Below are 144179 nucleotides of genomic sequence, written 5' to 3'. Positions count from 1 at the left end.
TTTGCACACGGGAAGATGTGGACATTATTTTCTATAAGTGGCATCCAATTCTTGGAGATCCAGACATGTAGATTAGCAAGAGAGGGCCAGTAACCTCAGAATCAAAAAATGGCAGCAAGAGAGGAAAGCTCTTCTGCCGTATGAAAAATTTCTTCAACAGATTCAGGATCAAGAGAAACCTTAATGGGATTTAAAGCTCTTAAAAGCGACACAAAAGGGGGCCCAGATGAAGCCGCATGAGGGAGAGCACCATGTAAGCTAGCATGAGGGAGAGCACCATGTAAGCTAGCTTCGAAGGTAGCCACATCTGCAAAATTCCTTCCTCCCGAACAAGGAGGAGACCCAGGAGTCGAGTGAGGGGAAGAAGAAGCCCTAACACCACCCACAGAAGAGACTGAATGAAGCCCATCATCACTAGTAATAACAAAACCTCCATCTGTGTGACTAGTAGGAGGGCCAAACGCAGAAGGAGGGATGCCATGAGCAAAAGCTCCAAGTTTTTGAACGGAAGCAAGAGCAGAAGAACTAGGTTTATGAACGGGAATAGAAGCCATTTCAAGCCCTGAAAGAGCCCCATCCCCAACCGCAGACTGTCCTTCAAAAATAACTCCACCACCCAAACGACCAACAAGAGCAGAGACCTCAGCATAACCAAACATTGAAGAAGCTGAAGTGCCAAGAGCAGGAGAACTAGATATTCGAGCAAGAGATCTAGGTTTTCGAGCGGGAACAAGAGCGGGAGACATTTTGAATAGTTGCTCTAGGAAATTCTAAGAAAGATGAAGTGTTATGCATGTAGGCAAATAATATATTGTAAAATAAATCCTAATAGAAGATCTATAAATCTCAAAGAGGACTAAGAGTTGTGATCTAAATTGTAGTACAAAATGACAAGTTGATGGTGCCTGAGAGGGTCTAAGGTAAGTTGGTTGCTTGGGGTGATTTTAGTTGCCCTAATCCTAGCAAAATCTGATGAAAATGTTGTCACCTTTATGTCTAAGTTGTCAAATCCACATGTATCCTTTTTCATACCTACACTACCTATCATCTGCACACAAAAACTTGAAATTTTTTTTTTAGGAAAAGATGTTTTCCTCAATCAAAACCTTGTATAAGAATTGACCTGAAAAGTGAAATAGAAATACATAAAAAGGAAGTGTTATGTTAGTAGAAAAGGTTTGAAATGATGTTTACACATTCGTGATCCTTCATGGTGTCATATTGCTCGTGAAGATGCTTTAGTGTTCTTGATGTTGTCTTGACTTTGGTTCTAAGATAGGAAGATCATGAATGTCTTCACACATGCTTATATCTAGACATACTAGGCAGTCTTCCATTCTTTATTCTTTATAAATTGAATTTCCTTAAACACTCCTAGGGAAAATATTGCCTAATATTAAATTCTTTGCTTCAACAGTGCTTAGATGTCTCCTTGATTGATTTAAAATCTTGATTACCAAAATGAGGGAGATAACTTTTCTTTTACACCTTACCTAACCATTTTAGAGCTCAAAACTTGAAGGAGACTTGCGAGGTTTTAAAAAATGTTGCTAAAATGAAAAGAGCATTCTCAAATTCAATTTTGGGCTAGATATATGAAGTACACAAATCCCAAGGTTTAGGTGAGTTAACTCACCCCATACCTTTCCATGTTCCCTATACCAATCATTCGACACTTAATTTGATTTGGGAGCTATTTTTTATATGAAAATTATAAACTAGTGCATAAATTTGAGTTTGGATCAAGTTTAATGGGCATGGAAGCCTTGCACATTAAAATAGGCCCTAACTAAGGACCAAAATTCCACATGGTTACAATTTAGGACACTACAATATATGTGGATGGTGTGTGTACACATAGACATGTACACACACATACATACACAAATTTATATAAATATACACATACATACTATTTGTACATAATAAATGTATATGTATGTACATATTCTCTCACACACACATGTTACAAAATGAGTCCTAGGAGACAAAAGTCATTGAACATATGTAAATGACAAACATTCATTTAAAATAACATGTCTACCATGTGTCAATGGATTTGAACGAAGACATATTCAATATAATTTTGAATACAGATTATTTTAATATTTGGAAAAAAATGCATTAAAGTCACCTTCAATAAATAAAATTATATCATTATAAAACACTTCATTTTGAACGTCCTTATTTATATATATATATTTTCTCCCCATTTGATCAGCCTAAAAAATGCAACTCGAAGAAAAAAAATTATCTATATATATATATATATATATATATATATATATATATGCTCTCTATAAAATAATACGAGTACTGAAATGCTGATTTAAACTAAACATAGAAATAGAATTTAATACTTCCGCTCATTATCCGTGGAACTTTATAACTCTCTACCTTCAACTGTGAGCACTGACACTTCTATAAACTACTCTGAAGATGACATGATCTGTACATGGTAACTTTTCTTCGTATAAGATGACATAAGCATGTTCTCAGGCTTAGACCCTACTGAATAAAATCGGAATGGTAAGTTTATCTCCACCAGTTCAACATGCAACACTATAAAAAGCAAGCAATGGCCACTCAAACAATTCAACCACATGAAAAGAAAACTACAGATGTTTGACGTGCAATGTGGATAGCACAAGCTCCCATGTATAGATTCTCAGAGCTTCTTGCATATGGCAATCATTGACCCACGTCAGAATTGCACAACAATCATGATTCTCTCAATTGAAAAAAGAGTAACAACCTTTTCATTTCATTAAAAACTTACAAATAAATTAATCTGTGACACAAATTTAATACTATAAATCTCTCTACTATACAAATTGGGTGTCTGATATGCAAGCTTACAAAATATAAAATTCTAGCCTCAAAAATGATTCTTGGTTGACTATATACTTTTAATTCTACAATTAAAAAAACCTACATACTGCCATTGCTTTCTCTTTCCAATCTCTGACTAAAAATAAGATCATTTATCACATTTCTGTATGAGGAAGGCATTAATTCTCACCCTTGATTAAGGAATCTTAGTCCCTAGGGATTCTGAAAGCATCCACGTGTTTAAATAATCTTGTCAACAGAGCTCCAAAAGTTTAGTGTATCTTTGAGTTTTAAGAGATTTAGATATAAATATTAAATATAAGAGAGACAGGAAGAAGGATTCTCCGTTCATGAAGCTGTGACAATAGTTTACTGCAACTGAGTCCACCATTAATGTTAGCTAATACTTTAAACCCACTTGACCCAACTTTTCAAACTACCATGAAACAGATCACAGTTATGGATATCCTACATCATTTTCTTGATGGGTCAATATTAAATTTTGGGTATAGTAGTAGTTATAATATATATTATGATTAATTATGGTGTATTAGATTTGGCTAATTAAAAGTATATTGGATCAAATTTATCTAAATTTATTATAAAGTAAGTTGATAATTGGATCAGTCTTTTAGCTTGATTGATATTAATAGTAAAATATAACTTGTACATAAGTATTAGATCAATTGTCCAAACTAAATGATAATGAAATAATATAAAATATAAGATAAGAACCTCCAACAGAACAATAAATTGTGAACCTTTTATTCACTCAATCAAAAATATATAAAATATATTTCAAATTACAATCTAAAATAGTCACTTGATATGCACGCTGGTCACAAACCAGAAGAATACTTAAATAACAAATCTGATATACTATTTTAAAATTTAAATTGAAAAAAATATAGTTCTAACAGTTACCAATGCTCTTCCCCAACTTTAACTTGTCATTAATGGTATCTCATTATTGATCGTCCAACATTTTTAAAGAATTGGCAATGAATTGGATGCTTTTCCTCTGTTGAGAGGTTGAAGGATTCAGCTATACTTTTGGGATTTGTGGATATTTGGGGAAACCTTGAATTCAGAGAACAATCCTATTATATGTTGATTTCTAAGTCTCCAAACGGTGGCCTGATAAAACAAATGTATTTATGCTACATAAAATAGACTTCATCGGTCCATTCTACATATTTATAAGGCATACTGGTGAAACTTAGGGTTTACAATCATAGACTGATCTTCTATTCAGGTTTTAGGAATAAATAATGATATGCAAACAGCTGGAACATGCAAGTGATCTTGCATGTTATCAAATCAAAGAACTGGGCTATTCTAATCATTGGTCCGCACTTTTAAGTTGATCATATAATTGAATACTATAAAAAGTTATCAGATAAAAAGTAAATGATTCTATTGAATTTCTTTATTCATCGTAATTTAAAATATCTAATATATATGATTAACTTTTGTATAATTTTCAATGAATTATAATTTAATAATTAGACAAAAATGTACATATATGATGAATAAATTGAATGTGAAAAATATGTAGTTTTCTTTATCAAATTTATCTAGATTTATTATGATTGAAATATTTGTCTACAAATGTGTGGTAGTGGTATAATTTATAAAACTATTTAAAATGGTAATAAAATCAAAATAGTCTAGTAGAATTGGTTAAATAAGAAAAAATATGTCAAAAATTATGATACTTTCATTTGACTGATCTATATAACCTTCTATATTGTAAATCCAGGAGGATGACTATAATACAGAAAACTTAAAAATAGTACATTGTTTAATCAAGTTTCTAAATATTCAAGATTAAGGAAAAAAGTAAGAATTATATGAATTGAATAAAGAAAATGAATGTGTAATCTAGTTCTCAATTAACTCTAAGGTGTAATCTAATCCAAACAAGACTAAGATTTATATTACTGATTCTTTGTACAATTTGATTACTATATTAGATTATAACCTTAATTCAATCATTAAAAATAACATACAACAATTTTTTTTACGAGATTATAACAGTCAAATAAATACTCTTAATATATTTCATCCATTTCTTTATCATTTACATTTATCAACCATTTATGATGGTTTTAAACTTTATTTTATATCATTTAAAGATCTATTGAATTTTTTTTTTCTTGAATTCTAGTGATATCTTTCAGTCGGGTCAGTTAAGAATCTATGGAGAGTTTTTCTTCATGTCGCTCAGGAATCCAATGGATTTTTTAATGAATAGCATGTTTCCTTTTTCGGCATGTCATTTAGGAATCTATATTTTTGCCTGAAATCAAAATTTTAAAAAATTGAATAAATAAAGTTAATGAATTTGTAATCTCTTCTTTAGATCTGATGTTCAGTTATGACCAAACAAACCAATATGGCTCATCAATTATCACAAAAGTCACAGAACATATTGATAACATCATGTCGTACACAAATTAGTTGTCATTTAATTTTCATGAGCACTAAAGCTGCTAGAATTATCAAAACAATTCCTGCAGAAAATGAAGAAGATGTTTAATATGCAGCTGGATATTGTAAATCAACTATTAACTATTCTGTCATGGCAGTATGAAATGTTAGTGCAAGTGGGTTCAAAGTATTGTATAATTCTAATGGAGGATTTGGAGTGTTTTCATAGTTATGTGCACTGAGAAAGTTTATTCATCACCGTTTCTCTGTCATCTGTGAATAATATGCATTATGTCCCAACTGGATCAGACCAACAAGATTTCTTAAATAAGTACATAAGATGCTTTCTGAATCCCTGAGATTCCTTAATGTTGTACATATGGTTTGTTGAAGAATCTATAACATAAAATATTTGTTTTCGGAGATGAGAAAGAAAAGATATGGCAGACTTTTACGTGGAAGAATTAGACGCATATTTCATATGTAAGGCATGACATCACCTTCTATTTTTAAATATTATATACTAGCCAATCAAACCTGCATAGATGCTAGCCAATCAAACCTGGACAGCTGAAAAATACCATATTTAATGTCAGGCACATACAAAATAATTTAGATTAATTAGTTTAAACAAAATTTATGATATTGAAATTTTTTGATCCATTTTCTTGTGAGAATGAATGCCATCTAATAATGGTCATTTTTTAAGTTTCTTATATTGGATTTTTTCATTATGAGGGACAGGTTGGGAGATATTTGTCTCTCTTTTTTTCTTTTATCGGAGGGATATTGAGTATATACTCATAATAGACATGTAGTCTTTAGAGATTAGGGGAAGAGAACTACTAATTTGTAGGTCAAAATTAGCCAATTTTATAGGTGAGTCTCTGTAGGTGACTAAAGAGCTTAAAGTTAACATTTTGGATTTTTCTCATTTATGGAGCTCTTAGAAATGGTAGAGTGAGAGGTGGTCTAAAAGTATCATTTCAAAATGTGAACCCGTTATGTTCGCTGCCTACTTTTTGTACAAATGGACCAATCAACAATCAAGAAAGCTAAATAATGATCAATTATTAGTACATGTGTGATCAGCTATTATTAAATGTGCTATCATTTTTGGGAGTGCCATTGGACCATGGGCAGCTGCGGTCTCTTCCCCTACCATTTTCATGCATCATTTTTTAAGAGGAGATTCAGATTTTCTTATTTTCTTCTTTTGTGGAAAATTTATATTTTACCTAAGTACCTAACACTACTTAGTATTTTGTTTTTAGGCTTGTTAGACCTGTTATCTCTATTAGATGCCTACTAATGCTCTCTTTTTGCTGAAGGATTTTAGAACTCTTCAAAACCTACTTTTACCATAACAAAAACATAATTTCGTATTTTTAATAAATTTACTTAGATAAATGTCTTAATTAAAATAAGAATCCAAACACATTTTTATATTTCAACCTATTGTCCATGAAAGTATATAAATCTCTAAGAACTTTTTAATAAATTGAAATCGAAATAATCAATATGTTGTAGCTCTCTGCGACCCTTCAGCATCACACACTAACAGAAAAATTAAACTTAAGAAAATAAGTCAATTGTGAATCTAGAATCAAACCTTGTTTAAGCCCTCTCTACCTTCAATTATGAGCTGGGGCACTACTATAAACTACTCCAAAGATAGACATAATCTGTATAGAGAATTTCCTTATACATCTTATACATCCATACGTTCAATTATGAGCTCAGAAACTTCTTTAAACTACTCTAAAGATGCCATAATCTATACGTGGCAACTTTTCTCAGTATAACATGATATCGGCAGCATCTGAAGCTTAGAACCATTTGAACAAATTCAGAATGGTTACATTAACTCCACCGCTTCAAAATGCGACACCTGGATGAGTTTACACCGCTACACAACATGATCAAGCAAAACTAAACATGTTTATTTGACATGCAAAATGGATGGCACAAGCTCCCATGTATGAATTTCCTGCATATGGCAATTATTGACCTACGTCAGAATTGCACAACAATCATGATTCTCTCAAATGAAAAAGCCCACCCACCCTTTCATTTTACCATAAAAAACTCACAAATAAATTATTCTGTCATACAATTTCAATATTGTAAATTTCTCTGGTATACAAATTTGGTGCAGTCTGATATGCAATCTTAGAAAACTATGAAAATTTAGACTCACAAAAAATACTTGGTTGACTATGCAATTTAAATTCTACAATAAATTTCTGAAGACTGCCATTGCCTCCTCTTTCGAGTCTGACAAAAAATAAATATGATATTTAAAAATAGAGCACTTATCATATTTCTCTGTCAGGAGGGCATTATTTCTCACCCTCGATTAAGGAATCTTATTCCTTAGGGATTCTGAAAGCATGAAAAATTATCTTCTCAACAGAGCTCAAAAAACGTCACCTTGTGTATCTTTGATTTTTAAGAGATTTCAGAGACATGAAGCAAGATTCTTTGTTCGTACAGGTCAGTTTTTTCCATTTATTTTCATACCAGATCTTTTCTTAAACTTTATAGTAATATGACTTTTGCATAGATCACTATTTGTTCCACTTCATAAAAGTTGTATTTTATACAACAATATTTTTTAAAATTAAGTGGCAATTGTTTGAGTTGAATTTCAATGATATATAGATATATTTATCAATACTTCTAAATTTATCATGTATTATATTAGAATCATATTTAGCGATGTGATTTATAAAACTATTAAAAATGATAACAAAATTAAAATATATATCTAAAATTACAATAGTTTCATTTGATATGTTATCTAGGAACTTAGAGCTACAATATATAACCTTAGATTAAAAATCCATAAAAATGAAAATAAGACATAAAATATAAAATAATAGATTGTTTAATCAATTTTCTGAATCTTTATGAACAAATGCTAGGAGTATCTTAGTAATTGTCTTGTTATTAATTTTAATTTTGTATATAAATTTAGTTGTAATTTTATTATACATTAATATTTATTCGTTATAATTTTTAATAATTATAATATAAATTATATTTTATAATTAACCAAAAAAATTATATTATATTAGTATGTTGATTTTAATGATAAGTAAAATTTTAGGTTATGAGATAGATCTAAATTAATTTTCTAAATTTATAAGTGTGGGAAATATGAATAATAATAATAAACTTTAATCACTAGTACTAACAACTACTACTAAAGACAAAAAATAAGAAATCTATGAAAAAAAAGGATGCATAACTCATTCAAAAAATAGGTGTAATCTAGTCTATAGATTAACTCTGAGCTAGAATCAAGTCCATATATGACCTGTTTCAAATTACTGATTCCTTACATCAATTGATTACTATAGATTATAACCTTAATTTAATCATTAAACCTAACATACAATCAAATAAAATATGATGAACGGCAACAAATAAATTAAATATCTTCACATATTATATCTAATTCTTTATCATTTACATTTATTAATCTTTTAAGACAATATTCTATATTACAATGGAAATTTTTTCTCCATACCACTTAGAACCAATAGGATTTTTTTCCTTAATTCTATTAGATTATTCTAGTGAATTTTAAATTTCCTTTTTTGGCATGCCACTTATAAATCTAGATATTTTCCCTGAATTCTAATTTATGAATGAATAAAATAACCTTTGAGACAAAAGCATATTTGAAAACATGTTGTACACACATTCCTTGTCATTTGATTTTGCAGGAGGACAATCATGAGCATTAAGCTGCGTGAACAGAGCACTTGTCAACAAAATTCCAGCAGAAAATGAAGTAGTTGCATAACATGCAGCTGGATATTGTACATCGAGTGACCTATTCTGCCATGGCACCATGAAAAGGTAGAGCAAGTGGGCTCAAAATATAAGTAATTATAGATTTGGAGCTTTTTTAAAGCTGTTCGTACATAAGAAGAGAATCTATCACCGTTTCTATGTCAACTTGTTATGTGAATAATATGCACTATGTTTCAAATAGATGAGATTAATAAGATTTTTTTGAGATAGTTTAATGGTACATATGTATGTTAGTAATTAAACTAAATATGTAATTTTATTGGTACAAATAATACATGATTATTAAAATATTTGTATATAAATATTAGATAAATTGTATATTATTATTAAGTAAAGTATATTACAATTCTTTACTATTGGTCTTTGTTACACAAATTAAAATAAGATATAAGCAATTTATCACATATGAAAACCAAAAATAAGGTTAAAATCCAATGCATCATTTAAGAACTTAAAATTATCTCTATCAACTAAATTGTACTCTTCAACTACTATAAGATCCCCTAAATGAAGCTTATAAAAGAATTTTCGTTGCTATCATACAAAATTTTAAAGAGTATAAAATTGGTTGGATGCTTTTCATCTGTATAATGGTTGAAGTTTTCAGCTGTACTTTTGGGATTTATGAATGCTTGGGGAGACCTGGAATTCAGAGAAAAATTCTTATTGTATGATGATTTCTAGATCTCCAAACGGTGTCCTGATAAAACAACTGTATCTGTACTACAGAATATAGGCTGCATCGATTCATTCTAAATTGGGTTTATGCATACCGGTGGCAACTTGGAGTTTACCATCATTGACTGACTTTCATATCAGGACCTAGGAATAAAAAATGATATTGGACATAGCTGGGACATGCAAGTGATCTTGGATGTTTATGGTATTAAATTTGGATCGTACTTTCGTTTGATCATAAATTAAAATGAAGTTTTCAATATCTTTTAAAAACATCACATGGAAATGTATAGTTCTGTTGTAGAAGTTTTATATAATTTTAGACAAGTTATAAGTTCTTATATAATTCAGTATAAGATAACTTATATATACCATACAAAACATATAAATAGTAGACAACTTAACGTTGAGAATATAGAGTTTCATCTATGAAAATATTTAGATTTATTTTTAAGATAATATTGTTCTAATTAGATAAACTAGGAGAGCGCCCTAACACTTACAAACAACCAACCAAGTTGATGAACAAGAGGAACTCACAAGTAGAGAGACCACCAAAGCCAATGAAAAGGAAGACACCTTATTAAGAATGATGCTTTTGATAGGAGCAATAAAAAACAAAAACAAGGAATAGGAGCTTTAAAAGATCACATAATAGTAACAAGAAAATATCTATCAAAGAGACATTTGTCTACAAAGTAATGATAGTTATATATAATTTATAGAACTATTAAAAATGATAATTAAATCAAATGACATAGTTAGTCTCATAGAAAAAATATGTCAAAAATCATATTAGTTTCATTTGATATGTTATTAAGGAAGGGAACTTAGAGAAACAATATATAACCTCATAGATTCTAAATTCATGGAGGTGGTGATGAAGTATAAAAATAAAAAGTAATAGATTGTTAAACAAGTTTGCAGATGTAAAAGAGTTCTATAGAATAAAAAGAATGTCTAACTTATTCAAAAAACAAAAAAAAGTGTGTAATGTAGTTACCAATTAGTACTAGGATGTCTATAGATAATAACCTTAATCATTAAAAATAACATACAAAAACAAAATTATCATTCACTACAGCAAATAAATAATATACCTCAACATTTTTAATCTCTTTCTTTATTCCTTAGAATTATTAATTTTTTAAAACACAATACTATATGAATCTTTCAAGACAATATTTCTTTTCTCATATTAGAAATCTATTGGACTATTTTTCTTAAATTTCACAGAGACTAAAGCTATTAGATTTCCACAATCCATATGAATGTTGTTATAATTTTTGGATTTGATTGTGTAAACTTTTTATCATCAAATTTTCAGATCAAATTCTCTGATCCACCATGAAAATGTAAAATTTTACAGAATCATGAATCCAGAAACTATAGCAGCATTCAATGAGATTTTCTATTCAAATCACTTAAAAATCCATTGAGATTTTTTACCCGTGTGATTTAAGATCTATTAAATCTTTGTAATGAACTAGAAGTTTCTATTTTTGACATAGAAATCCATATCCTTACTTGAATTCTAAACATATAACATATAAGAAATGAATAATTTTAATAATGTCTTTTTAAAAAAAACTTAACACCAAAAATAGATCTACTTCGACATTGTTTTACATGCTAAAAATATCTTCTACTTCATATAGAACTTCTATTCAGTCATGACAAAACAAAATTATGTTGCTTATCACAAAAGTCACAAATACGTATTTGATAAAAACATGTCGTACATATATTCGTTGTCATTTGCTTTGCAGGAGGACAATCATGAAGTTGCTAGAATTAACAAAGAAAACTTCTGTTTGAACAGAGTTGTTGTCAACAAAATCCCTGCAGAAAACATAGTTGCATAAGATGGAGCTGGAAATTGTACTACATCAACTGAACTATTCTGCCATGGCAGCAAGAAAAGGTAGAGCAAGTGGGTTCAAAATATTATGTAATTATAATGGAGGATTTGGAGTGTTTCTCTGTCATCTGTGAATAATGTGTATTATGTCCCAACTATATCAGACCAAAAAGATTTCTTAGATATTATTGCTTTCTGTATTTCTGAGATTCCTTTGATGATGTACAGGTGGGTTGTGGAAGAATCATAACATAAAGAAAGTCTCTTATCATACTATTTTTGTCAGAGATGTGAAAGAAAAAGTATGACAGACTTTTACCAGGAAGAATTTGTATGGGCCGTGACATGACCAGCTCAAACTTTCTATCTTTATTAAAGATCAGGTACTGGCGAACCATGTCTGGATAGCCAGAAAAAATATTTGAAAGATTGACAGAATATTTATAACTCATGGGTTTTAATATCTAAATAAAAGAAGAGATCCTTTTTGGATTCAGAGCAGAAAGAGAAAGATTATTTGGTCTTAGAGATCACAATTTATTTTTTGTTCTGTATAGAGGGGAAAATATTATTTGGTTTTTGAATGAATGCAGGAAAGAAAGAATGAAGAGTCAATATAATTTTTTTTGGTTTAGTTGTTGACATCAATAAATGTGGCATTTGTCTTATTTTGAAATTGAAAAAAAACTTCTTCTCTTTTTATAGAATCTATCCTTTTTCAATTAAAAGAAACTTACTATCTATCTATATATATATACACACACATATGGATAGATATTTAGAGTTTTTTTCCTATTTATTATAATAAATCAAAATTTTATAGTTCTGTAACTATTATCACAACTTGTTTACATCAGGAAGTTTTTTTTGAAAAATGTCATATACACAAATATAAAAAACAAATCATTGTGAAACTATTCAAGCATGACATTTCTAGGGACTATTGTAGTCCAACCCTGTGGACAAGGAGATGTCATAGTCACATATACCTGTACTTTACTTCCTTCTTTAGCATGATAGATAATCCATTCTGAAGAAGCTCCTAAAAATTTTCTTCTTTAATTTTCAAAATCAGAGTAACCTGTATTGAAATATCATAAATTATGAGTCTCTTAAGAGACCTAGTAAGATTTCTAACAATACCAAAAAATAAATGAAATGATCATATTCCTTTATTTCCATAAGAGCCATAAGATTCTAGTAGAAATAACAGACCAAAAAAGGTTACAACTTTATTGTTACTCAAAAATATCTCTAAGACAATATTATGAATGCTAAAGTTCTAATAAAAAAGAATCCCAAACAAGGCAAAGACTTCTTTCACAAAAAGAGATAAAAAAAGATGTGATAGAGGGTTTTTGGTTTCCTACAATATGAGCAAAGGTTAAAGTCCTTGTAAGGATAGGCAACTTGTGCAAGAGTAGTCTCCATAGGAAGAAAAGTTTCTTTGGTTCATTGGGTCTATGCCATAGTTCAATAAAAGTACTTTCTATTCTTCAAAGTTGAGGGTCATTTTCCATACTGAGTTTATATGCTCATAACTGATAGTGCTAGGAGTAAGGAATTGATAAAACAACTTAGCTTTAGTACTAGGGAAATGAGTACCATCCCACCAGACTAAATCCAAGGGGTTTCCACCTACAATAACAACTCAATAAGAGGGAATCACGTTCTTACAGGCTCTTTTTAACATAGCATAAGTTCTCTTTTGAGTAACATGGAAGTTAAATCTAGAGCATAAACCCTCCCAACTTTCCATTTATTAGTACATTTTTAATGGAGAAAATGCCTTTAATGATTTACCCTTTGGTCAAATACCTTTGCATCAATGTTAAGGGTTTATCACAATACCTAAATTCCACCAAATAGATAGGTCACCATTGATAGTCTTATTTTTGCAAAGAGAGCCACTAGTTTTAACAAATGGCCTCATTGTCACCCAACATTTCCAAATTGTTTTAAAAACATAAGAGCCTTTGACTTTCATAGGTAATCTTCTTGGAAGGAGGTCTCTAAGATCTGGGTTGTTCCAATATGAGGCTTTAGAGGGATGACCTCTACAAATTTTATTGTGGATCAGTAATTTCCATGGCTCATCCCCCTTAGTAGATCTAGTGATCTATTTTATAGGTTAGGGAAACACCTTGCAATTTGAGGTATCTAAGACTAAGTCCACCTATCAATTTGTTCATTATGCACCATTGATAGTTTATGACATGGGCTTTCTTTTTACCTTTTCCATCTGACCTGAGAAAGTCTCTGATCATCTTTTTGAAAATAATTGATACAACTTTGGTTAAACATCCATGCAGATGCATAGTAGATAGTATAAGAGGATGGAATTTTTTGACACACTTTCCTTTTGCCTACTAAAGACATATATCTCCCATTCCATTTGCTAAAGTTTTTTTATCTATCTTGTTTTTCACCCATCTCCACATCTCTCTTAGATTAGGGTCAACTGGGAAGGGAATCCTGAAATACTTTACTACGTGATGAGGACCTCCCCAAGAAAATTCATAATGACTATACTAGTTCAGGGGGTCATTTTAGCATGTTGGGCTTTGGATCAATGATTTTTCTACTAGAGGCTAAACCCAAAACATGTCTAGTTTTACCATTAGATTCTTAATATTACTTTATTCCAACACTAAATTAGTAATAGTGTCATCATCAAACTAAATATTGATGATATCCTATTGCAAGGCACCTCCCTAATTTTAATTTTTGGTGTGATTAGAGGTTAGTTAGGTGTGTGAGTGTGTTAAATAATATCCAACAATCATTGGAGTACAACTGATCCAAATGTAAGAGCCAAGTTGCTCACTAGGTCTTAGATTGCTCAAAAGTTTCTCATTGAGCTAAAAGTTGCTCAATAGGTCAAATAAGATTGGGGATGTACAACTATGAGATTTGATGGTCTCAATAGGTCCTAGATGTCTTATCTAGGGTCCTAGAAAGGTTTTAGGTGAATCCATTTGATCAAAAGGACCAAAGAGCAAAAGTTGCACTCAAAAGTTGCAAAGTTGCTTGAGCAACTTTTGCAATTTTTGCAACAAATTGCAATTAGTAGTTTTGGAGGTTGTAACTACCCATGCTTGGGTATTTGAGCATGGTAGATCATATTTTGAGAACTTGGAAGAATTATTATCAGTTTATGCATGTGTAACTACCCATGCTTGGGTATATGAGCATGGTAGATCATATTTTGAGGACTTGGAAGAATTACCATCAATTTATGCATCTGTGGGACTACTAAACAAATATTTTTGCAGTGGTTTGCATGGTTTAATGGTGTAGTATGATCATGTATGAATTGACACAGGAGATCAAGTTCATATTTTGTTTGGTTTAGTCTTTTTGGTTCTTTTCCATATTCAAGTTTGTGTTGAAGTTATCAGGGTCTCAAATTACATCATTTTCTTGCTGACTAGCTTAAACATTGCCTTCACAAGGTTGTTTGTATAAAAATGTCCCTAACCTAATCACCCATGGTGGAAAATGCATGAAACTAGGTGGGGTGATATTCTATATCGTCTAAATTTTATTTTTATTTGTTTTTCATTTTTTGTGTTAGTTTCCAAGCCATGAGGTGATACCCTAGGCTGACTACTAGGAGTATGTGAGCCTGGACTATTTTGTAAAAGATGTTGCAGAGCACACCCATGATCATGTTGGGTCTAACAAATGGAGTTCCTAGAAGCCCTAGGATGCCATCTTGAATATGCAAGTGGAATGGAGGCTTTATGTGAGGTATAAAGAGCTTGGGAGATTTTTTATTGCTAATTGGACTAGATGCCTAAACCAAATACTAGAAATTAGGGCTTAAGATTAAATAGGGTTATGCATGTCTTGAAGCTCTGAAAATATAGAATCTTGGTATGCTAGGAGATAGCTACTATATTTCTAAGTTTTTTTCTAGGGGTTGTTTAGAAGAATTTGAAGAATGGGAGGAAAATAGGGTTACTAGACTTAGTAGCCTTTAGGTCTAATTAGCCTATGTGAAGAGATTAAGTTTTCTTTGGGTTTTGTTGTGACCAGAAGTGTTCAATGAGGTCAAGAAATTCATGGAGGGTATCTATAAGATCAATAGACTCCATGGTAGTGGAAGTACAACATCCTAAGTGAGGATTAGAGTTTCAGGGGGAAAGAAGGACTAGTAGGACTAGTGCCTAAGAAGGGAGATTAAGTCTACACCAAACCAACTACACCTAGGAGGAAAGTTGGAAGGAAAGTCTTGGAGACATAGATTGGTGGAAAGACAAGTAACAAGAATCATTGGATGATTCAAGATTGAAACCTTAGTTAAGAGTGATATTTGTATAGAACCCTAGGCCCTCTACATTAGAGTGGTATCAAAGCTTACTTTCAATTTGGTCTATGTCAAACGAGGAAGAAAGCCAAGAAGCTAATAGTATGCCACCTAAGGCAATGACCAAGAGTGTAATAGTGGATTTGGCCAAAGCCAACCAAACATGCATTAAGATTAAGAAAATGATCATAGAGTGGGAGGATAAGAGTGATGAGGAACATGAAATCCTCACAAGAGAAACATGTGCCACTAAGTATCCTAAGGTGGAATCAAGATAAATAGGTTTTTTTGATGCTTTTAAGTCTCTTAATAAAGATATTATGGAACACATCCCTTATTATAGTGGGTATGTGCAGGATCATGGTGTACCAAACTATGGCCTTAAGTGGTAGTGAAAAATCAGCAAATCAGGGTTATGTCAACTTGACACATAATTTTAAAGTGGTTCTGGACTTTATATCAAAAAGTTGTAAGAAAATAATCTATAGGAAATTGAATATAGCTTCTAAAATACAAGGCCTTATTTGGAGAAAAAATTATTTGATTGGTCAAAAGTTTGGATTTTAATGCAGTACTACAAAAATTTCAGGGCGAAAATAAAAAGTAGTTGTATGTCTGACCACCTTAATCATAATCAAATGATAATATTTTTAAATATAATTTTAGATATAAAAATTAGACTCATGCCTCGATGTGACGCATATTTTTGGCAATTTTAATTCTAAATAAATAACTAATTATGAATTTTCTACTATACTATTTTCAGAATTAAAAAACTCTTGTGTCTAACCACCTTAACTAGTTCAAAAAAAATCAAAATTTAAGTTTTTTTTTTTTTTTTCTTATACTAGTCAAAGCATAGAATGTGACGCATCTTTTTGATTTCACAAATCTTATATGGTTTGAAAGTTATAGCTATTTTTCAACCAGTATGTTAATCAACACTTTGTAGCTAACTCCATTAGAAAATAAGTAATAATTACTTATTGAACTTGTAATTTGACAAAACTTACATTTATGAAAAGCTAAGAACATTCTTAAGAAACCCTTTTCATTACATCAAATTTTGGTTTAAAAAAAGTCATCAGCTACATGCTTGAAGTAAAAAACACATAAGAACATGCCAAAAACACATTTCCGAGATGTTTTAAAGATGACCATATAAGGTTGGTATTGAAAGATATAGTAGGAATTATAAAGGTATTAATTATTTTCATTTAGTATCAGGATGGGTGGGAAAAATGTGGGAATAGATTTTGAAATTCTTTGAGGCATTTCAGAACTACATATTTTTTAGATCGCCACTTTTTGGCACACCATGATCCTGCACATACCCAGTGGTAGTTCGAATGGGGAGGAATTGCTAGATTGGTTGGAAGCCATAGAAAATCGATTTGACAACAATGAGGTACAAGAAGAAAAGAGAGTCATCTATGCTAAAGCTAGGCTCAAGGAATCAACACTAGTATGGTGGAACATGATGCAAGATGACAGGGCAGTAGTAGGGAAGAAGAAGATATTGTCATGGGAAACAATAAAAATTAGAATGAAGATATAGTTCTTGCCCATTGATTATGAGATCCAGATGTATCAAAAGGTACAGAATCTAAGACAAAGAGATTTGATTGTAAGTGCCTATACTGAAGAGTTTAATAGATTGAGTCTCAGAGCTCGAAGGCAAGAAGAAGAGGTGGAAAAGGTGGAAAGGTACATTAATGGCCTAAGAAAAGGGATCCAAGATGAGATCACCATGATGGCTCTTGAAAGTATGCATAAATGCTTTCAAATGGCATTAAGGGTAGAGGATGTTGGTGTTTGAAAATGCTGGAGGGCTTTCAATTATCCCATTGAGAAACTGACATATCTAGGGGCAGCTAACTCCTGTTTTCAACATGCCATTTCTAATAATAGGCCAACTATAAGGCATGGACCTTCTTCTACTTTAGGTTCTACTAAACCTAGGCAAGTAGACCTCAGATTCAAATGATACCGTACCAATGCAAAAACATATCCCTAAATCTATTAAGTAGATTTTACCCTTATTTCTCCTAATGACTCATGAAATGACACAGATCTACAATAGCTAAATGCAAAGCTATGAATCTCATAAGCCGAGTGAGGGTTAAACATTTAGGTCCTTTAGCATAAAAGGGAAAGAATATTTAATTAATAATGTTGAATTCATCAAAACCCCTAATATTTAGCAACAATAACTAAGTAACCCTGTAGCTGATTAGTGCCTTAACCATTGGGCAAATCCATGAATCAAATGTATACATATGGATATCTGATACTTACGTATATATTCAGATATACGATCTATCTATTTACCTTGTAAATAAACATTGGTGCTCAATCCAAACCTCATTCTTACATGATATCCTTCTCAATAAACTTGCAACCCTGTTGAATTCTCTGAAGCATTTACATAACCCCTTAGGTTATAATCAACAATGAAACAACATACAACCTTAAGGGACTGCAACTATGACCTAGGCTCTTTGTTCAAAGACCATAAAACATTTACGATTCACTAAGACTGGAGATGAGAATCAGAATGAAACTAATGAAATTCTTTTGCTCTTTGTATTACTTCCTTGAAACAATACATTCATATGTATGAAAATGAAAACATGGAAATACCTAACAGATCTAAACTATTTGTATTAACCTTCCTAATGTTGTTCATACAAGAGTGAATAAGCTGAAAGAATGTGGTTTCATAGTAAAACACTAGAACCCTGCTGGTATTACCTAGAGAAAACTGCCAACCACTGGTTTCTTAGTGACAAAGACTGGAACCTCTATAATGAGAAAGAATGAGATTGATATAGGAAGAAGAATATCTCGAATCTAATCAAGAGATGACAAGTGTCCCTTCAAAATTTCTCCCCAAGAAGCAAAAAAAAGCCTCTCTCTAGTCTCTCTCTTCAATTGAATATCAAATCCTTTACATTGTGCCTCTACAAGGCAGAATATCTCAGATATTTGATTTACCATCATAATTGATTTTTGATGCTAAAGTTGAACTCACAGTAAAAGTGAAAAAATCAGTTGAACATGGCCTTCAAGATGCAATATAATATTTCCTAGCTTATTTTCACCACATTCAGGCCCCCAAAAGTCATCAAATCTGCCCTCTAACAAACTCTGATGATTAATGATCAAATTTACCTATTCTGTTGCCAATGCCCTAGATTTTACAAATTGATTTGTAGCTCAAATTGGTGAGCACCTGTGCAAAAATTGACCTCAAATTTGGAAAATTTGGATTCTCCCAATTTCGATGGTATATTGGAGTGCCAGTTTTCAACAAAAATTGCCCAAGTTATGGTTGTTTGAAAATCAGACCTCTGCTCCATGACTTCCATAGCACATATTGCAAAAATTTAAACTTTCATAAAGTTTGGACTATAGTAAAGTCTCAAACTTTATTTAAAATCCAGCTTGCATGGATATAAAATAAATTTTATATTTGAGACCTTTGAATTTTCTTGTCTCTTTTCAATTTGAGTCAAACTTAGTTTGACCAACCTTGACACATGGTGACATATGATTCGCTCCTTCCATAGCTGTCAGACACCTCCAACTAGGTGCCATGTGTCATCGCCAAATTTTTCCATCTCACTACCATGTTAGGGCCACTTGGATGCCACATCATACTTGATATGTCACTATATTAACTGGTGTGCATCTTTCCTCTAGCGACATAGTGAGAACCACACGATCTGCCACGTGTCATGATCTCATGCACCTAAGATATCCACTACCACATCATAATCTACCTCAAAAATCATGCCATGTGGCACTTTGGGATTGTTCATTGATACCTGAGTAGGACCCACGTTGGAGCTGCGCCAAATTTTGAGGTTTTCCAGCAACTTGCTATGTCGCTAGCCAAAAATCCTAGATTTTTCGGCTAGCAACATAGCGACTAGCCAAACTTTGAGACTTTCTGGTGACCTCATTCTGCTGATGTCATCATACCTTGTTTGATTGTCCATTCAAAATATTATCCCTTACCTCTTGTTGGTCGGATGAGCGGGCCCCACCTGTGCATTGCTTTGCCTTTACAAAAGGCTTCTCTCTTTTGGACACATTAGGTTCTGTGTATAGTGGTATTTAAATAAGAAAAGTGCCCTTCATATGGGTAATGTGGGATAAATCCCTTAACTATCCAATGGTGTCTTTCCTTTATGTGTAGGGTCTTTTATGTGGCTGTGGCTTTGAATAGGAGTTGAGTTACTTCCTACTCGCTAGACACAAGTGGCTTCTCTTACATAACATGGGATACTCTCTTGAATATGCTTGTGTCTTCTTGGTAATTAGTGTGGCCTCTTTTTAATGTGTAAACCCTACATCTTACTTGATCAAATGCCCTTCACGTGGGGCTTCAGACATCTCATGTGATCTGCAAATGAGAAGATGTCTCTTCTTAGGTGTGGGCATTTTGTATGAAGGGTCCTTATACTTGAAACGTTGAGGATTCCTTTTACTAGTTGTCAGCTCTTGGATCCTTTGAAGCTACAATTTCTTCAGACATATGTGTTCTTTTAATAGCGTGGAACAGTTTTATCCTTTTATTAGACTAGCTTGCTTTAGATGGTAGTTTCCTTTTAACAAGGTGTGATCTTTCAAACATGGTGGCTTTCTTGTTGTATGGGTGTTTTCTTCTTACATATGGCTTCCAAGTAGCGGCCTTTGGGTCTCTGGATTCCTATTTTAATGCATGCGTGGAGTTTCTTTCAACAACGTACCCATAACTTTGGACACAAGCGGCCTTCTTTTCACATGCTGCTCTTTAACTATGGTTGACTACTATTTTGGCATGGACTCTATCTTCAAAGGAATTGCTCCTTTCTTCTATGTCTACTACCACTTGGATGTTGCCTGCTGCTTGCATTCTATGGGCTTTATCTTATATTAAGGTGCGACCCCTCTTTTTAAATTTGCAACTCTTTTATCTTAGCTAGCTGCTACCATAGTGTGGGTCTAACTTTTTTATGGCTTATTCATGTGGGGTGGCTGCTTTTCAAATTGTTGGTGTCTCCATTTGACTGCAAATTCCTCTAACCCATCCTTCACCTCTGCGTAGAGATGTCCTTAATTTTCAACAGCTTCATCTTTACACAGGGTTTTCGCTTCAATGCCATGGCTGCTCCCTTTAACAAAGATCATCACCTTCATTTTCCTTGTCTTCCATCAATCTGATGGCAAGATCTTGATCCATTAATAGATAGTGGTCTGATTTCATCTTTTCAAATGTGTCTTTGATTATGTGCCATTGTGCATTAGTGACCCCACATGAAATACCTTGTAGCCTTTCATCAACAAGAGTTTTCCACAACAAATATCTTGCCAATGAACATTATAAAATATGCATATCAATTTTCCATCTCATATAATGCAATGGCTTGAAGTTTTTTCACTAGTTTAAATATCAATTTACCTAACGTGAACAACACATATGACTGAGTACCAATTATTGCTTCACAAACATCCTCAAACTAAGCATTATAAGTTGAAGCATCAAGCAAGCTGTATAATGTACTCATAAATTTGTCATATAGATCTGGAGGATTTGTATCCTTAGCACTTTTTCATCAGCAAGTAGAGAAATTTTATTTTCATACAATGTCTGATGTAGCCTTGCCTTGGTTGACATGAGTTACAAAGACTAAAGCCCCACCCAAAAAATGTTAGTATAATCTGGCCACAACTAAAGAATTCTCTAGCTACATGATGCCCTATGTCCTTAAACCAAAGCAAGCCTTCCCAAACTTCCTCAATAATATCTATGTTGGTTATGAAAATACTTCTATATGGGCCTTCGATCAAGCACTTATTAGATTCATTACATCACCAGGCATCCCTCATTTCCTCATAATTCATTATTAATCAATTTACTCCTCATCTCATTAATCAGGCACAAATTAGTCAGGCCCCAAAGTGGGTTCAGCTAAAAAAAAAAATTTGTTTTCGATCAACTGAAGTGCAAACTGATCCTATTGATCACTTGATACTGTTTGAAATCAAATTTGACCACTGAAACAATCATTAAAATTTATTTTGAATCATTTCTATACCATTGTGAAAATCATCTTAGGAGGCCTATTGCCTGGCTTTAAAGATGACATAAACACCTGGTCGGGCTCTAAAACTCCAGATATCCTGTCTCTCTGATGCATTCAATAAGCCTGCAAAATCTTGTCGTATAAAAATGTCAGGGTCAAAAGATATCGACCTCTGAACATGCATACTTAAAATCACCTGTAGATAAACATGTCAAAAAGTTAGAAATTGCATTTGGTTTTGGCCTTGAAAACTAGGCAAACGGGCACTAGAGATTCTGAAAACTAGGGCATTGATACTTTGTCATGAGGAGAATGTAATTCTATGATTTGGGCTCATGATGAATCATGGGGCACATTTGACGAAGGTCTAAAGTTGGCTACTTGGATTTGCAAGACAATGATCATTAGTAAAATAATGTTTTTTGCAAATGGAAAGGCCCCAAAAAAGTGTGCAGATAGATTCGTCAAGACTTGCAAACTGACACACTTGTAGTATTTTCATAGGAAAACAAAGTGATATAATCCACTTGATCTTACCAATCAAGGATCTCAATTTATGACATCCTGAACAGGGGTTCCAATAAATCTGGAAATGCTGACACCAATAAAAAGATATAAATTGCATTTGGAAACTAATCAAACAAATTCGTCATAAGTTGAAACTTGAAACATAACAAGTCCCTAACATCTAAAATGCAATGCAAAAGGAAATTTAGCATTTTGGTCAACTGGGTCAAAGTTATAACTCGTCAAATAGGGCCTTCCAGAATTATGTGCAAAGTGCATCAGCATGAAAACATTAAATGACCAAATTTGAGGGATACAAAACCTAGTCAAACAGACTTGAAATGACTCAAAATTTAAAACATAGGCTCTTAGGTATGGACACTAGATATTTCCAAAACAGTGAGTCATGAAACATTTCTAGATGCGAGATATTCAATGACAAACATGCCCTCCTCTCACTGTTTGACACTTAGGTGAAAATGTAGATTTGACATTTGCTCAAAACAAGACTTTGCCAAATGACTCAGAACGACAGTTTAACTTCATGGAACACATAGATGCACTAAATGAAAGGTGTTAGAAACATGAAACACCACTTGGGGCTCAAAGGTACAACTAGGTACAATCTCATTTAAAAGCGCTCATACGGCTCAAATTCTCAATGGCACTCAAAATTGACCATGCAATTTTTAGTCCCAACAGTGGCTCTATCTAGGGATGCATGCCCCTTGTGGGCATGGCAAGGATTCAGATCTCTAATAGAAGCAGACCACACACCTAACAGCAAAAGCTTCTCTCGAACAGATTTATTGAAAGCAAAAACAACTACCTCTACTATGTACACACAATGACCCCAGGCCACCAAACTTCAACAAAACTTCTTACCTCTGTCAAATACATGATTTTCATTTGAACATGCATAAGGTAAACTAAAAATACTTATCCTATTAGTTTCACCAATTAGATTAGCATCCTAAAACTCAACACTTAGTAAAATTGAATCTTTGTTCTTACTTCCATTATGCATATAAAAACTTGCTTCATTCTCAACCATTTGCTTATTATGAAAATACTAATCAGCATGCTCAAACATATCAGACTAAAATTGAAAATCCTCTTCATTTAATAAATCGTGCATGGTATCAACTTTGAATATGAATGCATCATATTCAACATGGAGAAAAGAATCACTCATACCTTCAAAATGTGAATCCTTATGTATGAGTGGATGATACTCAAATGAACACTCTGACTTGTACTCACACATGTCATCGACGTTAGAATCTGAAACTAATCCACAACCTTCAAATGGTTCTTCACAATCAACAAATAGATTAGTCTTCACATCAGAGAGTTCATCATAAAACTCATTGCAAGGTGCATACTAATTTTCAAAAACAACTTCGTCAAACACCTTGTCATTTACCTCATCAGATGCAACATAATCATCAGTTTCACTATCATACTTAGAAGAAGAACATTCTGATCTCTTATAGCAGTAAGAAAAGGTATCATTATCAAACTCATCCTCAATCAAATCTAAAAGTTCCATGTCTTCTTCAAACAAAGGATTGATAACTCCATGCAAAGCACCTTTGTAGACATTAGCTCAAGTGATGTGCTGATCAACATCAAACTCCTCACCATATAATGGATTAGTGAAAACTTTAAAACCATTTTTAACATCACTATCATGGACACTTTCAACATATGAAGAAGAAAAATCAGAATCATCATTCGAAGACACATCATCAATTCCATCAACGAAGCATGTAGAATATAAATCAAAGTTACTTTCATTGTCTTCATGTAGGTGATTCAAATGTCTTGCAAGAAAATCATCATTTATCTTACCAATAGGTGTTGATACATTAATCTTAGGATCACTCATATACTGATCATCACTATACGCATCCTCAAGACATTCTTCTACACAATTAGGTAATATGTCCTTATGGATAACCTCTTTGTCTTCATATTGTGTAGACACATCTTCTTCATAACTTTCAATCTCAAACTAATTTACACAATTCTGACATGGAAATTCACTTTCAGATTTAGAAGTAGTACTCATACCTTTACTAGCAAAAGAGTACTCACTTCCATCATTACTTTCTTCTTCCCAATTTGCATCTGATTCACATGAAGATGAACATACACTATGACTATCCTCTCATTGACTTGAGTGACAACTTTCATCATCAGCTTCGTATGACACCTCTTGATAATATACTAGATCAACAAGTATATTATCACTTGAAGGATGACTTTCAACTTCACCATACTCACATTGAGATGACTATCTTTCAAATTCATATTTAATAACACTTTCAACATAATGCAATCTCTCAATAAGATAATTCATTTCTTGCATATTTGACTGGTCAAGTGAATCCTTCTTATCATCTATTGCTAAAACATTACAAACATGTGAACTCTATTTCTCTAATTGTGACTAAGATAAATGTGACTGACATTCTTCATCTTGTGTTATCACTCCATGACATTTTGGATCAGCAACATTAAACTCATGATCATAGAGATAACTCTCAACCTCCTCACTTGCACAAAACTGAGATATAGGTGCAGCGACCTAAAACTTTGAAGTGTTAGTTACATCATCATACATATAATCATCTTGAGAAGAACTTATTATTGTAACTAAACCTTGATTAGTAAAATCAACATAGTGTTGACCCCTATCAAAGTCTGAAAAATTTCTAACTAATGTAACATCATGAATACATGTGTCTTTATTTGCAATAAACTCATTCCTCTCTACACATACATTCTAATTTGAAATTTCAATCTGATTATTCATTATAGTAGGGGTATTGATAAGCTTATTCGAAACTGAAGAATCAACACCATGTTCAAATTTTCTTTCATGACCATTATACCAACAATCATTCATAGCAAAATGACCTGTAGTCAATCCATACTTCATATTATTCTCAATATCCCTAGCAGTCATAAAATCTTGATATAATGTCTATGGTTCTTTATCCCTTAGTAGATAATTCATTTTCTTATCAAATGCATCAAAATATATAGCTAAACACATTTGATCATTGGGTCTATAACTCTCAGAGATTTCATTCGAAACTCTCACAAATTTGATGTTAAATTGAGGGACAAGTTCATCACTCTAAATATGAATCTTCAAGAACTTGTCATAAGAATCAGATATGCTTACCCATTCTCCAAATTGCTCCATGAAGGCGGAATGCAACTGACTCAAGATGAAATGAAACACGCTACTAGAAAACAAAACCAATCTCTAGCATCACCTTCTAAGGTCTGAACAAATAGCTTCATATGCACGTCCTCATGAGCAATCTCATAGTCACCCATCAAATCACTAAACAATTCAACATGATGACTAGCTGAAACAGTATGGTCACCATTAAACTTAGGTAAACATTTCCTAACATCATTAGGAATGACATTCGAGAAACCATAAATACCATTGAAATGTAATGATATATATCTTTTGGTAGAAATGGATCTAGGAATTTCATTAACTGGTTTCATCTCAGGTGAAATGAACCTTGACATCCCTTAAAAATTTGAACCTCATTCACCCATATTCTGATTTGTAACTTGCAGCAAATCTACACCGTACTACCAATGAATCACTTCAAACTATACACTTCACAAACTTATCATAACAAGCTAAAACTGATCCAGTGAAATGTATAAAACTTATCAAATCATTCTCCTCCTCTTTGTGCTAAATTTCACTTGCTAGAGAATACACTTTTCACAATCAATTTTCATGAAAAGAAAATATATGAAAATGAGAATACCTCAAGATTCAGATGATTGAAAGTTCTTTGTCTACCTTTTACAACAAAAGACCCAAAGTTTTATCAAATCCTTATTGAACCTTTTGAATCAACACACCACAAATCTTGCAACCATTCAGATGTTTCAACCTCTTCAGATATGTTCTTCTCTTGCAACAACTAATCACAATTCATGCATAGAACTACACTGGTACACAGATTAATTTTGAGTCGCCACTCACATTAAGTGACACATGAATTGGATTAAATTTGAACAGAACTACAAACTAATTTGAAACAATAGCAGGTAGAAGAAATCCTCTTTAGATTTATCTTGAAATTTAAACCTCTATACAGAGCTGAAACATAACTTTTTCACACCATCAGATCCAAACTACACTTCTCTTTTCAAACAAAAATTTCAACAATGAATTCAAATCTACCCAACAATGTGCTAAAAACCCTCAACAAAAATACACATATAATTAAATGCACTGGTTGCAAAGATAGAGTCACCACTCACAATTGTGAGAAAAGATTTTGAAACACAAATTATTACTGATCTAATTCTGAACCAAACTTTTAGCATGGAATAAAGTTGCAGATCCTCAAACACTTTGAAAAGAGAACAAGATAGTGATCCATTCTTTGACTCCAAAACTTTATAACAACACTTGTAGAAACTGAACTGATTGAATACAAACTTATGGCAATCATAAAACACAATTTAAATCCAAGTCTCACAACATACTACCATAAAGGGATAAAACTTACTGGGATGCATGAAACCTTGCATACAAAACTAAATATGCAGAATGTATCAGAGATTTCCAACTCCTTATCAATGAATTCTTTCATAGACTCCCCAACAGAGTTTCCATTTTGTTGGTGTTTGAAAACACTGGAGGGTTTTCAATTATCCCACTGAGAAACCAACATATCTAGGGGCAGCTAACTCCTATTTTCAACATGCCATTTCTAACAATAGGCCAACTATAAGGCATAAACCTTCTTCTACTTTAGGTTCTACTAAACCTAGGTAGGTAGACCTCAGATTCAAATGATACCGTACCAATGCAAAAACATATCCCTAAATCTATTAAGCATATATTACCCTTATTTCTCCTAATGACTCATGAAATGACACAGATCTACAATAGCTAAATGCAAAGCTATGAATCTCATAAGTTGAGTGAGGGTTAAACATTTAGGTCCTTCAACATAAAATGGAAAGAACGTTTAATTAATAATGTTGAATTCATCAAAACCCCTAATATGTAGCAACAAGAACTAAGTAACTCTGTAGCTGATCAATGCCTTAACCATTAGGAAAATCCATGAATCAAATGCATACATATGGATATCTGATACTTATGTATATATTTAGATATATGATCTATCTATTTACCTTGTAAATAAACATTGGTGCTCAATCCAAACCTCATTCTTACATGATATCCTTCTCAATAAACTTGCAACCCTATTAAATTCTTTGAAGCATTTACATAACCCCTTAGATTATAAGCAACAATGAAATGACATACGGCCTTAAGGGACTACAACTATGACCTAGGCTCTTTGTTCAAAGACCATAAAACATTGACGATTCATTGAGACTGGAGATGAGAATCAGAATGAAACTAATGAAATTATTTTGCTCTCTGTATTACTTCCTTGAAACAATACATTCATATGCATGAAAATGAAAACATGAAAATACCTAACAAATCTAAACTATTTGTATTAACCTTCCTAATGTTGTTCATACAAGAGTGAATATGCTAAAAGAATGTGGTTTCATAGTAAAACACTAAAACCCTCCTGGTATTACCCAGAGAAAACTGCCAACCATTGGTTTCTCAGTGAGAAAGACTGGAACCTCTACAATGAGAAAGAATGAGATTGATATAGGAAGAAGAAAATCCTAGATCTGATCAGGAGATGACAAGTGTCCCTTCAAAATTCCTCCCCAAGAGGCAAAAAAAAGCCTCTCTTTAGTCTCTCTCTTCAACTAAATATCAAATCCCTTCCATTTTGCCTCTACAAGGCAAAATATCTCAGATATTTGATTTGCCATCATAACTGATTTTCGATGCTAAAGTTGAACTCACAGTAAAAGTGAAAAGATTAGTTGAATATGGCCTTCAGGATGCAATATAATCTTTCCTAGTTTATTTTCACCACATTAAGGCTCCAAAAAGTCATCAAATCCACCCTATAACAAACTCTAATGATTAATGATCAAATTTACCTATTCTGTTGCCAATGACCTAGATTTTACAAATTGACTTGTAGCTCAAACTAGTGAGCACCTATGCAAAAAATGACCTCAAATTTGAAAAATTTGGATTCTCCCAGTTCTTCTGGTATATTGGAGTGCCAGTTTTCGACAGAAATTGCCCAAGTTATGGGTGTTTAAAAATCAGACCTCTACTCCATGGCTTCCATATTACATATCGCAAAAATTTAAACTTTCATAAAGTTTGGACTATATTAAAGTTTCAAAATTTATTTGAAATCTAGCTTGCACGGATATAAAATAAATTTTATATTTGAGACCTTTGAATTTTCCTGTCTCTTTTCAATTTGGGTCAAACTTAGTTTGACCAACCTTGACACATGGTGACATATGATTCGCTCCTTCCATGCATAGTTGTTAGACACCTCCAACTGGGTGCCATGTGTCATCGCCAAATTCATCCATCTCACTTCCATGTTAGCACCACTTGGATGCCACATCATACTCGCTATGTCGCTATGTTAACTGGCGTGCATCTTTCCTTCAGTGACATAGTGAGAACCACATGATATGCCACATGTTATGATCTCATGTGCCTGAGATATCCACCACCACATCACAATCTACCTTGAAACTCATGCCACATGGCACTTTGGGATTGGTTATTGATACTTGAGCGAGACCCATGTTGGAGCTGTGCCAAATTTTGAGGTTTTCCGACAACTCACTATGTCACTAGTCGAAAATCCTACATTTTTAAGCTAGCGACATAGCAACTAGTTGGATTTCGAGACTTTCTAGTGACCTCATTCCATTGACATCATCATACCTTGTTTTCTCATCCATTCAAAATATTATCCCTTGCCTCTTGTTGGTCGAATGAGCGGGCCCCACCTACGCATTGCTTTGCCTTTACAAAAGGCTTCTCTCTTTTGGACACATTAGGTTCTATGTATAGTGGTATTTAAATAATAAAAGTGCCCTTCATATGGGTGATGTGATATAAATCCCTTAACTGTCCAATGGTGTCTTTCCTTTATGTGCAGGGTCTTTTATGTGGTTGTGGCTTTGAATAGGAGTTGAGTTACTTCCTACTCACTAGACATAGGTGGCTTCTCTTACATTACATGGGATACTCTCTTGAATGTGCTCATGTCTTCTTGGTAATTGGTGTGGCCTCTTTTTAATGCGTAAACCCTACATCTTACTTGATCAAATGCCCTTCACGTGGGGCTTCAAACATCTCATATGATCTGCAAATGAGAAGACGTCTCTTCCTAGGCATGGGCATTTTCTATGAAGGCTCCTTATACTTAAAACACTGAGGATTCCTTTTACTAGCTATCGGCTCTTTGATCCTTTGAAGCTACAAATTCTTCAGACATATGTGTTCTTTTAATAGCATGGAACGGTTTTATCCTTTTATTAGACTGGCTTGCTTTAGATGATATTTTCCTTTTAACAAGGCGTGATCTTTCAAACATGGTGGCTTGCTTGCTGTATGGGCATCTTCTTCCTGCATATGACTTCCAAGCAGTGGCCTTTGGGTTTGCAGATTCCTATTTTAATGCATGCGTGGAGTTTCTTTCAACAACATACCCATAACTTTGGACATGAACGGCTTTCTTTTCACATGCTACTCTTTAACTGTGGCTAACTACTATTTTGGCATGGACTCTGTCTTCAAAGGAATTTCTCCTTTCTTCTATGTCTGCTACCACTTGGATGTTGCCTGCTCCTTGCATGTTGTGGGCTTCATCTTATATTACAGTGTGACCCCTCTTTTTAAATTTGCAACTCTTTTATCTTCATTGGCTACTATCATAGCATGGGTCTAACTTTTTAATGGCTTATTCATGTGGGGTGGCTGCTTTTCAAATTGTTAGTGTCTCCATTTGACTAGGAATTCCTCTAACCCATCCTTCACCTTTGCATAGAGATGTCCTTCATTTTCAATGGCTTCATCTTTGCACAGGGTTTTCACTTCAATGTCATGGCTTCTCCCTTTAACAAAGATCATCACCTTCATTTTCCTTGTCTTCCATCAATCCGATGGCAAGATCTTGATCCATTAATAGATAGTGGTCTGATTTCATCTTTTCAAATGTCTCTTTGACTATGTGCCATTGTGCATTAGTGACCCCACATGAAATACCTTTTTCTCTTTCATCAACAAGAATTTTCCACAACAAATATCTTGCCAATGAACATTATAAAACATGCATATCGATTTTCCATCTCATATAATGCAATGGCTTGAAATTGTTTCACCAGTTTAAATATCAATTTACCTAATGTGAACAACACATATGACTAAGTACCAATTATTTCTTGGAAAACATCCTCAAACTTAGCATTATCAGCCGAAGCATCAAGTAAGTTGTACACTGTACTCATAAATTTGTCATATAGATCTGAAGGATTTGTATCCTTAGCATTTTTCCATTAGCAAGTACATAAATTTTCTTTACTGAAAGAATTCGCTCGTACAATGTCTGATGTAGCCTTGCCTTGGTTGACATGAGTTACAAAGATTGAAGCCCCACCCAAAAAATGTTTGAAGAATTCTTTAGCTACATGATGCCCTATGTCCTTAAACCAAAGCAAACCTTCTTGAACTTCCTCAATAATATCTATGTTGGTTATGAAAATACTTCTGTATGGGCTTCCAATCAAGAACTTATTAGATTCATTACACCACCAGGCATCCCTCATTTCCTCAAAATTCATTATTAATCAATTTACTCCTCATCTTAATAATCTGGTGCAAATTAGTCGAGCCCCAAAGTGGGTCTGGCTAAAATTTTTTTTGCTTTCGATCAACTGAAGTGCAAACTGATCCTATTGATCACTTGATACTGTTTGAAATCAAATTTGACCACTGAAACAATCATTAAAACTTATTTTGAATCATTTTCACACCATTGTGAAAATTGTGTTAGGAGGCCTATTGTCTAGCTTTAAAACTAACATAAACACCTAGTCAGGCTCTAAAACTCTGGATATCCTATCTCTCTGACACATTCAACATGCCTACCAAATCTCATCATATGAAAGCATCAGGGTCAAAAGATATTGACCTCTAAACATGCATACTTAAAATCACATGCAGATAAACATGTCTGAAAGCTGGAAATTGCATTTGGTTTTGGCCTTGAAAACTAGGCAAATGGGCACTAGAGATTTTGAAAACTAGGGCATTGATACTTTGTCATTAGAAGAATGTAATTCCATGATTTGGGCTCATGGAAAATCATGAGGTGTGTTTGGTGAAGGTCTAAAGTTGGCTACTTGGATTTGCAGGAGAGTGATCATCAGTAAAATAATGTTTTTTACAAATGGAAATGCCCCAGAAAAGTGTGCAAATGGATTCATCAAGACTTGCAAACTGACACACTTTTAGTATTTTCAGAGGCCAACAAAGTGATAGAATCCACTTGATCTTACCGATCAAGGATCTCTAGTTATGACGTCCCAAACAGGGGTTCCGACAAATCTGCAAATGCTGACACTAGTAAAAAGATAGAAATTGCATTTGGAATCGCATTTGAAAACTGATCAAACGAATTTTTCATAAGTTGAAACTTGAAACATAACAAGTCCCTAACATCTAAAATGCAATACAAAAGGAAATTTAGCATTCTGGTCAATCAGGTCAAAGTTATAACTCGTCAAATAGGGCCTTCTAGAATTATGTACAAAGTGCATCAGCATGAAAACATTAAATGACCAACTTTGAGGGATTCAAAACATAGTCAAACAGACTTGAAACAACTCAAAATCTGAAACATAGGCTCTCAGGTATGGACACTAGATACTTCCAAAGAAATGAGTCATGAAACATTTCTAGGTGCAATATATTCAATGAAAAACATGCCCTCCTATCACTATTTGACACTTAGGTGAAAATGCAGATTTGACATTTGCTCAGAACAAGACTTTGCCAAAGGACTCGAAATGACAGTTTAACTTCATGGAACACATAGATGCACTAAATGAAAGGTTTTAGAAACATGAAACACCACTTGGGTCTCAAAGGTACAACTAGGTACAATCTCATTTAAAAGCGCTCATAGGGCTCAAATTCTCAATGGTACTCAAAATTGACCATGCAATTTTTAGTCCCAACAGAGGATACAGCTAAAAGGTGGAATGAGTCATACCAAAGAGGAAGAAGAAGTAATAGAGGGTTCATAGGTAGAGATAGCTTTGGAAAAGGACAAAGTCCTCATAGGATTGATGATTCTCATTTTGTTGATAGTAGTAGAAACAATCACTATAGTGGGTCATCTCAAAGAGGAGGATTCAAAGGAAGGGGACCACATAGAGGAATATTTTAGTCACAAGGCAGAGGCAGTAATTTTTTTACTAGTTGATGTTATAATTGTAACCAAGTGGGCCATACTATGGGTAGATGTCCTGAGAAAGCTTCCTCTTCATCTATGGGAGAAAGGAGAACCAAGTTAGTGCAAGAAGATGGAACTCAAAGTGTCACATCACCCATTTCTAAATCAAGGCCAATATTGGATGGTGAGAACTTGATATTAAGTAGGACTTTACTAAAGACGCCAAATATGGTAGAACCACCTCAGAGAAAGAGCCTATTTAAGACTACTTGTAGGTCACATGGTAAGATTTACAAGGTGATAGTGGATTTTAATTCCATTGAAAACATAGTATCAATCGAAATGGTGGACAATTTGAAGTATATGAGAATACCACACACCACACTATAATAGGTGTCATGGTTGAGCAAGGTTCAATAGGTCTTTGTGGATGAACAAGCCCTAGTGGAGTTTGAGATTGGGGAATACAAGGATAAGGTCCTATGTGACATAATTCCTATGGATGCATGTCATCTCTTATTGGGGCATCTATGGAAATATGATGTAAAGGCCATATATGATGGAGAGAAGAATAGTTATGTGATAACCAAACAAGGAAAGAAATTTCAGATGGACCCTTTGATTGAGCCTAAAGAAGAGAAACATGTGGGGTCAAGTGTGATTTTGTTAAGTGGAAAGGAGTTCCTTAAGGCTATGAAGAAGGAGAAGGGAGTGTGTTGTGTAGTAGTGAGAAGGCCTAAAGAAGAGACCAAAGGGAAGATTCAAGTGCCTCAAGAAGTGCAATAGTTATTGAAGATATATCATGACATAGTAGATAATGGGTTTCCTACTGCACTACCTCCTAAGAGGGAAGTAAGTCATCAAATAGACATAATACCAGTGGAAAACCTACCTAATAAGGCAACCTACAAGATGACAATAAGCCAAAATATAGAGATGGAAAAGCAGATTCAAGATTTGTTGGAGAAAGGGCTCATAAGTTGAAGTTTGAACCCTTATGTAGTCCTTACAATCCTTGCACCAAAGAAATTTGGAAAATGGAGGATGTGTATAGACTCTAGGGAAATCAATAAGATCACCATCAGATATAGATTCCCTATGATAAGGATTGAAAATTTGCTAGATAATCTGGGGGGGCTCTTTCTACTTCTCCAAGGTGGATTTAAAGTCAGGGTGTCATCAAATTAGAGTGAGGCCTAGCGATGAATGGAAGACAACCTTTAAGACAAATGAAAGGCTTTATGAATGGTTGGTAATGCCCTTTGGCCAAACAAATGCCCCAATTACCTTCATGAGACTAATGAATGATGTGCTAGCATAAGTAAGTTTGTTATTGTATATTTCGATAACATTTTAATCTTTAGTAGGTCCAAAGAGGAGTAGATGATGCACTTGGAGATGGTATTGAGGAGGCTGCATTGGGAGAAGTTGTTGATTAATCAAGAAAAATGCGAGTTCCTAAAAATTGAACTAGTGTACCTTTGTTTTGTTATTGCCAATGGATATATCCAAATGAATCCTGATAAGGCCAAGCCCATATTAGAGTTACCAAAACACAAATGTATAGGGGATGTTATAAGTTTTCATGGGTTGGCTTTCTATTAGAGGAAGTTTATAAGATGGTTCATTCATATATGTGCACCTATACTAAACACCATGAAAGGAGGGGTGAAATGTCAGTTCAAATGGATAGATGCAACAAATAGGCGGTTTAAAATGTTGAAGAAGAGGGTAGCAGAATTTCCTACCCTTAGGTCTACCTATTTTAATTAGTTATTTTTTGTGGAGTGTGATGCTAGTGAGCTAGCTATTGGAGTAGTAGTAAGCCAAGAAGGACATCTCATGGCACTCTTTTTAGAGAAATTAAATTCAAGGCCAAAAAAAATTACTCAACCTATGATTTGGAGATGTATGCAATGGTGCAAGCCTTTAAGAAATGGAGGCATTACTTCCTTCTAAGATAATTTGTGGTCTATATAGGCAACCATGGCCTTAATTTTTTGAATGGGTAGGAAAAACTAAATCAAAGACACCTCAAGTGTGTGGAATATTTGCAAGCATTCACCTTTTTTATGGAACACAAGAAAAGTGTAAGAAAAAAGGTTGTTAATGCTCTTAGTAGAGGATTCTTAGCCATACAAGAGATCCAATTGCAGAGTGTAGGAATGAAGGATCTAAGAGACCTCTACAAGGAGGAAAAAGACTTCAAGGAAGCCTATGAGGTATGTGTAAAATTTCAACAAGGTTTTAAAACTATTTTTATTGAGTATATGCTATATGAGGGTTTTTTGTTTAAGAAACACATATTGTGCATTCCCCAATTTTCCATGAGGAAGAACATTATCAAGGAAAAGCATCAAGGAAATTTGTGGGGACATTTTGGTGTAGATAAAACACTTGACCAAGTTTCTAGGTACTATCATTGGCCTAGTTTGTAGACTAATGTAAGGAATTTTGTGGAGAAATATGATGTGTATAAGAGGGCTAAAGGACATAGTAGTAATGCACAAAGTCCATTGGAGTGCTTGAGTGTAGACTTTGTTTTGGGACTCCCAAAAGTACCTAGAGGGAATGACAGTGTGTTTGTGGTTGTAGATCATTTCAAAAATATGGCACACTTCATCTCATTCAAAAAAAAAATGATGCTTCACATATAGAAGGTTTTTTATTCAGAGATATAGTGAGCATCCATGGTTTTTCACTAAACATTGTGAGTGATAGGGACACTAAATTCATAAGACACTTTTGGAGTATCCTTTGGAAGATTTTGGGAACAATTTTTTCTTTTTGTTCAGCTTACCATCCTTAGTCTAATGGACAAATAGAGGTAGTGAAAAGATATTTGGGAACATTATTGAGGTGTTTGACCAAATAGCATGGTCAATCATGGGATCATCTCATAGGGAAGGTAGAATTTTCTTATAATGAATCCATAAATAGGAGCACCGAAAAGAGCCCATTTGAAATAGTGTGTGGGACTCATCCTAGTGGGATCTTGGAGTTGAGAGATCTTAGCCTACATGAAAAAAGGAGTGCACAAGGAGATTCATTTGTAGAGTAGATCATAGAGCTACATGAGAAAATTAGGAAGATATTACAGAGCCAAATCAAAAATTATAAGACCAAGGCAAATAAGAAAATGAGACACTTATAGTTCAAGGTGGGTGATTTAGTACTTGCCTATCTCAAGAAAGAGAGGCTACCAAAAGGACATCCAACCAAGTTGCTAAAATAGTTATAGTAAGATTTGGAATGGGAAACTAAGGTCTTTGATGGTCTAAATAGGTTCTAGGTGCTTTATCTCATGTCCAAGCAAGGTTCTAGGTGAACCCATTTGACCAAAAGGGTCAAAGAGAAAGAGTTTCTCAAAAGTTGGAAGATTGCTCAAAATTTTCTTAAGAAAATTTTTCAATTTTTGTAAGAAATCTCAATTAGTAGTTTTGGAGGTTGTAACTAACCATTCTTGGGTATATGAGCATGGTAGATCATATTTTTAGGGGTTGAAAGAATTGCCATTAGTTTATGCACATGTGGGACTATTCTATAGAAAATTTGGCATAGGAAATCAAGTTCATATTTTTTTTGGTTTATTATTTCTTGGATCTTTTCCATATTCAAGTTTGTGTTGAATTTATCAAGTTCTCAAGTTACAACATTTTCTTGCTGTCTGGCCTAAACATTGCCTTCACAGGGTTGTTTGTATAAAAATGTCTCTAACCTAATCACACACGATGGAAAATGCATGAAACTAGGTAGGGTGATAGGTTATATTGTGTACATAGTATTTTTTCTTTTTTCTTCACATTTTGGGTTAGTTTCCAAGCCATGAGGTGATGCCCTAGGCTGAGTGCTAGGAGTATGTGAGCCAGGACTATTTGTAAAAGATGTTGCAGAGCACACCCATGATCATGTTGGGTCTAACAAATAGAGTTCCTAGAATTTATAGCATGTCATCTTGAATATGTGGGTATAATGGGGGCTTTATGTGAGGTTTCAAGAGCTAGGGAGATTTTTCATTGCTGACTAGACTAGTGGTCTAAAACAAAGGTTAAAAACTAGGGCTTTAGAATAAATAAGGTTATGGGTGCCAAGAAGCTCTAGAAATCTTGAATATTAGTGTGATAGGAGATAGCTACAAGATTTCTAAGTTTATTCTAGTGGTTTTTTAGAAAAAAATGGATAATGGGAGCAAAACAGGGTTACTAGACCTAGTAGCATTTAGGTCTAATCAGCCTATGTGAAGAGATTGAGTTTTCCTTAGGTTTATTTTGTGACCAAAAGTGTTGAATATAGTCAAGAAAGTTATGAAGGCTATTTAAAACATCACTAGACTCCATGGTAGTGGAAGTACATGATCTTAAGTGAGGGTTAGGGTTCTAGAGGAAAGAAGGACTAGTAGGACTAGTGCCTAAGAAAGGCAATTAATTCTACACAAGACCAACTACACCTAGGAGGAAAGTTGGAGGTGAAGTTTTGGAGTCTTTGATTGGTGGAAGAAAGTAACAAGAATAATTAGATGATTCAATATTGAAACCTTAGTTAAGAGTGATATTTTTATAGAACCCTAGGCCCTCTACATCAAACTGGTATCAGAGGGTACTTTCAGTTTGGTTTGTTTCAGATGAGGAAGGAAGCCAAGAAACTAACAGTATGCCACCCTATGTAATTAAAAAGGGTGTCATGGTGGATTTGGTCAACTATCTATTGACCAAATCCAAATGGGAAGGCACTAAGATTAAGAAGAGGATTGTAGAGTGGGGAGATGAGAGTGATAAGGAAGATGAAAGAATTATAGGGGAGACATTTGACAATAAGGATCGTGAGGTGGATCAGGATAAAAATATGTTTTTAAATACCCTTAAGTCTCTTAATAAAGACATTATAGAACACATCCCTTATTACAGTGGTAGTTTGAATGGGGAAGAATTGCTAGATTGGTTGGAAGCCATAGACAATTAGTTTGACTACAAGGAGGTACCAAAATAAAAGAGAGTCAACTATGCTAAAGCTAGGCTCAAGGGATCAACACTAGTATGGTGGAACATGATGGAAGATGATAGGGTAATCGTAGGGAAGAAGAATATAGTGTCATGGCAGAGAGTGAAAATTAAAATGAAGGTACAATTTTTTCCTGCTGATTATGATATCCACATGTATCAAAAGGTGAATAATCTAAGACAAAGAAACCTAATCATAAGTGCCTAATATGAAGAGTTTAATAGATTGAGTCTTAAAGCTAGAATGCAAGAAGAAAAGGTGGAAAAGGTAGCAAGGTACCTTAATGGCCTAAGATAAAGGATCTAAGATGAGATCATCATGATGGCTCATGACAGTATGCATAAATGCTTTCAAATGGCATTAAGGGAAAATGGTAAAGCTAAAAGGAGGAATGAGTCATAGAAAAGAGGAAGAGGCAATAATAGAGGGTTCAGAGGTAGAGGTGGCTTTGGAAGAGGAAAAATTCCTAATATAACTAATGAAGCTTAATTTGTTGATAGTAGTGGAAATGATCAGTATAGGGGGTCATCTCGAAGAGGAGGATTTAGAGGAAGGGGACCACCTAGAGGTAGATTCTAGTCACAAGGCAAAGGTAGTACTATTTTTATTTCAAGATGTTACAATTATAACCAGGTGGTCCATACGATGAGAAGATGTCCTAAGAAGTCTTCCTCTTCATATATGGGAGATAGGAGAACCCATTTAGTGCAAGAAGATGACACTCAAAGTGTCACATCATTGATTTCTAAAGCAAGGGCACTACTGGATGGTGACAAATTGATGTTTAGAAGGACTTTATTGAAGATACCAAATGTGGTAGAACCACCTTGGAGAAAGAGCCTATTTTGGACTACTTGTAGGTCACATTCCAAGATTTGCAAGGTGATAGTGGATTCTGGTTCCACTGAAAACATAGCCTAAATTGAAATAGTGGACAAGTTGAAGCTTAGGAGAATACCCTACACCACACCATAAAAGGTATCATGGTTGAGCAAGGGTCAATAGGTCTTAGTGGATGAACAAGCCCTACTAGAGTTTGAAATTGGGGAATAGAAGGACAAGGTCCTATGTGACATTATGCCTATGCATGACATCTATTGTTGGGGAATCTATGGCAATATAATGTAAAGGCCATACATGATGGAGAGAAGAATAGTTATGTGATAACCAAAAAAGATAAGAAATTTCAGATGGACCTTTTGATTAAGCCTAAAGAGGAGAAACATGTGGGTTCAAGTGTGATTTTGTTAAGTGGAAAGGATTTCCTAAAGTCTATGAAGAAGGAGAAGGGAGTGTGGTGTGCATTAGTGGTAAGGCTTAGAGAAGAGACCAAAGGGAAGATACAAGTGCCTGAAGAAGTGCAATAGTTATTGGAGAGATATCATGAGTTAGTGGAAAATGGATTTCCTAGTGCACTACCTCCAATAAGGGAAGCAAGTCATAAAATAGAACTAATAGAAGGGGCAAACCTACCTAACAAGGTAGTGTATAAGGTGACACCAAGACAAAATGTAGAGATGGCAAAGTGGATTCAAGATTTGTCAGAGAAAAGGCTCATAAGGAAAACTCTAAAACCGTGTGTAGTCCTTGCAGTCCTTGCACCTAAGAAAGATAAAAAATGAAGGATGTGTATAGACTCTAGGGTAGTCAATAAGATCACCATCAAATATATTCCCTATGCCAAGTATCAAAGATTTGCTAGACAATTTGGGGTGCTCTTACTACTTCTCCAAGGTGGATTTAAAGTTAGGGTATCATGAAATTAGACTAAGGCCTAGTGATGATTTGAAGACAACCTTCAATACAAATGAAGGGTTGTATGAATGGCTAGTAATTCCCTTTCGCCTTACAAATTCCCCAAGTACCGTCATGAGACTAATGAATGAGGTGCTAACACATTTTAGGTAAGCTTGTTATTATGTATTTGGATGACATTTTAGTCTTTAATTGGTCCAAAGAGGATCATATGAAGCACTTGGAGATGGTATTGAGGAGGCTACACTAGGGGAAGTTGTTAATTAATCAAGAAAAATGTGAGTTCCTATAAACTGAACTAGTGTACCTTAGTTTTGTTGTTGCCAATGGATGCATCTATATGGATCCTAATAAGGTCAAATCATATTAGAGTAGCCAACTCCCAAATGTATAGGGGATGTTAGAAGTTCTCATGGGTTTTCATCCTATTATAGGAAGTTTGTAAGAGGGTTCAGTCATATATGTATACCTATACTAAACACCATCAAAGGAGGGGTAAAATGTTGGGTCAAATGGATAGATGCAATAGATAGGGGGTTTGAAATGTTGAATAAGAGGATAGAAAAATTTCCTAGCCTTAGGTTTCCATATTTTAATAAGTTATTTTTGATGGAGTGTGATGCTAGTGAGCTAGCTATTGGAGTAGTAATAAGCCAAGAAGGACATCTTGTGGCATTCTTTTTAGAGAAGTTAAATGAGGACAAACAAAAGTACCCAACCTATGATTTGGATTTGTATGCAATGGAGCATGTCTTGAAGAAATGGAGCCATTGCCTCCTTCCAAATGAATTTATGGTTTATACAGACAACCATGCCCTTAGTTTTTTGAATGGGCAAGAAAAACTAAACCAAAGATACCTCAAGTGGGTGGAATATTTGTAGAAATTCACCTTTGTGATCAAACACAAGAAAGGTGTGAGGATAAGGTTGTTGATGCTCTTAGTAGAAGAGTCCTGGCCATATAGGAGATCCAATTGCAAAGTGTAGGAATAAAGGATCTAAGAGACCACTACAAGGAGGAAAAATATTTCAAGGAAGCCTATGAGGTATGTGTGAAATTTCAACAAGGTTTTAAAACTTATTTTACTGAGTATATGTTGCAGGAGGTTTTTTTTTTTAAGTGACACACATTGTGCATTTCCCAATGTTCTATGAGGGAGAAATCATCAAGGAAAAGTATCAAGGCATCTTGGGGGGACATCTAGGGGTAGACAAAACACTTGAGCAATTTTATAGGTACTATCATTGACTTAGATTGTAGACTGATGTAAGGAAGTTTGAGGAACAATGCCATGTGTGTCAAAGGGCTAAAGGGCATAGTAGTAATGAAAGATTATACCAATCACTCACCATACCACAAAGGCCATGAGAGTGCTTGTGTATAGACATTGTTTTGGGACTCCCAAAAACACCTAGAGGGTATGGCATTGTATTTGTGGTTGTAGTTTGTTTCAACAAGATGGCACACTTCATCCCATGCAAACATACAAATGATGATTCACATATAATATGTTTGTTCTTCATGAATCTAGTGAGGATACATGGTTTGTCACTCAACATTGTGAGTGATAGGGAAACTAAATTCATAGAACACTTTTGGATGACCCTTTGGAATATGTTGGGAACCAATTTTTTCTTTTCTTCAACTTACCATCCTCAGTTTGATGGACAAACAAAGGGAATGAATAGATCTTTGGGAAACTTATTGAGGTGTTTGACCAAATAGCATGGTCAATCATGGGTTCATCTCATAGGGTAGGAAATTTTTTCTTATAATGACTCCATAAATAGAAGCATTGGAAAGAGCTCATTTGAAATAGTGTATGGGACTCATCCTAGGGGGATCTTGGAGTTGAGGGATCTCAGCCTACATGAAAAAAGGAGTGCACAAGGAGAGTCATTTACAACTTGAAGATGAAAGAGCTACATGAGAAAGTTAGGAAGACATTATAGAGCCAAGTGGAAAAGTATAGGACCAAGGCAGGTTAGATAAGGAGAGACTTGCAGTTCAAGGCATGCAATTTAGTACTTGACTATCTCAGGAAAGAAAGGCTACCAAAAGGACATCCAACCAAGTTGTTGATGAAGAAGATAAGAGCTCTAAAAATCCTACATAAATATGGAAAAAATGCCTATGAAGTTAAATATCCTCCTAACTTGGTCATATCACCTATTTTCAATGTGTGTAACTTATTACCCTACAAGGGTACTAATGTTGATGCTGATCACCACACTCTTGTAGATTTGGAAAGGGTTGACTGGGTACAAGATTTTCCAACACCTCAACCTTTACAACTCCATAGCATTATGGATTCCAAGGAGATGAAGAAGACTAGGAAGGGTACCTATAAGACCTACTTGGTGAAATGGAAGGGACTACTAGATGTTGAGGCCACTTGGATGACTGAAGTAGACATACTAAAGCATGGGGTCACCATTTGAAGACCTCCTAACTCACGAGACTTGATTTTTTTGTCCCAAGGGAGTATGGTGCAGGGAACCTCCCTAATTTTTATTTTGGTGTGATTAAAGGTTAGTTAGGTTTGTGAGTGTGTTAAATAATCTCCAAGAGTCCTTGGAGTTCAACTCATCCAAATGTAAGAACCAAGTTGCTCACTAGGTCTTAGGTTGCTCAAAAGTTCCTCATTGAGCTAAAAATTTCTCAATAGGTCAAATAATATTGGTGATGGGAAACTAAGGGATTTTATGGTATAAATAGGTCCTATGTGTCTTATCTAGGGTACTAATAAGTTTCTAGGTGAACCCATTTGACCAAAAGGGCCAAAGACCAAAAGTTTCTCAAAAGTTGCTTGAGCAAATTTTGCAATTTTTGCAAGAAATTGCAATTAGTAGTTTTAAAGGTTGTAACTACACATGCTTAGTTATATCAGCATGTTAGATCATATTTTGAGGGGTTTGAAGAATTACCATTAGTTTATGAACATGTGGGACTATTGTATGAACATTTTTGTAGTGTTTTACATGGTTTAATAGTGTAGTACAACCATGTATGGATTGGCATAGGAGATCAAGTTCATGTTTTGTTTGGTTTAGTCCTTCTTGGATCTTTTCCATATTCAATTTTGTATTGAATTTATTAGGTTCTCAAGTTACAATATTTTCTTGTTGACTGGCTTGAACATTTCCTTCATAGGGTTGTTTGTATAAAAATGTCTCTAATCTAATCACCCATAGTGGAAAATGCATGAAACTAGGTGGGGTGATAGGTTAGATTGTGTGCATCATATTTTTTCTTTGTTTTGCATTTTTGGGTTAGTTTCCAAGCTATGAGGTGATGCCATAGGTTGACTACTAGTTGTATGTGAGCTTGGACTATTTTGTAAAATATGTTGCAGAGCATACCCATGATCATGTTGGGTCTAAAAAATGGAGTTCCTAGAAGGCATAGGATGTCATCTTGAATATGTAGGTAGAATGGAGGCTTGATGTGAGGTTTGAAGAGCTTGGCAGATTTTTGATTGCTAACTGGACTAAAGGCCTCAAATAAAGGCTAGAAATGAAGGCTTAAGTGTAAATAGGGTTATGGGTGTCTTGAAGCTCTGAAAATATGGAATCTTGGTGTGCTAGGAGATACCTACTAGATTTGTAAGTTTTTTCTATGGATATTTTAAAATAATTTTAAGATCAAGAGAAAAATGGGGTTACTAGACCTAGTAGTCTTTAGGTCTAATTAGCTTATGTGAAGAGATTGAGTTTTCTTTGGGTTTTGGTGTGACCAGAAGTGTTGAATGAGGTCATGAAAGTCATGGAGGGTATGTACAAAATCAATAGACTCCATGGTAGTGGAAGTAAAATATCCTAAGAGAGGGTTAGGGTTATAGGGAAAAGAAGGAAAAGATCTTAAGAGAGGGTTAGGGTTCTATGGTATCTTCTATCAGATACCATAGAAGACTACTATGTTGACATCAATGAAAAACTCAGTCATGAATGTAACATATCATCATAGTAACATATCAATAATGCTTCCCCATAGGAATATCATCAGCATGCATTCTTCCAACAATCTCCCCCTTTGGCATTGATGACAACATAGATGAAAGACATCTAGTTCCAAGAATACTAACAAGATTGTTCAACTTTCTTTTCAAATCCTCTTCATTAATCAGTCTCCCCCATTGATATACCTCAATGTGCTTTCTGTTAAACTATCATTGGGTGACCACAAGAAGTTGGGTCACAATTTCGTGGAAGTCAGATTTGTGGAATTGTACTTCTCAGAAATGGGTACTTGATTTTTAAAAAATTGAGTACCCATTTCTAAAGTTAAGCTTTGGGCACCCGAGCCAAAATTCAAAAGTCGGGTACCCCATATTCAAAAGCGGATCGGGTGCCCGAGGTGCTCAAATATCAGGTGCGCAATTACTTTTAAATATTGGGTACCTTATTTGGAAGACTTTATTAAACCCCTTTCTTTGGCATTTTTGAAGTCATTTTCATGACCTAAAAAATGTGAGCCCAATTAGAGATGCATATGGGAGCAATTTTCAGCCCTATCGACCACCCCCTTACTGCTAGTTTTCGATATACCAGGTATTTTAATATGTTTTGTACTATTTTACTTTTTTTTTTCAATTTTCAATTTTATATGTATGTTAATTTATTGTTATTTTCAGTTTTAATATACATAAAATTGTAAATTTACGTTGTTAATGAGTAGATGCTTAAATTTTTGTATATGTTAATTAAAATATAGTTTCATAAATGTTTATTTAAAAAATTATTATTTTAGATGTTTTGAAATGTATTTAATTTATGTATTTATTATAATGTTGAATGATTAGATTAGATGTAAATTCATTGTTTAAACATGTAATTTTACAAACAAATATAACCTCAACCTAGAACCATATAACCTCAACCTTGTTTAAACTATAACCTTGACCTAAATTCATTGTTTAAACTATAATCTCGACCTAACCATATAGTTATGTACATTAAAACCCTAAACATATTTAACTAAGTACTTAATCACATAACAACCTACCAAGGGATCCAAACAAAAAACTTAATATTTAAAATGATTTTACTTAAATTGTATGGTACTTTATTTCATGGATCGAAAATAGATGATGTAAACTATTTTATAAATGTACATTCTTTTAGCCTTTCATACCCTGTGACATGTACAGTGGATGATTGTGCATTCTGAATTAATTTGCCAAGTGTCATTTAGAACAAATGTATATATTATTTAAATGGATTGAACTGAAGTAGTTAATATTCTTTCATGTGGATGTTTTATTTATTTTAATTTTAGTACTTATAATTATTTAAAAATGAAATGTAAATGTCCTCATTAAGGAATGCAATCTCTTATGTTTTTTATAAATGTAAATTATTGTATGTATGTTATTGCTTGCTTAGTAAAACTTTTGATTAGTTCTTTGGATCCCTTGGCTGGGCATCATTTAGGATTAACTATAATGTCAATTTGTATTGAATTTAACTCTAATCATAAGCCTTACTATCATCTTAACCTTAATCTTAATTTGCCAAAACCTACAATAGGTAATATATAAATAATTAAATAACTTTCCTATCTTACCTTGAGTACTAATTTTATAAATGTCAAACCCTAAAATTGTAACCTTATTTATGATAAACTAAATTATCCTAGAGGAGCATCATATCTACATCTACATGTCATGTACATGTGAATCTAAAAAAAATTGTACATATCTAATTACATCATTTATTGCATAGGAAGGATTTAAAATTTTCATTATATATATTATCCATGCATATCATATCAAAAGAATCATATAGAGATACGTCATTTATGACATGTCCATCATAGATAATCAAGAAGGGTACTTAGGTAAATTCATATATATAACACTATATACTATAAGAAAAGAAAAACATCATATATAGGAGCATCTCATGTACATAAACTTAAAAAAATTACCATGACACATGTAATGAGATAAAATAATATTTGTAAGATTCATCGCATATAAGTTATCAATGTACAGGGGTGATATAATCAAAATATCAAAAAATGAGTGATATCAAAGCATTATATCTTAATATTTAACACTAAAATAAACTAACCCTTGGGTTTCCCTAAACCAAATTGAATATATCAAACTAGATTGAAAGGTAACCCTGGCCCTTAACTAATAATATTATACTTATAAACCAATTTGAATTAAACCATGATCATAAAACTACTTATATATCCCAAATTAATAGTAGAAACCTTGAATTTAACCTTGAATCCTTTCCCCAAACATTAACCAAATTGAACTGTTACCCTAAGATTGAACCAAGTTAAACATTGACCTTAAGGCTAAACCAAATCACCCTAAACTAGAACTCAATAATATATTCAACACTTTAAAACAAAATTCAAACCTAACTTTTTTGAATTAATGTTGGTTTTTAATCTAAAATCTCTAACTATAATTCTATATCTAAAACCAAATTTAGCACTTTAAAACTTAATTCAATTTATTAACTCTTGTCCTAATTGAAACCTAAGCATGTAAACCTAATCAAATAGTACAAACCAAATTGAACCCAAATCCTAAAACTAATTAAACATTGATATCAAGGTCTCAAAATGATACATCATAAAAAAATTAGAAGAGACTTGAACAAATCAAGCATCTAATTAAGTAACCGTCCCTCACCATCAAGAGGTGGAGATGTCCACATCAATGCGAATAGGAGCCCAGACTACACCCTTAGATGCCTAAGAATATATCTAAAGAAGTGAATAACTTGTCTTTCCATTGGATGCCTAAACCTTTATATCCTAAGTGAGTATTCATCATGTAATATCTAATTAGGAGGGTATTGAAGCACTCTAACACCCCAATCCCTAACTAGATAATTATGTTAGGGTGGACTAATTTCTATTTATCTTGGGTTGGAAGTGCCTCAAAGTTTTTTTGGAGATTGGAGATTCCCCTATTTGTTTCCTATTTTCTTGTATGGGTAGTCTAAATGTTTATTGCCTTTGCAAAATGGAAGGCCACATAACAAAATATTTCCTTATTCTATAAAACGAAATACCCACCCCCTAGTGATGTATCTGGTAAGATCTTTTTCCTAATTTTACTATCAATTCTTTTGGTTAGAAGACGATGATAGTTCAAAATGATTTAGAAGATAGGGATAAAATGAGAACCATCATTCCTAGAATGAAGTTGCATTATTCCTTGATAAACTCATTTCTATCAAAAATCATCTCCTCCATCCAAAAAATTAGTAATGAGAAATCCCTATGTCAAGTAATCAATGGAGGGCTCATAAAATCGCTAGGTCAAGTAATCAATGGAGGGCTCATAAATTTGATCCCCAAGGGGAGATAAGAATCTCATTAAAAATTAGAGACATGACACTCCTAAATACATATCATACAAAATTCTCGCCAAGGTCTTAGCCTCTAGACTAGAAGATATCCTACCCAAGATCATTAACCCTACACAAAAGTGTTTTGTTAAGGATATTTATACATATTGGAGAACTTGATAACCTATTGGAAGACTTTGGATTGGGAAGCATTTCTAGGATAGAGTGTAGGCATGCTCAAGTAATTGATTATGAAAATGTCTACAAAAGGGTGGAATGGAGTTTCACTATGATGATGTTGCAAGCCCAGGATTCCATCCAATATTATGTCAAATGGTGTCCTCTCTTATGATTGGTGTCAGGGTTTTAGTAAAGAAATTAATGGGGTTAGATCATAATTTTTAGGACTCTCTAGATCAATTTTGAAAGGGTGTCCTCTTGCATCCTCTTTATTTTTTATTGTTGTTGACTCATTAGATTATCTCCTTAGAGATAACCAGTTGTCTCTAAAAGTTAGAGGATCTACTCTCCAAATAATCAATAAGTATCTAACGTATAGTTTGTTGATAATATTTGTATTCCTTTTAAGTTAGAAGAGTGCACAAGTCATTTAATGATCAAACTAGACCTCTTTTATTTGTATCAGGTAGTAAGATTTATGTCTCTACATCTATCTTATTGGGGCTAAATATTGAGTCCCCTACCTAGTGTAGCAAATATGGTATTCGATGGAGATGTCATAATTAAGTGGTTAGGAACCTAAGGATTCCATTTGTAGTAAACCCTAACATATAAATTAAATGTGTCTTTATATCAACAAGAAAATCTTTGGAAAACTCAACAACTAGAACTCTAATTATCTCACTTTGGTTGGTAGAATTCAAGTATGTTAAAAGATTCTCTCCTCATATTGGGTTTACTTCTCTTCTTCCTACTTATTTTATTTAAATCAGTTTGGTCTTCTATAAATCTACTAGGAACATTTTTTGGTCATATGGAAAAGGAAATATGAAGAATCATGCTACCAAGAGTAGTTCACATAAAGAAAGGAGATTAGTAAGTTGGAATGAAAACTTTAAGAAAGTTCAAGGGATTACTCTAGCAATAAAATGGATAGCCAAAGCTTCATAAGGTAATGAATTATGGATTGTGATTATAATTAGGATTATTATATGGTTATGGATAGGGTTCACATGTATTAGTTCATTACCTGACATGATCTACACTTATAGTTTGCATTAAAAAGAAGATAATATTTAGGATTCAAACTACAATCATAAATAATTTTTAATCAAATCATAATTCTATGTCTAAGCTTTCATTCTAATTGTAACCTTAACTCTCATCCGAACACCATCTATTATATATCCTATAAACAATAGGACCATAATAAATATCCGAAACCTAAATATAATTCTAACTAGAACCATAATCCTAGGTAAGTTCCCTAACATTAAAGGACCATAATCATTATAATAATCTTAAGCAGCTTAGCCATCATGAAAATCGTTAACATAACAAAATTTTAAACCATAACCTTGTCATAATCTTAACTTTGTTTCATCCTGAGATGAACATATAATCCATAATGAGTTCATACAATCCCCCAGTGTCACAAAATAAGTGTACATGAAAGCAAAATTATCTTGGTGGCTCCTATTTTAAGAAAATAAACCTTGAACTAACCTAGATATAGTTTTTTGGAGTACTATTTTATGGTTAGACTTAAAAATTTGGTATTTAATGTTTAGTTTGACTTAAGTGTTTAACTTTATTTATTTAATTGATATGATTTTAATAAAGATATGCGCATTTATATAGATCTAGTTGATAAGTTTTAGATTTAAATTTTACTAAATAGTAATTTTGTCATGTTTTATGTTTTATGTTGTTTAAACATATATGTAAATTATATTTGATGGACCCACGGCCACCCCCTCCCCCTCCCATACCCTTGCCTTCACCCCCTCCATCTCCATCTCCACCTCCACCTCCACCTCCACCTCCACCTCCACCCACACCTCCACCACCCACTGCAGAAGAGCTCCATGAGACCATGAGGCCTAACCTCAATGACCTCATACATGATATAGAGGCTATTCCACGTGAGAGGCACCCCCCCCCCCCTCACCTACTACATCTTGCAGATATCATGCAAGTTGTGATTGACTCCATCCATGATTTTGATTCAGACATTGATTCATTTAGATCATGGAGGGAAAGCATGCATGCCTTCTACTCTAACAGCTTATCATTCAAATAGGTTTATAACCTGTGTATAGGTAAAGGGAATTTTAAAAATTATTTTATAAACCCTAAGACGAGTGAAAAAATTAATGATAAGAAGCCTCGCATTTCCATTAGGTGGTGTACACATCCACATATAGCAACAAATTTTTGGGAGCGGTGGTGGATGGTATTTGACCATCCACCACACACTAACCATGAGGTGCCCATGTACTTCCTTAGGAATTTATGGGATGAGTTTGAGTTGGGTTTGAAATCCAACTATTTTGATATGAAAGCATTTTAGGGGGTTGGTAGAGGGATGCCTTAGGATAGGCCTGGGGCAAAGCTGAGTGATAGAATGAGAAATCATAGGCAAGTTGAGCCCCTTGTACCTCTTCTTGCACCTGTTGTGCCTACTCCTAACCATCATCAAGCAATTTCATCTGCTTTTACCCATTTGAGTGCCCTTTCAGACAATTTAGTATAGTAGTGGACATAGATGATACATGCTCCTCCACTTGGACATGTTTGTAGTAGTTGTGGAGGTATATGCATAGGCCCCCATAGCAATCCTAATGCAGCACATGATGGCCATTATGCTGAGGGTGCAGATTTTGATGATGATGTATACGCTGCCCGTGGTGATGGTAGTGACGAGATAGATGTGTCATCATTTGTTGACGTCATGTAGCAGGGAGAGCCTAGAGAGAGTTAGGAGTAGCAGGTAAAATTTTAATTTTAATATAAATATAAAGTACACATAATTATTTACTTTCTACATACATGTGTAATTGTATTAACTATATTAATTTGTACTTTGAAATAACAAAGGATGGATGATACTATTCCTACAGACATTGGCATCCCTTATATGGTATGCACTTTGAATTACATTGTAAAAATGTACATTCAAACTCAAATTTAATAACATGTGCTCATATGTTCTTTTTATCTAATTTTGTAGGGATTGCCCACATCTACATAGATTGATGTTAGTACAAGTCCTACTCCAATTACCACTGAGGCACAGCCTCAAATACATGCAATATGAACTTTTGATTGAAGACAAATAATTTGTATTATTTTTATGTATGTACATTATTATTAACTTATAATCTAAATTTTTTTGACTCACATGTATATATATTTTATGTGTTTTGATTTTATGAACAGGAGCCATATCATACTCATCCATACAGGCCTTGATATAGTCTATTTTTGACTCCATCTTATGATTATCGTGCTAGCATACCTATAAACACATCTGTGGCATTGGCTACCACTCAAGTATGATACACACACACACACACACACACACACACACACACACACACACACACACACACACATGTTAAATTTATAATGTATAAAAATGTAGTGTACAAATTATGTACTTTGTAATTATTCATGTATATTTAATTTTGATTAAATTTTTATGTATTCATAATTTTAGGACTACGTCACCATGAGTGTTGCTGAGAGCACAGGACTTAGCCAGATGGAGGTACCTACATCATCATTTGAGGTCAGTATTGTGATTTATGTACATAATGTATAGTTCATTATGCTCTAAAATCAAATTTAAAAAATGTATGTATTGTAAATTACAAGACCTCACCACTACTGCATTTGGTAGTTTTGACAGTGTGCCTCCTCCTGTTACTAAGGGACACCCATCTCATGTGGTATTTATTTTATTATGTAGTGAATATTTAATTTATTTGCAAGCTATATTGTGAGACCCATTTCAATTAAGCATGTACATGATGAGACGTGCCTAATGTTACACAGGGTGATCCATCTACCTCACAGGGTGTCTGACATGACCAGACAACTCATATTACACATGATGGTCCATCTAAGTCCTCTTTGCGTGGAGTAAAGAGGACATTCAATCATATAGATTAGGTCTTATTGGCACCTATAGATTGTGTTTGTATGATGTATATTATTTATGATGTATACACTTTGTGTTAGGATAATTAAAATTGTATGTTAGACCATGTACTAATTTTTTATGACTTCTTATAATGCTTGTGTATGTAGTATATATTATTATGTTTCACCATGTTTTAATTATATTCAAACCATTTTCTTTATTCTGACATATTTTATTCATGAACATATGACACATTTTGTAAGCATATATGCAAGATGAACAATAATTTTAACTATCTATAGAGTATTGTTGGATAAATTTATCACATCAAATTTATGCATTGAGATTCATACAAATAAAATTGACCTACTAGATTAAAAATGTATTGATAATGTACCTAACAATGTATCATAAGTGATCTTAATGTGTTGTTTGGTAATGTAAGACTCATTATCACCTAATAAGACCTATTATGTGGTAGTAAACATATGAATACCTATCATAACCTATAATGGACATAATGACCTATTAGGACTCCTATGTCCCCTTAAGACACACATGTATGGATAATGTACCTAACAATGTATCATAAGTGATCTTAATGTGTTGTTTGGTAATGTAAGACTCATTATCACCTAATAATACCTATTATGTGCTAGTAAACATATTAAGACTTATTAAAATGTATAGAAATTATTATGACCTATTAGGACTCCCATGTCCCCTTAAGACACACATGTATGGATAACGTACCTAAAAATGTATCATAAGTGATATTAATGTGTTGTTTGGTAATGTAAGAGTCATTATTACCTAATAAGACCTATTATGTGGTAGTAAACATATGAATACCTATCATAACCTATAACAAACATAATGACCTATTAGGACTTCTATGTCCCCTTAAGACACACATGTATGGATAACATAACTAACAATGTATCATAAGTGATCTTAATGTGTTGTTTGGTAATGTAAGACTCATTCTCACCTAATAATACCTATTATTGCTACTAAACATATTAAGACTTATTAAAATGTATAGAAATTATTATGACCTATTAGGACTCCCATGTCCCCTTAAGGCACACATGTATGGATAACGTACCTAGCAATGTATCATAAGTGATCTTAATGTGTTGTTTGGTAATGTAAGATATAATCAATACAATGAATAAAATGAGTAATGATCTAACATATAATCAATACAATGAGTAATGATCTTTAAATTATCATGTACAGGTGACTTGGTTTTAATATTACAATCAATAGTAATTTGAAACTTCAAACAAACACTAATTTAAACATGCTTGAATGTAAAAGTAATGGAACAAAATAGGAGGTCATTACTTAAATTGACAATTAATTTATAATTTATCAAGTGCATACCTTTAACTTTCAAATAGAAGTAAACTCTCATTTTTGAATCAGTTTGTACAACATATTTTACAATATATGTAAGACAATGTCAATGATATATTTATAGTTAAGTGAAATCAAAACATAAAATTGGTTCAACGCATCTCTTCAAATGAGGTCCTGTAAAATAAAAATGTTAAAAAAAAAATACATGTTAATAAACACATAAATTAATATTCAAGGTATCTGAACTATGTAAATATATGTGTAATTTGTATGTACTTACTATGTGAAATTGCACAAGATGTTGATGTTTGATCCACTTTAACATTTAAATTTGCATAAATTGTAATTAAGACCTGATTAAGAGGTACATAAGCTCTCTAATTTGGTATTGACAACACAAACATACATGTAATTAAATTATATAAGTACACACACACACACACACACACACACACACACACACACACACACACACACACAAACACACACACACACACACACACATATACAATAATGAAAAAACTTACATGTGTTTGATTTAAATGTAGTCATCCCACTATACCATATGCATCCTCTCTCTTTTGCAATGCATCTATGATTGTCTCGTGCTCGTCCATTGAAATTGTCCATAATACATTATTGGTAGGTCTCCCTTTGTATCTTTCTAATTTGATATTTGTTTCCACAACCAAATGAAAATAGTGTAAAATCTTCTTTTCGGTTTGGTAGTCTTCAAATGCTGGCAAACCATTTCTTCTTGTTAGGTATCTACGTAGCCAGGTGCCAGCTACAACATCAGACCCAATTGGATACTCAAAACCATCATCGTCTACTTGATGACACATCAATTTTATCTTAGGTTCCACACATCTAGCTAGCCAATACTTAGTCTATTTATCATTATTGCTAGGTGCAATAACACCATAAACATATCCTACAAGATAAGATAAAGTATAGAAACACTTAATCACATGAATTTACATATGAAAATTATATAAATTGAAGCATGAGATCACAAAAAAATCTAATTAAATTGTGCATACCAAGTTCTATAAGGTCTAAAATACAATCATAGTCTTTCGATGCAAAAGTAACATTCTAGCCCTCATTTACTATAGCATCTTCAAAATGCGTGTTAGTAGGTGCTAATGATCTTTGTTGCCAAGCTTCAACCCATTTTGTATTCTCACATTCTTCCCATTCACCTGCAAGACAAAATTGACAAAAACAAGCAAGCTCCCTAGTCCATATAGTCCAAGTGTTAGAATTTGTACTCCTAAATGAATGACATTTAGTTGACCCACTAATTGTACCATAGTCATATCTTGAAGGGCTATTATTTTCTTCAACTAGGTAGAAGAAATGTTTGATTGTAGAGTTTTGACTTGATCCCATGTATAAATATTTGTTACACAATTCGACAATCTCATGTGCATTTTTGAATTTAGCTTTTTCCTCAAATTTTAATTACTCTCTACTAAGGGCTCTCTTCATGCATGCACCAGCACCATCATGTTCTCCTTTACCATGTCCAACCTGAAAAAAACTCCACACATGTTGGATGTTAGTTTGCCTATGTGTCCTACTCAACCAATAGAACATTCTAGCATTCTTGAATTGTCCTGTACAATTATTTGACCATATCCAATGATGTATCATTTGAATTTGTCTCTCTTTTAAATTATCATAAAAGACCTTGAAACAATATTGGAGAAAAAAAAAAGAATGGAGTTTATTATCACTTATATAAAAATGGTACTCTCTCAATATTTTTCGATCCTCCTCTATACTATTAGGTGAATGTATATGAACATAAATTGTTACTTGCACTGAATTGTAATATTGTGGTTGTACCTCTTCTTGCAGTGCAAGCATGTAGTTCTCTGCAAAGTGAACAACTAAAAGTATAGTACCAATTGGAAATGTATTCTTACATATACGAAATTTTCCATTAAGCCATCTAGAATATTGAGAGTGTTTAACATATTTTGGTATGATCACACTCTTAAACTCATCCATAAATGCATGCAACTAAGTTTATCTATAACTAGATCACACCTTCTTCCAATCTTCCCATCCTTCAATGGATATTCAATAGTTTTAAATATTTTTACCTCAACTAATTGTTGTCCAAAAGTAGTCAAAGCATTTTCATGCAAACATTCATCTAACAAAGAAATATTCCCGCACATATCACATGTACTAGAAAGACATGCATTGAAAAGAAAGTATTGATCATTAGGTGGCTTACAAAACAAACTTGATATGAAATCTTTTATAGTTTGAGGTGGTATTTTTATACCACATTCTTGTAACATTTCTTTACTTTGCATGGTACCATGTATAGATTAAAATACATCATAATGGTAATGAAATTGAATATGAGTTTTACAATGACACATGATTCTTTCCTTGTTAATCCTTACATACCATGGTTTACACTTTTCAAAAGATCTTTGACTAATGGTAATATTTAATACCTTACCATCTACAAATTTTTTAAACAATTCAGTTTGAGTCATGTCCAAAAGGTGTTTAGGATGTGGATCATGTATTTTTGACCCAATTCTATATTTAAGAACATCTCTTGAATTAGGTGATACTCTTATATTATCATGCCAAAAAATTCCAATCAAACTTTTGACTTCACTAGTAAGTTTCATATCACATCTTGGGAGTCTACTACTAGAAGTCCATAAAATATTTGTTGGATCACATTCAAAGTTAACCCTTCTCTTTATAGCTCTTTCTAAAGTCTTATGATTCACATTAAGATATCCACTTATGTTGCTAATCAATCTTTTGTCAGATGTTGATTTGTTAACTAAAGCTATTTTTATTGCTCGTTGTGTTGCATTCTTATCTTTAGACTAACTTCTCTTTTTGATAACATCAAAGGCACTAGCAACAACAGATACAACTTGCTTTAAAGACTCATTTTTATTCTTGAGTTTTGCATACATTCCCAACCTTCTCATTACTTTTTGCATTTTAGACATTTTAGTTAGTTGCAACATTAGCTGACATTGAAACCCAAATTTTTTATTATAAAAAAAATGCCTATACAATCTATTAGCATGTGTCCTAATTTTTCTCCATGAGACCAATCCCTCAAGATTATCTAACACATCATTAGGAATATGAAAATTATGTTCAGACACTTTACTATCATCCTGACATGTTTGTTCAATAGTTGGTGTTTCTATGTCTACATTCATGCAATTTTTATTTTCAAACACTTTACTATTTTCACTATTATTTGGGATTTGAATATCATTTTCAATTTTTCTTAGTATTTCTTTCAGGGCATGCATTTCAATTGGAGTGTTTTGTGCATGATCATTTGACAATTGCTTCTCATGAAGAAAATCTAAATCGTTCAAACCGTAACCTGCTTCTAAAAAATCACCAATTTCATCATGAGAGAAAATTCGAGAGTTTGGAGACACACCTATATTGAATGCATGATTAGAATGTGCACCTTAATTTTCTTGTATTGGGTTCTCTTTTTTGACCTCTTCATCCATCGTGGTATCCTCAATGTCTTTCTCCTTTGAAACATTGTTGAAGTCTCTAATTCTCTATCTTCTTTCTCGTTGACGTCGTGCTTCATTCTCTTTATTTGCTGCAATCTCCTCATCTGTCAGAACTTTTTCTTTCTTCTTTCTTCATTTTTTTGATCCCATGTTTGCACCAATTTGAATTTGAATCAGTAGCTTGCAAATTGTACAAGAGGACAAGAAAATAGAATAAGTATGACATAATTTGTTGTTGCAGATCGAAATTGTTATTCAATAATTTCAATCATTGAAACTCGATCTGTGGGACAGCTTTTGGGGCCCAAAAGATACATTAGAAATGGGTACCCGATTCTTTCAAAATTGGGTGCCTGTTTATAAATCGGGTACCCAATTTAAAAAAGAATCAGGTACAATGGTTGAAAGCAATTGGGCACCCAATTCTTGAGACATGAGAGGGAATTTGGTATGGCTCTCAACTTTTGCATGGGGTTTTGCCTTGGGGAAAGGCATGGCATAGGCTTGGTCCCACCAAGCCATGCCTCTATGATCTTTTTTTTTCTAAGGCATTTGATCGACAATTTTTGGTATTGTCATTTTTTTTTATAGTTGTTCCCATTGAATTTTTTGATGAGACAAAAACCCATTATAGGTCTTATTGTTCTAATTCCAAAAATGTAAATTTTATAGTTTTATTATTTTATTTTCTATTTTTTCATTATTTATTAATCAAAACTATTTCCTAAATGTTAAAAAGTGACATTCACTAAAACTTTAATAAATTTTTTTATTTTATAATTTTTCTTAAATTAATTTATATGTCATCAATCTACATACAATTCTTTTGATGTTAAAAAAAAAAATTGAAAAAGGTGAGATTTTCATCAAATTATGTGGTTCGTACATGAGAGGTTTTAAAATTTACCTTTATAGCCAATTAATAATTAATAATAAAAAAATTATTCAATAAAAAATTAAGGAAAAATATTGTCATCAATTTTAGGTGTATTAGGTAACTCCCTTTAAAAGTATTTGTGAAAATTCATTTATTTGTGTCAAATTACGGTGTACGTACATGAGCATGGTATGGTCCCGAAACAAGCATTTTGAAAAAGTGGTTTTTAAAGATCCATACCAAAAAAATAATCTATCATATGGGTACACAAATAAATTACATATTCAAAAACTAGATTCTGAACACTAAAAATTTTATTTTGGATTTTTTATATATTCAATCTCTAAATACTTCAAATTTTGACATCAATTGACAAAAAATATCAAAAATAGAAAAAACACTTCCACTTTCTGGGCAAAAGTGAGACCCAACTTCTTACACTGACCCCATTCCATATTGTACTTCTTTTGAACATGATGTACTTGTTCTTTCTTGTCTTTTCTTCTCCTCATGATTTTTTTACTCATGATCTTCTCTCATGATGTTTTTCCTCATGATTTTCTTCATTCCAAACTTCTCCCCCATTGACATCAATGCCAAATGTTTTAGCAAGCATCAAACTCGACAAGAACTAATTCTTACTTAGCTCAAGTGTCCAAAGACACTATTCAAAACAACATCCAACAAGAGTCATAGATGAATCTGTCCATCACAAACACTCCCCCATATATGAAGCATTAGCATTCAATCCAAACAAACAATGGTGCTCTATTACACTAGACTGATGTACTCTTGCATTTTCTACTTTCATGTATGGAGGGGCATAACCCCTAGCATACCTCGCAAATACTCAAAATTCTCTTTGAAAAGAGGCTTAATGAATATATTTGCAATGACTCTTTAGTATTCACATACTCCAATCTAATTTCCTTTTTTGCAACTTTCTCTCTCAACATGTGATACTTGATAGAAATATAGCTAGTCTTCGAATGCAATACTGGATTCTTAGACATATTTAACATGCTTATATTGTCACAATGTATGACAATAGGTTCACTAATTTCTATCCTTGTATCCTTCAACATCTTCTTCATCCAAACAACTTGATTGCAATTGTTCATTGGTGCAACATATTTTTCTTTTGCTATACTTTGTGATGTACAGTCCTGCTTCTTGCTTAACCAAGAAACCAATCTTGCTCCAAGAAATAAGGCTCCACCACTGGTGCTCTTTCTATCACCCATATTGCCTACCCAATCATCATTAGTATAGGCACATAAAATGAAATCATTAGATCTGTCATACCATAATCTGAACTCAGATGTTCCTTTCAAATATTTAAATATCCTTTTGATTGTTGCATAATGTGCTTCTCTAGGATTAGCTTGGAATCTTGCAACATTTAAAATTGCATTTACTATATTTGGCCTTGTGTGAATTAGATATTGCAAATCTCCAATCATAGATTTGTACTTCTTCGACTCAATAGTAGGTGTCTCATCCTTTGTAGATAGTTTGTGTCTAGTTACCATAGGTGTTCCAATGGGTTTGCATGTTTCCAAAAAAAACCTTTTTAGTAAATCCTTCAAGTACTCAGTTTGAGAAATAAAGATTCCTTCTTTATTCTGTACAATTTTTAATCCTAGAAAATATTTCATCTCTCCTATCATACTCATCCCAAATTCTTTCTTCATCTCTTTGGCAAATTTGTCGCTTTCTTCATCATTTACTCCAAATATGATATCATTAACAAATATTACCAAAATCATCAAGCCATCATCAATTTCTTTCCAATATAGATTATTATTTGCCATACCTTTGCTATATCCAAGCTTTGTCAAATGTTTGTCCAACCTTGCATATCAGGTTTTGGGTGCTTTCTTCAAGCCATATAATGATTTCTTTAGTTTGCATACTATGTCCTTATAATATGTCAAAGGACAACCTTCAAGCTGCTCAATGTACACTTCTTCTTCAAGTTCTCTATTCAAAAATGCTAACTTGACATCCACCTGATACACTTTGAATTTCTTTTGTGCTACATAGGCTAAGAATAATTTTACTGCTTCTATTCTAGCCACTGGAGTATAGGCCTCATCATAGTCTATTCCTTTTTGCTATGAGTAACCTTTACATACCAATATTTTCTTGTTCCTTACAACTTCACCTTGTTCATTCATTTTGTTCTTAAATACCCATTTAGTTCCTATCACATTCTTAGTTGCTGGTCTAGGGACCAATTCCCATGTCTTATTCTTTACTATCTGATCCAATTCCTCTTTCATAGCTTGTTTCCAATAATCATCTTTACATTCTTCATCTGCATTCTTAGGTTCAATTTGAGATATCAAACATAGTTCTTCATTGACTTTTCTTCTTGTCATCACACCTTTATCTCTTCTTCTGATGATCTACTCAGATGTGTGATTCTTTATCATATTCTTTTATGAAGTAGGAGTTACTATCTCAACTCTTAGCTCTACTGAAGGTTCCAAGCTCTGTTCCTTCCTTGGCTCTCCTTCATTCTATAAATCATTATTAGTCTCAAGAAATACCTCATCATTCATTGGCTCAGTAACAACATCATCATCTAAATTTTAATCAACTATTCTCTCTTGTATCCTAAATTTCTCATCAATTCTCACATTTGCACTTTCCATAATAGTCTTAGTTCTTAGATTATATCATCTATAAGCCTTTCTTTTCAATGAATAACCAAGAAACATACCTTCATCACTTCTAGCATCAAACTTATAAATATCATCATCTATTTTTTTATAACACTTACTACCAAAAAATTTGAAATACTTAATTGTACATGAGTGACCAAACCACAATTCATAAGGGGTCTTGTTTGTGTCTTTACTAACTTTCACTCTATTCATAATGTAGATTTCTATATTCACAGCTTCTCTCTGAAACATCTTGAATACATCATTCTCAGCTAACATAGCTCTTGATGCTTTTGTTACTAATCTATTTCTTCTTTCTACTATACCACTCTATTCAGGGGTCTTCAACTCAACTCTTTCTTTTGTTCTAGGATCAGATCTCTATTCTTCAATATGATTCTCATTCTACAAATCATTAATGATAACTTCCACATTTTCATGGTTAGCCTCTGGATCAACAATAATTACCAAGGCTATCTCTTCGAATAATTCCTCTTTCTTAACCAATCTAAGCTCACAATCATTCAATAATATTTCCATAATTGCTTTAAATTATTCATCTTCATCAGAAAGCAAACTCTTTATAGTTTTTCTTACTCTCTTAGGGCATGTAGATGCATAATGACCAAACTCATTACATATCCAATAAGAAAAAAATTCCATACCTTCTTTTTCTCTTTTCATAACCAGATCAATACCTTCCTTGATCTTCATGTATTCTTCATATCTAAACTTATCTTTGCTTGTGCCTCTATCTAGAAACTCAATGATAAAGTTTGTGCACAATTCTAATCTCTTACCAAGAAGCTCCATCTTCTGGGTCTCAAAATTTCCTCCATTAGATTCAGGACTATCTTTTCCACAATAAATTTCCACTAATCTCCCAAATTTGTTAAGCTTTATCTTCAAGGACTTGATACTCTAATACCAATTCTTAGAAGCAATAGTCCACCAAGATAACTAAGAGGGGGTGGGGGTGGGGGTTGAATCATTCATCCAATAATTAAAAAATTTATCTTCTTTAAAATAACTTAACCATTCAACCAAAGTAAATAGCAACCATAATCAGATGCACACAGACAATTACACAAGATATGTTAACTAGGGAAACCCTTGATCAAGGGGAAAACCTCGATGGGAATGATGACCACAAGATGATGTACTAATATAAATATTCCTTGTTAGAGGATGGACCCTATTAAGAGTGTATTACAACATTTTGTACATATGAGTCCTTGTTAGGAGCCGTGTCAATCCTATTAGGACTTGTGGTACAATGTATGCAAGAAGAGCCCACTACCCAAACATGCAATTTCAACTACAAGAAGAGCTCTCTACTCAAACATACAATTTACTGTTATGTTCTTCTTTCCTTTTTTCTATCAACTAAACCAATCACTAATTGACCTTATAGACTAGGTCACAAACCTCAGATCCAAATATCAGACCTCAAAGCACTCAGAAAAACCTCGATAATGAAGTTTTCTTCACTTTTACTCTTCTCTATTGAATTTTGCATTCTACTCTCTCTGCTTCTTACAATCACTTCTTCATGTCATCCTTACACAATTCATGATAAAGAAAAATTTCCTTCCTTTATACCAAGTCCATAAAGCAATTCCCTAAGTCAACTATTAGACCTTCACAATTAATCATTATAGGACCTCATTAAGAATGTGTTACACTTAGCAATAACATTAATCTTCTGCCTTGCAACTTGAATAACTTTCTATACACATAATATTATGATGAGTGAACTTATCCATATCATCACCAACATGTCTTCTTCACATCCTCAACCTTGATTCTCAGAATAACAACTCTACTAGGAGATATAACAAGTTTACCAAATTATGCGTCTGTAAACTCTATCTCAAAATAGACATCACTAAAACTCACATAACTTCTTCCAAACTTGTCATTTCTTCATCTGATGTTAATTGCATATAATAGATACTCAGAAGTATCTCCCATAATCTTGGATAGTTAGAATACTCAACTAGTCATCCATACCAACTTGATCTTTTCGTTTTTCTTTTGTCAAATACCACAGAAGACTATTATGTTGACATCAATGAAAAAGTCATGAATGTAACATATCATCATAGTAACATATCTACAATACTCCCCCATAGGAATATCATCAGCATTCATGCTTCCAATAGGAAAACCATAAAGTGATCAACATTACTTGTAGAGGAGCAAAGCTAGAGTCCAAATTCCTTTTGGACAGCGAAGAGGGCAGTCTTATCAATATTCTATGAAGTAGAGGATCATACCAATCCTAGAATAAGCTAAAAATAGTCTTGATTGTTCGAGCAACCTATGAAGCCTAAAAAACCTAATTTGGGTTAGGGAAATGGGTGGAAGGATATGACCTCAAGACCACAATTTTTTTTAAGGGGATGACTAATGAACCCAAAAACCTAGAAAATATTGTAGGGCTCCTTTGGAAGGAATAGGAGAAAAACCTTGTTTTTTTAGAGTAGGAGACTTAACAGGGCTAATAGATCTAATAGAGGAATTTGGTGAGATCAAATAAGAAACTAGACTAGGAGGGATATCAAGCACCCCTAGTTAATTGCATTAGAGTCCCTTAGGACACCTCTAGACCTCTTCTAGGTTGGCTAAAGCATATGGAGGATTTAGGCCTTTGAAGATGGTTTTAAAGCTATGGTAAGTGAGAAAGAATGCAACAAGAAGTGGAATGAGCATACACAACTTATTGGTAGGTAGGTTTCCTTAAGGAGACCAAGAAGTCCTAGTGAACAAAGGGTCTTATAGGTTCTAGGGTAGGAGAGAAAAATACCCTACAAGTCTTCAAGAAGACCAGGAGCATGGGCCAGTCATTGGTTCATCCAATCTCCCTATCATTTTTTCACCGTCAAGTGGAGGGTTTTCCCAGGACAACGTACTATGTCATTTGTTATTGATTTTTTTTTAAAATTGCATTCTTGCATTCTAGTTCAAAATATTAACAAAACTAACCCTAGCTAGCAATTTTTTGCTGATTGACTAAAAATGTAAAAATATTAAGCAAATAATTTTATATGGGAAACTACCAGTTTATAAAACATATGGTTTCCATTTAATAGAGTGGTAACCACATATTAATACAAAAAATTATGAACTAATAAAATTCCCAAAATGGATAACTTCTGATATAATACCTTCACTTTGAAACCGTAGAGATCATGGGTAACTCTTAAGGGTCTTTTCTAATTTCAAAGCCAAATATGTAACATACATGCTGAGAGAGATAGTTATATTCATTAAAATTGATCCAAAAGTAAAATTCCTTGAATCATGAAAACTTATAATAGAAGAATAATGATGGTATGTAAAACTAGAATTCTAGTAAGGTAGAATTTATGACCAAAATAAGGGATGTAGAGAATAGAGATGAAATACCAGAGTAGATGCTAAGATGGCTATGAAAATCCCACCTCATATATAAAAAATTGCAAATATGTGAGTGCATAATGACTTTTTAATTCCAATGAGAAACATGTTTGGTTTCTTACCCTTAAGTTCTCATAAGATCTCTCAAGACAATATTAATGTCCTTAAGACCAATTACAACTCTTTCATAATCTCCCTACCTTTGCTTATATTATAGTCTTAAACTATTATAACTACAAGTATTGTCACCACAATAGTCCCCCTTACCATTGCTTCAATCTACTTGATAAATTATTTTCACTTACAATGAATCTATATAGATTTGCAAGGCCTTATACAATCTTTACATGTTGAAATGTGTATGTGCAGGATCATGGTCAACCATAATTGCCCTTAAGTGGCAATGAAAAATCAAAAAATTAGGGTTATGTCAACTTGACGTGCAATTTTCAACTTGTTATGAAATTTCTATTAAAAATTTAAGAGAAAATAATCTCTAAGAAATTGAATTTAATTTCTAAACTACTAGGCCTTATCTGAAGAAAAAAAAAAATTGATTGGTCAAATTTTTTAATTTTAATGCAATAGTACACAAATTTCAAGAAAAAAATAAGAAGTAGATGTATGTCTGACCACCTTAGTCAAAATAAAATTATAATATATTTTAATAATATTATAGATATAATAATTAGACTCATGTTCAGATATGACACATTTTTTTTCTAAATGAATAATTAATTTTGAATTTTCTACTATAGTATTTTTGGAATAAAAATTTCACACGTCTAACCATCTTAACTAATTCAAAACTTTGGAAAATTCAATTTTTCTTTTTTTCGTTATATAGTAGAAGAAGTATAGAATGTGATGCATCTTTTGGATTTCAAAAATGTTCTACCATTTGAAACTTATAGTTATTTTCCAATCAGTGTGTCACTTAACACTTTATATGTAACTCTATTAGGAAATAAGTAATAATTACTTACTTATCTCATAATTTGACAGACATTACATTTATGCAAAGATAAGTACATTCTTAAGAAAAAAAATTCATTTCATCAAAATTGGGTGAAAAAAAAGTCGTCAGATACATGTTTGAAGTAAAAAACACACAAGAACAAACCAAAGACATGTTTTCAAGATGTTTTAAAAGTTGACCATGTAGGGCTTCTATCCAAAGATATTTTAAGCCTTATAAAGGTATTTATTTTTTGGTTTGGTATTAGGATAGGTGGGAAAAAAGTTGAAATAGATTTTGAAATGCTTTGAGGCATTTCAAAACTACATTTTTTCAAATCGCCACTTTTTGGCACACCATGATCCTACACATACCCAAATGAATGAAGACAATGATGAACCCAAAAAAAAAGAACATCACTAGATGTTTTCATAAGCTCAAGAAAAATCACCTATATCAATAGAAAATTTGAAATGAGCTTTTCAAATTGAAATAATGGTTTCAAAATTGTCATTAACCATTTTAAAATCACTTTTATTGTAGTTTTCCTTCATTTCCAATCTTTTCGTAGATGGCTTTTGTACAAAAAAAACAAAAAAATATATTCATACTTTAACTATAGCACACAAATTTTCAAGGAAAATATAATATGCAAACCAACTTTAGGTTTTGAAACCTACAACCTAGTTTTGAGACCAAAGAGAACAAGCCCTATTATGATGCCACCTGATACACAAATGTATTGTTCACGAAAAGAAAGTCAGTTTTACACATCTCAGATCAAAGAATAATGAGATGCATCCTTTCCAATCGAGTGTAGAATGTCTGATTGCCTTGTAGTTTTTTATAGTTGTTTAGAGGAAGAACTATGCCTCAACAAAGAGTTCCAACACTAAATTGTGTCCCTAATATCACCAAAGAAATGAGATTTTGATGAACTTAAGAAGCACATATTTTCCCTCTTTTTTTGAAGAAGCTTCTTCTAGCATAAAAAACATTAATTTGGAAAAGATACAGTTCCATTTGCACTTGAATGTAATAGGATCGTGATTGTACATAAGAAAAACTAAACCCCTTAATTACGATTTAATTTTAGTTGGTTTTCATAGACCTTTAAAAAATTCATTAATCAAATGTATAATGAAGGTCTCTAACAAAAGAAAAATGTCTCATTTTAAGAAAATGAAGGATCTAGTTAATAGGATAAAATAAAGGACTTCTCCATTTTGTAAGAGTAAGAAAAGGTGCATGCAAATTGGAGATATTTCGTCATTTTGTGGAGGCAAAAATAACACACTGCAAATCATCAACTTTTCACCCTCTCACAAACACTAAGCATAGTGGCAATTTATCACTATCTCAGGAATATTGATAAAGGACTCTACAAAAACAAAATGTGATTCTATTTCATTGACAAATTAGAAAGGGGTTAAATAAATAATAATATCCTTTTAAATATTTGAAAGTACAAGTCCTAAATTAAATGAATGCTTGAGTTGACAGGCCAAGAAATTTTGATAGGTCACTACACACATGAAATGTCCTTGTTATCAAGAATTAAATGAGGTTTTTTATGATCACTTATTAAGTGTTGAGAAGTTCACTTCTGCGAAAGGTGTCTGGAGCTAAGCCAAGCAAAAATCATGAAAAGAAAGTAGATTGGGCAACTAAAGAACAATATTTTATAAGCAATTGAACTAGTAAGTTGAAACCTATACCCATCTATATTTTTCCTTTTTAAAATAGACAATGCATGTTAAAAGAAGTTTAGTGTTAAGAAAAATGATAAGAAAGAAATAGAAGAACATAAAGAAAAGATCTCTCAACAGGCTATTAGAGAATGTTGAGTTTATAAAGAAAAGATCTCTCAACAAGCTATTAGAGAATGTTGAGTTTCTTTTACTCATATTTCAGGTAGGTCCCTTTTCTAGTGTTTTTATGCAATTAGAGAGGAGAAGGAGCCAAGAAGAAAACCTTGGAAGTTGGATTTGTAAAAAGTGATTGTGCCAAATGTGTGTATAGATGTGGATCTTATTAATGTGTTGGTAGAACATTATGAACCTGAAATAAAAACTGTGATGAAAGCTAACACGATACCTTTAGTAGTAATTAACAAGTCTTTGATTGAAGATTACTTTGATTTCAGTAGGTAGACTCCACCAAGATTGATAGAGAACAATTTCTTATAGATTATGAAAGGTTAATCAAAAGTGTAGGGTATAGCGAGATCTATTATTTCATGGTTACAAGTCAAAACAATAGATTAGTGCCAGTTGATAGAAAGGGCCTCCATTCAACTATTAGCTTTATGCTTATTCAATAATACCTACTATGGTTGGGTTCAATCATGTGGGGAAGATGCAAAACCAAATATTTTGTTAGATTTCATGTATATGTTTGTGCAAATTCATAACTCACACACCTACTTGGAATTTGATTTCACCACTAAAATAGAAAGGTATGCAATGTTTAACAGTAGCTAATCTACAAATCTATGATGCAATCAAGAGCATGAATCATACAATGTAGAAGAAATGGGGCACAAAGATCACAAGGGTACGACATGACAACACCTCACAGAGCAAGGGTACGACACGACAACAATTCATAGCAAGGACACGACAAGACAAAGAGAACGTAGATCCACATTCAGTCGGAGCTCTCCAAATGCTTTTGCAAATGATCTACATACTCGCTCAAAGCTCTCCAAACACTTTCACGTGCAGCTGATCTCCACAATCGACCAAATGGGGAATGAAATGATGTCATGTTTTATTTATTTTTGTTTAAAATTACGTGGATGTCGCAATTACGAGGACAACATCGGTATAACGACGGTGTCGAGGACAATTGCCAATAAAAACATCAAAATCACAAACAAATCACACTACCGTTGCAAATTCTCATCACAATTTGACCCCAGATGTTGTAGTGTAGTATGATCCGAATTGTTGATACGAAAAAAATTGTTACACAGTCGACCTGTCCAAAAAACAAAACATAAACATCAATATGGATTTGTGGAAATCTGATTGGAAAATCTGATAGGCCTAATCTAAACGAGTTGTTTTTTTACGGGTGCTTCATAGAGCTTGTCGTGGGCGGAGAGCCTGATAGTAATAAAAAAGAGAAACCGTTATATGAAAGGGAGAAGGCATCGGAATTGTGAGTTCCATGGTCCCACGACATTCTGGCTTTAGGCGGTATTTCTTTAATTAGCATTGAATGGACCGATTCAGGGCATGGGTCTCTTCACAAATGGTGGTTGGTCCAATAAAGTTAACAGAGTTTTTATCTTGTGTGAAGGTGGTCATGATTCCATCCAAACAAACGGCGACTCCACTCTATAAAGTGGATGGGAATTCCTTCACAACAGCATTAAAGAAAATGGCAATGAAATTGTTTTGCGTGGTGCTAATGATGATGATAATGTTTGCAGCTGCAGGTATGGAAGTAGCTGAGGCTTTAACGCCTCGGGATGGCGCTCCTTCTTCTGATGACGAGATTGAGTGCCCCGGCGGTCCCTCTGGGTCGATCGATAATCCATGCGAATATCCGTGCAGGGAAGGTTATGAGAGGTGTGATGGAGAGTCATGTTACTTCCATGGCGAGTGCAGGATATTGCTGTTTTGATACTAAATCTCTTTTGTTGCTGCAGTTCCAATCTGCTATTAACATACACTTTGAATTTCTCAAAATAAACAATCTATTACTATTATTATGTTTTGGACATATATAAATATTATTATTATGTTTGGTTAAACAATGATATTATATAATTGATGCAATATGATAAAGATTAGAGTTGTTAAATTATAAAGTCTTTGTGTTGTGTAGACCACTTTTATCAAATTATCTCTATTGCATAGATCATTTTACTAAGTGTTCTATGAGAATCAGCTCTGTACTCATGGAACACTTGTATTCTGGTGCTTCACCTTTGTGAGCATCATCTAGATCCCACGAGTGTGTTCCATTTATTCTAATGAGAGATGGATTCATGTGAGTCACTACTCATTAGACATGGGTCAATGAGTTTGACTCAAAACCACACAGTTAAATCATGGTAGTAATATCACAATTTGACTTGCTGTGGAAAATATCTCCTTCTTATCGAATCATTGTGTGTTAGAAGGAAATTGAATTTTCATAATTATGAATGTATGACATCTTATATCTTTTATTGGAAGCATGTATGACTATTTAACTTTAGGGTCTAATAATTGTAGATTTTCTTAGAAATAACGTAGCTAATAAAAAAGAAATGGATATGATTTATTGTGTAGTATCTCATTTTCTTAAACTAACTAGAGATGCGGTGGCTTTATTCCATGTAGTACATATTATTCTCTCAAGAAAGAACATAGATAAAGAAGATGATTACCTTTTATTTTGTGGCATCCTATTTTCTTACAATAATTAAATATATGAAAGGGAGATGTTTATTTTTTATTTTGTAGTACCTTATTTTTAATAAACTCAACCAAATGTTGGCTAGTAAAATTGATGATGCCTTTATTCAATTAGATGATGAATTTTAGATTATGATCATTACAATCATACTAACATCTATGTCATATGAGGATCATTCTCCTAAAGAAATAACACAAAAAATATATGTGGAAATTCCTTCCTAATTGTTCCTATCCTTATTGGTTTGATGAAAAGAATTATTACGTATAACCACCTTTTTATGATGCTTGATCTAGAGGATTAATCACTTACTCTCAACTTAAAAAGTTTCATGTTATGAGAGTATGCATGACTTTTAGTACTTGCTTACATTTACTAAGCATGCAACATAGGAGATATAGTTTTTACTCCATTTTCTCTTTTAGTTTGTCCCATGATTTAAGGAAAGAGGCACGAGGAATCCAAAAATTATAGCTATTGAAAACACAAGCTAACAATCTCCATGAAAACTTCAAGCAAGTAAAATACTCACTTATAGGTATGAACAATCTCATTTGCATTTGATTATTATACAAGATATATATATATGTATATATATATATATATATATATAGAACATTAAAATTTCTATCATTAACATGTAACATTTGAGAAATGAGCTACATAATTAGTTTTCTTGATTTTGCATGCATATTTACATAAACATATGACAAAGATGAAGATGGAATGCTTATCTCATTGTGGACATCTCATGCAAGAGATGGGGAGGGACATGTCAAGTCATGGACTCCTTCTGTTACAATAAGTCTATGCATTTAATTTGTCATGACATAGTTAATTTAAAATACATATTTATATTAGAAACATCTTAACAACTACACACTTATCTACATGTATGTGATTCATTTGTATTCATCTGATGTCTACCATGTCCTGCTTGTGTGTCCGGTAAATGAAGATGTCCATGTTCGTTATGGTTTCTTCGATGGCAATGACGCTAGCTGGGTGCCCTTGATTTTTTTGATGAAGGGCTTGTTTTTCATCAATCATGTCGAGTTATGTAGTGGGTTATACTATGCTTTCATGAAGTCTCTGTAACTATGACCGATGTATGCAGATGTACAAAGCCCTTTTTTTATTCTGGTTTCTGATTATTTCTGATGTAATGGGTCATACTATGATCGTTTTGCCACATTTTGTAATTCTGTTGTTATGGGGTGGAAATTTTTTGATGTACCTATGAAGTTAGTAAGGGTAAACGTTCATAAGATCAAAATATGGTTTACTTACTAAGTGTCACGAAGAACATAGGAGTTCCGTTGGGTTATTCAGTTTGGTCAAGTTGATTGTTGTCTCTCTTTAAACATATTTCCTGATACTATGTAATGATATTTGTTATAGAATGTTCTCTTGTTGTAGAATGTTTGAATGGTTTTGTCTCATGATCACTATATAGAGTAGAGATATCCTTAACTCATTTTTCAGTTTTTATCTCAATTCTTATAACTTATTTTATTAAGTTTCAATGGAGTTGCCTACCATGCAAGATGCTGTTCAAAAAGTAGATCTTAATATTCATAGAAATCTACATTGTCAGTCCCCTTTGATGGATCATTTTTCTCTCACCCCTAGCCACTAAGGAGTAGAGGTGGATCCTTATTGACATCTCCAATTTTTGCTTTAAAGATTTTTTTTTAATTACTGTCATACTTTACTAGTTAAATATGTGTGTATTTTCCATATGAAAAGTTAGAATGTTTTTCACATTGTAGATTTTAAATATTTGGTAGAAAACAAGTATAAAATGGATCAAAACTCTTAAGGCTTATAACAAAAGTAAGTAAGAGTTTCAAGAGTTTTGCAACGGTGGTATGTACATACTACACAATATATAGTAAACAAAAGTATTAGAATGTAGGGAACCAATGGTAATGGAAATGACAAGGTGCATGGTGCATGACCAAAGTACATCATATTGTTACTAGGTGGCAATTTTGTGTTCCTTTTGCATTGGTTCTAGGAAGAAGTTTGTATTGTTATGCTATTGCCAACTTTATAAAGCATCGTCATGCAATACAATTCCATCACTTATGCTCCAAATCTTCTTTTAATGAGATTTAGCAGCTGACCATTTAATCTTCTTTTAATTTTAAATCTTTATTATCTACTATGATTACTAAATAGAAGTCTTAAATAAAAAGTAGGTAATGCTTTTATATAGATTTAATTTAATTTTTTATATATATTTGAATATTGTATTAGATTTTTGAGATCCAATTGACCTCTTATGAAATCATATTGATATGATTCACAAGGGTGCACAAAACATTGTGTTGTATAGTAATTAACAACCAATGAGGTGTATGGACGTAGTTAAATATAGATAGGACACAAATATTGAAAGCACTGGACCTTAACAATGACCAATGACTATAAGTGGATTGTACATGTGTACTTTCATTGAGATTACCACCAAAATAGCTAGGTTTAGTGATACAAATAAGTCATGTTAAAATAAATATATATTGATGTTGACACCATGATAATAATAAAATAATATTGTATAATAGTAGAGGAGGATGAAAGATTTTTTAAGGAGGTTGAGTGTGTCAAATAAGATAAATACCCTACAATATATCCTTTCTTTTTCTCTAGCTCCTATATAAGAAATGGAGATACATTATCTTCCTAGTAGAGTTTGAACATGCAAATATATTGAATTTCATGATTGGTACAACTATACTCTTCAATGTTGGGTGAATTTGGAAAGTTTATAGCCTTCAACAAGTCATTCAAATGATTCTATTTGATACAAGTACAAAGACACATGCAAGGTGGTACCCTCATGGCCTTATAACTTTATTGACTCTTAGTAGCCTAAAAGTTCATTTTTAGATGACAAGAATTGAAGTACACAATCTTAAATCCATTCAATTAAGAACAACTAATTGGAAGCAAAAAATACAAAGGAACTATAATGTATGCATTAACACACCCCTTTTCTCACACAATAAATCTATGTAGATAAAGGGATCATAAAAGCATCAGAATGAAACAAAAACATATTTTGTCCTAGATTGTTTCAGTGCCTATTTTTTCTTTATTTTCAACGAAACCTACAAATTTGGTGAACTACCATACCCAAACTTGAAGCAAAAATGTAGATCTTAAATGAAAATGTCATTCTTCCTATATCTCACAATAGTGCTATGGTTACAAGTTGTGTTAATGTATTGGATGTGTAAAACATGAATACCATCTTTGAAAGGATGAACTTTGAAATGGTGTATGTATTTGATCCTTTACAATGCTTCTTTCTAAATATAAATTTAAACTTTTAGTTATAGATGTATTTACACAAATTGAGTTTATTTTTTTATGATGATTAAAAAATGCACCATCATTTTTTTGTATGTAGGTATGCATGGAAGGACAATCAAAATTTTGTTGTCCCTCTGAGGATCTAGGTGTAATTTTCCTCATTACTTGCGAGAAAAACACTTATTTCTATTCTTTTATAGATTCATAGAACATTAATGTTTGACACACAACTTGGAGTTTATAAAACATGTGGATTCATCATGTCATCAAGTTAAATATGTTTTTTAAATCCTAATGGATGAATAAAGGAATAGAAATTCAAATGGAATGTTATACAATGTCTCTAGTATTTTATTAACATATTTAGCCACCTGGATGTGCTCTCATTGTGAATTTGAAAATGATTATTCTTGAAGTGTATCGTCTACTGATCTTTACTTTCTAATTGACATGCTATTATTTTCCTAAAATACTTCATGAATCTAGGGATGATGAAAAAATGAGATTGAGGATGAATTATCTAGTGAAAGTTTAGGTAATTATTTCCATTGTTTGTTCATTTTTGTTACCTAAAGCCAACACTAATTTTTTCTAGACAATCTTGAGAAATGCTATTCATAAGATTCATGAAGATTGTTGAAGTGTTGATCAGTTTGAAGGTAGTATAGTAAACTCATAATGACCATATCAATTTTTGAAAGTAGTCTTGTGAATGTCTTCATCTTTAATGTGAAGTTGATGAAAACCAAAACTTAGGTCAATCTTAGAAAATAGAGTTGCACCTCTTATTTGATCAATTAAGTCATCAATTCCAAGAAATCAATACATGTTCTCAATGGCAACCTTGTTAAGCATCCTATAGTCTATACATAGCCTCATGGTTCCATCCTTCTTCTTGATAAAGAACACTCGAGCTCCCCAAGGTGAGACACTAGGTTGGATAAGTTTCTTATCAAGTAAATCTTGCAACTGTATCTGTAGCTCCATTAACTTAGTGGTGGTCATTCCATAAGGTTCTCTAGATATAGGTTCTACCTTAGGTACCAAATCTATGCTAAAATCAAATACTCTAAACAAAGGTAATCCAAAGAGTTCTTTTGGAAATAAATATTAAAATTTCTTAAGATATGGATACTTCTCCTCAAAGGATTCCTTTAGTTTCTCTCTAATTTCTCCATCTTCAAAGATGTATTCATCTCCATAAGTAGTATCTACAGGTTCTTTTAAGTATTCAATCCTTACTATGAAAATTTTGCACCCCTTCCTTATGCATCTCTCAAGTTGCATGGTTGATATCTGGTGTGATTTGATCTCATTCATAGATCCTTTAATGGTAAGAGGGTTGCTTGGTCATCAAAACATTCTACCATCTTGGCAAGGTAATCAACCTTACCTCAATGTTCACTAAGCCATTTATACACATGATGATATTATAGGACCCAAGAGGTCTTACATACTAATTTAGTTCCATAAAAAAATTTGGGAATTCAGCCTAGGCTTCAAACAGGCACTACTCTACCCTAGCACTTGACTAGTTTGCATACTCAACAATCCATGGGTTTGTGATAAAACTAGTTCTTCTGGGAAATCTACTCAATATCTTTGGGGATATAAAACATTTTGTTTCCCCTATATTAATTAATTTAGAAATATGGTTTCTATAGATCTTATTCGGAGTGTCTACTAGACCCAATTTTTTCTCTACTTGTCAATTATCCAGTGCTATATGAATCCTCTACTAGTAGACTATTTGTTGCGGCAGCAATGGGTGTTGGAGTGACTAATTGGTATTTGGATTTTTGGGGAAATTCTTGGTATAATGATCCCCACCACAAGTAAAACATCCTAACAATGGTTCTTTCTTTTCATTCCCTTTACTGCTCCCACTTAGGTTGGTATTTCCTTTGAATTATTTACCACTATTTCCTCTAGGCTCTGGTTTATTGGGCTTGAAGTTTTTAAAATTGTTAGAATTTGAAAAGATTAATAACCCAAAAAACTAGTATGAATGCAAATGATAAAAAATCAAAAGACCAACACAGAGTTAGTCTCCAAGAGACTAATGCAAATTCTAGAAGAAAAATAACATTAAGAGGATGCAAAAATAAGAGATCAATCACAAATACAATCTAGGTAGCATGCTTATATAGACTAGGAAGAGGGAGGAGGTAGTAACACCAACCAATGAGGAGCAACCATCTATCGAACTAAAGATAGCAAAGTATCTACCTAAGATAGCTAATGGATGCTCACATGTAGGAAGGTGACATCTCACAATCACTTTCTAAATAAGACATGCTTTATTAACATAAGAAAGATTATCAAAAGTGTAGGAAAAACCTAGCAATAAAGGAAAAATTAAAAAACCCACTAGGAAATAAAAAAAACTACACTAACACCCCCCATAAGCAAAGCTTAGGTGGATGTAGAAATGGGTCCCAACAAGTTAGGCCTAATGAGGTACCCATGTACATAAAATTCTCCCAAAAGAGAGAGAAGAGACCGCCAAAAATAATCAGAACTTTGAGTGAGAGGAATAGCCCCCCCCAAAAGATGAAGCATCTCGCACCCCCAACAATGCTCGCAAATTAAGGAACTTGCTCTCAATGAAGGGTTTGGTGAAGATATCAACAACTTGCTTGAAAGTTAGACAATAGTGAAGGTTGATAACATGACCATGGATGAGCTCATAGATGTAGTGCATGTGGATCTTGATGTGATTGGTCTGTTGATGATGGACCGAATTTTGTGAGATTTGAATGGCACTCTAGTTGTCAAAAAATATGACTGATGATCATTTGATCTAGATACCAAACTTAGTGAGAATATGTTGAAGCCAAATGGCCTCAATGGTGACATGCACAGCCCCCCAATACTTAGCCTTAGTAGAAGATAGAGAAAGAGTAGACTGCTTCTTGCTTAACCAACAAACAAGATAGGAACCAAGTGAGAAGTTGTAACCTGAAGTAGACTTGCGATCCTGAGAATCACCAGCCAAATTTGAATCTGTGTAGCCCACTAAATCAAGCTCAATACTTGCTACATAGTGAATCCCATGATTGTGAGAATCCTCAATGTAGTGAAGGATCTGCTTGGCTACTTTCTAGTGCAGCTTATGAGGCTCCTGCATGAATCAAGAGACCACACCTACAACATATGAGATATCAAGTCTCAAATGAAGTGAAGAAGAATGTTGAAATGGACTAGCTAAATCATTGTGAACTAACTCTAGTATCTGTGAAGCTCTCCATGCCTTACTTTTGTCAAACTTTTCCTTAGGATGCTTACCAAGAATGCAACCTTAGAAATCACTTCTTGAGAATTGAACCTAAGGCAACCCTATGACCATGCTCTGTTGGTTGAGCTAATGCAAATAGTAGAAGATTCTTGCTTGCCTAAACCTATGTGAGTGATCTGGTATACTAATAGGAGATTAGTTGATAATGAGGGTACACAAAGAACATCACAAAATGTGTCATCCCCCACATCAACAGACCCTCTCCCACACACCTCAATAGGAGTATCATCACCCATCAAAATAGAAGGCATGGTACACGGCTCCAAGGATGCAAGTTCTTCCTTAGATGAAGCCATGTGGTGCAAAGCACCTAAATCAAGAACCCAAGTGGATGGTGAGGAAGCAACTGCAACAAGAGCCTTAAGAATAGTGAGTAGACTCAATGTACATAATGTATATAGAAGAAAGGGCCCACAAATGAAGAGGAATTATTTTTAAGGTCTTGCCCTAGGCAAGCTTGTGGTGAGTCCACCTAAGGAAGTGTTAGAAACAATAGTCCACTAAGATAACTGGGGGGGGTGCATCAATTATCCAAAAATTAAAAAAATTATCTTCCTTAAACAAACTTAACCATTCAACCAAAGTAAACAACAACCATAACAAGATGCACATAGATAATTACACCAGATATGTTAACTAGGAAAACCCTTGATTAGAGGGAAAACCTCGATGGCAATGATGCCCACAAGATGATGTACTAATATAAATATTTCTTGTTAGAGGATGGACCCTATTAAGAGTCTATTACAACATTCAATACATATGAGTCCCTATTAGGAGATTCAAACCCTATTAGGAGTTGTGCCAACCCTGTTAGGACTTGTGGTACAATGTATGCAGGAAGAGCCCACTGCCCAAACATGCAATTTCAACTACAAGAAGAGCTCACTACTCAAACATGCAATTTTTTGTTATGTTATATTTTGTTCTTTCAACCAAACCAATCACTAACTAAACTTGTAGACTAGATCACAAACCTTGGATCCAAATATCAAACCTCGAATCACTCGGCAAAACTTCAACAATGAAGTTTCCTTCACTTCTGCTCTACTCTGCTCAACTTTGCATTCCACTCTCTTTGTTTCTTACAATAACTTCTTCATATCATCCTAACATAATTCATGATAAAGGAAAATGTCTCACCTTTATACCTAGTCCATGAAACAATTCCTTGAGTCATCTGCTAGAGCTTCACAATTAATCATTATAGGACCACATTAGGAAGATGTTACACATAGTGATGACATTAATCTTTCACCTTGCAACTTGAATAACTCTTTGTACACATAATATTATGATGAGAAAAATTATCCACATCATCACTAACATGTCATCTTCACATCCTCAACCTTAATTCTCAGAATAACAACCCTGCTAGGAGATATAACAAGTTTACTAAAACATGCCTCTATAAACTCTATCTCAAAATAAACATCACTAAAACTTACATAACTTCTTCCAGACTTGTCATTTCTTCATCCAACATTAACTACACATACTATATACTAAGAATTATCTCCCATAATCTTAGATAGTTAGAATACTCAACTAGCCATCCATACCAACTTGATCTTTCTATTGTTTTGATGTCAGATACCACTAAAGACTACTATGTTGACATCAATGAAAAATTAAATAATGAATGTAACATATCATCATAGTAACATATCAATAATATTCCCTCCTAGGAATATGATCATTAGCATTCATTCTTCCAATAATCTCCCCCTTTGACATTGATGGAAACATAGATTAAAAACATCTAGTTCCAAGAATACTAACAAGACTGTTCAACTTTCTTTTCAAATCCTCTTCATTAATCATTCTCCCCCATTGATATACCTCAATGTGCTTTCTGTAAAACTATCATTTCATGTTGCACTTCTTTTGAACATGAAGTACTTGTTCTTTCTTGTCTTTGCTTCTCGTCATGATCTTCTTCCTCATGGTCTTCTCTCATGATGTTTTTCTTCATCATTTTTTTCATGCCAAACTTCTCCCCCATTGACATCAATGTCAAAGGTTTCAAAAAGCATCAAAATCAGTAACAACTAATTCTTACTTAGCTCAAGTGTCCAAAGACACTATTCAAAACAACATCTAACAAGAGTCCTAGATCACTCTATCCATCACAGATACTCCGCAATATAGGAAGCATCAACATTCAGTCCGGACATACAATGGTGCTCCATTACACTAGATTGATGCACTCTTGCATTTTCTACTCTTATGTAGGGAGGGGCATAACCCCTAACATACCTCACAAATACTCAAAAGTTTCTTTGGAAAGAGGCTTAGTTAATATATTTTCAATCTACTCTTTAGTGCTCACATACTTCAATCTAATTTCCTTTTTTGCAACTTTCTCTCTCCACATGTGATACTTGATAGAAATATGCTTAGTCTTTGAATGCAACACAAGATTCTTAGACATATTTATCATGCTTGTATTGTCACAATGTATGACAATAGATTCACTAATTTCTATCCTTATATTCTTCAGAATCTACTTCATCCAAACAACTTGATTGCAATTGTTTGCTACTGCAACATATTATGCTTCCTCTATACTTTTTGATTTGTGCATTCCTACTTCTTTCTTAACCAAGAAACCAATCTTGCTCCAAGAAATAAGGCTCCACCACCGGTGCTCTTTTTGTCATCCATATTGCCTACCCAAACATCATCAGTATAGCCACATCAAGTGAAATCGTTATATCTATCATACCATAATCCAAACTTAGACATTCCTTTCAGATATTTAAATATCCTTTTGACTGCTACATAATGTGCTTGTCTGGGATTAGCTTGGAATCTTGCAACATTTACAATTGCATTTACTATATTTGGCCTTGTATGATTTAGATATTGTAATTGTTTGATCATAGATCTGTACTTCTTTTGCTCAATAGTAGGTGTCTCATCCTTCGTAGATAGCTTGTGTCTAGTTACCATAGGTGTTCCAATGGGTCTACATGTTTCCAAACCAAACCTTTTTAGTAAATCCTTCAAGTACTAAGTTTGAGAAATAAATATTCCTTCTTTATTCTATACAATTTGTTATCCTAGAAAATATTTTATCTCTCCTATCATACTCATCTCAAATTCTTTCTTCATCTCTTCAACAAATTTATCACTTTCATCATCATTCCTCCAAATATGATATCATCAACAAATATTATACCAAAATCATCAAACCGACATCAATTTCTTTCCAATATAGATTGCTATCTACAATACCTTTACTATATCCAAGCTTTGTCAAATGTTTGTCCAACCTTACATATTAGCTTTTGGGTGCTTTCTTCAAGCCATACAATAATTTCTTTAGTTTGCATACTATGTCCTTATCATCTATCGAAGGAAAACCATTAGGCTTCTCAATGTACACTTCTTCTTCAAGTTCTCTACTCAGAAATGCTAACTTGACATCCATCTGATACACTTTGAATTTCTTTTGTGTTGTATAGGCTAAGAATAATTATATTGCTTCTATTCTAGCCACTAGAGCATAGGTCTCATCATAGTCTATTCCTTCTTGTTGTGAGTAACCTTTACATACCAATCTTTCCTTATTCCGTACAACTTCACCTTGTTCATTCATCTTGTTCTTGAATGCCCATTTAGTTCCTATCACATTCTTTTTTGCTGGTCTAGGGACTAATTCCCAAGTCTCATTCTTTACTATTTGATCCAATTCCTCTTTCATAGCTTGTTTCCAATAATCATCTTTACATTCTTCATCTACATTCTTAGGTTCAACTTGAGATATCAAATAGTTCTTCATTGACTTTTCTTCATGTCACCACACCTTTAACTCTACTTTTGATGATCTGCTCAAATGGGTGATTCTTTATCATATTCTTTCCTAAAGTAGGAGTTTCTCACTAATACATTTGGTACCAAATTGTAATGGCAGTGCCATTGCAATTTTTTTGTCACAACCTTGTCGTTGTTGCAATTGCGATGGTCTACCATCGCAATTGCGACGATGACAAGGTTGTGATAGAAAAACTGCAACGACATTGCCATTGCAATTTGGTACTAAATGTATTAGTGTCTATCTCAACTCTTAGCTCTACTAAAGGTTCTGTGCTTTGTTCTTGCCTTAGCTCTTCTTCATTCTGCAAATCATTGTTAGTCTCAAGAAATACCTCATCATTCCTTGGCTTAGTAACAACATTATCATCTGAATTGTAATCAACTATTCTCTCTTGGATCTTGAATTTCTCATCAATTCTCACATTTTCACTTTCCATAATAGTCTTAGTTCTTAAATTATAACATCTATTATAAGTCTTAATTTTCAATGAATAACCAAGAAACATACCTTCATCACTTCTAGCATCAAACTTACAAATATCATCATCTCTTTTGATATAACACTTACTACCAAAAATTTTGAAATACTTAATTGTAGGCGAGTGACCAAACCATAGTTCATAAGGAGTCTTGTTTGTGTCTTTTTTTATTTGTACTCTGTTCATAGTGTAGACTATTGTATTCAAGACTTCTCTCCAAAACATCTTGGATACATCATTCTTAGCTAACATAGCTCTTGATGCTATCTCTTCTAATACTTCCTTTTTCTTAACCAATCTAACACTAGTGCATTTTACCCTAATTTTTTACCAAAAATTTTGACTAAGTATTTTAAATGCATTGGTTGGTCGATTTATAAAGAAATTTTTTGTTCTTTTTTATAACATGCCTGTGTTGGTCACAATTGTGACCAATTATTTTCATCACAATTGCGACACACACCGCAACATTAAAAAAAAAAAGGGCAAAAATATATCACATTTCATTTGGTGTCAAGGGTTCCAGGGTATTTGCAAGAAGTGTGAGTTAATGGTTTCTTTGGAGATTTCATATGGTTCTGCCTACATCAATCCAAGGGCACTTCAACTCCTTCACTTCTAGCATTTCGCTCACATGAGGGCATAGATTTTCAAGGGGGGTTCTAGAAGAGAGGACTTAGTATTGTGTGTGATCATTGTAACAGGTAAAAGTATGTCCTATTTAAAGATTTTCTTTTGGACTGAATATTGGGATATGTCAGTAATCTTATTCAAGTCCTATTTAAATATTATGAGGATATGTTTAAGGAAACTTGCATTTTAGAAATTGTTGGGCATTTGGTTGCTTGCATTAGCTTTGAAAACTCTTGGCCCTCTGCCCACAAGGATAAAATGAGGGTTTTCTGTTGCTTGTACCATTTGAGTAGAATATGATTTATCTCCTCAAGAGGAAACTGTAGCTAGTGAGAAGTGAAATGCCCCTAATATACACTTGAGTTATCCCATCCAGATAACCTTTAAACACTTCAATTTTTTGTTAATCATCAAAGGCACTACTGTTTATTAGAAGATTTAGATGGCCACAATTTAAATGTTTGGATTGTGAATATGGACACTTGGCTGGGGATTCATTCAGTGAAATGCTTAAAATTGCCTATCTATCTTGAGTTTGACCAAGATGCAAACCCTTTCCCAGCCTAGAATCAAGTAGAAACTACCTTCAAAGCATTGCAAGACGTAGCTGCTACTACCTCTTCCCATAGCGAATTCATGCTATAGATCAAATTCCATTCATTCCTGCTGCAATTTCTTCTTCATTTGTCAAATTCTTGTTCTATGCCTAGCTGCGTGCTTATAGGGATGATATATTAAAATTAATTTAATATATTAAAGATATTATTTAAATAACATTTAAATACAAATGGAAATATATATTTTATCAAATAAATAGAAGAATATAACAATATTCTTGTGGATAATATCAAGCTTTTTCTATAGCTTGAGGATTGCTCACATCGAAAAGCGATCTTCAACAACCATCGACAAAAAAGTAGACTAAAAACTCAGACATTAGTCACTCTATGAAAAAAAACATTTTTAATCTCCAAAAACCCTTACACTTCACAAAATTCCAAACAAGAAAATCCATCATGAATCAAGAATTTTAATAGTTTAGAAGTTTTGGCATCACTCCATGATGAAAATTGTAAATTCTTATGATAGAAGTGTAAAAAATATTTGAAGAAGCTCTTCATTGGATCAAACCAAAAATAGTCAAAGGATCAACCTATTCATCATTCATAGAATTACTGATGGGTAAGAGTTGGAGGAAGAGGCAAAGAGAGATTAAAAAATGATACAACCAACCCAATACCACAGTTAGTAAAATCAGCTAATCCCAAAGGTAGATCTTCAAAACCAAACAACACCATGAAGGATTCTCCATAGGAGGAGTGAAATGGAGGAATTTCTATGTCGAAACAAAACCCTAATAATGAAGATGATACATTTACTTGGTTCATCATCAACGACTACTTTACCAAAGTTAACTCACACTGATGTCTCATTTTGGGATGGTATGCCTTTTCGTGTGGTCCTTTAATAGCTTACTCCAAATTTGCATAGTGGCTCCACAAAGATCTTATTCAACATGTAAGTATCACTATCCTTTCCATAGATTTATGTTATTTAGAATGTGAAGGAAACCAAGGAGGATATTCTAAATACCCCATGGTTCTTTCTTGATGGGTTCTATGTCAAATTCTTTAACTGGTCCCCTAACTTTAGTTCTAATATAGTCAAATAGGATTTGATCCCCACTTGGATTTCCAATAAAAAAATGCCTAGTAGAATTAATGCATAGTAGCATCCTTAAGAGAATAGGAGATTCAATAGGCCAAACAAAAGGTTTTGAAGGAAATTTTATTATGACCAATGAAGTTAAAATCCCTATTAACATTAAGACAAATTCAAGGAATCCTAACCCCATAAAAATTATCACAAATCACTCTATATATAATTTAACTCTAGAAATTTTGTATGGTTACATTCATGAAATTGCAATATTCAACCCAGATCCCAGATGGGAGTATGACTCTACACCCTACTTCTCAATTTACATGTCATATAATCTAATTATTATCACACCCCAAATCACAAAAATTACTAATTTCAAAAACATGAATAACATAGAACATCTCCTAAATATTACTCTGGAGATAAAAGGAAAAATTCTTTTTAAGAAATTAAAGAAAGAAAAATTGTAGAGTTGAGTCATGACATGGTGGCACTCTTTTTCAAAATAGGTTCATGGGTTTGAGTGTGTATATATGTTTCTGCTATCGTATAGGTCTCAATTTTGTATCTTTGAGTGTTTCTCTAAGTGTTGCACAATAAGATGAAAAATGGACATCAAGCATAATAAATAAACAATCCTTTTCTACGTGGAGTAATGAATGGAGTTGTGTATGATTTGGGTAGGGCTAGGATGTTGTATCTTCTTACTTATCCATATTTTGGATTTTATAAATATGCATATATGATTGGTCTTTTACAGTACTATGGCCATCCACCTATCCCACTAGCGCATGCACATGGTAGTAAAACAAGAAGACTTGGTAATTAGGATTTGCAGGTGGCAATCAATAGAAGAGTTTTGTGAAAAAATTGAAGTAAAATTAGGAAGTTAAAATGTAAAAGCCTTTTAAATTAGATTTCATAGACTTGTGGATGTCCAGAGAGGATTTCAGATTGCTGCGACGCTTCATTATTTAACAATGCTAGTTTCTTTAATTTTGTTACAATTGCTTTTTACATTAAAAAAATGATTCTAAACTGGTCTTTTTTTTATTAAAAAAGTTGACATCAGAAACATAAAATGGGTTTAAATTAATCTGAACTAAAGTTATTTTGAGATTGGAACAATTTGACATCAGAAGTATGAAATGTGTTTAAATTAATGTGAACTGAGCTTTTTTCTTCAGAATGGTACATGTCAACATCAAAAGTAAGCATGGACAAGAAAAAGTTATAGGCACCATAATCTATGTGGGAGGATATGATCGTGAATTTCTACAAAGGCCCTACTCTTGTAGAGTCACATTGTGCATTCAAATTGTTTGGCAGTGCTATTGCATGGCTGTCATGTCTGCATCAAATTGAAATTGATCAATGTTCCTGAATCATGTCCCAGTTTTGAAGAAGTATCCAGCTGAAAAATCATTGACAGTAATGATGCTACTCTTGGAGGCTATCTAGAGTACCTGTAATTGTCTTGATTTTTGAGACTGATGCCTCTGCATGGAAGCTAAAGTGGGATATGGAGCTTCCTAACTTTGTATATTCAGTCAGTATCTTCTGCAATGTTCCATGGAGGCGTGTTCTTGGTAGGGATGTTTCCAAGACTTGGCGTCCTTATGGGGCTGCTAAGCTTAATTTGGTTAGTAGTCATTGCTCCACATTTTAAGGAATATTCCATGGAGTAGGTGTCCCCATGAAATTATTAATTCTGGTTATTTTGCTGCTTATAATTTTCAGACATGTTTTCTTTTTATATAATTTAGTATATGTACATAAGTTTAGAGGGAAAAATTGGAGAGAAACATATCTTAATAGCAGGAAGAAAAACTTGGCCTTTTATTAAGTTTGTAGCAGGTGCTTCACTTCAGGCCTCCAATTTTTCAACAGTCTATTTTCAATTGTTAAGCAACTACTACACCACAACAATAGGAGAAGATTCTTAAATTTCCTTTTGAGCTAATTAAAAAATTGCATAGGGACAATTTTATACTTATTTTTAAGCACAAAATAAAGTTAAGTAGTGGCATGAAGACATGGGGTCAGGTATATGAAAATGGATCCAAAGGCATTAGTGATAATTTTTCAGTTGATATTAATTAGCCTCTCTTGTGTTAGAGTAAATAATTAATTTACTAATTATTTATTCTATTTACTTAAGCTTACTTAGGTAAATGCATTTCATTTATTAGTTGTAGTCTAGGAGTTAGTTATAAGTTGTTGACAATATGAGAGTTTGTTCTCTCCTAAGTCATACTTATCCTCTCACCTTGTTTGAGGACTTTCCACCTCATATGGATGTATGCTTAGTTGTCACACTTATCTCCTAGCATCTTCTAGCTTGTTCTGGAAGATTGCTTGAGCTCTTTATATTCGAGCTCCCTCATTGTATTTTATCATCTCATATTGCATATTGTAAACACATATTTTCTTGTGTTTGCATACTTTATCTCTCATGTCCATTTAGAGTTTTTCCCTTGCTCCATGCTCTTCCTTCCTTGGCTTCTCTTTGACAGGTTTTCTCATGCAGGTGATCTTGGGTGTCTTTGGAGTTGGATTTCATCAACTCCAACATGGTATCAGAGCCTTCTTGTTGTTGCTTCGTTGAAGGATTTTTGAAGCCATGATTTGGAGTCACAAACCCTAGTTTGTTTGTACATTTTTTCTTCAAATTAGGGGATCAACAAATTTTTGGAGCACATTGGGCCCAAATAGACACTTCAATTGGATCCGAAAGGCATTTTTCAGCTAGGATCCATATAAAAAATTTTGTTTTTGGAGAAAGGGCTCTGGGAGGCAAAAAAAAATTTATTCTAGGGCTACCGTATGGATGATTTCACCAAAAAAAAATTTAAAAATAATTTTTTGGGAGCACCACCACCTCAACACCCCCACGTCACTGTGGTACCAACCCCGCACTGCTCTAGAGCCTCCTCTGCTAGTGTGACACTAAGAGCCACTGCGACGCAACACGTCTGCAGCCGCCACCCCAGTGCCACCATCTTGCCACTGCAGCTGGTGGTCCCTCCGCTTAGCTGGCGGTTTCAACACCAAATCAGCCACTCCTGCACCTATCTGCTAACCATCCTCTACTCACAACTCTATGATAGTAAGTCAGACCTCACCACCATATGGACGTGTCATCTCTAGATGCGTGGCACCCCTCTGACTGACCTAGTCACCTACTCAATGACCACATCAACATTTTGCAGCCAGTCTATGGCTGACATGTGGTAGATCTACCACATGGCACTTTTCCATGTGGCCCCTACCACATCATCTGCCTCACCATGTGGCATCCACGTGGCACTGTCACATGGCAACCATGTGGCCCCTTTTTGTGTTAATGAGCTGTAGGCTATCAAATTTAAACCATTGAATTGCTAACATCAGCACTACATCATCCACTTCTTGCACCTCTCCTCTTAGGTCCTTTTTGACCTATTTGCAATTTTTTGGCCATAACTTATGCATGCAAAGGTATTTTTCTGATTCAAAAGAAGCACTGGAAAGCTAGTTCTGAGACGGAGACATTGGTGTAGGTATTTTAAGATTTTGATGCATTTTTGTTACCCATTTTTTTAGTTAAAGTCCAAAGTTCTATTTTTGAATCTGGCTTGCATATCTTTTGTATCCCATGTTAGTTTTTTGAAAACTTTATATTTTTGGAAAGTTGGTTTTCTCACCTTTTCAGAAATGTGGTCCTTTTCCTTAGATTTTAGCCCATGCTCTTTCTATCATATTTTTGGCAATTTTTCTATATGGTGGATATCTTGGGTGTTTTAGATCCAAGGATCATTTTCTTGGCATGGTTTCCTTTATTTTAGGTTGTACTTTGTTTTTTTGCAGCTTTTTTTTAGTTTTGACCATTTAAAATATTATTTTGAAGTACTTTTATGTATCACACTAAGATAAAGTGCCACTCTTACATTTCGGGGGTCCTGAATGTTGTTTTGAGTCAGTTGTACATGCACTATTTTTATAAAGCACCATGGGGGGGATAGTTGTCTACTATTTTAGGCCTTCTCCCTTTGTCAAGTGAGTGTCCCTTCCACAACATTAGCCCCATGTAACGTTAGTGTGACCGTGTCTTTATAGGTGTCTATACCTCTTCCTCTCTCGTCGTTCTTGGTTCGTCTACAGGAGACTTTGGCCTGCCTTCTCAGTTGCTTTTCATCTCACCCATCTGCATTAAGGGGGGGTTATGCTATTGTTCTATGCATCCTTGGTTTGATGGTTCATTAGTGTGAGCTATGATTTAGTGGTTGATCCTATATACAAGGTGATTGCAGTGGCTAGCTACCTATGCATTTTGGTGAGATGGATCATCTACCATATAGACACACTCAGTTCGTGCCTTCTTCTTCCTTGGTGGTACTTCAAATCAGTAGTTTGGTAGATTTGCAACTTCTTCTTGCTTTAGTGATGCTCTTCATGATCACTCTTTGTTCCTATTTTAGGGGACATTCCCCTAGTTGGAGGCTTCTTCAGTTCTTCACTAGGTTACCTCTTTTTGGGGGAGGGTTTTTCCCACGTGGTTTTCTCTCTTTCCCCATTTTTAGAGGTTGCATCTTTTGCTGCATTGTTCTTGGGTACCTAACCTAGCCTCATTGCTGAGATCCATTTTGCATTTATCTTAATTTTGTGAGCTTAAGGCATTTCCCTAATTTGCACTTAAGGGGGGGTGTTAGAGTAAATAATTAATTTACTAATTATTTATTCTATTTACTTAAGCTTACTTAGGTAAATGCATTTCATTTATTAGTTGTAGTCTAGGAGTTAGTTATAAGTTGTTGACAATACGGGAGTTTCTTCTCTCGTAAGTCATACTTATCCTCTCACCTTGTTCGAGGACTTTTCACCTCATGTGGATGTATGCTTAGTTGTCACACTTATCTCCTAGCATCTTCTAACTCGTTCTAAAAGATTCTTTGAGCTCTTTATATTCAAGCTCCCTCATTGTATTTCATCATCTCATATTGCATATTGTAAATACATATTTTCTTGTGTTTGCATACTTTATCTCTCATGTCCAATTAGGGTTTTTCCCTTGCTCCACGCTCTTCCTTCCTTGGCTTCTCTTTGATAGGTTTTTGCATGTAGGTGATCTTGGGCATCTTCACAGTTGGATTTCATCAACTCCAATATCTTTGAATAAAGGAACAGTGGCTCTAAATGAAACCTATCAAATATCAAAGATCAACTAACCAAAAGAATTCTAGCTCACCTTTATCATCCTTTAGCTCTCTTATTCTCTATCTTATGATCAAGAATGCAATGGAAGGGGTGCAAGAAAAGGCTAAAATTATTTTGGATCAAAGCGGTAATTAATGGTTGTGCTGGTGTTTTTCATTTGCTAATGTCTAATACTATTGAGGTCCTATAGGATCCAAAAGTTGCACAAAGTTGAGTACAATTAGTAGATTCTAATTATGTATATTTAGACTAGTTTTAAGAACAGATTATGGATTATCAGCTAGTTTATTACAATTCAACTATCTTTTTTTGTACTAATTTGATCTCCTTTGGTCTTCTTAGAAATTTATTAGTAACAACTATCCTATTTCCTAAAATTGTCTTACCATCTTTTGGCAAGAACTATGTTGCCTTGCCTCCCTTATTTATGTATCCCATATCATTAGTAACAACTATCCTATTTCCTAAAACTAATAACTAATGATCATGAAGATTTTCTTATAAATATTATATAAACATCATAGGCCAAGGAAAAAATTAAGCTTAGAAAAATAGGTTTAAATTTGACTATTTAACACTTTTAGTCTAGGAAAAGTAGTCCTGACTATAAAGACAATAGTAAAAAAAATATTAAAAATAACTACATGACATCAACACTACCAAATCACAAGATGAGTGAGACACCCTAATTGGACATAGAGATATTATTTTCATCTACATTTGATGTCTTATTGTGCATAGCAGCATCCAAACTATTTGTGAAGATTAAACCATTATTTTTATTATTATTTTTCACCTTTTGAACAAATCATAAATTTTCAGCCACTACATAGATCTTGTTGCTTATTACTTCTAATTGAGTTTTATATTGAGAGATGAAGATGGATGGATTAGAAACCTCATTTTAACATTTCTCTTATGTTCAAGTCAATCATTTCAACACTAGTGCTATAATTTGAAATTTTGTATGGTGTCATAACCCACTTTTTTTTTATCCAAATATATAAATTATTCTCTTGCCATGTGTATTATAGTGCTTGTAAATAAAAACATTATTTTAATGAAAATGGACAAACACTAACAATAAAAACTATTGGGATGAAAAAAAAAGGGATATGTTATACATTTGGGAAACGTTGATAGGGACAATAATTGTGGGGAGAGAATTTGAGAATGAGGATGGCCTCTATCCTCCTTTTAACACGTCTTTCTCTTCCCCTCTAGTTAGCATATTCTTAGATCTTAGCATATTCTCTGCTCTTCACATATTCTCACTCTCAGATCTCTCCTTTGTTTTCTTTTACTCTGTCTTTTCTTCACTCATTTCTTTTGGCAATGTTGAACGTCATGGTGGAATTTGTCAAGGAGGATGATAGCAGTGCTCACTGCATTCTTCCTAAGCATCTTTCTTGTGTTTTATTACCAATTATTTTGGTAGATTGCAAGAGTTTGTTAATTTGGGTGTTGTGTAGTTATAATTCATCTTCAGCAAGCTGCTTCATATTTGCCATCATCATGATCATGGCTAACAACATTTCTACATCAGCTTCAATGGTATGTAGGTTTCATTTTACTTTGATTTTGATCTCTATTTAGATGAGAAAATGCTTGTTTAGGTGTGGAGAATGTTATTGATGTGTTTTTGGAACTATTTTGGGTATTTTCTCCATGAAATACAACTTCTCTGTGAGAAAATGCTTGATCTTACGTTTGGGATTTCAAATCTTGTAGTACCAGACATTAAAGTGGTGATGCTAGGTGGTTTACTATTGAAGTTTTGAGTAGCTTTTGTGTAGTTTTTTTAAATGTCCATCAAATAAGATAAGATATAGAAATTGTAGAGCTATGAACTTGTTTAGAGCATTAGAGAGACATTCATTATGGTGAAGAAATGAATAATAAAAGAGATTATTATCAACTACAGATAGTGATGATAAATTAAAGTAGAAATATTGTAACTTCAAGCCTCACTAAGCATACCTATAATGATTTTTTTGTTATCAACGACAAGTCTTGCTAACTTGAATGTATTTAGCAAAGTGAGTTTCATGATTTTTCCTTGTTCATGTTGCTGTTTGTCTTAGCTAGTCTTGGGTTGTAGTATATGTTGTCATGATTTTTGTTATTATGAACCAACTTTTCTTAGGTGTCCATTATATATAAGATGCATTCTTCAATACAAAGTTAGAAAACTGGAGGTAATAGATTGATGATAGTATATTTAAAAATAACTAATCACAACAAGTTTAGAAAAAACTCACGACCAAAGTCAAAAATTAAAAGGTAAAAAATTATTATTTCCTAAAAGAACATTTAACAATATAATTAGGTCATTCAGGGTTAGTAAAAATTTAAGTAAATAAATATGAGCATCTAAGGAATAAAATTGCACTGAATTGGGAATGAAATGGGTACACAGAATGTTGCCTATTTTCCTTACTATTTATCTATGCGGCTTCAAATCGAAGCTCAAACGCTTTTTTCCCCTTTAGGGTCCTTCAAAAATTTGAAGAGAGATTAATATTTGTCTAGATACCTAGCATGACTAATTAAATTTATGGCAGTTATGTGTCCACAAATTTGACGTAGACAATGTATACTCTATTGGCATGCATCCATCTATCCAGCTTAACTACATAGGCAATGTTTGCAACTACCAATTCTAAAAAAGGTGAGAAATATTAATGCCCAATATTGGGAGGATCTAAAGAATTCCCATTTATTTTCCTCATTTCCCCCCTTCATCACAAATTACATTTCTTCAGATCATTTCTCATCCATCTTAATAAGCAGAGGGAGTTTCAGAAAATAGTGAAAGTTTCATAAGAGACCAAGAAAAAAGAGAACAAAATGGAAAATCAGAGCAAAGAGGTGGGTTATTTAAGCCCCACGGAATATAAATTTCTAATGGTGTTGTTTTTCCACAACTTTTTTTATTTGCAGGCCTTTGATGGTACACAGAATGTATCAAATTCATAGAAGGATGAAGCCTGGAAGGTCAATGCACATCTTCAAGGCTGTGATCTTGAACATGGATATCTATGTGATAGCATGGAAGCTTTGAATGTGCCCTCAGAAGAGACACCTGTAAGCTAATGGATTGCCATTCTATATTGTTTTGAAGATTGGGCTTTCAAATATTGAATCTATTGCCTTAGAACTTATCTTCATATAATATTATAATTCCAAAGATAAAACACATGTAGCAATTAGGTAGAAATTTTTAGCCTTTATTGTACTATTATGCTATTAATGTCAACATTTTAAGATAGATATAGTCTTTCTTGTAAGTTTCTAGCCTTTCTTGAGTAATGGGAACATTTTTGGAGCTGAAATGTGTAACTTCTAGAATTGATTCCGTGCATTTCAGCATTATGAATTACAGAAACCATATGTCTATAATTTTTGGAGCTTGAAGATGGGGACAGAAGATTCTCACTCCACCCATCAAAAAGGAAAAAAATGGGACATGTCCATAATTCGGGAATGTTTATGTGGAGACCTCTCCATTATGGAATGCCAAAGGGTGCTTTGGCATTCTGACCCTCCCTCAACTGCACTGGGGTTGCCTCGGTATCCTAATGGTATTGCCACTGCTCTAGGAATGGGATAGCTAGATGTCTAGAAAAAGAAAAAACCACTGTCACCTAGATTGATGACCTTTAGCAAGGTTCTCCTTCTTATGGACATGGATAAATTTTGCTTATTTTTGGCTCAAAAAAGTTGCAGTGAATGGAGTGGAAATCTTACAAAGTTAATAAACATGTGCATTGGTGATGTCTTGATCTTGAAGAGTTTCCAATTCTCACTGGACTGGGCTACTTGAAAATTATTAATATTAAGCTACTTGGATTTGCAAGACCATAATCATCTTAATTGAAATCTTAACTTCTACACATAGCTTGTCCTTGATTCTTGTTGCCACAGAGATATCTAAGATCTCTAGACATGAACAACCTCTAAATATCATCTCCTTTGCCTACAAGAAATCGATCACAAGACAGTATGAAATTTCACACATTAGAATCCTTTAATACTCATCCAAGATAGTGTCATTTAAATCTACAACCTTTTATAAGAAAAATCTATCCTAAAATTCACACCAATCTCTTCCTCCCTCCCAAGCTCCTTGATACAAATTATCTCTTTGATGATTGTATGTCAAATAAACTAGGCTTGTTGCTCACTTATCCTTTGAGATCTTCAAATTGATGTTACTTTTGTATTTGCCAAATCTACCATCATGACTTGAGCAAGTTGGGTTGATACAAATCTTTATGCTCATTCCACCCAAGCAATTAGGCAGAGTACTTTCTTTGCATGTTCAAGAGATAGATATTTAGAAATCTCCTTAGATAATCATTGTCCTAATATTATCAATAAAAAAATTGAACTTAGAAGATGATTAAGAACTATAATAATCCTTGTTCTATTAAAAAACCAAGCCAACATCAAGTCCACTCTAATTAGATAAAATATTGTACTTCTTAGTATACCACAAAGTTTAGATACAACTCTCACCAATACTTCACCCTTCACAATATAAGAATGATGATTAAAACTTACTTAAGAGTAATAATAAGATTCTATTGAAGAGTAGTAATCATTTACTAAAAAAATATCTTCAACATGTATTTGTACATGGATAGCTATTTGTATGGAAAATTACTATAGTTTCGAGATGTGTTTCAACTTTCTTCCCCAAGCTAAGAGAGTTGATCAACAGGGGAAGGGGGCTTATGATGATATGGGGATAGAAAAAAATTTATAAAATTGAGGAGTTCTAGGTCCATCATTTGCATTCTGTATTTGCTTCTTCTGGTTTATGTGCATTTTGTTTGTGCTGGTAATTCAATTAGTTGCATTCAATTAGAGGCTTCATGGGCACATGTTGAGAGATATTTTTAGAAGTGCAAACTGAGCTCAAGTTGGAGACCAATTTTTGTTGTGTTGCAATCCATTTTCTTCTATTTTTTGATATATTTTTGAGTTGTAATGCCTAGATGCACGTTGTAAATGGATAAAAATATGTGCATATTAGTTATAAACTAGTATAGGAGTAGTTATGCATATAATTTCATACATATGCACTGTAATTTTATTTTAATGCATGGTTAGAACACTAGCTATAGTTTCTTAGTTTAGGAATTGAAGCATTATATAAACAAGTATGTACAATGTAAATAATATTGACAATTTTTTTGCAATAAAGCTTTATGCAATTGGTGCTTCACTCATGGTGTGAGAATGCTTATATCTATGTCATTTCATTTTTTTCCACATCTTCTTCAAACCATATAATGCAATCTCATCTATGAAGCATATTAAAAGCTAAGGATTTGGAGTGACTCGTATACAATTCATTTTTTGTTATTCATTATATGGTTTGAAAAAGTGTGGAAAAAAATCAGATTTTTATTATGAATTTTCTATTCACCAATCTATGTTAAACTAATTAGCAAAGATTTGGTCCTCTGAGTTGCAACGATTTTGAGAAAAAAACCTAACTTTTAATCACCATATCTTAAATGAATTTTCATGTTGAGGTGATCCAAGTTTGATCAACTATTCTTGATATAAGTTGGTTTTGAGTTGATGGTGTAAGTGAAGGACGTTATGAACTATAGTACTTGCTATTCAATTGAGATGGACATGACTCATTAGTTTTTTTGTATTCTCTTTGGATTTTGTTAAAGAAGACAACTGAATGCTATATGAACTAAAAGTGTTGTGGTGTCAATAGGCTTGTACATATCTTGAGCCAAATTACCAACCCTAGTGACATTTGTTGTTGTTCAAAAGCGGCACCATACTAGACTATTTGCAAACAACCATGCAGATAGGCATTCTATAGATAGATGTGGGAACATCTTGCCAAGTATTTAGTACATAATAAAGAAACTAAATTTCATAAATTGTTTTTTTGATAATTGATTTGTTTAAATATTTCCCATCAAAAATTACATAGTACATCTCATCTTTTTTTTACACAAGAGCTTGCAGTTCTGAAGAATTTGATAACGAAGAATCTGAAGAAGATATTGTAGCAAAGGTATATTTGGTGTTCTTTTTAAAGTGAAAATGTGACTGAAAATTTTGTATATTGTCATATTTCACATGTAGAAAGGTCAAATTGTAAATAGAGGTGAAGCTATATGGATTTAAGTTTCTTCTTCATTATATATAATGCTCTCGATTCCTCCTTTGTAGCTATAAAAATACTTGTTTATTTTCACCTTTCCAGATACCCTTTACTAGGTTCTTCAAGATTCCAAAATATCTTGGGCTGACCCCACTCCAGCATGTCCTAACTCCTACTTGGTTCACAAACCTAACTCCTTTCTATATGTGTCTTCCTCTTACTCCTCCATCTACAGGTTGCAAACAAATCATCCTTCTTCCACCAACGAGTCATTCCATTCAAGAAAGACCATGTTTGATGATATCAATGCACAAAAAAATAGGGAGACAATTGCTAGACTATGGTCTAACTTAAAAAGAAAAGGTGATGGAAAATGTTATTGTCCTTGCAAAATGTGTAAGGGCTTAAAGACTCAAAGATATCTAATCACAATAGCTAAGCAACATTGTAGGCAACATGGTCACATTGAAGGGGGGAACAAATATCGCCCATTGGTATGTATTTTAATAGTTTATAAATTACATAAGACATGATTTGATAATGACATCATGGTCATGGTTAATATAAGGTCATCATTTTCATATAGGTCAACATCCTTGAGTTTCATGTTATGGACCATGACGATTCAAAGAATGTAGATTTCCAAATGAGGGAACATGGAGGTGTGAATATTGAAGTAGAAGGTAATGATACCATGGAAGAAGAACGGGATGATGAAGATGTTGATGCAGAGCTTGATGTACCTTTACTTGAGAAGGCACACCAGTCCCTATATGAAGGCTCCAAAACAACTCTTGTTGTTGTTGTATTGTTGTTGGTGAACTTGAAGGTTATGAATGGTTTATCCAACATAGCAATGACACTATGTTAAGGTATGCCATCTTCTTTCATTATTTTAATTGTAGCTCCCTTACAATTAACATTGGTTTCATGTAGCAATTAATATTCTTTAAATTAACAAATTATATTTTTGGTCGTAGGTTAATAGGTGAGTGTGTGTTACCACCATCACACATTCTACCTTGCTCATATCGAGAATTATCTGCCATCATGAAAGATATTGGAATGGAGTATCAAACAATACATGCATGTCTGAATGATCATATTATATATCATAAATAGCATGAATTTGCAACAAAATGCCCTACTTGTCATATTAGTAGATATCAATTAGATCAATTAATTAAAAAGGTGCCTTGCAAGGTTCTTCGACATATTCCCATTATTTTTGGCACAATTTATGGATTATCATGCACACAATAGAAGTCAAGATGACATTATGTGAATGCCTGTAGATGGTTCAAAATTTAAGAAAATAGAGGAAAAATGGCCACACTTTAAAGAAGAACCTCGTAATCTCAAGCTTTCATTAGCAGCAAATAGTGTCAATCCTTTTGGAGAGATGAGATCTACTTACTTGGTGTGGCCTATTTTTGTTATCAACAATAACATACCTCCTTGGTTGTCGATAAAGAGAAAGCACATAATGTTGACACTGATTGTTCCAAGTATTTTTTGATTTAGTGGTCATCTAAATTAATTTATTATTACTAATCCATCAAATGGTCATAATAATTATGTAATGTTTTTGTTCATTCAACTAGGTAAGTACCAAGTTAAAGATATCGACGTATATATTGAACCCCTTATCGATGAGTTGGTGGTGTTATGGAATGGGGTTACTATGTATGACATTTGTAGACCAATAGGACAAAGACAATTTCAATTTCATGCAATGCTTGTATGGACAATATATGATGCCCCTGGGCTAACACATTTTTGTGGTATTTTCTCTTCTTGACACCTCTTTTCTAGTATGTCAAAGTTAACACATTTAATCCAATTATACATGAACTTGTAGGTCTTTAGACAAAGGAAAAATTTGCATGTCCAGTTTGTTTTCCAAAGATGAAATCTTGTTATTCAAAAAGTTTAAGAAAATAGGTGTTCGATGAGAATAGACACTTTTTGCACATAAATCATAAGTACCGAATTACCAAAAAACATCTTTTCAATGGTCTAGAAGAGACTACGTCAAAGCCATAGAGAATGAAACCTCACCTATGGAAGTTGGCATACAATAAAATAAATCGTCGAGGTAATATCATTCCATTTGATGGTTTTTGTTTTAAATTTATATTTTGATATTGTGTTTTGTTTACTGATGATGTGATTGATGCTTGTGAAGGTTGTCAAGGCATTAATGACCAACTTCCAAAAGGACTAAAAATTTATCCTACACAATTTACTAGGTTACCATACTATGAGCAACTCTCAATTGTGTATTTGTTTGATCTTATGCATATTGGAAAGAATGTAATAGAGACATTATGGAAAATCTTGGATGGAAGGCATGATAAAGATCAAATTGTCAAAACTTGTAGTGACATTGAAGAATCCAACCATGCAATGAAAAATGACTTTTGATCAAATAAAAATGGAGACCAAATTGATACAAGTGCCCTTAGTTGGTTATTGTCAGAGTAGCAAAGCAATGCTATAAAAGAAGTCATAAAAAAAAAATGATTTCCCACAGGATTTGCTGCGAACATAAACAATCTCATATCAAATAAAAGTGAATTTGGGCTAGGGTTGAAAAAACACGATTGGCATACATTTATTAAGGTTATTCATGTTATTTTGTATTTGATTTATATTTATATACTACATGTAGTTTTAATTGCATTCTTTTATAAAATATTGACAAGATCATTTTACAAATATTGCAGTACGTTCTACCTCTATCTCTCCCACACCACTTTGTCAACAATGTCAAACAGGTTATATATGATCTTGGAAAATACATGAGGTGGTTTTCATCTAAAGAAATCAATAAAGAAGATATAAAATATTGGAAGAGAAAAATTCCTCTTCTGATGTGTGCAATGCAAAAGTGTCTACCTCCAAATTTTTTCAATGCACAAGAACATTACCTCATACATCAAATTGAGGAGATTGAATTGTGTGGACCTATACCAACCAGGTCAATGTGGATGGTTGAGAGGCACTTAAAATTTTTGAAAGGCTTGGTTCAACAGAGAGCACATCCCGAGGGTTCCATGGTGGAGGGATATATGGTATACCAGACCATGGTGTACATTAGTGAATATCTTCCTAAGTTTGCAGCAAAGATCCATGTAGATCGTATTTGGGATCCCAACTCAATTAACAAATTTGAAGGGGAGTACTTGATGGGCAAAGGTAGATCAAGGAAAGTGAGAGGTAAATCTAAGATGTTATTGTAGTTATTTAATTCTTATAAATCTTCAATATAAGTTATTTTTAATTGGTGTATTTTTTTGAAACAAGTGGTCGAGAGTGAGATGCAACACATTTGTATATTGCAAACAATCTTGATTGGATGATGGAATGGATTGAACGATGTCAACACAATAGTTTCTCATTAACATGGGAAGGTGTTGCTTCATTGGTTATAGAAGCTCATCGTAATGGAAATTCCAATGTTATGCCGATGGTAGTTGATCTAGTAAAGGGTTTAAGAGGTGGAGAGGTACGTAGAAATTTATTAATGATCATAACTCGATGTATGTTTTGTATCAATTCACGATGCAAATAATTTACACACACTTCAAAAATTGTAGGTAAAGCACCACAAAGCTATGTACTATCATGGCCACAAATTTTGCATAAAAAGGTTGGATGACACAGAGAAAACTTGTGATTTTGGAATAAGTGTAGTTTTTAAGGTCACCAATATACCATCTAGAAACAACATACATCCTCAACAATCTAAAAATCAATACTATGGCATCTTGGATGATATAATTGAGTGTGAATTTAACACCTTCAAAGTAGTTCTATTCATTGTCAAATGGTACAAGTTACGACTAAATCAAAATGATCCAGATAGAACGGTTATTCAACATGATAATGGATTTACAATTATCAATACAAGGTTGTTTGAGCTAGTTGGAGATGAGCCCTATGTTCTTCCAAGCAAATGCGAGCAAGTGTTTTACTCAGAGGTTCCACATAAATAGGGTTGGTCATTTGTTGTTAAACATGATCCAAGGGGAAGGCCGATAAAGTATAATGTTATGGAAGAAGAAGATATTGAAGATGATGAAGAAGCAGATGATGAAGATCAAGATGATGGTGATGACGATGATGGTGATGGTGATGGTGATGGTGATGGTGATGATGATGATGATGATGATGATGGTGATTATGATGATGATGGAGATGGTGATGATGGTGATGATGATGGTGATGATGGCGATGATGATGGTGATGATGGCGATGATGATGATGATGATGATGATGATGATGATGATGATGATGATGATGATGATGATGATGATGATGATGATAATCAATGACTACAAATGTCATCACCCCTTCTGTTGACAATCTTGCATTCCATATATAAGGTAAATTTGTTCATGTTTGCAATGTTGCATATTGTTCATGTTGTCTTCTAAGTTATTTGTAGCATACACATATCATGTAATTTTTAGCTAACTTAAGATAAATGATTAACATATGCAAGAAATTTGATTACATATTTATTGTATTCATTTCTAATTATTACAACATATGTTATTTATAGTTACCAATGTTTATGTTGTGTCTAATTATGAATCTTTTTGCAAACAGTCAATTGACTACAAGTACATCATCACCCCTTCTGTTGATGATATTGCATTCCATATATAAGGGAAATTTGTTCATGTTTGTGATGTTGCCTATTGTTCATGTTATCTTTTAAGTTATTTGTAGAAATTGTGTATCATGTAAATTTTTTCATGTTTATGCATATCATGTAATTTTTAGCTAACTTAAGACAAATGATTAACATATGTAGGAAATTTGTTCTGTTTGGCGTGGATTGTGCACAGTGACACAGATCAATAGGTATAAGTCAATAAATAGACATAATTTTCTTATATTCTTCTTGTTTATCATTGAGCATGTATGTTATAAATAGACATATTATATAATCATATAATGTATAGATAGACAAAGAAGGTTCGTATAGAAATATAATTATATAATCACTTTCAACTTACTACATTTTGTATCTGTCACTTTCACTTTCCATTTGATGGATTGCAGGACCCACCAAATAGGTACTTGTCATATCTATCTACATCGAATGAGGAAAATGAGGAAATGGTAGATGAAAGCTCTACATGTAGTACGTTTAAAATAGGGAGATTAACTAGAGGTCAAAAGAATAGAATTTTTTTTGATAAACACATGCAATTTTTCCTTGCTAATGGGGGGTCATGTTCTTATGATGATGAGACCAAAGGCGATATCAAGGTGCCCTTTTGGTACACACACATTGAGAAAGAATGGGTACCCATTGAGCTACCTCCAATTGACATATATTTTTGTGTTAATGAGAGGATATATCGCATTGCCCCATCCTCATTACATGGTTTGGGCCTATTTTCCATGGATGGGATAAAGGTATGTTACAAAAAAGTTGTTGAATTGTTCAAGTATGTCGGTCCATGTTACAATTACAATGATTGGATGTGGATTGTTCGCTATTAAAAAAGTATGCGTAGGTATGGGGTATCAGCTAATTATATACAATGGAAAGAAAATGATCAAAGTAAAAGATTTGCTATGTACATTGATGGGAGACCAAAAGCAATAGGTAATATTACAGGTTTTATAAAGAGTACGCAACCTTCTTCAACTAGTAAGCAACCCAATTGCATATTTGAGGCACGTGAGGGGAATGAAGTTTTTTTTCGTGCAATAAAATCAATAAGTGCAAGGGAAGAACTGCTAATCGATTACCATTTAAATCACATAGATACAAAAAAAGTTACTATGATGAGGGCTATAAGTACTATTTACCATTTTTTTAATAAGTTTTTTTTTGCTATCTATTTCTTTTAGTTAGCTGAATTTTTTATGTTTAATCTTTGTGATAGGATGATATGGATTTGATAGATGATAGAGGTCACCAGGATGCTACTCCCACCCCTTCTTCAGTGAGGGTAAACCTTTTTGAAACTGTACAAATTAGATAGTTGAAAATGTTATATTATTATGTTATTTTATTTACAATTTTTGAGTTTTTATGATAGTTTTACTAATATTCCTCTCACAATTTGATGTTTAGGATAAGGGTAAAGCACCAGCAGTAAGTATCAAGCCACTAGCTATGCCTTCTGATGAGGATATTACTGAAACTCCCAATGTAACAACAATGTTGAAGAATTTTAAAAAAAAAATTAATTTAGAAATAATGAAAATTTTGGATGAGCCAAATATGGAATATGAGGAGATGATGAAGAGGGTATCAGATTTGAGAGTGCAAGCTTGTCGTTATGAAGTAAGCAATAATGAATCTTTAGTTAAAACAAAAGTTCAATAAAGATTTATATTTTATAATCTTCTATGTTGTGAAGTAAAATATGTAATATGTGCAAAATACTTTATTGATGCAATTTTTTTAAAGAGTTGTAAGAAAATTTAACTACTAAATTCTTGTTATACAAGATTTTTTGGCAACTGATCCACAGCTTGTTCAAGGAAAACGTGGTGAGGCCGGTAGTAGCACAGCTCCAACTACCACTAGTAAAATAATCTTTTAGTTGACAAGTTAGAAGGAATTTTTTATTTCAAACATTCAAAAATTCTTAACTCTTACTTTTATTATTTTAGAATGTCTTTGCTAACAATGTATTGTTCAAGTCATCTAGTGCAGGAGACTCCTATGAGGTTGATGGATGCCCATACAAGATTGCTGACTGCAATGTCGGCAACAAGGAGATGTCTAGCTAGTAAATCCTTGTTTTGCTATATTTGGTTTTGTGTTAATTATGAGTTAATAATATGTACTTTAATCTTGGGTACATCACATAGTGTATTATTTTTTTGTGGTAGGAGATGCACCATCTAGTACATCACCAAATGCGGATCATAGTGCATGTATTGGTGATAATTCACTGTCATTTCCTAGAGCTACTCGTGTTTCTAGCACGTGAGCTATGTAGACATCGTTGTTGATTGATGATGATGAATCAATGCCTTTGAAATGTCCTAAGATTCTAGTTACTTTAAATAATTATTTTTTATATTGTAATAAGGATTTTCTTGCAAGACATAAACATGATAGGAAGTGGTGAATGCAAGGGATTTTGATGTGGAGTGATGCCTCATGACCTTCTTTAGTATGTTGTATTGTGAAAGTTGTTTAATTATTTTGGAATTCCTTTTTATTAGGGGTTTGGTAGGATCATCTAAATTATCAATGACCTTTTTTCTATACCAGTAATTCTCTAGTTTAGTACTTCGGTACATTGCAATTTCATGCTTTCAGTAGAAGATACTAACCAATTTTTCTAGAGAGAACCAAAAGTGGGAGTCTTCTTTCATATTCAATGTTCAGTTTTCAATGATTCCCCATATCATTTATATTGCCTATTAGAGTTTTAGAGTGCTCACTTTTAGCTTCACTATCTATTTTAGCAATATTTGTTTTCCATAATATCCCAGGTATGATCGGTGACAACATCAATTAAGAATGACAAAAAATGAAGGTCATGGAAAGTTATATGTATTATGAACTATATTTTTTTACAAGGTATACTAATTATATAGTCATAGTACATTTTTTAGTTTTAGAACATTAGCAACAAAACCCTGGTAGAGTTTGACTGGTTTTAGACATTTCTAAATTTTTTCCAAACCTCCTCTTTTGGTCAATTTTGGTCAAGTTGTTCCTCCAACCTTGAAATAGATCACTAAAATGATAAAATGTATCTCATTTTATGTATTTTTTATTCACTATGAAAAGTATTCTTCGCATGATTCATTTTAATGGTTCTTAGTATTAATTATCGCATGACTTTTTTTTAGGAAATGATACATTTTATAGGAGGCTTTATGACCTCACGCTATGAAGATTCAGGCCCACCATATGTAAAAGGTGTAACATCATAACTAAACTAATTTTATACCACTTTTTTTTCATATCATTAATTGGTGCAACATTTTTCCTTTCATTCGGGTCTTTTCTTATACTAGCTATATCTAACAATTTTGTGTTTTTTCTTAAAAGGTGGAACTACCAAGATAAAAAATTAAAAGATGTGCTCATCAAAGATATAGAGCATGAGTTTGGTAGAAATATTTTTGATCATAAGAAATTTTTACAAAAAGCTTCCAGACATCTTAAGGTTATGAGGGACACATATAGAAAGAGTCTCGCCCTAAACCCAAAGTACAAGCATCCTCCCTTTGTTTCAGTAAGGGACTGGAATGAGTTCATTTTGGATGCAAAGGAGAAAGGGGAACGTCTAAAAGAAAGTACACCAAAAAATTCAAAAAGGTATGCAATAGTATTAACTACTAGTACATTAGTGAGCAAATTTAGGGTTCAACTTCAGTATCAACAGTTTCAACTAGCTCAATTTAATCTATCTATTGATGAAAGGTATGTAATTCATATGCTGACACAATTTTTTTCACCCTATTCTGAATGCTCTCTAAAATTTAGGTATCTAATAAACCGTGGTGGTTGATTGCACATAGAATGCTCGTAAACAACTATATATATCTCAATTTGGGCATAAATCCTACATAAGATATAAATAGTGCACTTATAACTTCACATATAGCTATATTATTTTTTGAAAATATAGTAATGCTCAACTACATGTACCATGTTAGTAGTATAGGTGATAAATGATATTCAGTCAGTGTAATGACAAGTACATGAGCCATCTTGAACAAACCCACAATGAGAGTAGTGAAGATTTATCATCACTTGCCATCCCTTCTAAGTAGGATGGTACCAATAAAAAAAGAAAAATTCTTCTTGAGGCTTGCATAGATGAAAAAGAGCTCTTCCTTGTTCATCATAATTAGCACACCCAACAATGGAGCTGCTCATGTTTCCATATCTAGAATAGCATGATCTACTCATCTCATGGATTCCTACTCAATACATAATACAAAAATAAGTCAATCAGTATCCTCATGTGTTTATGTAATCCTATAATTATGGCTCTTAAATAGACGCACTATTTAGAAGGAAAACTTAAAAAAGATAATCTTGAAATTCTTAACTACACTATAATCAATGTCTTTACCATATGCAAATGGGTTGAAGATAATATGAGAGAAGGCTGCAAAGAAATCAAGGATGAGGAAGTTAGCATCTTCAAGCTCCCTCGGCTTTGAAATGGCTTTTTATAGATATTTGTTGTGGGTGGAAACTAAATCCATTGTTGTGTTCAAACATACTGCTCCAGATTGTAAGTAACCTAGTTGGTAGTCAAATGGCATGTTATTTGATACCAGAAAATTCCTTAGCCCAAGATTATATAGCTCTATGAGTTGCAGTTTCATCTCTGCTACAACACTCTTCACAAACTTCTCTGTTCCTTGTAAACATAACCCTCAGTCACATATTTTTTTAAATCACATTTGAATCATTCTAGTATAACATGACAATTAATAATATTAGATTTTCACAATATATTTCAAAAAAATATTTTTTGTTTCTGGATTTGATTGTGTAAGTTTTTTTATTATCAATGGATTGCACTGTGTGATCCATCATCAGAATGAGAGAAGGATGTAAGATAATTCTTTCATCCTAATGATAGATCACATAGTGTATCTGAAATGTTGATATTAAAAAAACTTCCACAATTAAATCTAGAAACAAAAGAAATCATTAGAACATAGCAAGTTTGGTGATATTTATTCTTACCACTGTAGTAACATTTGTAACAGCATAATCATTTCCATTCAGAGTGAGAAGTGCTATTGAGTGCTTCAGATGATGAGAACCATATTTTTGAGATATAATGGAATCCTTGAAATTCCCAACTTGGACACTCATCTTTGGAACTCCAAAAGTATCAAATACCCGATTGTATGCTACTACAAAGTTTATGCCTTTCCTTGCTTGTATATGATGTCTTAAACTTTTCAGAACCCTGTAGGTCACTGAAGATTGAAGACCTAAGATTGGGCTGCATAAATTTAAGAAAAAACATAAACTCCGGTAAATGCATTCACCTGTATATTTAAAACCATGTCAATATAATTATAAAGAAAAGAAGTATTTTAATCAATGAGAATATATTTTTACAATCTATGACAATTATTTGCAAGAGCTTCTGGATTTGATTTTGTATAGTTTTTTTAGCATCGACATTTTGAACCATCATCAGGATGAAATCAAGCATAAGAGAGATGAAACCAAGCATAAGAGGCCACAAGAAAAAAGATACACAATCATAGAGCACAGAGTTTGATTTGAAACATCCATGCTTAAAAAAAAAATACACAATCAAATCTAGAAGCTCTTATAGATAAGCATTTTAATGTTAATAGATTAAGGAAATAGGATTGTTCTGGTCTATGGTTCAGAGTATACAAGAGAAGCACTACTTGAGAGAACTTGACATAGTTATCAAGACTTTAAAATTGAAAATTGCTTGTTCAATTTTAATATAATTGTATCCTAAAGAGGGCATGAATTATGAGTTATATGGATCGATTGAAAAAGGATTTTCAAAGGATCCTATAGTGCAATCCTAAAGGGTCACGATTTTTCTATTTGATATGATTACTTTGAAAAATTTTGGCTTGCCTTCCAAATGCAATTTCACTAAGATTTTTTTGATGGCAATTTTATATCTTATAAAACTTGGGGAAATTTCTAGGTTCACAGTGCAAAATATAAATATAAAAAATTGTAGATGAGACCCTTAAGCATTATTATACTTAGAAAATTAGAAGTCAATACGATGATCTATAATCATTATATAATTAGAGGGAAGTCAAACATATACCTATATTAGCTGATGGTGTAAAGCACTTGGAAACCCCAGTACATAGCAATGGAAAAGTTTGAGGCAAATTGACTTCTATTTATATTGCCTATCCAAATATTTTGGGCTAAAATATGCAACAACAATTCTTGATATGAACAACAGTTTTTGATATGGACCTTTGAGATCATTAGAAATTGATTTTGAGAAAGATTACCTAAATAATTAGTAATAATTCTGCCAAATGATACCTTTCCTAATGGGTTCCCAAGCCAAGTGATATCATATGGATATTTCCATGCTAAAACTATGGTATTTTTCATACTAGGATAGTAATTTCTAGTGTCTACATATGAATCTCCAAAAACAAAATGAGCTTTTGTTTCATCTCCACTGCATATACTTACAAAAAAAATGCTTCAATCAATGACCACACTAAAATTATATACAAATTTTGCAATAAGAAAAGAAATTATCAATCATTACCCATTAAAACTGGTAGAAACACCAACAAGACTAATGACATTTTGGCAGTCATTTTTCATGACCTTCTACATCTATGATCAACAAAGTTGATTGTTTGGTTTATATGGTAAAATAATCTTACTTGTTTGGTCAAGACCAATGTCTGCAAATTTTTCAAAGACCTTCTGGAGGAGTTCAAAATTAGAAGCTTGAAGACTGATTTTACATTAAAAGCTCAAGAAAATTAGAGAGATGTTGTGCTAAGTAAAACAAAACTTCTTCCAATCAGTAACCACACTAAAATTACATCCAAACATCTTAATATGATAAGCAATTCTTAGTCATTACCAATTACCAATCACCAATTACAAAGAGTACCAAGAATATTGATGACATGTGGGCAACCATATTTGATGACCTTCTAGATCTATCATGGATAAATAACATGATTACACATGTCAATTAAAGGTATGATGCTATAATTTCTTCCCTTTTTTCATATTTTTGGTGGAACATGCTACTTTATGCTAAAACCTTCATACAAATATATAATAATCGACTAATTAATACTAATCTTTATATACATATCATCTAACATATTTCAAACTTTTCATAGGTTTCAGGACACATCAAAGGCAACAAAGGCGAGCTTGGAAAAGGTTGGGCAGCACAGACTTGGCTCTGGGGGATATTCAAAAATCAAAGCATGCATTGTAAGTAGCAATAAATGAATTGCAAAAAAAAATTATTTATAAAATGCAATGATTTTGTTAATTAATAAAAAAATATAGGGCACTGATTTTAATCTAGAGGCCACAGAAGAATACAAAAAAATTGCCTTCAAGAAAGGCTATGCAATGGTGGCTGAATGCCTACAGCAAGCTTCCATTGCCCCAACCAAATAGTCTCCTGCATCATGTGCACAAGTAAATATGCCAAAAAGTATTTTAGAATTTGAATACTTGAGCAACAATTTATTTGATAATAATGTGCATGACCTTGCAATGTAGCTTGTTAATCATGACACAGATCATACATAACATCATGAAGCCCCTAATGTGGATTGTACTATCGATGGAGGTGCTCATTTGTTATTTAAAACTAATTATGTAATTATTAATACAATTTAACATCTTTAATTGACCTTGGTGTAACCTTTTTGTGTTGAGGATATAGAATCATGTCATGTTGAACAAGTGCCGAAAGATGTTCAAACTAATCAGCAGGTAGATCATGTTGCACATTCAGGTAAAGAAAATCTATGTTTTGTTCTTTTAAATTAATTTTTTGATTTATAGTTATTTTACTTAAATAAAAACTCGTAATTCACTAATATAAAATGGTGCAAATTTAACTCATGAAGTACTTGTTATTGCAATGGACCCCCCTTTGGTGTAGTGGCCTCGTGATGCTGTTAAATGGATGAGGAGGAGACATGTGTTAGAACTAGTGGAGGAGGGGGATGAAGAGGAAATTGATATTCCTCTTAGAAATTTTATGAAAAAAAGAAATGGCAAGAAAGCAAAAAGGATATGATTATTCATGAATGACTTACTCTTGAATATTGTTAATGAATATTATTCATTAATGTTGGGTGCTAATGAATATTGTGTTAATGAATTATTCATGAATGACTTACTCTTGAATGTTGTGTGTTAATGAGTATTGTGTTAATGAATTATTCATGAATGTTGTGTGTTTATAAATTTTATGTGTTAATGAATGTTATCATGTGATTATAATGATTGAATGTTATATTTCAAAAATGGATGAATTGAATGTTATTAAATGTTAATGGGGAATTTAGAGTGATTTTGTAGGGGGGGGAGGAGGGGCCAAATGAGCTTCCACCTTCACGTGGTTGGTCTTGTTAAGTAGAGAATGTTTAACTATTCTTGAAACCAAGTGAAGTCCAAACTTTAAAGATAAGCTTATAGTTAATAGTGACAACCAATTAGCAAGTTGAAATGAAGTTCTTTGTTATAGGTACCTTTTTAGTTTTTAAAGAATGATGTCATGTTTAATATTGTATATTTTTTTTCTTAAAGTATTCTTTTACTATAACAACATAATTTATGACCATTTTAGTAACTATTCTAACATCGCTTTATGACAAATCCTATTTTGGCAAAGATGGCGATAAGTGGTGTTGTTTGTTCCTTAGGAGATTGGATTGCACAAGTTTGTATCTCAACATCATTTGCATGTGGTAGAAATGCATACTTACAACCATTTTATTCTACATTTAAAAACATTGATGATAATATTGCTTGTTTTAATTTATATTTTTGTCTATAGTCATTATAAACATTGCAACCTTAGTCAACTTTTATAGGCTATGAAGAACATAGTTGAATACTACAATAATTTTGTGGTTAGGCAAGGATAGTGATTCTTCTAAGCCAAAAGATGAGATAACTATGTTTCATCTTAAGATGGCAGCAGAGTTATTCATGTATGATTCCTTTCTTTAATGGTGATTTGGATGTTTGACTAGTTCTAAATATGTTGATATAGTGCCTATTCAACCTTTTCTGTGTATACTAATTTTTTTAGTGTAAAGTATATAATCAACATCTTTTTGCAGCTCAAATGTTCAAATAGGTTGGAAAATACTCTATCTACATGCATATTCCATAGCAGACTACCTTTTCTTGTCTTCGATAACCTTGGTTTCTTAGGCTTTTTGCTCTGGTCACGATCCTTCAAACTGTTTGGTTATAAAAATATCTTGTGCCAAGATAAGTATTGCAAATTTGAAGGTAGTTTGACAATAACTCATAGCCATTTTTTTTTTAATAGGATCAATTGATTTTGATTTTAACTAAATAAATAACCATCCCTAGTAGTTTTGGTCTGAAGCATGCTAACGGTTGTTTCTTTTCTATCCTATATTTTTAGTTTAGAAATGCTTGTTGGTCTTGATGGTGAGCTTCTTGATAAGCTGCCTAACTTGGAAACACGTCTGATAGAGCATGTTAGCAATGAGATAATGGACCAGGATCCCAATGTTCAGTGGGATGATATTGGTAAATTTAATATGGCTGAATGAATTGATGATAATATTATTCATGTTTATTTCTATGTACCCATTAACATTAATATTTATTTTTCCAAAATTATACTAAAGTTGGGCTAGAGCATGCCAAAAAGTGTGTGATGAAAATGGTCATATGGCCTCTATTGTGACCTGACATATTTCAAGGATGTCACTCTCTAGGAAAAGGGCTCCTCTTATTTGGCCCTCTTGTAAGTCAGTCTAATTTATTCTTTTTTCTTTAGATGTTGGAAATTCATTTTTGTTTACAATAAAGTATATTTAATTTGCTCTTAGGGTACTGGGAAAATGATGATTGGATAAGCTATGAAAAGAGAAGCCAAAGCTACTTTCTTTTATATTTTTTCTAGTTCATTGATGAGTAAGTGGCTAAGTTCCTAATAAAATCATGCTTTCAAGTTGTTTTATTGTTTTGATTCTTGAATGTAGAAAGCCTTGTATAATTATTTTTCCAGGGAAGTACTTGTGCTTAATGAAAGTCTTACATAATAAAGATAACATCAAAAAATATAACAAATGGTTTCTATTTGTGAGAAATTAGACACATATAAGGAGTGCATGTGCAGGTGCAATTTCTAAAGCATATACCATGGCAGGAGTTAATGACCAACAAATTTCAATAACAAAAAAAACATTTTCCTATGATTGATTGTTGGAATTAAATATTGATTTAAGGGAAGATCGCAACTTGAAAGAGGGTATTGGGCATCTATTATCATTTAATTTTCTATTTTGGGTGACAATACAATACTGTTAGATTAGGGTATTGGGCATCTATTATCATCATATTAGAACATGGCAAATGGTGTAAAATTGCACTTTCTTTAGTTGTGGTTGCATACCTACTACACTCTTTCATTTGAAAAATGAATAGAAATACCATATCTAGTAGCTTCTCTATGTTGTATTAATTTATTGGTAATGATTCAATGTCATGCCATTTGATGGTAGCTTCTAGTGTTTCATTTAGTTGTAAGGTGTGCCTTATCTTTTCAAGTTTGTATACTCCATTTGGTAGTTTGGTATTAATTGATGATGTCTGGGATCTTCTACCTTCACTGTAGTCTTCATCATCATCCAACTTGTTGTTTGGTATTTTCCATGTTATCCTCTATTTCCATGGTCTTTAGAATGGTTTTATATTTTATCTATCTAGTTCAAAGACTCTATGCACCTAAGGTGGAAGCCATTTAGAACTAATAGTTGGAGAGATCGTGTTTCCCCCCATAAAACTAGAAAATTTCACAAGTTTAAGGTCAAGAAGGAAGAAGTCGTAACATTTTGAGTAGCAAAATATTCTTAAAGATACATATTTAGTTGATTCTTTGGTGAAGTTTCTTATTTCAATTCAATTGATTTTGGTTGTCAACCAAATTCCTAACTCCAATGTATATTGTATTTTAGTGCTACATTTTCATAGGGATCTAAGTAAAATGGCAGTTGACTACTTTAGATTTATTGATGCAGCTAAACTACGAGTGCCTTTTGTGTTCTTGACAAATTGTAAGATTTCAACTTTTGTGAAGCCATTATGGGTGCAAATGAACAACTGGTGAGGTGTCAATTTTAAGGCAATTTTTTGTTTCTATAACATATAGTTCAATTGCTAGAAATATTTCATCTAGATTGTTAATTGATAGATTGTTAACTTTTCATGTCATTTACTACTTTGGTTGGGTAGTTCTCCTTGCATTTGTAAATAGTAAATCTTGCTGCAGTCTTTAGCCTAATGATAGTTTGGTATTACATCTAGGGCGATAACATAGTTGACTTAAAACTTTACATTAAAGAAAACATCAAGGGATAATATTTGAATTGTGGATATTTGTAAATTATGTTGGTTTTAGACATAGTTATAGTTATAGTTATATATGTGCTCTTATGATGATGTGATTGGGACTGTAAGTTTTTTGTCATGTTTATCTGTTTGAAAAATAGATGAAATTATTGGCTTTCATTCTAGATAAATAATTCATTCCTAATTTTATTCTTCCTATAGGAACCAAAATTTAGATGCGTTATGCCAATTATTGCAAAGGCTTTGCTCTCATAGGAGCCTTTTAAACTCCACAAAATTTGAGTTGTAAAGCATAATTGCTTAGTGGAGACTCAAGATATCGTGCACATTTCTTTCTCCTTCCCATTTTTTTGTATGAAATAAATCATGTGATGAACGAAACAATGGTGTGGAGGTAGAAATGTGCATGATACCCTAACTCTCATGCATCGAGCAATTATGTTATAGAATCAAGTTTTGTGCAGTTTAGACAGCTTCTATGAGAGCAAAGCTTTTACAATAACTGGGATAGCTCATCAAATTTTTTACATATCTTGGTCTTAATTTTGACACAAATGCAAATAAAAATTGGTGTTTTGGTCACAATTTTGACACCAAATTGGTCACCTTTGACATTGCTTGTATGGCACTAGCATAGAAAAGTAAGGCATTTTTGTCACAATTTAGATGCAAAATTGGTGTAAGTTTACATCAAAATTTTGACCAGTGGCGCCCGCAAATGAGGAAATAATAGTTTAGGTTGGACTAGGTAAATTGACAAAATTTGCATCGGTAAGTCCACCTTTATGAAGTCAAAATTTTGACAAAGAATGTATGTGGTGAAAAGCCACGAAAAAATATCAACAACAAGCTTGGTCGCCTTATCGACCTACTCTTGTCAAAATTTAGGCCCAAATTTACTAGTGTAAGCTCACAATCATTCAATAATCTTTCCATAATTGCTTTAAATTCTTCATCTTCATCAGAAGAAAAACTTTTTCTAGTTTTTCTTACTCTCCTAGGGCATGTAAATGCATAATGACCAAACTCATTACATATCCAACAAGAAAAAAATTTCCATACCTTCTTTTTCTCTTTTCATATTCCGATCAATACCTTCCTTGATCTTCATGTCTTCTTTGGATTTGAACTTAACTTTGCTTGTGCCTCTATCCAGAAACTCAATGCTCAAGTTTGTGTACAATTTTGATCTCTTACCAAGAAGCTCCATCTTCTTGGTGTAAAAATTTCCTCCATTAGATTCAAGACTATCTTTTCCAAAATAACTCACCACTGATCTCCCAAAGTTTTAAAGATTTATCTTCAAGGACATGATACTCTGATACCAATTGTTAGAAACAATAGTCCACCAAGATAACTAAGAGGGGGTGGGATGAGGGGTGAATCAGTTATCCAACAATTAAAACATTTATCTTCTTTAAACAAACTTAACCATTCAACCAAAGTAAATAACAACCATAATAAGATGAACATAGACAATTACACCAGATATGTAACTAGGGAAACCCTTGATCAGAGGGAAAACCCTAGTGGGAATGATGTGCACAATATGATGTACTAATACAAATATTCCTTATTAGAGGATGGACCCTATTAGGATTCTATTACAACATTTAGTACATATGAGTCCCTATTAGGAGAATTTGAATCCCTTTTAGGAGTTGTGCCAACCCTGTTAGGAGTTATGCCAACCCTATTAGGAGTTGTGGTACAATGTATGCAAGAAGAGACCACTGCCTAAACATTCAATTTCAATTACAAGAAGAGCTCATTTCTCAAACATACAATTTACTATTATGTTCTTCTTTCCTTTTTTCTATTAACCAAAACAATCACTAACTGACCTTGTAGACTAGGTCACAAACCTTAGATCCAACTATGAAACCTCATATCACTCAACAAAACCTTGGCAATGAAGTTTCCTTCACTTTCGCTCTACTCTACTCAACTTCACATTCTACTCTCTGTTGCTTACAATCACTTTTTTGTGTTATCCTTTCACAATTCATGATAAAGGAAAATTTCCTTCCTTTATACCAAGTCTATAAAACAATTCGTTGAGTTGGCTATTAGACCTTCACAATTAATCATTATAGGACCACATTAAAAACACATTACACTTAGCAATAACATTAATCTTCTACCTTGCAACTTAAATAACTTTTTGTACACGTAATATTATGGTGAGCCAACTTAGCCACACCATCACCAACATGTCTTCTTCACATCCTCAACCTTGATTCTTAGAATAACAACTTTGCTAGGAGATATAACAAGTTTACTAGAACATGCCTCTGGAAACTCTATCTCAGGACAAACATCACTAAAACTTACATAACTTCTTCTAGACTTGTGATTTCTTCATATGACATTAACTACATATACTTGATACTCAGAAGTATCTCCCATAACCTCAAATACTTAGGATACTCAACTAGCCATCCAAACTAACTTGATCTTTTTGTAATTCTTTTGTCAAATACCACAAAAGACTACTATGTTGACATCAATGACAAAATTGGTCATGAATGTAACATATCATCATAGTAGCATATCTACAATATGCACCCATATGAATATTATTAGGTTTATGGATGTAGTTAAATATAGATAGGGCACAAATATTGAAAGCACTAGACCTTAACAATGACCAATGACTATAAGTGGATTCTACATGTGTGCTTTCATTGAGATTACCACCAAAATAGCTAAGTTTACTGATACAAATCAGTCATGTTAAATAAATATATGTTGATTTTGACACCATGAGAATAAAAAAATAATATTGTATAATACTAAAGGAGGATGAAAGATTTTTTAAGGAGTTTCAGTGTCTCAAATAAGATAAATACCCTAGAATATATCCTTCTTTTTTTCTCTAGCTCCTATATAAGAAATTTAGACACATTATTTTTCTAGTAGAGTTCCAACATGGAAAGATATTGAATTTAGTGATTGGTACAACTAGACTCTTCAACAGTGGGTGAATTTGGAAAGTTTATAGCCTTCAACAAATCATTGAAATAATTCTATTTGATACAAGTACAAAGACGCATATAGGGTGGTACCCTCATGGCCTTATATAACTTTATTGACTCTTAGTAGCTTAAAAGTTCATTTTTAGATGACAAGAATTGAAGTACACAATCTTAAATCCATTCAATTAAGAACAATTGATTACAAGCAAAAAATAAAAAGGAGTTGTATTGTATGCATTTCAACACACCCCTTTTCTCACACAAGAAATCTATGTAGATAAAGGGGTCATAAAGGCATCAAAATGTAACAAAAATATATTTTGACCTAGATTGTTTTGTTGCCCATTTTTTCTTTATTTTCAAAAAAACCAACAAATTTGGTGAACTGCCATACCCAAACTTGAAGCAAAACTATAGATCTTAAATGAAAATGACATTCTTCCTATATCTCATGATAGTGCTATAGTTATGGGATGTGTTAATGTATTGGATGTGTAAAATGTGAATAACATCTTTGAAAGGATGAACTTTGAAATGGTGTATGTATTTGATCCTTTACAATGCTTCTTTCTAAATATAAAATTAAAATTTTAGTTATAGATATGTATTTTAAAAAATTGAGTTTATTTTTTAATGAGAATGAAAAAATGCACCATCATTTGTTGTATGTAGGTATGCATGGAAGGACAAACAAATTTTTGTTGGCCCTGTGAGGATCCAGGTATAATTTCCCTCATCACTTGTGAGAAAAACACCTATTTCTATTCTTGTATGGATTCATAGAACATTAATGTTTGACACACAACTTGGAGTTTATAAAACATTTGGATTCATCAGGTCATCAAGTTAAATATATTTTTTTAATCCTAATGGATGAATAAAGGACTGCGAATTCAAATGGAATGTTATACAATGTCTATAGTTTTTTATTAGCATATTTAGCCACCTAGATGTGCTCTCATCATGAATTTGAAAATGATTATTCTTGAAGTGTATCATCTACTGATCTTTACTTTCTAATTGACTTGCCATTATTTTCCCAAAATACTTCATGAATCTAGGGTTGATGAAAAAAGGAGATTGAGGATGAATTATCTAGTGAAAGTGTTGGTCTGATTTTTCACTATGCAGAGGTTAACAGAAAATCTTGTGAAAAATCATTTAAGTCTTGAAATTTTGAAAATTAGGGTTTTGTTCCTTGTTTTTTTCAAATCATTAGATTGCCCTAGTTTTAGAATACCCTCAAAATATTTTAAGAAAAATCCTTTCAATGATATATTTTTTCCCCTAAGGGAGGGCTTGCATAAGCATGAGGGCATTATAATTTTGTTTAATCTTATGTGACTGTGATTAGCATACAAATTTCTTAATCATTCTATTAGCAATTACCTCTAATGACAAAGTCTTTTTAATCATTGATCCTATTCACATCAACGAGTATTGCATGCCCACAATTTCAAGATGCAAGGTATTTAAATAATGTGGGCATGCGACTTGGTGACACGTAGCCTTTACATTCCTAAATTCCAGTGAATCATAAATTGTCAAAAACTTTTGCAGGTTTGTCAGTACTTTTGCACATGTCCTGATTTTCTTGTGATACCATTGGTGGACTTGACAGTAGAGATATGTTGTTTATCACAAAAATGTGTCAGCCATTGATTTCATCTCAATCAAGGGCTAGCACTTTTCCACAAGAAAGAGATGCTTGTCAGATAAATAATGCAAGGAAGCAAAAGTTGGACAAGTGGCATGGTTTGATGAGATGGGTCTGCTATTCTCAAAAAAAAAATGGTGAGATGTCCTCCGTGGTATGTGTCAGATGAGTTGGAATAGGTGGAGGAAAATCCTTTGTCACTTTAGCCAATATGCTGCTCAAATTGTGAAGTTTCTATAACCGTTGATCTATTAGAGATCAAAGATGAGAGGGAATTATTTAAGAAGGGCACTTTCTTTCCAATTGTTACTATAGTGCATGATTTTGTCTTTGTCAGAAAAGGGTGCAAGCACCTAATTTTTTTTTTGGGATAGATATAACATGGCAGAGTCTCACGTCAGATTCATTGACCCTAAAGGATTCTATGACCTTTTAAAAGAAAGGGTGGGAGCTTCTCATATGGTACATCAAGTTTACTATCTAGAAGATATAACTAGAAATATCTTCACATTGTAGGAACAAGAATTGAGGAAAGAGAAATGGATAGTTTTCAGTAAGACCCTAGAATTTATTAATGCTTTTGACCCCTAGTATGACCCATTGAAAGATAAGAAATACTGGGGAGCTAAAATACAAGCATTAATGAATAATTTCACCATAATAATTCAAACCATGAATGAAAAGAAAGCTATGTATGTTGAGACACATCCAGACAAGCCTGTAGAAGTACAAAGAAGAATAAGTAGTAGAAATGTGGTAGCTCCTTGCCAATATACATTGCAGAAAAGGGCAGGTTATGTCATGATGCAAAATGTGCAACAGGAACCCCATCATTAGAAGCCAAGGTCAAGAAGTCCATTTGCAGCCAGCTCTCCAAAAAGGCAAAAATTAGAGCAAGGGTCTTCTTCTTCTCAAAAGGAACAATACTCCCCAAGCCAGTCCCAAATCTAGATAGATGATGAAGCATCTCTAAGGGAACAACTTAGAAAAATGGGTGGATAAGGGGATGTGATTGTCACTTCTATAGACCTCGATGTTGGAGAGCCACAAGAACCTCCTACACCTTCCTTGGACCTAACCATTGCTGATTACCAAGGTAAGGAAATTGACCCAATAGTTGCCCAGGCTTCTGAAAGATTTATTAATGATGAAAATTTTGTAAGATCTAGGGATTTTGCTCAATTTTTGTGGAGATTAAATATAGGAAATTTTGAGAAAGCCTATGAGAAAATCAAGGCTGAGCAACTAGATAAAGCTGACCCAGTTATTAAGGCAGAGGTGAAATAAAAAATTTTGAATGATTTTTCCTAGTTTACTCCTAAAGCTGGGAGGCAAATAGTTAGACAGTTAGGAGTCCTCCTTCTGCTGGAATGGGATATAAAAAATGCTATTGTTTTTGATTCAGTAAGGAAGCAGAAGGATGTTCAACTAACAACTACTGAAGAAATATTACAGGCTCATAGAGGAGTCAAATTTAGTGATAACCACCAAGCCCTTGTTATATGGTCCATGGAAAAGAGGGAAAACACCAGGATGCATGAGTTTCTCACTACAGAGCATACTGGTACATTGACAGTATACAGGGCTAGTGAGGTAAGTAGTAAGCAAATAATGGGAATGGCTTTAGAAGTGCTAAAATTTGGTGGTGTTGTAGCTGCCTAGGAAGAAGATAGATTTACCCAACTCAATGCTAGGTTTGAAGAAGTTTTGAAAGCATATGAGGAAAGGATTATACAGATACAATCACTGGAAAAAAAGTATCTCAAATGGAAAAGGTACTAGGGAAAAGAAAAATGGGAGAAACTAGCAAACCTAGGATTGCCTACCCCCCAAGGCCACCTATTGAACCCTTCAAGTCTACTCCAATAGTTGAGATACCTGATACTCCAGAAATACCTCAGTTCTATACTGCAGATGATTTTGAAGAAGAGAAGAATAAGTTGTATGCCATGCATGTAGAGCTTAACAATCAGCATGAAGAAAAACCAAGGCATGGTATTATGTATCTAATATACAGAATAGAGTGGCCCACATTCTTTGATCAATTGTCAAAGATTTCAGCAATTAGGGATGAATTAAAGCAAAATGAAGCTATATTCAGACCCATTGTACAGAAGTGGATAGAGAGAAGCTCAGATATCACTGCTATGTGTATATCTATTATTCATTTAACATATCATCAGATAGAAGGAATTTTTGACTTATTAAATAAGGTGTAGGATTTTGATGATAAACAAGATTCTTTCTATAGAAGATTAACCCATTGCCTTTCCATGTATTTTGCAAAAAAAATTGATTTATTCCCTTGTTCTCTAAAGTCAATTGATAAAATAAAAGAAAAGGAAGAATGGAAGAGGGAGCTAGATGAAGCCTTTTGTGAGAGAATAAATAGGGTTATAAATGAAGCTAGCCATCTGTTGTGGGCAATAACAAATGAGGAGTTGGTTAAAGTGGAGATATTTTATAACTCTATCCAAAAAGAATTAGTTAATATGGAGACAATTGCAAATTCCCTTTTCACTATACAAAGAGAAGTTCTAAGTTTTGATTGGCCAAATGATGTTGTCTATAATAAGTGGAAGGACAAATTCATGTCTACAGAGTAGATGTTAGAAGATGATGAGGCAAAAGATCATGCATATGTAACTGTTACTTTAACAGTCGATGAAAAAGACAGAGAAAATCCCCAAGTTAAAGTAAACTTATAGATAAATGAAGGAGACACGTCACTTTCAAGCCTCATGGTCACTTATTCCGAGGAATCAGATGGATAAAAGAATCAAATCATTATGCCAATTCCAAAGGATGTAATAGAAAGGGCCCACAAAAGGAATGTTTGATGTAAAACTTTTTCTATTACTCACATTTTTGTCATCTTGTGATAAGTGTATGCACATGTTTCTTGTAAAAGACACCTGTCACTTTCTCTTAGCTTGAAGCTTGTTGCATCTGACACTATTTAAGTGAGATTCCAAGGCTTAAGAAAGGTCCAAATTCTATTTTTCTAAGTGATATGCTTAGTCTCTCTTTGGTCCAAATTTTTGAAAGAAATTTTGTGATGTATTTTCTCTGTCAATTCTCTGAGAATACATGAATATAAAATGAGATGTGTTTCTTTTTGAAGGTCATTCTAAGTCTATTGTAAATGGTATACAATGTTCAAAGAAAATGAATACAAATTGTAAACTGTCCCCATATCAGTTCTTTCTGAATCTTGTCTCTTTTTAATTACTTGGTTATCTTGATATTGTATAAGTAAAGGATTGTGCAATTGAATACAATCTAGTTAGGTTGTATGTTTGTTTATCACTGCTATTAATTCAATGGATTTAGTAAAAGCTTTGGTGAATGTGATAAGGTTGCTCTAGTAGTGGAAAGGATTTTGAATGATAAATTTTGATAAGAATTGCTGATAAAATTTGTTGTAAGGCAACAAATTAGATCTAGAAATATGTAATAGACTCTATGCCCCAATGGATTAGGCAATAATCAAATTTGACCTAGCTGAAAGAGGAATATATCACAAATAGTTGTCAAAAATGCATAATTAAATCAATTTTACTTTTTTTTCCTATAGATCTTCAAGGCTGGCTAGTACTTGTCTACATGTTATGTTTTAGCTTTAGTTAGCCACTATTGATTGGGAACATTTGTAGATCTGTAGAAGAATTTTTGGCCATATCTGTTATATGGGATGTGTTTATCAAGTTATCAAGAATTGTGTATGTATTTGAGGATTTGAGATGAGAATTAGAATGAAACTAAAAATAATCCTCATATAGTTTTCCTAGTCTTGAATCATCCCTAGGTATACCCACCCTAGTTTTGCAGAGCCAGAAGAGTAGAAAACCACCCTTGGTTTTGTTGAAGTTGGGCCCAAATGCTTTGCACATGCAATTGTTAACAAGAATTGGCTAATCTTTAGATTGTATGAGTATTGTCATCTTGGTATTAAGTATTTTGTTGCTTAGTAGTTTTAGCTCATTTTAAAACTCCAAAAAAATGGCGACTCTATTGGGGAGTTGTCCAACCCGTCTATAAAAAGTATTGCAGTTTCTTTGGCCTTGCTGTGTACATGTGTGTCAGGTTATCTAAGTTTTTCCCATGGTTATAAGGGAATATTTTAGTGAAAAACCTTGAAAATTTAAAGAGAGAATAACCCAAGTACCACAGCTACACACTGACGTATCTAGCCTATCCAAGTGTCTTATCTAACAAGCAAGAGTTGCAGTCTTATAGCAATAGTGATTGGTCTATCTATGTCAGATAATTTTGTTTTACTTGTGTGTTATTTTCTTTGAGTCAGCAATAAGTGTCATTGTATATTTTCCCAAGAATAGGGTGGCAACTCAGTCAAGGTTTTGAAGCTAGTGCTTATTTTAACAAAAGGTGAATATGGCTAACAAGAGAAAGAACACAAGAGCTTACATGAGAGCCAATCCTGAAGTACCAATGTATACTGATTTACCCCAAGGTCATAGGAAGAACCAAAATAAGAAAAGGATAGATCCATATCCCACCTAGAAACCCAGAGGCAATGCATCCATCAATTCCTAGTATCAACCAGTATTAGGAAGAGAGTCTTCTTCACTTAGTTCTGAATTTGAAACTACAAGACTCTTAGGAGGCATTTTCAGTACCCAATTCCCAGATGAGAGATTCTTTCAGGACAAAGATGTGTCCACAGTAGTAATTGTTTCATCAAGGCAAGATCTTGTAGCAGCTATGAACTATAGGCTAGGATTTAGGAGTTCATTTGATAATCCTTTTAATCCTAGAGCAGCCCCATATGTGGAGCCCAATCTTATAGATCTGGACAATCCAGTTGATTCAGAGACTACTTCTACAGATCCTAAAGAAGTGCATTTTGAGATAGGAGTTCTGAAGAAATGGATTGTTGAGGAAGAAGCTAAATGCATTCGTCTTGAAAAAGAAAAGGAGCAAGCCACCTTGGATGCCATAATAGAAAGGATGCTCTACTGAGAAGGATGGCTTCTTTGAAAGAGCAGAACAAAAAGTTAGAAGAAAATACCACAATTCTCCATATTGATGTATTTGGAGATGTAGACAATCTGAGAGCTAAAGTTCAAGAACAAGAAAAATGCCTAAATCAAAGGCAAGAACTAGTTATCACTCAAGTCCAAGCCTATAAACTTGTTCAAGTGGACCTTGTAGAGCCCACTGCAAAAGCTCCAAATAAAGGGAAGGGCAAAGCTATAGGAATCCAAATAAATGAGCCTCAAGCTATACCAAGCAAACCCATACAACCCTCCATGTCAAAAATAGATTTAGATCTGGAGAAGGCTAGGAAAGAGAGGGAAGATCTTGCAAAAGAACTTGAGAAGGTTGAGAATAAAGCTCAAGCTGCAAAAACTAGGAGAAAAATCCAATTCATAAAATCTAATTTTGCATTGGCGTCATGGCCCAATTTGTCTATCCCACCTGCAACTCCAACACCAACTAGTGGCCCAATAATCTCAACTCAGGGAATATCCCAATCGGCCCCTACCTCATCATCCACTATTGGCACCCAAATCCCATTTGCCCCACCTCAACAATCCCAAGCTACTCCTCTGAGTCAAGCTAATATAGCTAGTACCTCAAATGTTCCTAGTTTCTAGAAGAAACCTGTATACTTGGAAAAGTATAGAAAAATATCATTTGTTGGTATTCATGGTGCCCCACATCCCATATCGTTTGGTTTAAGAGATAAAGTGGTTAAGTTCTCTAGGAATAATGTTGTTACTGGTGAAGAACATTTGAGAATTTTTATTGATATGTTGAATGATTATGAAGTTGAACATGAAGATATGGTAATGAAATTTTTTGTGCATTCACTAACTAAGGATGAAAGGGATTGGTTTAGGAGGTTGCCTGATGACAATATCACCTTGTGGAATGACTTGGAGAAATTGTTCAAAGAGCAATATGGAGACAACACTAATGTAGGATTCATGTTGAATGAATTCAACAACATCAAGAAGAATCCAAATGAGTCCACATTCAATTTCAATGTAAGATTCCAAAAAGGTATATACAGACTATTTCAAGTTATGAGGTTGAATGAAGATGTCTGTGTCACAACATATTTCAATGCTTTTGATAGAAAAATGGCTTATCAATTGAGGGATAAGGATCCTAAGACTTTAAGGGATGCCTATAAAATTGTAGTAGATATAGAAAATAATAGGAAGGCATCTGGTAAACTAGGTAGGAGGGATGATCCAAAGCTTTTTAATCCTAAGAACAATCATAAAAGGGAGGGTGACAAAACTCCTATAGGAAAGAAGCCAAAGGAACCTACTATAAGCCAGGCTTTGGAATTTCTCAAGAAGATGAATCCCCCTAATTTTAATAAGCCAAATGTTGCTGAGAGAACCCCTATGAATAACAATAGTTTCAATAGGTAGCCTAGAATGCAAAATTACCCTTACACCACTTAGTGGAAAGATGGTAATCCAGTTCCCAACTAGTCCCAAAATGTGAAGGATAAGGGTACTTCAGATCCCCTACAAAGGAACACTGTGAATATGAATGATGATGTACCATGGTGCATTATATGTCAATCACCTCATTCTACTGATTATTGTTATGTTACTTAGTCATTTGCCAAAGGTCAAGGTGTGCAACCTAAAGAAGAAAGTGAAGAGAAAAGCCATGATGATATAAGTTGCAATATGGTAAGCATGTGTGATGATTTGATAGATTTTGATTCAAAAGAGCCTGAAAATGACATTACTAGTCAAAGAATTGCTTATCATTTACATCATTAGCAAGTGCTTTCAGATGATGAAGGGTATGATACAGATAAGATATGCATTACATCTTTTGATGTAGGTCTCACAAGCTTAAGAATGCCCTCCAAAGAGGAAATTTATAGAATTAGAGAAGAAATGATTTCACAAGTTCATAGTAACTACAATTTGAGAAATAGAATAGTAAATAATGATGCAGGAAAGCCATCTAGTGTATTCATCAAAGATATCACCCATAAGATGAATGATCAAAATAAGAGAGTCAATGAAGATGTGCCTAAGATCAAGGACAATAAGGGTAAGAAATGGGAACCAAGAAAGAAGGTTCAGTTTCAGAAAAATGAAGCAATAAAACCAGTGGTGCAACCAAAGAAATTAGAAACTGATACTATCAACCAAATAGTGATGCCTACTGTTCCAAAGGTTTCAAGTCCAGGTACTCTTGTTAAACCTACTATTACTGAACATGTTGATATAATATCTATGTTGTCCCAAATAACTATGAAAGTGACTTTGTCTAAACTTCTTAAAATTTAAGAGCATAAAAGCAAGGCTTTATCATGGTTGGGTGGGATAGGAAAAAATAATATTGTTATAGATCAAACTATTACCCAAAAAACCCCATTAGTAGTAGAGGATAATGGTATCATATCCCAGATTCCCCAAATATTTTTAGATGATTCCTCACTGGTATTTATAGAAGATATTGACCCTTTTTTCCTCAGTCTAATCATAAAAGGGAAGACCCTAAAAAACTATATGATAGACTCAGGAGCTTCCAATGCCATAATGCCTTTCAAAGTAATGGAAGCCTTAGGATTGAAAGTGGATACCAAGCAGGGCAGATGTAGAGGAATGGATGCTAGGGAAGTCCCAGTCATAGGTACCATAAATGCATTACCATTAAAACTAGTTGCATATCCCGAAGTAGAGTTCACCATGTTTGTCCTTGTGGTGGATATACCTCCACACTATGGAATGTTACTCTCCTGAAAATGGAGTGCTACCATGGGGGGAAGCTTGCAGTGTGACTTAACCTATGTTACTTTCCACATTGGGGATAAAGTTGTTAAGGTCAATAAAGAACCAAGGGTTAATCACATTTTAGGGGAAGAAATTGATAAAGATGCCACTTGTTTCTTAGATATTGGGGTCAATGCTTTCAGAGCTGAATTGATTATTCAAGAAGTTGAGAATTTACTTGCTATAATTGAACATGAAGTTGAATGTTGCATGAACTCACCAAAATTATGGACAATGTTCTTTGATGGGGCTAGTTCTAAGGAGGGTGCAGGGACAGGAGTAGTTGTTGTCTCCCCTGAGAATAATACCTTCATATATTCATTCACATTGAAGTTTTCCTACACAAATAATATAGCAAAATATGAGGCATTATTACTAGGATTGAAAGTTGTTGCACATCATAGAATTAAGAAATTACATGTCATAGGGGACTCCGAACTAGTTATCTCCCAGATAAAAGGAACCCATTTATCCAAGAATAGGATATTAAAGTAGTATAGAAATGTAGTTTGGGATTAGATAGAATCTTTTGATGCATTTGGCATCTCATGGAGAGATAGGACTCAAAACAAGATGGCTGATTTGTTAGAAAATGTAGCAATCAAGCCTAAGGAGATATCATTTGCAGGGATCTCTCAAATGGAGGTGCAAAATAGACCTTCCATACCTAATAACATTTAAAATTGGTAGGTCTTCGAAGATGATAAGGACATAATAAATTTTTTTTTAAATGAAGACAAATACCATGGTCAAGAAATGGATTGTAGTGATCTAGTTGAAACCATAGATGGTAAGGAAACCATTTTTTGCCAAGAGATCATACAATTAAAAACCAATAAGATACCAAAGGGGTTAGTAGTTTTGGAGAGCATTTTTGATAACTAGGATAGAGTAAAACTAGGAGTTAAGGACCCTAAGCCTCAGGAATTAGAAGAGATAAAACCTTGGAACTGATGAAGTCCCCAAAAAGGTTTATATTGGCCAAAATTTGCCTGTTAAAATTAGAAAAACATTGATTAACCTACTTAGAAAGTATAGACATGTTTTTGTGTGGTCATATGATGACCTTAAGGCTTATAGGGAAGACTTTTTTCAACATGTCATACCCTTAAAAGATAATGTAAAACCTTTTAGATAGAAGCAGAGACCAGTAAACCCTACCCTAGCTCCCAAAATGCAAGAAGAGTTGATGAAACTAAGGGATGGGGGGATAATCAAACCAATTAGGCATTCCACTTGGGTTTCAAATTTGGTACCTATTAGAAAGAAGAATGGAGATATAAGATTGTGTGTGGACTTCAGAAACTTAAACATTGCATCTTTGAAAGACAATTATGGATTACCTAATATGGAAGCCATGTTGCAGCAAGTGATTGGTTCTGAGTTAATGTCAATGATGGATGGTTTCTATGGATATAATCAAGTTCTAGTAAAGGAAATTGAACAATTCAAGACAACCTTCACAACCCCATGGGGAACATATGTATATGTAAGGATGCCATTTGGCCTGATTAATGCAGGAGCTACTTTCCAAAGAGCCATGGATGTGGAATTTCATGATTATATTGACAAATTTATGGTTGTATACTAGGATGATCTTATAGCATATTCTAAGAAGGCTGAGGATCACTATAGACACTTGGAGAAAATATTTATCAAAGCTCTAGAATATGGAGCATCCTTGAACCCAAAGAAATGCACATTTGGGGTGACAGAAGGCAAATTACTAGGACATATAGTGTCTAAAGATGGGGTGAAAATAGACCTTGAGAGAGTAGCAGCTATTGACAAAGTCCCCAAGCCAAAAAATGTAAAAGGAATTCAATCCTTCTTTGGCCAAGTCAATTTCTTTAGAATAGTTGTTACCAATTTTGTTGAGATCAGTAGACCTATCTCAAAGATGCTCAAGAAGGGAGCTACTATAGATTGGAATGGTGAGCCTTCACAAGCATTTCGAGATATTAAAACTATAATAAAAAATGCTCCTGTACTGAGAACTCTAGATTACACAAAGCCTATGCATATCTTTTCTTTTGCATCTTTTCACACTGTAGCTACAGTTTTATTGCAAAAAAATCAAGAAGGATATGAGCAGCCCAGTACCTTTTTCAGTAAGTCACTGCAGCCAGCTGTGTTAAAATATGAGATAAATGAAAAGTGGGCATATTCTTTAGTAAAGGCTATAAAAGCTTTTAGATGCTACCTAGTAGGTGCTACTATTAAAGCCACCTAGTGTTGCAGTGAAAGATATATTTTTGCAATAGGAAGTATCAGGCAGAAGGTGTAAATGGATCAACAGGATCCAAGAATTCAATATTGACATACAGATAACTAAGTTGGTAAGAGGTCAAGGTTTGGCTAAACTCATGGCTGAATCTAATTTGGATGCAAATTAGATAAATGTGGCAGTTTATAACCTCAAATCTGACTTATGTGACATGGATCATTATGATTGGTACACCAATGTTATATATTACCTGCAAAACATGGAAGCTCCCCCTCATTTGATTGAAAATGAAAAGAGGAGTACTAAATTGCAATCCATCAGGTACATAATTGTCCAAGGTAATTTATGGTGAAGAGATTTTGAGGGAGTATTGTTGAAATGTGTTGATCAAGAAAAGGAAAAAGAGGTTTTGAAGGAAATGCATGCTGGAGTGTGTGGGGGACATTATATGGCCAAAACTACTGCACATAAAGTAATGAGGGCTAGATTTTGGTGGCCTTCCCTTTTCAAGGATTCTCAGATTATAATTAGAAAATGTGACCCTTATTAGAGGTTTTCTGTAAAACTAAAGTTCTCAGGTAATACTCCATTGAAGCCAGTGGAGGTTCAAGCACCCTTTCAACAATGGGGTCTAGATTTCATAGGAGATATTTTCCCCAAGTCTAGCACTAGCTACTCTTGGATTCTAGTGGCTACTGATTACTTTACAAAGTGGTTAGAGGCTATCCCCACAAGAAATGAAACAAGTAAAGTTGTCAATAATTTCCTATTGAATAATATTATCTCTAGATTTTGTTGTCCTCAGAAAATTGTAATAGACAATGCTATGTGCTTCAAGTCTGAGGAATTTATTACATTTTGTGATAAATATGGAATAACAAGGTCATCATCTTCTCCTTATCATCCACAAGGGAATGGACAAGCTGAATCCACAAATAAGAGCTTGTTGAAGGTTATTAAGAGAACCTTGGATGATAACAAAAAGGCATGGGATTCCAAGTTACAATTAGCAGTATGGGCTGACAGGGTAACTGTGAAAAAAGCCATTGGTGTAGCTCCATTTGATATGGTGTATGGAATTCAAGCCAGAATGCCTCAGAACAACTTGATGGGACTCTACAATTATATTCCATTGTATGATGAAGATACTATAGATGAAATGCAAGAAAGGATGGATGAATTGGTAGGACTGACAGAAACTAGAAGAGAAGCATCTCTTAAGAACCAAAAGTTGCAATTGCAAGTTAAGACACTCTATGATAAAAGAATGGTAAGCAGAAAGTTTGAAGATGGAGATCTAGTCTTAATGTGGAATTCCAGAATTGAAGATAAATGAAAACATGGCAAATTTGATCCTATTTGGTTAGGCCCATATCTAATTGAAAATACTTGGGGTGAGGATTCTTATATACTCAAAGATGTATTGGACAATATTCTTGAACTGCCAGTTCATGGACAGTTCTTGAAGAGGTATTTTTCTTGAAAGATACTTATTTTCTCCATGAAAGTAGTTTTAGGGTTTCCTGGTGTTTTGTACATTTTGTATATTCTGTAAATCTTTGTAAATATCCTTGTGCAATCTGGTTCCTTGTTTCTATGTGTTTCTCAGTGTTCTCTGAAGAAGTTGTCATTTTTTTACCAAACATGTGGTCTTCTCTCCCAGAGATTCTAAATTCTTGCATAGACTCAGGTAGTCTATCATCCCCAGACAGAGCCACTATTTGTCTGATTTTTCACTATGCAGAGGATAAGGGCAAATCTTGTGAAAAATCATTTAAGTCTTGAAATTTTGAAAATTAGGGTTTTGTTCCTTGTGTTTTTCAAATCATTAGATTGCCCTAGTTTTAGAATAGCCTCAAAATATTTTCAAAAAAATTCTTTCAATGATATATTTTTTTCCCGAAGGGAGGGCTTGCATAAGCATGAGGTCATTAAAATTTTGTTTAATCTTACATGAATGTGCTTAGCATACAAATTGCTTAATCATTCTGTTAGCAATTACCTTTGATGATGCAAAGTCTTTTTAATCATTGATCTTGTTCAAATCAACGAGTATTGCATGCCCAAAATTTCAAGATGCAAGGTATTTAAATAATGTGGGCATGCAACTTGGTGACACATAGCCTTTAAATTCCTAAATTCTAGTGAATCATAAATTGTTAGGAACTTTTGTAGGTTTGTCAGTACTTTTGCCGACGTCCTAATTTTCTCGCGATATCATTGGTGGATTCACCAGTAGAGATATGCAGTTTATCACCAAGAAGTGTCAACCATTGATTTCATCTCAATCAAGGGCTAGCACTTTTCTACAAGAAGGAGATGCTCATCAAATAAATAATGCAGGGAAGCAAAAGTTGGACAAGTGGCACGATTTGGTGAGATGGGCCTGTTGTTCTAAAATAATAATAATAATGGTGAGATGTCCTTCATGGTGTGTGTCAAATGAGTTGGAACAAGTGGAGGAACATCATTCATCACTTTAGCTAATATGCTACTCAAATTGCAAAGTTTCTATAACCATTGATCTATCAAAGATCAAAGGCCAGCGCATGCCTGCAATTTGAAACTGCATAGGAAATAAATAATGCGGGCAAGTAGAGTTTTGACATGTGGAAAGGTGGGGTCAGGTATTTGTAATGCAATGTGCCACACTATAAATGATTGATTACATGTATTGCCAGATGTGCCACTGAAGGAGTTTGACTACTGAATGGAAATGAAGTCTTATCAACTGTAGATCTTTCAAAGATCTACAGTTAGTGCAATCCCACATTATGAAGCTAATAGTCAGATAAGAAAAGTGGGAATGCACCTTTGCGACGCGTGTCATAGTGGGGCCAGACTATGGAAAAATGCATAAATCATGCCATAGGATCTGCCAATTGTGCTTAGCTAGAGCTACTTATGATGTGGGCCTAAAAGGTTCCAAAAATAAATACAATAGTCAAAACACATGGGTTAAAAGTAGTCATGTCATTGGCCCAAGTGGATAATGTGAGCACAAAATGAAGAGTTGTTTCTAATCGTTGATCCTTATCCTGATCAATTAAAGGTGCTTCCCTATATTTTGAATTTGAGCGAATTTTAAACAAAGCGCGAAAACACCCTGCAAACATGTGTCCATGGTGATGTCAAAAGTTTTTGCTTAGATGCCCTGCAGGGTAAAATCAGTATCGCCATTGATCTTTCAAAGATTGAAAACTAGCACAAGCCTGCAATTTGAAGATGCTCATTAGATAAGGAAAGCAAGAATGCACTAGCACGACACGTAGACTGAATGATGCCAAGTACTTGCTTGCTCAGAAGAAGTTATGGGATCTACTAGTGTGGAATGTTTTCAGATGGCATGAGCTCATATGGCAATTTCTTATTGGTCAGTATAGCTGACTAGTTTTTATTAGAAAGTGGATTAGTTTGATTGTTGATCTTGTCTTGATCAATGAACGACACTTCCCCGCAATTCTAAGATGCAAGGAATTTAAATAATGCTGGAAAGTGGAATTGTGACATGTAGCATTGTTTTAAAAGTCATAAAGCTTGTTACTTTTTAAATTAGAACCATCCGATCTGGTAAAATTCTATGGATGGGATTCAAACTTGGATGCAAATTGGGAGAAATGGTTACTGAGAGTAAATATGATTTAGACCTTATGCATGCAATTTTAATGTATGAAAAGAGCCCATGATTTCACCATTAATGAACCACCAAAGCGCAGAGAGAACATCAGGGCATACAAAATTTTCAGAGCCGAGGCACGAAAATTCTTGGTTAACACTCTAGTAAAATTGCAGAAGACATCACATAGTGCAGAAGTGAAAATTTTAGTGGGTAAGTACTCTATGACTCTCTAAGTAAATTTAAAGTATCTGCTGTTGTAAAATTCCTAGGGTTCATTCAAAATGCCTCCCCAAAAAGAGTTTACTGGGAAAATAGATTATTTGAAATGTTTTGTGCATGATGACTTTCTTGAACAATTCCCCTTATCAGTGCATGAACTAACTAAGGGGAGGGAACTCATTCTGAAACATCCCTGAGTAGTTGTAGCAAAAGGTTTTTATGACAAAGCTAATTGGGTAAGAGATGCCCAGGTTTCCATGGGAGGTCTGGAGTTGTTTAAGAAATGGTTTTCAGAGTGAAAACTGGACACTCCTATGAGCAATATTTGGGAGTTTGATATTGGTAAATTAATAGTCCCCACAGTTTTCTTTGATAGTGATTTATTGATGGACATGGCAAAGAAATATGATCCTATTACAAGATGGGTAAAAAATTATTTTGTAGTCAATCTTTTTAGGGTTTTCCCTGAGCTGGTCAATGAAGTTTTCAACCTTAACCCTAACCACGTTGTGCATGAGATCATTGATATGGATGATTTACAAGCCAAATATGATGCACAATGAATTTACCTAAGAACAAGGCCACAGCAGGAGCATGCTGCTAAAATTGGCACTTTGCCTGTGATTACAACCAGTACCCCATAGCCATTGTTGAGAAGACATTTCAACTTGAGAGCTCAAGCATAGTATTTTTCTCTTTGCCAGATTTTTGGGATAGATGAAGGTGATCAAATTCCAAGTTCTATTGTCAGTATAATGGCTCAAAGCCTTCAATTTGGAATGAGTACCATTCTGGATTTAGCCACTTTTCTAGCAAAAGAGATTCACAATGGTTTGGTTGGAATAGCAAGGGCAAAAGTGAACAAACCATTTTGTTGGTATTCATTACTGATACATGTATGCTTATACAAGGGATACACTTTCTTCTCCAAGGGTATGGAGTTGGAAATAACCAAGGATGGAGAGAGGAATCCAGTGCAGTTGTGGAGTGTGGATTTGACTTTAGAAGCCATAGATGCTAGTTATGTAAAATTTGACAGATATTTTGCATCTAGGCTGAGGTTGCTTTTGAGAGGTGATAGCCCCAAAATTCCACAAGCATTGTTGGAATTGGTTAGACCTAAAGACCATGCACAAGGAATGTTGGTTAGTCATAATTAGGGGAATATAATCCCTTATAATGTTTCAACTATGATAAGGGTATATGGTTTTGTAGGAAAGCCACATGTGTTGCCTTTTCATGTGCTCTTGAAGATATGAATTGCTGAGCTCTTATGGCAGATAGGCACTATAGATGAGAGGTAATTGTTTAAGAAGGGCAATTTCTTTCCAATTGTTACTATAGTGCATGATTTTGTCTTTGTCAAAAAAGGGTGGAAGCACCTAAATTTTTTTTTGGATAGATATAAAATGGCAGAGTCTCATACTAGATTCATTGACCCTGAAGGATTATATGACCTTTTAAAAGAAAGGGTGAGATCTTCTCATATGGTACATCAAGTTTACTATCTAGAAGATATAATCAAAAATATCTTCACATTGCAGGAACAAGAATTGAGGAAAGAGAAATGGATAGTTTTCAGTAGGACCCTAGAATTCATTAATGCTTTTGACCCCCAATATGACACATTGAAAGATAAGAAATACTGGGGAGCTAAAATACAAGCATTAATGAATAATTTTACCATAATAATTCAAACCATGAATGAAAAGAAAGCTATGTATGTTGAGACACATCTAGACAAGGTTGCAAAAGTACAAAGAAAAATAAGTAGTAGAAATGTGGTAGCTCCTAGCCAATATACATTGTAGAAAAGGGCAATTTATGTCATGATGCAAAATGTGCAACAGGCACCCCGTCATTAGAAGCCAAGGTCAAGAAGTCCATCTACAGCCAGCTCTCCAAAAAGGAAAAAATTAGAGTAGGGGTCTTCTTCTTCTCAAAAGGAACAATACTCCCCAAGCTAGTCCCCAATCCAGATAGATGATGAAGCATCTCTAAGGGAACAACTTAGACAAATGGGTGGAGAAGGGGATGTGATTGTCACTTCTATAGACCTAGATGTTGGAGAGCCACAAGAACCTCCTACACCTTCCTTGGACCTAACCATTGCTGATTACCAAGGTAAGGAAATTGACCCAATAGTTGCCCAGACTTCTGAAAGATTTATTAATGATGAAAATTTTGTAAGATTTAGGGCTTTTACTCAGTTTTTGTGGAGATTAAATATGGGAAATTTTGAGAAAGCCTGTAAGAAAATTAAGGCTAAGCAACTAGATAAACTTGACCCAGTTATTAAGGGAGAGGTGAAATCAAAATTTTTGAATGATTTTTCCCAATTTACTCCTGAAGCTGGAGGTAAATAGTTAGATAGTCAGGAGTCCACCTTCTACCAGAATGGGATATAGAAAATGCTATTGTTTTTTATTCAGTAAGGAAGCAGAAGGATATTCAACTAACAACTGCTGAAGAAATATTATAGGCTCATAGAGGAGTCAAATTTAGTGATGACCACCAAGCCCTTGTTATATGGTCCATGGAAAAGAGGGAAAATACCAAGATACATGAGTTTCCCACTATAGAGCATATTGGTACATTGACACTATACAAGGCTGGTAAGGTAAGTAGTAAGCAAATAATTGGAATGGCCTTAGAAGTGCTAAAATTTGGTGGTGTTGTATCTAGCTAGGAAGAAGATAGATTTACCCAACTCAATGCTAGGTTTGAAGAAGTTTTGAAGGCATATGAGGAAAGGGGTATACAGATACAGTCACTGAAAAACAAAGTATCTCAAATGGAAAAGGTACTAGGGAAAAGAAAAATGGGAGAAACTAGCAAACCTAGGATTGTGACCTATTGAACCCTTCAAGTCTACTCCAATAGTTGAGATACCTGATACTCTAGAAATACCTTAGTTCTATACTACAGATGATTTTGAAGAAGAGAAGAATAAGTTGTATGCCATGCATGTAGAGCTTAACAATCAGCATGAAGAAAAACTAAGGCATGGTATTATGTATCTAATAGACAGAATAGAGTGGCCCACATTGTTTGATCAATTGTCAAAGATTTCAGCAATCAGGGATGAATTAAAGCAAAATGAAGCTATATTCAGACCCACTATACAAAAGTGGATAGAGAGAAGCTCAGATATCACTGCTATGTGTATATCTGTTATTCATTTAACATATCATCAGATAGAAGGAATTTTTGACTTACTAAATAAGTTGTAGGATTTTGATGATAAACACGATTCTTTCTATAGAAGATTAACCAATTGTCTTTCCAAGTATTTTGCAGGAAAATTTGATTTATTCCCTTGTTCTCTAAGGTCAGTTGATAAAATAAAAGAAAAGGAAGAATGGAAGAGGGAGCTAGATGAAGCTTTTTTTGAGAGAATAAATAGGGTTATAAATGAAGCTGGCCATTTGTTGTGGGCAATAACAAATGAGGAGTTGGTTAAACTGCAAATATTTTATAACTCTATCCAAAAAGAATTGGTTTATATGGAGACAATTGCAAATTCCCTTTTAATTGTACAAAGAGTAGTTCTGAGTTTTGATTGGCCAGATGATGTTTTCTATAATAAGTGGAAGGACAAATTCATATCTACAAAGCAGATGTTAGAAGATGACGAGGCAAAGGATCATGTAGATGTAACTGTTACTTTAACAGTCGATGAAAAAGATAGAGAAAATCCCCAAGTTAAAGTAAACTTACAGATAAATGAAGGAGACACATCACTTTCAAGCCTCATGGTCACTTATTTTGAGGAATTAGATGGATAAAAGAATCAAATCATTATGCCAATTCCAGAGGATGTAACAGAAAGGGCCCACAAAAGGAATGTTTGATGTAAAACTTTTTTTGTTACTCACATTTTTTCATCTTGTGATAAGTGTATGCAAATTTTTCTTGTAAAAGACACCTGCCACTTTCTCTTAGCCTGAAGCTTGTTGCATCTCACACTATTTAAGTGAGATTCCAAGGCTAAAGAAAGGTCTGAATTCTATTTTTCTAAGTGATATGCTTAGTCTGTCTTTCGTCCAAATTTTTGAAAGCAAGTTTGTGATGTATTCTCTGTCAATTCTTTGAGAATACATGAATATAGAATGAGATGTGTTTCTTTCTGAAGGTCATTCTGAGTCTATTGTAAATGGTATACAATTTTCAAAGAAAATGAATATAAATTGTAAACTATCCCCATATCAGTTCTTTCTAAATCTTGTCTTCTTTAAATTACTTGGTTATCTTGATATTGTATAAGTAAAGGCTTGTGCAATTGAATGCAATCTAGTTAGGTTGTATATCTATTTATCACTGCTTTTAATTCAATGGATTAAGTAAAAGCTTTGGTGAATGTGATAAGGTTGCTCTAGTAATGGAAAGGGTTTTGAATGATAAATTATGATAAGAATTGCTGATAAATTTTTTTGTAAAGCAACAAATTAGATCTAGAAATTTGTAATAGACTCTATGCCCTAATGTATTAGGCACTAATCAAATTTGACCTAGCTGAAAGAGGAATATGTCACAAATGGTTGTCAAAAATGCAGAATTAAATCAATTTTACTTTTGTTTTCTATAGATCTTCAAGGCTAGCTAGTACTTGTCTACATGGAATGTTTTACCTTTAGTTAGCCACTATTGATTAGGAACATCTACAGATCTATAGAAGAATTTTTTGCCATATCTGTTATATGAGATGTGTTTATCAAGTTATCAAGAATTGTGTATGTATTTGAGGATTTTAGATGAGAATCAGAATGAAACTAAAAATAATCCTCATACAATTTTCCCAGTTTTGAATCATCCCTAGGTATAGCGACCCTAGTTTTGCAGAGCCAGAAGAGTAGAAAACCACCCTTGGTTTTGTTGTAGTTGGGCCCAAATTCTTTGCACATTCAATTTTTAACAAGAATTGGCTAGTATTTAGATTGTATGAGTACTTTCATCTTGGTACTAAGCATTTTGTTGCTTAGTAGTTTTAGTTCATTTTAAAACTCCAACAGAAAGTTTAGGTGATTATTTCCATTGGTTGTTCATTTGTGTTATATCTATAGCCAACAAAAATTTGGTCTATACAATCTTGAAAAATGCTATTCATAAGATTCATGAAGGTTGTCAAAGTGTTGGTCAGTTCGAATGGTAGTATAGTAAATTCATAATAACCATATCAATTTCTGAAAGTAGTCTTGTGAATGTCTTCATCTTTAATGTGAAGATGATGATAACCAAAACTTACATTGATCTTAGAAAATAGAGTTACACCTCTCATTTGATCAAATAAGTCATCAATTCTAGCAAATGGATACATGTTCTTAATGGTAACCTTGTTAAGGGGTAAGAGCACAAAGTTGGGTTGCAATTCCACGGAATGAGACCTTTAAGAAACGTGTACCCAATTTGTTCAAAATCGGGTACCCAATTTTAAAAATGTTGTTCGGGCACCTAATCCCTGATTTTTTGAATATGGATCGGGTGCCCGAATCATCTATTTTAAATCAGGTACTTGATATTTTAAAAATTGGGTACCCGATTTTACCCAATTTTGAAAAACTACAAAAGCCATATTTTTGGGGTGTTTTGTTCATCTTTACAAAATGTGAGCCGATTTTAGCAAGACATAGGAGCCCATTTCTAGAATTCTACTGACCCCCTATTGCTCTTTTTTAGTGTACTAGGTATTTTACTTTGTTTTCAACTATTTTATTTCATTATTTTCAGTTTTACACTTTATAAGTCTATCAATTTATTAATTTTTTACACTTTTAATATGTAAAATTATAAATTTCCATTGTTAATAGTATTATCTTTAGATTCTTGTATCTATTCATTTAAATAGTTTCGAATATTTTAATTTTTTAAATTTGTAGATGTTCATTTTAAAATTATTATTTTAGATGTTTTAATGCATTTAATAAAAACTACAATGTTGAATGATTAGATAGATGTAAATCAGATTGTTTAAACATGTAATTACATTCAATATTTTATATTTATTTCAACTAAATTGTAATTAATTATAAATTAGTTTGTAAACCATATAACAAAGAATGTGAAACTTACTATATTCCTAAGTCTAACCTCAACCTAACCATAACTACACAATAATTTATTCTAAACCCTAAATATAAAACTAAGTATTTAATGTGTAACACCATGCCAAGGGATCCAAAAATAAAACTAAGTATTTAATGATTTTGTTAGTGTAGTTTTTTATTTTTCCTGTTTTGCTAAGTTTTTCCTACACTTTTAACAATCTTGCTTAGGTTAATAAAGCATGTCTTATTAGGTTAATGGTTGTGAGGTGTCACCTTCCTACATGTGAGCATCCATTAGCTATCTTGGGAAGATACTTTGCTATCTTTAGTCTGATAGATGGTTGCTCCTCATTGGTTGGTGTTGCCACCTCCTCCCTCTTCCTAGCCTATATAAGCATGCTACCTAGCTTGTATTTGCATCTCTTGTTTTTGCATCCTCTTAATGCTATTTTTCTTCCAGCATTTGCATTACTCTCTTGGAAACTAACTCTATGATGCTATTTTAATTTTGTATCATTTGCATTCATAGTTTAGATATTTACTTTTTGCACTAGTTTTCTGAGTTATTAATCTTTTCAGATTCTAACATGGTATCAGAGCTTTTCTATGTGCAAGAGTAGATTTTAGTTTCCTTATTTGAGAGATTCGGGGGGGGCAAATAAATTTTATTGTAGTTTTTTGAAAAATGAAGTATGCTCTTCTCTTGCATCTTTGGATGATCCTGAGAATCAAATTTTTTTTGACAAAAATAGTTTTTCTCTGGGGTTTCAATCTCAAATCTGACAACCAACTTGCATATTTGGAGTTTTCAATTAGTTTTGCAGGTTCCAGCATGCCATTGATGGACTTAAGAATCTGATCCAGCATTTGCATGTCATATTTTGGTTGCTGGGGTCATTTTTTAATTTTTGGAGCCATTTTTTACTATTAAAAGCATCTGATTTACACTACAACAACATCTTCTGTACATTAGCAAGAAAAACGCTTTCTGGGTTTTGTTCACAGCCCCAAAAAATCATCTGGGTATCTTTTAGATTTTGCATGCAAGCTATATATTTTTCAGAATTGAGCATGCAAAGCTATAGCCATACCCCTCTCTGTTGGGAGTCGCAGATTTGAATGTAGTTTTCAAATGTCTCATTCTTGCTCATACAGACTCTGATTTTGATGATTCTTATTATGAACTTGGTTTTTTTTTGTGCTCTATCCACTAGTGGAGTTGTTTTTTGATTTTTATGCATGAATTCTTCAGAAATTGCAGATTCTCAGCCATGACTGTGCACAATTCTTGTTTTGGAAACTTTCGAAGATCATAACTTTCTCATACAACCTCGTATCGAGGCGATTCTTTTTTTGAAAGTGCATGATTTTTTGAGTAGATCACAGTGGTGCTATTTGTTTCCTTGATTATTGTGCCCAAGTTTCACTTTTAGCATATGCTCTTCATGAGGATTTGTAATGCATTGAAATCAAGACCACCAAGTATTTCTTTCTAGTGGTAGTTGTAAACACACTAAAATAAAGTACCAAATCATATTTCTTTGGGAGGGTTCTTTGATTGAGTAAAGAGGGGGAGGCATTGTCATGGCTGAGTTCTCTTCTTTCTAGCATTTCTTCTCTACATTTCTTCATCATGGATCAAACAAATATGCCCATCCTAACTCCATACAATTACTTTGAGTGGAACTCACACATGACAATTCACTTAAGGAAAGCTGGATTAAATAGGATAACTATGGGACTTGAAACTGAACCTGCTAAAGATGAAGATAAGCCTAAGTGGTTTAACAAATGTGATGAGGCATTTGGAACATTGTGTTTGTCTATTTCTCCTGACTTGCTATTTCACATTGAGTCTTTGGATACACCAAATGAAGTATGGACAAAGCTAGAAACACTATTTGGCACACAAGATTCAATGAGGGGTCATATGTTGGAGAATGAATTAATTAGTTTGAGTCCAAGCAATTTCAACACAATCCAAGATTTCTTCACCAAATTGAAATCACTAAGGCTACAGTTAAAACAATGTGGAATTGAAAAGAAAGATGAACAACTGATTTGTAGTATTCTCTCTAAGCTAAGTTCAGAATATTTTGTGCTTGTCTCTACCTTCTATGCTACTAAGGGTGCACTTGGTACTCAATTCACCATGCCATCTTTAGATGATTTTGCTATCAATCTCACTTGAGAATAGGACAAGCTAATCTAGATGGGCATTCTTAAGTCCTCTAAGTCACATGCCTTGGCTGCCAACCAAAGCACAAAAGAACAACAAGGACAAAGTAGTAACAACAATAGTAAGGACAAGAAACAAAAGAATAGCGAGGAGAAGAAGGATCAGATGCTAGTTTCTTCAAAAGAAAGTATTGATACACCATCTTCCAAGGGCGTTAAGCCTAAGAAAGAAAAGGTCAAATGTGCCTATTGTGAAAGCCCTGGTCATGATGAACATAAATGTTTGCAGAAACAACTTGATCACTTGACATACATTCTTGAGAAGAATAATATCAGTGTTCCTGAGTCTATCAAACAAAGTTCTAATGAAGGGTCTAACAAGGAAAAAGAAAACAGTAAGGGGAAAGGAAAGGGGAAGGCCCTTTTTGCAGTTGCTTCCTCACCATCCACTTGGGTTCTTGATTCGGGTGCTTCACACCACATGGCTTCATCTAAGGAAGAACTTGCATCCTTGGAGCCGTGTACTAGGCCTTCTATTTTGATGGGTGATAACACTCTTGTTGAGGTGTGTGGGAGAGGGTCTGTTGATGTGGGGGATGGCACATTCCATGATGTTCCTTGTGTACCCTCATTGTCAACTAATCTCCTATCGGTACACCAGATCACTCACACAAGTTTAGGCAAGCGGGTTGAGTTCACTCCTAATTCAGTGGAGATACATGAGTTGCACAATGATTCTACAGTTGTAGTTGGGAGAGAAGATCATCAGTCATGACTCTATATGTTTTCTCACTTTGTTCCTGATCCTCCTTTGACTATTTCACTCACTCACTCTAATGATGTGAGCAGATTATGGCATGAGTAGTTTGGCCATCTTAACTTCCACTACTTGCATCAGCTTAACCAGAAGAGCATGGTCATAGGGTTTCCTTCTACTTTGACATTGGAGTCACTTGGAATGCATGATAGATCTTCTAATGGGTCAGATTCACTTGAGCAGTCTTCTACCTCCACTTTTGATGCAGAGAGTGATTTAGAGGACTCACCTCCTTCCTCTCCTAGTCATCATTCATAGGTTGATGATTATCCTCTAGATTCTTCATCTTCTAGTCCACTTTGGGCTAGACAGACCTTGCAGTTTGCAGGTGGTTGGGTTGGGGATCCATTAGACACCAAGAAGACTTGTTCACAATTCCAAGATGCTCTACATATCTTCATTGCTACTACCTCAAATCCATAGTCCTTTCATGAGGCTTCTGGTATTTTTGAGTGGGATACAACTATGTAGGAAGAGTATAGTTCCTTGATGAGGAACCACACTTGGGATCTTGTCCCTTTTTCTAAGGGAAGAAAAATTGTTCGATGTAAGTGGATCTACTAGAAAAAATTTGCAAGCTTTGCTAGGGGTATGGGATGCTTCATCTTTTGGGGGGGCTGCTTCCTCTCACTTGGAGTCCTAATTTTCTTTGGGGAGTCTCTTTTCTCTCTCTTTTGGGGGAGTTTTATGTACATGGGTACCTCATCAGGCTTTACTTGTCGGGACCCATTTCTACATCCACCTAAGCTTCGCTTATGGGGGGTGTTAGTGTAGTTTTTTATTTTTCCTATTTTGCTAGGTTTTTCCTACACTTTCAATAATCTTGCTTAGGTTAATAAAGCATGTCTTATTAGCTGAATGGTTTTCAGGTGTCACCTTCTTACATGTGAGCATCCATTAGCTATCTTGGGAAGATACTTTGCTATCTTTAGTCTGATAGATGGTTGCTCCTCATTGGTTGGTGTTGCCACCTCCTCCCTCTTCCTAGCCTATATAAGCATGCTACCTAGCTTGTATTTGCATCGCTTGTTTTTGCATCCTCTTAATGCTATTTTACTTCTAGCATTTGCATTACTCTCTTGGAGACTAACTCTATGATGCTATTTTGATTTTGTATCATTTGCATTCATAGTTTAGATATTTACTCTTTGCACTAGTTTTCTGGGTTATTAATCTTTTCAGATTCTAACAGATTTTACTTATTGTATTGTACTTTATTTCATGGATCAGAAAGGGATGATGTAATCTATTTTATAAATGTATATTCTTTTAGCCTTTCATGCTCTGTGACATGTACAGTGGATGATTGTGCATTCCGAATTAATGCCAAGTGGCATTTGGAACAAATGTATATTATTGAAATGGATTGAAATTGTAGTTATTCTTTCATTTGGATGTGTTATTATTTTACTTCTAGTATAATTACTTAAAAATTAAATGTGACTCAACGTCTCGGGATCCTTAAGGAATGTAATCTCTTATGTTTTCTTATGTATTATTGTATGTTATTGCTTGCTTAGTAAAACTTTAGGTTAGTTCTTTGGATCCCTTGGCTAGGCATTACATAATGTGCTCCCTTACCTTAAAACCATATTTTTTAAAAATAAAACTACACATTAACTGTAAACATAGTATTAATATTGATGTAAAATCACACTTTCACCATAATTCTAAGCCTAAGCCTAACACTGATTAAAATTTTAACCAAATTATATAATTAAAATTGGTAAACTTAATTCTAAGCCTAACCCTAATCATTAATAAACTGAATCCTAAATGTTAAACCTTAATTCTAATTTTAACTTAAAATCTTAAACTTAACACTTGATCCCTAGCCAGGTAACCATAACAATAGGTGCATATGGAAAGTAATCTTAATCAAGGAAAACTTATTTTGTACACTTATAATCTAATTACATTAATTTGTTAATATTTCTCTTGATAATGATATTTAAATATGATTTAAGCATTATTTTAATTTCTCCACACATTATGTAGGACTTAACTTTTCATCATAATTTATGTAGATAATACATTTCAATCAATATGGATTTTATCTTTAGATGTGTGTTTGATTCTTTTAGCATGAGGTTTGTTCACATTGGACATAGCTAGAGTGTCATAAATTTGACAAAGAATCCAATCTTCCATAAGAAATAAAAACACATGGACATCCAATGATATTTTCCAACTAAGATCTTGTTATCACCCTAACTATTACTATGGCATTTACACAAAACATAATTGTGATCTAGTAATCAAACATGAAGTTGCCTATAAGTAAACACCGCCTTTTGATACACATTCTTGGTATCATCCAAAATTTTCTCGTTAGGAAATGCAATGAGTGAAGCTTGATATGTATTTAAAATGCTCCTTAACTCCTCGTTTGATTGAATATTTGAGCATACAAATTTCCCATCATTATCTTTGAACTGTGACATCATATATGATATGGCATCAAGTTAAACACAACTCCATCCTTTGTTAATATAAATTGTAATATAGTTAATATTGATATTTGGTACTTTGAAATTTCAACTATAATAATTAATAAAATTGGAAGAAAAATTATACTTTATAAATAATTATAAAAATCTTTCAATTTGAAAATACAAAAAAAATTGCAATTTTACATTTATAATTTAATTATAAGAGTGCCTACTCTATTTTTAAAGTATATTGTACCAAACATTTGAAACCAAATTTGATCATTTAAAAATAAATTATTCATTTATTCTATAAATTGGTGTGAACATTCTATTAATAGGAAGTATACGTACACCTATTGGATGAGAAAAATATTGGTAGATACATGATCATAGCCTTTTATAATTAAGTCCAAAATAATTCATAGATTATAAAAAGCCATTAAGTCACAAGATAAAAACCAACAATTGTTTTATGATTCAACAAATTTGTGAATATCACCTAAAGTGACACCATATCTATGGAGATGAAGAATTTGAAAACCTAAGGCTCTGGTGTTAAGATTTGTGCAAGGACTTCCTCTACCACACCCACTACCAGTGATATCATTCCTTGATACCTACTATTCAAACCACATGTTAAAAATATTAGGAATGGAGTAAAAGAAGAAGTTTTAGTTTAGCTACCTTTTAGCAACAATTTGCAATGCTCTTAACCTTTTGATAATTAAACTCTATTATTTATTTTTTAGCATAAATCTTAAATGGTATTTTTAATGAAATTGTTAACAATAATTCTTGTAAAAAATTAGAGAAAAAACAAAATAAAATATTTTTTGGAGCCACGTGTCATTTTTATTATTCATTTCTAGCCTCCACACCTCCCCTTTTCTTGGATGGAGGATTTTATAATGCGTAGAAGTGTACCTATCAAATATGGGAGCAAAAGCCACATGCAGAACCTCTTTGAATAAGAGCTAATGATAGAGGGGTGTTCCCTTTGTTCACCAAATGTCTTTAAACCCATCAACCACCCCTCTTTCCATCATTATGAAGAAAGAGTGCAAGAATAGAAAAAGAAGAAAGAAGTGATGCTAAAAACACAAAATAAAATCTTGTTGGTGTAAATACATATTTACTATTTAAACTTTACTTAAGTTTACTTAGGTTAATGTATTATTTTATTATTTATTTAGGTGAGACACTTAGGAGTTTGCATACTCTCATTAGTCATAATGTTGACAACACTAAAGTAAGCAACTCTAATTCAGCACATGGTGTCTACAACACTGGAGTTTGCATCATTCATTGAGTTTTCATGTAGGCAACACAATTATTCACACTCCTAATTTAGCACATGTTGTCTACAACATTAATTTGCATGCTACACCTTTGTAGGCTTATCCTCACATCATCACACTTACTTTTGTGGTTAATGGAGGATGACCCATATCTAGTGAAAATGTGCTTGGTTGTATGACTTATCATGTTGCTGACTTCTATGCATTCTAGAAGCTTTGTAGAGGCCTTTATATATAGGCACTCCTAGTGTATTTTCATATGGAATACCAAATGAATATATAATCATTATGATCATACTCTTTCTGGTCTACTATTGTGCTTGTGTTTGAGTTCCTTGATCTTGGGTGAATTTTCCCTAAGAAAATTTTTTACATGGTATTAGAGCTCGGGGAGATTCTCTACACATAGCCATAAGAGACCATTCATGTTTCAGCACCTTGACTTGAATCTAGAGAATCTGTAGAAATTTGGAGTGTCTAGAGCCAAATCTAACCTTGCCATTACATCCAAAACATTGATTTGGTGAAGATCGACTATAAATTTTTTTATGCTTGGCTAAAGTTGATCGTGAGGAATTTTTTTTTGCAAACTAACACCCAAATGCACTGATTTGTGAATCAGGTATGATCTATTCAATTTGTACATTTTAATTGTTTCAAATTTGCATTTAATTAATTCTCTACATTATTTTTCAATTTGGGTATTTTCAAAAAAAAATTGCCTAGTTGGGCTAGCAGGGAATTTTTTTTTTTGTAGAACCAAGCAGTCACACCCCTACCTTGCAGAGAATTTTTAGGGAATATTATAAATCACTTAGTAGATAGAGCATTTCAATTGGTAGACCATACCGCATAATCTAGAAAATTCTAGTTGAGTCTTACACAATACCGACAATCACCATACAGCTGGAGCTTACAATAGCCGATGACCCAATTTTTTTACAACTTGCAAGCACTATTTTTTAAAAAGTTCACAAATTGTTTACTCCATAAATGTGGGATATATAAAAAAGTCCAGCACTGTAGATTTAAAAAAATGGCCCTGGTGAAAGCTATTGGCAGTGCCCTGCACTCTAGCCACCATCTACATAATTTGGCACCCATGCTCCAATTGCTGGCAACAAAAAATGGCTCGCAATGACCCCTTCCATGACTACACTTCAACAACATTAGACTCCTACTCACCAGTTGGACTATCAACCTACCAATCCATGTAGCCATGTCAAATAATCTACCCAGTTAGCACTAAATCAATGCATAGTCAACACCCAATCACATGGCTCTATACACATGGACAGATCTAAGTCAGCTACCTAGTCAATAGCCTATGACACATGTCATCCACATAGACAAAAATATAGTCAGTGACATGTTAATTTTTTTCCATACTTGTCTGTATAGCCTGTATAGTATGGTTGTACCTTTCTATACTATTAATGTCATCATGATGTCATGCTGACATCATCAAAGGGGCTAGGGTACATTGAAATCATCAGTTCATGAACCTAAATTTGATGGTCATCTAATTGTCATTTAGGGAAAAATTAAAACTACTATGACAGTCATATGACCATCAAATTTAACCCTATCTTTTGTTGATGCAACCCCTCTCCAGATTGATTTTTTATTTTGAAGTCTGACTTTGGTAGGTCATATCTCAGTCATCTAGACTCTAAATTAGGTACAATTTTTTTTGAAATTGGGTAGAATTTTCTAAAATTTTTAGTGGTGCAACTCTTTTTGTGTTGTGGTGCACAAATTTTTTAGAATTTATGTCTTTTGGTGACTGTACCTATCTAATCCTACATTTTGTAACTTTAAATGCTTCATACAAGCTCATTTGGAGACAAAAATAGGTTCCATTTTTTTTTTAAAGTGCATTTTTTTGTTTACTTTCTAGATCTACAATTAGATTATAGGGTTGTGTGGACAAAAGTGTCACTTTCAGAATTAGGTCCTTTTCTACATTGTAATACTTTGATATATCTTTAGAATTGTTGTATATCTGAGAGACATTGTAATGTTCTAGTTTTTAACTCCATAAGGAGGTTGTAGAAAGAAAAATCAAAAGTCAACTAAAGCCAAAATTGGCAAGTGACCATTGTAATCACACTACATATAAAGTGCCCAAAGCATATTTTTTTTGGGGGTTTCTTGATTTAGCAAAAAGAGGGGGTGTTCTTGGTGTTGTGTTCTTCTTTTCTATATTTTTCTTTCATTTTCTATATCATGGGACATTTTAAGTTTCCAAAATTGACTCCACATAACTATACTACATGGTCCATTAAAATGTGGTGTCATTTAATGCATAAACAAATTTCTTAATACGTAGATGGTACCCTTCCTAAACCAACACGTGATCAAGTATCTACTAGTGAAATCATTGATTGGCAAACAATAGATAGGAAAGCCCAAGGTGATATTTTTTTGGGGGTTGATGAAAAGATCATGTATTAGATTCAGAAGTCTCGTACATCCAAGGAAGCTTGGGATGCCCTCCAAAACCTATATGGTAAAGTGTTTGAAGAGGATGTTTTCAAAATTGAAGATGAGCTTGTCTCCTTAGATCCTAAGTCATTTGATTTTATACAGGATTTCATCATTAAGGTGAATGAACTAAGGACAAAGCTTACTGATTATGGGAGTCCTATCAAAGATGATAGATTGATCTATCTCATTCATAACAAGCTGCCATCTGAGTACTCCACATTTTTTCTACTTATAACACTTCAAAGACTACACTAGGGTCTACCTATTAGAAAGTCTCTTTCGATGATTATGTTGATTTGTTGGATAGAGAAGAAAAGAAGTTGAAATCAATGGGGATTCTTAATTCATCTAAGTCTAAGGTATTGGTGGCCAATAATGAGGGTTTTCAACATTCAACTAGTCAATCTTCAAATAAAGGAAAGGGAAAGAATAAGAAATGGAAGACTAATAAATTAGAGGATGCAAAAAAGACAACACCACAATCTAATCAACAAGGCAAGTCTTCAAATTCAAATAAGAAGGGAGACAATAACAAGGACAAGAAAAAGTGTGCTTATTGTAAGAAATTGGGTCATGAAGAACATGAGTGTTACCACAAAAATATTGATGAGTTGACCTCTGTCATGAAGAAACATAATGTTCCATTACCTAATGCTTACAAGGAGAAAGGATCTTCTTCAGATTCAAAGGGAAAAAGGCAAGCACTCATGGAAAATAAAAATTCTTCAAGAAATAGATCCTTGACTCCAGTGTCTCATATCATATGGGTTCTTCAAAGGAGGATTTTTCTTCAATGAATCAATCAAAGGCACCACACATCTTTGTGGAGGATGATACAAAAATGGAAGTTGAAGGAAAAGAAAATGTGGAGATGGAAAATAGAGAATTCAAAGATGTCCTCTATGTTCCAAACCTAATTTCTAATCTCCTCTCAATTTACCAAATCACTCACCTTGGAGGTGGTCATTAAGTTGAGTTCCTTCCTGACTTAGTAAAGGTGAATAGTCTAAAAGATGATTTAGTGGTTGTAGTGGGGAAAGTTAATCATGAAAAAAGGTTGTATTCTTTCTCCTAATTTGTTCTCAAGTCTCCTTCACAAGCCTTGTTAACTCAATCCAATTAAAACATTCAATTATGGCATCAACAGTTTGGTCATCTTGCCTTCTTCTATCTTTAGTAACTTTTCTTAAACAAAATGGTCAAAGGTCTACCTACAATCAAATTTCCATAGGTGAATGTTCAACAGGTTTAGTGGATATTCATCTAGAGGAGAAGTTACATAAAGGGAAGTCTCTAAGAGCACCAGTTGTTCTTCAATTGGTTCACATGGTACTAGTAGGTCCTTTTGCAGTGACATTAGCTAGTGAAGGTCACTACATACTTACTTTTATTGATGACTTTTCAAGGTATACTTGGGTCTACTTTCTTCCTCACAAGAATGAAGTGTTGGACAATTTTCTAGCCTTCAAGACTCATGTTGAATAGAAATCAAGG

The sequence above is a fragment of the Cupressus sempervirens genome, chromosome 10 (genome assembly GCF_028749045.1).
Source record: "Cupressus sempervirens isolate cs-2001-9-10 chromosome 10, ASM2874904v1, whole genome shotgun sequence".
NCBI lineage: Eukaryota > Viridiplantae > Streptophyta > Pinopsida > Cupressales > Cupressaceae > Cupressus > Cupressus sempervirens.
The sequence above is the reverse complement of the archived record's forward strand: the minus strand, read 5'-3'. Positions refer to the sequence as shown.